The 121,896-nt window shown below is 42.5% G+C and overlaps 1 protein-coding gene across 1 annotated transcript; it reads right to left on the bottom strand.

Moving 5' to 3' along the window:
* Positions 1 to 12,208: 12,208 nt before the first annotated feature.
* Positions 12,209 to 39,304, bottom strand: Rpia (ribose 5-phosphate isomerase A). Its single transcript, XM_027948851.2, has 9 exons — positions 39,023 to 39,304; positions 33,907 to 33,967; positions 32,363 to 32,418; positions 21,560 to 21,619; positions 19,331 to 19,395; positions 18,250 to 18,318; positions 17,434 to 17,575; positions 15,655 to 15,754; positions 12,209 to 13,095 (listed from the first exon to the last, which is right to left on the bottom strand). The coding sequence occupies exons 1-9, from the start codon at positions 39,287 to 39,289 to the stop codon at positions 12,998 to 13,000; spliced, it is 918 nt and encodes a 305-aa protein (XP_027804652.1). The 5' UTR covers positions 39,290 to 39,304; the 3' UTR covers positions 12,209 to 12,997.
* Positions 39,305 to 121,896: the final 82,592 nt, after the last annotated feature.

Genomic DNA, 121,896 nt, shown 5'->3' with positions numbered 1-121,896 from the left:
AGTCTGTAATGTGTCTTGGCCTAAGCCTGGGGTGAAAATCTCTGCCCAATTCTGACACACTGAGCAGCAGCCCCCAGATGGTTCTCAGGAAAACTCTCTAAAATCTAAATGTGTGTGGCCTTCTAATCAGAGGCTCCCAGGGATGGTAGAATTCCTTCATAAAGGGGGCTGACAGCAGGGTGGAAGGAAACCATTTCCTCCATGTGTGTGTGGGTCCCACGTCTACTCCCTGTACCAGCCCCTCGCTGGTTGTGTGTCATCAGAGGAACAGGAACCCTTCCCTGAAGCTTCCCATATCTGGATAGACACCTGCAGTCACAGAAACAGAGAGTCATAGTTCCCACTTTACTATTCAAGATTGTTTGTGACAAAAAATCTACAGAACTGGGCTTTCAAATAGGAACTCACTCCACGCTTGAGGCCTGGACCTGAACTGGTTATTTTTGTGTTTCTCAGTGAGAGGTTATCTATAGAATTCAGTACCTGAGGCTCAGGCGTTCACAGTAAACACAAACACAGGTGCATGTGTGTTTACTCCTCCTTTACCCTCAGGTGGTGTTGTTTTTGCCTGGAGAGGAAAGGTACAGATATGTGAAAATAAACCGCAAAATAATCCTCACATGGTCAGAAAACAACTCTTGCGAGACATTGAACTGGTATTGTAAATCAGTATAATCTTTTTGAAAAGGAATTTGGTAACACATATCAAGAGCTACTAAAATTTTATTCCCTTTAACTCAAGAATTTCAAGAAATCTAAAACTCAAGCATTAGAGGGCTGGAGGGGTGGCTCAGTGGTAAAGCCCTTGCCTAGCCTGTTCCAGGCCCTGGGCTCAATTATCAGCACTGGGGGAAAAATCCTAAGTAACCAATAAGAGAAGAAATGGCAGAGGAAATACCGGAATGTCAACTCCAAGGACAAACTTGCAGCCATGTGAGAAGAAACTTCCAGAGTCTTTGCAACATGGAAAGCTATAAATTCATGAGGCATTTGTCAAGTATGGCGCTCTATGCTATACGATCAAAGCATGCTGAGAGTAAAGATTGTAAAGAGAACAAAGACAAAAATGTGAAGAATACTGCTGTATTCAAGTGGTGCATTTTTGAAAGATCATTGTTACAGAAATGTCATATCCAGGAACCAGTAAAGAGTTGGAACAACTCGCCAACATTCACAGCAGCACCAAAACATCAACTTCTATCTCATTTTCAGATTGAAATACAGGCCAGTCCCTCCCTTGCCAGGCCCTGGGTGGGTCTCCCACAGCCTGGAGACCCTGCTCCGGTGCCCAAAGCAGAGCACGGTACTCAGCCAGACCAAATGAACAAATGGCACCCACCACTTCTGTTGGATGATCCAAAAGGTAAAATTCACTACTCAACAGAAAGGACATATCAGAATCACAATTGTCAAGTGAGAGTAGACCATAAATTTAGCCATTCTGGATTGAGAGCAGAAAATGTGCTACATTTAGACAACTGTCTAAAATAAATTACAAGGGTCCATCAGGGGACAGGTGCATGTTTGGTTAACTAAGTCACTTGTAATTCCTCACATCTGTCTAGCTCCATGCGCAAAAGTATTCAGAAAGGCAAAATGTGTTAAAGAAAAACATTAGAATCAAATATTTTACTGACTTGCTTATGAAAATTTCTCCATTTCATTTTTGGGAAGGAAATAAATACCTGCATTCCAAAAGTACAGAAGAGCAGTTACAATATGGAATTCTCTCTTCCATTCCATATCCCTCAGGCTCAAAACTTTTTAATACAGTATTTTAGCTCTGAAGTAGGACAGGGGTTTTAAAGTACAAACCAAAAACTTGACATGCTAGAAAGACATAACCAAAATTGAATCTTAGGGGTACAAGTTGTTTAGTTCTCCCTGCAGATCAAAATAATTCTTGAACTACTTTTTTGCTTGTTTAATAGCTTTATTATTTACTTATATGTGGTGCTGAGCATCGAACCCAGTGCCTCACGCATGCAAGGCAGCACTTTACAACCCTAGCCCGTCTTGAACTACTTGTAAAACCAAGACTTTTAGAATTTAGAATTAGGTTCTAGAATTATTCTTACTTATGAGATTATATTATAAATGTGATGACTATTTGAATTACAGAAAATTATTCAGAAAAATATGTCTAGGAACATAATCTTGTCTGGATTATTACTACCTGCCACTATTCATATTGGATATTAAGTCAAGGTTAGAAATGATCAGTGGGGCTCCTATGAAAAAGGGGACAGAAAATATTTTGCCCATGAATGGAATGTTTCATGCATTCAATTAAAAACAATCTACAAGATTACTTAGGAAAAGAAGAGTTTCTCTTTTCTTTTCAAAACTTTTAAACACCAGAGGCTCAGGAGGCTGAGACAGGAAGATTGCGAGTTCAAAGCCAGCCTTAGCAACTTAGTGAGGCCTTAAGCAACTTAGAGAGACTCTGTCTCTCAATGAAATATAAGAAGGGCTTAGTGGCTTAGTGGTTTAGTGCCCCTGGGTTCAATCCCCAGTACCAAAAAACAAAACAAACGTTTTAAACATTAATTTAAACTTGAAATTCACATAAATAATACAGCATTCTATTTTAGGAATAAGAATGCAGTATGATGAATTTTATTGTATACTAAATCATATCTCAATAAATATAAGACTGAATTAATGGAAACCCAAGAAAATTGTTGTTGAGAAAAAAGGAGCTGAACTTTGGTATCAGCCTGGAGAACACAACTCTCAGCTCTGCCAGGTACCTTAAGCATTTCCAAGATCATCATTAAGCCTCTTCAGTCTGGGATAACACTTATTTAAAACCAACCACCTAAAATACTTGACTTTGATGAGACCATGCTGGTTTTTCACAATTAAAATTGCATTCATGGCCCTTGTTACCCTTCAAAATTATATTTTTAGATACCAACTGAGAGTTGTAAAAATTATATTTCTACTTTCACAATCCATTTACATTTCAACAAAGCAAGCTTTTCCTTTAGGTAGTTTTCATTCATCTTGCAAAACAGAAAAGCATAAAGTAGTATAGCATTCTATGCTTACAAAGGGGGGAGTCACATGAATAAAAGGAGTGTCTAAGTTGGGGAGTGAGGGGAAGGAAGAGTGCCAAGCATAAAGAATCACATGAAATGGTTCTTCATGTCCTGGACCTCTTAAGGGTCTTCAGCAATTCACCACCACATGCACACAGAACACACAAGAGGCACACAGCTTGGGTGGAACCACAGGACACAGGTCCTCCCCGGTTTCTGCACGGGTGGCATGTTGGTAGTGCTCACTGTGGGTGAGTGGAAGCCCAGGGCAGCTCCCCATGGGACAGCAGCTGCCTTCAAGATCTGAGCTTGGTGCATTCTTCCATGTCCACTATTTGTAGTTCGACCCATTCTCCCCCAGGAAAGTTCCCTTGCTCCCTAGAATAACTTCCTTTGACCTCTGAGGACAGGTATGTAAAACCACCTGCCTGAGAAGGCCACAGAGGAGCTTCAGACAGGTGAACTGCAGCCCAGCACACTCTGTCACAGGTGCCTGTGCACCAGAGAGCAAAGATAAGGGCCAGGCAGCCCGCTGAGATGCCAAGCTCTCAAGATAACACATCTTCACAGCACAGAAATGTCCTCTGGCTGCTTCACAACACAGCTCTCACCAAGCCTGGAGCTCAGCAAGCCCCCAGTCTGGCCTCAAGGCAGTCACTTGGGTGAAACAGCAGACACTTAAAACCACATAGCCTGGCACACAGCAATCTGAGGCTCTTCTGGGGAAAGCCATGGTGGGTGCATTTGCTGCCCTATGTCACCTATGGCTGAGGGCCCCAAGCAGTGCCACTGGCAACTCCATGCAAGTTCCTTGAGGCCGTGTACAATCAGCTCAGTGAGATTCAGGGAACAGTGGACATGTGAACACATGTGTGCCACACACCCCAAAGGGGCATCGACGGCCCCTGGAGTTCTAGTGTTAAGACTGGCTTTCTCATGGACCATGGCAATAGCTTCCAAAAATGGAACGAAGCATCAGCTGAGATGGAGATGGACAGATCTCTTGGGGGAGGGGCTGGCCAGCAGGGTAACATCTCCCTGAAGCTCCTGTTCTGCCTTGGCCACAGCCTCCTGCAACCCATGGGAGAGGCCTGACTGTGTGGGGCTGGAGCGCCCCCTGCTGAGCATGAGGGAGGACACCCCAGCACTGAGGTTTTCCTTTCCCAGGAGAGCACCTCACAACTGGTGTATAGGCCGCCTGACGGGGGACCCTGCCCCCGGCAGGCTGGAGGAGAGGCCAGACTCCCATCCATCACTTTTAAAATATGTCACCTTTAAAATGCTATCTGTTGTCTCCACCACAGGCACATGCCATTTTCCATTTTAATAATATTATTGAATCTTAGGGATTATAGGAAAATAAGAGCCTCCTCAAAATAAAACCAAGAAGACAGAGGCAGTGAAGGCAGAATCAGACACGCAGTCAACATAGACCAGTAAACAGGTCAGGTGGGATCCAGGAGGCCAATTCCCTGAGGGACTGAAATGCTACTGCCTTCAAAGCCCTTCCTCCACCCTTAACAGATGAACTGCCCCTGCTCCAACCTGTTGCTAAGGTAACCTGTCCCAGCAATGGTCCCTCCCTAAAGGGAGTTATAAAGTTGCTAATTGAAGTGTTGGGGCAGCTCCATTTGGCCCTCCTTCTTCTCACCATCTGGCCACCCCTCCTGAGCATCTCCTGGGCCTAATCACCTAGCAGGAGGGAGAGAGGTAAGGGAAGAGGGCAGGAGAACAAAGGAAGCCTAAGACATATAAAAACGGCAGAACACCTCGCTTCTGGGGATACCAGGATCCAGCTGTGGCCCCTCCTCTCTCCCGGGAGAAGACTATGACCCCTTTTTAAATAAACCCCTCTTTCTATGCTTGCCTGGGCGCGCTTCTCTGTGTCACCCTTGACCATGTGAGGAAGCAGGACTCGTCAGTAACGGGGTATCAAGAGGACAACTTTCACAGCACTTAACATGCATTGTTTCACATATCCAGGTCCCGCTGTGCAGCAGTCACCGTCCACCCACTGTCCACCCACTTTGTTTCATTTCCTGTCCCAGGATCCACTGGCTTGCACCTAGATGTGGCCAAGTGGAGGCACTGGCAAGACTGGAGAGTGGAATGAAGGCAGGAGCTGGGATATTAAACCCCCTCTGCCTTGGGAAGGAATTCCCCAATGCAGCCACTGGGCGCCCAGTTTCTCCAGCCCTCGGGGAGGGCCAGGGCCTCCCGTGGCCACTCAAACTAACAAGTGTTCTCTGCTGTCATCACCTGTGAAGAGGTTCTCAAGGTAAATTGCCTTGTAGAAATGCCTAGAGTGGCTCATTTTTCTGATGGGGTCATGACTGATCCCTGCCATGTATATAGTTTTTGGTTAATTTAGAACTAATAATCTATCATTTTAATCTAATAATTTATAACTAATTTATAATTAATTTATAATAATCTATCATTATTATAACTAATAATCTATCATTTAGTCTAGACAGGTTGTCCTGTCTCCTTAGTTCTTTACAAACCTTTATTAGTGGCTGCATAAATCACACCTTGATTGACTCATACCATTCCAGTTTCCAGTTGTTGCTGAACTGTAACTGTGGCATGAATGCCTTTGTGCAAATATTTCTATCCACACTTCTAAGTATACGCACCAGCTGGCATCCCAGAAGTGGCAGTAAAGGAATGACCCACTTTAAGATTCTTGGTACATACTGCCAAAAAATCTCCAGAAGGCAGGCCAGACCTGTTTATGATCCCACCAGCAGTCTCAGACAGCTTGCCTCTGCAGCTCTGATTAGTCTGTTTATGTAATAGTTAAAAAAAGAAGTGTATGTGGGTGGGGGTCCCAGTTGTTGCTGTTCAACGTAGGGGTGTTTTGCTTTTATTGTTGGTGGGTGGAATATTTCTCAGGTGTTCATTATCCACATGCACCTCCTCTTTGGCAAACTATGCAGTACAGTCCTTAGTGATTCTCTTACTGGCTGGGGTGTCAGGAAGGGTCCTGAGAGACAAACTTCAGAAGCTAGTGCTCATGAAGTCAAGCAGAAGGGTTTATTGAAAGGATATCGCGCACCTCCAAAGTAAGTGAGAAGGCTGGAAAACTGGGTTCAGGAAATAGGCAGAGTCACAGAACCGGCAAGCTGGAAATGCAGCCCACATCCCAGATCCCACAGTCTGAGCCAGATGCCACCACTGCCATTGCTAGCCTGATGCTGTCCTGGCATCGCTACACCTGCTGCTGCATTCTGGATGCCACCAGCAAATGAGCAAGAAGAGACCCCTGCCTCCTACTCCCTGTGACAACCTGCAGGCTGCAGTAATTCCTTCCCTCGCTGGGAAGTGGAGTCTTTCCCCCCCCCCCCCCCCCCCCCCCCCCCCCGGGGCCAGCGTGGGAGAGGCACTGCAGCCTTGAGGAGCTTGCTGCTTCTGCAGGACACTCCCACCGTGGCCTGGAGGCGTGTCCCCCGAAAGGCCCATGCTGAAGGCTCTGTCCAGCCTGGAGCCTCTCTGGAACTGAGGGAGCCTTTAGGAGGTGGGCCTGAGGGAGGAAGCCAGGTAACCAGGGCCAGCCCTGGATGGGGAGATTGGCCCTGCCCCTCCCTGTGAGGTGAGCTGCTTCCCCAGCAGGTGCTTCTGCCAAGATGTCCTGCCCTGCCACAGGCCCAAAGGTAACCATGGACTAAAACCTCTGAAGCCTTGAGCCCAGATAAACCTCTCCTTCCTCCCTGTTGATGATCTCGGGTATGTTGTCACTGTGAGGGAAAGCTGACCAGCACAGTTCCTCAGAGTCCCAAAAGGCTACATTATTGACCTTCAGGTCCTCAGCAGTTCCACTCCCACTGCTAGCACTGGGTAAGTATCAGGGCTACTGAGTCATCTTTGTGACTCTCTTGGATGACCCATGGAACATGGGAGGCCCAGAAAGCCCCAGACATTGCAGCCTCGGTCACACCAAGGAAGATGAGCCATGCCCAATCCCTGTTCAACCTGCAGGATTAGGAGCAAATGAAAGGAGCTGGTGTTCAAAGCCACAGAGTTTTGAGGTGGCTTGTTATCCACCAGGTGATGCCCTGGGCAGCAACAGCCAACTGAACAGGCTAGGTCTGTGCCCTGACTGCCAGCAAGGAGTGAGGACAGACAGGTCACCTTCAACAGAGAGGCAGCGATGGCTCACAGGAAGTTCCCACAGCAAGGAATCCCCTGGATGGAAGTAAGGGGATAGGACGCAGGGGAGACCAGAAGAAGAAAAAAAAAAAAACCCCATTGAACTCAGAACCAGTCCTTGTCTTGTCTGTATTAAATTACATGCCTTTTATATATCGATAGTTCTCCGCAAATATTGGCAATGTGTCTCCTGCCCAAGGATTACACTCTGACTTCCACTCCCTGCCTGTGTCTGGGGGACTTCCTACAAAGCGCTCACTTTGATGGAAACAGTCCTATTCTCTCAACGTCTCCCAGGCCCCGTCAGCCACCACGCTCCTCGGGGCTACCTGCACCCTCCACGTCCTCACTAACCTGTCACTCTGCTATTCCCCTTCCCACTCCACCACTGCCTGCGTGCCTTGTGTGCCTACAGGGAAGAAAATACATTTCAGTGGTATAGAAAAACAATGTACTATTTAAACCAAAAGAAAGCAAAGGAGGAACACAGGAATAACAAGACAAAACAATGAAAATGTGGTCAGGCCAAGACTTGTAGCGGATGTCCACAGCAGCACAGCTCCTAAGAGCCTCAGGAAAGAGGCAGAAGGGGCCATCTAGACAGAGGATGGAAACTCATGGTTGCTTCTGGCTGGGGCTGGGGACACTGACTGATGATGGCCCAGGGACTCTAGAGTGATGAAGGTTCTAGAATCAACTGTGGTGATGCTGTGAATAGACTGAAACCACGGAATTATACTCCAAATAGGTGAAAGGTATAGCATGCGGACTCTATCTCAACAAAGCTGTAAACATTTTAACTAAAAATTTTTAGAGATTCAGCTAAACTCTAAGAGGCTTTCTCTGACATCTCTGGGCACTGCACGCACACGTGCACACACACAGCCCCGCATAACTCCGGATGACACTTCACAGGGTTGTGTAAAATGACTAACAATTTCTCTCTCAGCAGCTCCAAGAACAAAGTTGGCAAGACATTTTAATCAACTGTTCTGCATATACCAAAGCAGACAGCAGTGGACTCCACAGCCTGTGGCTCAGCGCATGGTGCACCTGCCAGGCCCACCCCCAGGACATTCAGCAGTCAGTCACTCTGTACATCCCCATGCCCGTCATCCAAGGTCCACAGAGTTCAGGATGGGCAGTCTAAGGTGATATTTAACATTCATGAAAGGCTTTACAAGCAGTAACATTCTAAGCTCTTGGCACAACATAGCTCATTTAATCTGCCAAACCACCCTAAAATCATGCCCATTTTTACAGTGAGAAAAACCAAGATTTCAAGGTAAATATAATTGGTACAAAAGCTAGGAAGTATAAGATAGGATTTCCATCTCAGGTTGCAATCTCCGTCATACTCACTACCCACCTTAGGAAAACAGTATCTCACACCTACCTAAAAATAACCTAACAGAAGCTAAAGCAATGGCATCCTCCTTCTGCAGCTGGGTTGCTGATAAGGTCAAGATCATCTACTTCAGGCTCAATCTCAGTCCTAACCAGGCAGCTCTCCATGTGATCAGCTCTGGTGCTCGGAAATGGAAGACCAGAGGAGCTTTAGAAGAGCTAGCCAGGCGATGCCAGCATCCCCTGCATTTGACACTTGTGTTCTCCAGCACTATGGCCACTCACGTGAGGACACTGAGCACTTGGGATGTGGCTGATCCAAAATGAGATGTGACGTGAAATAGACTGTTGTGAGACCTAGTGAGAATTCTCACCTAGTGAAAATTCACCAAGACAGAGAAGCGGCAAAGAAAGAGAATTGGAGGAAGATATGCCATGAAGGTGCAGTGGGACAAAGATGTCTGCCATGGACTTGGGACCTGGGCTGACATTTGCTTCCAAGTTCACTATTCACCTTTGGAGGCTTTCTGTTAGGAATGGCTTTTGCTGAGTGAGAGATGATCGACAGGTTCCTGCGTCTTGCTCGTGATGACCAGGGCGCATGCACCGAATGTTCATTCCCAGGTTTTCATCAGATGCATGAGATGCAGGCAATACTATGAGGTCTTACGTAGGGGGTTTTCCCTTAGTGGTACCTACAGGGAAAACTTGGGAGCCTCTGCACACGCTCCTCAGGATGGTCAGGCAATCTTCTTAGGAAACAGGATCCTGTGATTTAAGGAAACTGGCCCATGTTTTAAATGCCAGCAAGCATTGTGTAAGATGCACAAGGAAATGGGGTGAGAGTCAGAGCAAGGGCCCTGATCTAACCTGCCTTACACTTGATACAAAAAAATATAAAACACTGTTAAAATAGTCATATTTTAGATATTTTGGATTAAATAAAACTTTCAGAGGTTAATTTCACCAGTTTCTTTTCAGTGTGGTGACTAGAAAATTTAAAATCACATTCCTATTGAACAGTGCTACATGAGTGCTCCTCAAGGACTCACAGAGAACAGGAGGCAGTCTGCGGCACAACGGGACAGGGGCCACACCAGCTAAGCTCAGGGGTCAGTGCTCCAGGACCTTCAGGACTCATCAGTGACCAAGGACTGTCTCACCCTCCAGTAAGACCAGCTTCTAAAGTAAAATGTAAATGGATTTCCTGTCCTATGTGAACTCTAGTGTGGGTTCCTTGAATGTGGACATCCGTTTAAGATGTAGACCTCTCTGAACCAGATATAGTGGTGCACACCTATAATCCCAGTGACTCAGGAGGCGACTCAGGCGGGAGGATCACAAGTTCAGGATCTTGCAACATAGCAAGACCCTCTCTTAAAAAAAAAAAAAAGCTGGGGATGCACCTCAGTGATAAAGTGTCCTGGCTCCAATCCCCAGCTCCACGGAAGAAAAGTGGGGAGGGTAGAGGAGGGGTAGAAAGAAAACAGGAGACGTAGCTCCTTCTGTCATCAGGGGACACGCGCAGATCTTATTGCCCTGTGTTGAACCTGGCAAGAGATGCCACCACGCAGTCCAGAGACAGTGGCTGCCTCCCCCATAGCTGGGGGCTCAACACTGAACTGACTTCATTCATCGGCCTGCTTAACAAGGCCACTGAACCCTGAAGTGCCTCTGGCTTCTGACTCCACTTTATGCTTCCACCTATGGTGCACATTAACCATCATGCCCCACTCCCTCTCGATGCACCACAGCACCACTGGGTATTTACCTGCAGAGGCCCTGGGACACACCTGGGTGCTGGGCTAGAGGAAGTGTTCTACAGTGCAATCCAGCTACTAAAACAGCACAGGACTGGACCCTGTCAAACACCATCTGATCACAGCTGAGCATGGAGCGAAGGCTGACACAACTCAACCCTATATCAGTTGTGAGGAACGAGAGGCAGCGACCATTCAGGCATTTAAGGTTGCAAGGAAGTGTGCCCGTACCAATGCAATCTGAGGGCAAGAGCCACACTGGAGGACTGAGACCAGGGACCCAACTCACCCAACCCAAGTGCACACGTTAATCAAAAGGGGTGCAGGTCATGCTTATAAAATGCTCAGGATCTTCCCTCTGGATCCTGGGAAGACAAGAGCCCCAATAGCTGGGAACTGGTGTGGCCGCAGTCAGAACTTGGCCTGGCACCCACAGCCAACCATGGCGTTCTCCTGCTGGACCTAAGCAATGCCACAGAACACAGACAAGGCCACTGTGGGATATGGTGAAACCAGCCAAGATACTCCCATAATCATGTCAGACAAACAGGAACACCTTTGAGGCCACCAAAAGGACAGACAACTGCTCCTGGGAATCACTGCCAGTTAGGCAGCAGGGAGAAAAGGCCCACTGGCCTTCCTAGAGAAAAGGAAAAAAAAAAGGCTCTAGTGGAAACCAAGGTTAAAGAGACTTAATTCAGACCCGAGTGATTTTCTTCCTTTCATATCTCCCAGAAGCTGGGCAGATTCTTGGTTACAAACCTTCCCGAAATTCCAGACTTGCCACTAGTCCTCTGGGCCCTCACATTAAAGGCAGGTTCTGATAAATGGTTCCTTTCACCCAATTTACTTTGAGTACAGTTACAGTGAATTATTTCATGGCAGAAACTTCAATCAAAATTTACCTCCAGAGCCGACCGCTATGCATGTGCCTAAGGTGTGGTGGGTGATTTGTTTTCAAAAGAAATATCTCATGAACATTGAGACCTGCAGTGTGGCCACAGGTATTGAGCACGAGAAGCCCACAGGAAGTTCACACGTGGGGTGGAGGGTGCAGGTGGTTTGGAAACCCAGTTTAGCTCCATTTATTTTTATTCCCAAATTAAATCCATGCCATGAAACCTTTGGATTACTTGGAAACATTGCTCTATCAAGTTTTCTCAGCTAAGATCTAGAGCTCATTTTGTGCAAAAAGTGTCACCAATCCAAAATAGTCTTAATGAGGAATAATGTGCTCCCACCCAACTTCTAACAATGGGTGGGACAGCTGTTTCAAAAACTCTCAGAGTGAAGAAGCCGTGGTCAGTCCTGGCCCTCATTTATTCTTCAGCCTGACTTCGCAGGAATCTAGATGCACACAAAAATGACAGTTACAGAGCTCAAGCCTCAAAACAGAAGGTAAGCTGAGAAGCAGGCTGCTCAAGCACTGTACGAAGAGTCGGCACCAGGGAAAGCAGGCCGCTGGGCAGGAAGACAGCAGGACAGATACCCTCCAGGCCCATGGAGAATCGTCACCAAACTGGCTGCAGCCTTTTCCCACCTGTGAGTTGGACTGTGACCAGTTCACTGCTGATTAGGCAGCAGGGGCGATAAAGGGAAAATCCAGGCTCCCCGTCCTGATGCTTCTTGCCTCTGGGACTGAGGAAGGTTTCACCAGCAGAACACCTGGGAACGAGCACAACTCTGCTCAGCTGTGTCGCCGTCCTGGCATGACACAGAAGGGCTTTAAGTGGATAAGGATTGTGGGATAAACATTTCCTTGGTTGTCAAGCTCTATCAGAATTAAGAGGAAGCATTTACCAAGTCTTTGGCTCAAGATTTCTTGAGTGAATCCCACCCCTTATCTGATACAAACTGAGTGAGAAAATTCCCATTTGTTACAAATTTAATAGTCAAGACCAAGAGTCAAAATGGCACCACACTGGTTTATTTCCACCTTCAAATAACAGAAGAGGTGACAACTTCTGACACAAAACCATGCAAGTAACAAGAGACATTAAAAATATCAACAAAAAGAAAATTAAAAAAAAAACAAGTGCTTCACATTTCACAGCAGTGCGTGGGCAACACTGGCACGTGTTTCTGGCCCAGTGCTTCAACAGCAGGGGCTCGGGCAAGCCTCCTTTCACAGCTCTCACTCCTGGTGGCCACACGTCACACTGCTCCACTAACACACTGCGGTAGCCCTGATTACAATGTCACTGGGTATTGTGCGTGATCACCATGAAAACTACCTACAAACCAGACAGTAGCAGGGAGTAAACAGAGTTTCCCATAAGGCATCAGGTCGCTGCTGGCTGGCCCTTCATCTCACAGCGGAAAGGAAAGTTCGGACTTTATTGCTCAGCAAACCCAATACTCAGAAGCTTAACCAGCAGGCTCAAGTCAAAGGTTTCAAAGACAGCCCCACATGTCTCTTTTTTTTCTTTTTTGGTAAATATTTGATATAAAACATGAAATTAAGTTCTACTTTATTTTAAAAAATGAACATTTTTAATAGTAAAAATATATATGTTTAAATTTCTCTTTTTAAAAAGATATATATAACAATACTTAAGAAGACTGGATTTAACTGCCCCCACCTCCGCACGGCCAGCCATCCACCCTGGCAGGTACGTTAAGGCAAAGGCTCCAGGAGAGGCATGTCCACCCTGGCGTGGGCTGGACAAGGGTGAGCACACTGCTCCTGCAGTGTCAGCAGAAAGGCTTCTCCCTCACGCTCACTGAGCCGTCCTGCATCCCGAAGTAGACTCTCTCAGCCATGTTGATGAACAGCCCTGTGTCCACCACGCCTGCAGGACAATGGACAGAAAGAAACACTAAGGACTGTGTGTGCTCACAATATCCCAGGCAAGAACAGCCCTGGGGACAGAAGGGCACAGAAAGCAAACACCACAAGCAGAGTGGACAAGGATATTAGACTGCCCTACTCTCTAGGGAGACAGTGAGAACACTCTGACCCTTCTCCCCTCCACTGTGGCTTCTTTCTGTGCTCAAATGTGCCCTGGGCCTTTGCTCATGCTGCTCCTCTGCCTGGCTGGTCATTCCTGGTGCTTCCAGGGGCTGCTGCTCTGTGTTCTTCAGATACAGCAGATGCAGGTCCTCCTCTAGAGAAACCCTCCAGACCACCTAAGCAGCCACACCGACTACCAGCACCGTAAGATCTCCTCAGAGTGGGAGGTGACAGCTGCCTGACAAAAGAACCATGTCAAGTAAAGCTGGAAGAAAAGGAAAAAAGGCAACCAAGTGCTGATGGTCTAGGGACACACACTGTCCCAACGGCTAGTCTCTTTATGCCACCTCCTAAGTTAAAACAAAGCTCTGACCTTCTCCAGGAAGCAGCTTCTACATATTTAGGAGAGCAAAGACGGAGAAAATGTCCCCGCAACGGACACCTGCAAGACTCACTAAGCCAAGTAAAGGCCGGAGCAGAACAAGAGTGCACCCTATTGGGCACAGCAAGAAGTCCACCTGCAGAGGAACAGCAGGAGCTAGGAGCTCTTTCCTCCTGGGTCCCCTGGTGTTCTGCATCCTTAGGGAGGAGTTCTCCTGGTTACCACCAGTGGCCTAACATCATTCTTTCCTCCTGCCTTCTTGGCTCTTAAGTTCTTCCGCTAAAGAGAGAACACGAAGCAGGAGGATGAGTATAATTCAACTCAACTTTCTGACTTAAAAAACCCAGCCAACAGAAGATGCTGACCGACCACGTGTAATTGGAAGAATCAGCTTCTTCATTACACAGCGGACGTTCACACCACTTCTGCTTCCAAGGGGCAGGTCTAGTGCATTACTAATGGTGAAGCTAGCACACTTTCTCCCTAGGGACTTGTTCTCCCAACAAATACTTCCTTGGGTGCTCTTCCAATCCCTCCTGACAACCCCACAAGCTAGGTACCAGAGGAAGGAACTGAGGCACAGGTGTAGTAAGCAGTGCCAGGTTCACACTGCTGGAGTACGGCTGGTGCAGACCCTCGCCCAGACACTCTGCTCTAGAACCCACTCTCTGCTAAACTGACCCTTCCTGCCTTGAATGCCACCACATGGCATATCCCAGTTACTCTTGGTCTCTTAACATCATAAGAGACTGCCTTTTCTCCAATCTGCCTCCTCTTAATCTCTCACACAACCTTAGTACTTCACCAAGCCTGGACGAGAACTCTGGTCTGATAACTCATCTCTACATGGCTCACTGGCCTTCACCTAGGGCCCCACTTGACTCCTACACCATCAATTCCTGGCACAAGCTACATGTTCCTGTCACACAGCCTCTCAGCCTGGCCCTAAGTAAGTGAGGATCAAAGTTCAGGGTCTAGAGCAGATGACCCAGGGTTCCTAGCTTGGTGCTGTAGCTTCTGGTGAACTGCTTAACTCTTCTGTCCCACATCCTCTCTGTAACTACCTCATCCAATGGGGACTGATGAGACTTTCCAACACTTGGCACAGTATTTAGATTACACCTGGATGATAAGGCTCAGGCACAGCTAGAAGAAGCATCACCCTTTGCGCCCACTGGACCTGCTCTTCCTCTAGCTGAACCAGGACATGCCATCCCAGCACACTTCCACACAGCTCTGCCAGGTTTACCACAGCTCCCCTGGAGGACTCCACGTCCCACAGCATGCTGCCTGTGGGATGAGGCAGATGAATATGGGTAAACTGAGTCATTACCCCAAATGTTTAGAGACCACAAAAGCTAAGGAGGCTGCAGGCATGATCCTGGAGGGAGCGGCTCCAGAGATGAGGTCTTGTTTCCAAGCAGCCCCGAACTCATCAGCTGCAAGCCTCCCCCAGCTCCAGCAGACAGTGGAATGCACACAGGAGCTGCTGGGTAAGCAACCACTACTCCTGAGGGAGGCAGAGAAGCTCACACTAAAATCCCCACAGGGCGTACCCTAAGGTTTTCCTCCCTACATGTCTCACAAAGCTCATACCAGCATGCCTCGGGTGGCCAGGAGTAAAGGACAGGTAGGGGGGCACAGGAGGCCATGGAGGGGACAGGTCAGAAAGGGACAGGTGGCCATGAAGAGGGCAGGTAGGAAGGGCTAAGGTGACCATGGAGGGGGCAGGCAGGAAAGGCACAGATTACATGATGGGAATGGGTTGGAAGAGCATAGGTAACCACAGAGGAGACAGGTTGGAAGGGCACGTGGCCAGGGAGGGGACAGGTAGGAAGGGGAGAGGGAGGAAGGGCACAGGTGGCTAGGGTGGGGACAGGTGGGAAGGGCACAGGAGGCATGGAGGAGACAGGGAGGATACAGGTGGCCATGGAAGGACAGGTAGGGAGGGCACAAGAGACCGGAGGGCGGAGGTAGGACAGAGGGCTTATGTTCAGTGAATGCCACGCAGGGTACCTGGGATCATTTTGATAGCTGTGTTCACTTCACTCCATTTGTGCACCTGGTCAAACTTCCAGTCCAGGATAAAATTACCATTATCCGTCACCACAGGACCCTAAAAGATAAGTGCCACACAGACCAAGAATGAGGACACAAGTAGGAAAGAAGGAGAGCAAGTAAAGGTGACGGCCACAGACGTCACCTGCCAGGGGGCGCCATCGCCCACTCGGTGCCCTCAGAGGCAGTGCTGAGGCACAGTAGTGAGCAGGAGCTCTGCAGGTAACACCCAGCTGTCGCAATGCCAGGAGGGCGCAGAACCCAGGGAGCAGCCAAGACTCGAGTGTCTGGAGTGTGCAGAAGGCAGCTTCTGTGTGCTTGCAATGCATGGGCACCTACCACGCACCAGCTCAGCAAGCCCCAGCTGCCCGGACAGACAGTGAAAACCCAGAGAGCAGGGCCAGCTGCGCCCTAAGTACCAACAGTAATGAAATAAGACGCTACTTCAGCCTCACGACCCGACCCCACCCCATCAAGAAGCCCCAGGGAAAGACCAGGAGCAGAGACAAGGTCGGAGGTCAGATAGCAGGGAGTACTTTTAGTTAATTAGCCCAGAATTCCTTCATAGCCTCAACACTAGGACAGCAAGAATATGTCTAGGACACAGATGTTGACAGCAGGTCATAGGAAGGAGTCCAGGATTGACTCCCTATAGACTGTAGGAGGGCTGGAGCTCAGCTGGGAGCAACGAAGGAGGCTGGGCTTCGAGAGCACCTATGCGCTCTTCCAAGCGTCTCAGCTTCTGAGTGCCCGTGGCCAAAGAGCCTGGACAACCATGGTGATGAGAGTGGTTTTTACAAAGCCAAAAATATCAAAATAAAAATGCATCAGGGTAGGGCTGCAGATCGTTTCTCTACCTTCCAGACTTCCTACATGGTTATACACACACCTATTGCTAATTCTTAAAAAAAAAAAAAGTTCTTGGCAATCTATTTCAGAAGATGGAGAAAAACCTCTGGACTGAAGTGCCTAGAGTGCACTCCTGAGGGGTGGGGTGTTGCCGTCCCCCAAGAAAGTCCACCTCTTGTCCCACTTGTAATGCAGACAAGAGAAGAGAGGAAATGTACACCATGGAGCCTGGAAAACAGGCTGCGCCCTGAGGAGGAGGGCTTCCCGAAGGCCATGTGTGGCATCTGTTCACCAGGGTGGTCCAGGCCTCAGGTATCCAGATCAGAGCACTGAGGGATGTCAGATCCAGGGGCACAGAGAGAACCACTGCCCTCTGTACAGGGACATACACAGCAGTAAGTTCCGTGTTCACCTACATGAGACTACGTAGAAACTAACAAGGCCAAATCCTGAAAACCAGCTGATTAAAGATAAAGCTCCAAGGGGCTGGGCTGGGGCTCAGGGGCAGAGCACCTGCCTAGCATGTATGAGGCACTGGGTTCAACTCTCAGCACCAACATAGAAATAAACAAAAGTTTTTAAATAGATAAATAAATAAAGCACGAAGCCAGGCACAGTGTTGCATGCCTATCATCCCAGTGGCTCGGGAGGCTGAGACAGGAAGATTGCAAGTGCAAATCCAGCCTCACCAAAAGCAAGGTGTAAGCAACTCAGTGAGCCCGTCTCTAAATGAAATACAAAATAGGGCTGGAATGTGGCTCAGTGGTAGAATGCCCCTGAGTTCAATCCCGGTACAAAAAAATAAAAAATGAAGCTCCAGGCCCAAGTGGAGGGAAAAGAATAGTGCCCAGAGACTGGAGACCTCCAGGAGCCTCCCTGGTCACCTACCGCCTTGTTGACAGCCATCCGAAGTTCAACGGCACCACCAAACTTCCGGGTCACAGCTCGGCTGACAGGGACATAGGCCATGGGGATGACTTCAATAGGAATTCCCTTGTGCCACTGTTCCCCAAGGTTCTTTGAATCTTTCCTGGGAAGGAAGAGCCAAAAAAAGCACAATAAAAATAAATAAGCTCAACAGTACAAACCCAAAATTCAGGAATCTGTGATGGAAGGACAAAAGAGTAACCAGGGACGGTACACACAAGGCTTCAAAGGCACTAGCAGTCCTACTGTTTAAGAGATGTCTGAATTCAGTGTGACAGAAGGAAGGTTAATTCGATATAACTGGCTTGTTGACTACAAGTATCTACTCTTAGGTGTTCATTACAAGAGCACGGTGTCCATCACTGATGTCCTCCTACGACTACAGTACCTCATAAGTAAAAGCATAGTTCTTGTTTTTATTAACATGCTACACAAGTGTCTCCTCCCAGACTCCCAGATGGAGCGTCTGAGAGCCTGGCCAAAGAAGGCACAGCATGAGTCACATATGTCAGCCCTGACCCCAGAGGGAATGCTGACTCACAGCAATGGGCAGGGCTCGCCCTGTCCCTGAAGCTCCCTGTGAGGACGAGCTCCGCCAGCAACTGGGGACACATGGTCCCTTTGCCCACCCAAGCACTGGAAATGGCACTGGAGATCCTAGCTCAGTTAAGAACGTGTGGCAGGTCAGCTGCATCCACCTCTGCACACAGGCAGGACACACGCCCTCTGGGATGGTGCCTCAAGTCCTGGCACAGCTCAGAACTCTGCATGCTGTACCTGAAGTCGGCGACCACGATGAAGCGACTGGCATAGCCAGCCACAATCTTCTCCTGCGTCAGGCAGCCCCTGCAGGTGGGAAGGGAGGAGGGGAGCAAGTGAGCGGGGCAAGGCAGCGCTCAACCTGGGGAACTAAGGTCAGGCACAGGAACCCCGGATCCCCCAGTCCTGGCACATCAAAAGAAATCCCACTTTTAACCTTTAAAGAGCTGTCCTCAACCCCATCAGGCTGCTGCTAGCAACGGGATCACAAAAATGTTAGCCTGTGTCTGGGAGAAACCCAGAGTGGATACCCTTCCAGGTTCGGGCCAGGCAGAATTCCACAAAGAGGCACCTGAGAGGAAGCACTGCTTTTAGGGAGTTGTTGTCTGCACCTTGCCTAAGAAAAGTGAGCTCTGAGCAACCTGCCCTGTGGACCACCTGACAATTAGGGAGACGGACTCTGAAGATCTGGGCCCAGCCCATCTCTACAGCTCACCAGCTGAATCACCTCACACTGCCAAGTAGGAGGAGGACACAACACCTGGAGAGCTGAGACTATTAAAGCATGATTCTGAACAAACGCCTAGTCCTGCAATCGCTTAAGTAACTATTAAGTAAGAACAAGCAGAACAGACGTCACCTGTGCCACTCACATTCCCACTCCTCAAACCAGCACTTCAGAAAAACCCTACAAATGTTTTCCAAATAAAGGAACAGCATTCCTAGCTGCTCTCATACATGTAAGGGCAGCTTTAAAGCAAAGTCCACACACTGATGTCTGCAGACCTAATAGTATAAATCAATAATATGCTAGTTTAGCCTGACAGTTATTAAAGTCTGAATCAGGGAACACAGATACACAGAGAACCCACGATGATGGGGTCATCTCACTGAAGAGGCTCAGGTTCCAGTCACCAAGAGGACACTAATGACCAGAAACACCAGGCTGGCTTGAAGGTCCTATGACATCCAGGCCAGGTCTTGGAAGAGAGACAGGCTCGCACACATCACAGTAACAACTGATCCCTGTACTCCATCTGGCTTTGCTGAGGACCAACTGGCAAGTAGTCTTTAGCAAGGAAGTCCCCATGACACTCACCCACCACCCTTGATGAGGTTGAGATCAGCATCCACTTCATCAGCTCCATCAATGGCAAGGTCAATCTGTGGTGGGCAGAGGGAGACACAACAACCACTAAGAGCCCCAGGGGCTGGCACAGAGGTGCTATGCCAAGGCTGACCCTGTAACAGCAGCCCAGTAGCCAGGCCCAGCCTCCCCAAGTAGTCTACCAAGAAACTGAGGCTCCAAGGTCAATGAGCCACTTCACTTGGGTCACAAGCCTGGGACACAAACCATGGTCCATCATCTCTCACCCACGACATTACACTTGCTTTTCTGGTGGACGGGCCTCTGTGGACAACATGGAATTATGCATAGTGTGCACTCTGGTGAAGGTAATGTCACTCCCACCAAAGGAAAGATGGCTGGGGCGAGGGGGCACAGGCAAAGAAATCTGATATTAAAATTTTGGGCCTTCCAAAGCCCACAAGCACATAAACAGATACACAGCATATCTGTAGTACTACATTCCATGGGGGGAGTCAATTATGAAAAATAGAGCTGAGAAAAGCTGGGTCAGAAGTTGGTACCAAGTCTGGGGATGTGGCTCAAGCGGTAACGTGCTCTCCTGGCATGCACGGGGCGCTGGGTTCGATCCTCAGCACCACATAAGAATAAAAAAAAATATGTTGTGTCCACCGAAAACTGAAAAATAAATATTAAAAAAAAAGTCCAGCGGACAAGATGAAATGAAGGGAGCTGTGGAAGTCGCCAAAATTCACCATGCTCCAGAAATGACCTGAGGCATTCCCGCTAGGCCCCAAGCCAAGGCCAAGCCAACCCCCACCAACCCAGGCTGTCTGAGCCAAACAGATTCACTCAAACACCAAAACCAAAACCACACAGCAGCACACAAGGACACATTTTATTTGTGCTGCAGTTGCTTGCTGTGGTTTGTGAGGCCAGGCTTAACACACCAAGTGTCCTGCAGGGCATCATGTTCCCATCCTTCCACACCTGTCTGCAGCTGCAACTTACGCTGCTCCCCCACCATGCACCAGTGCTGAGGCTGCGTGGTGGCAACTCTTCTCTGCCTGGACTTGGACCCACCTTTGGCCCAAAGCCTTCCCCTCACAGCTGCTCAACAGCTGGCTCTGCCTGGGCCCCACTCTGCTGCAGAAACTCCCAATGAGCCATTCCCACATTATTAGTAACCCGAGACCACATTAAGTCCCCATCCACTTGCCCTGCGATGTACCCATGTGTTTCATTTTTTCTGTCCAAACCACCCCAGAAAGTCTGGGCTTTGTCCACCTGTGCCTACATGTCCGTGGTTCCTGCCTACCCTTCAGGGAGGGCCTACTCTGTCCCTGCCACAGAATCTTTCCAGCTCAGCTCAAACTCTCCCCCGCCCAGAACTCTTCTAACACTGTTGACCCAGTGGCAAACACCTGTAATCCCAGCGACTTGGGAGGTTGAGGTAGGAGGACTATCAAGTTCAAAGTCAGCCTCAGCAACTTAGTGAGGCCCTAAGAAACTTAGACCCAGTCTCAAAATAATAAATAAAAAGGGCTGGGGATGTGGCTCAGTCATTAAGCACCCCTGAGTTCGATCCCTGGTACCAACCACCCACACTCCTCCCCCACCCCGAAAGAACCTCTTCTAATTCTAACAGTTTTAGAGCCTAATGTGCCTGAGCTCTGGCTTTGCCACCTTCTGTATACCTTAAGCATACTTGAGCTTTCCTCTCTACTTTTTCACATCCATAAAGTGTACTCTAGAGTTCTAACACAGAAACAGCACCTGGCACACAGCTGGTACATGTTCAGACAGTGCCAGCCAGGAAGACACCTGAGCTGCCTACTCCCAACTTCAGTCTCCTTTCTGCTGCTGTGTTGGTCAGTCTTCACCACAACACTTCACTTGGTGAGTTTTCAAATGTCTGTGGCTGTCACAGATAGGACATCCCTCACTTAAGGGCTAAGGTGCACTCTTGGAAGAGCCTCTGTACGAGAAAGGACTCTCAGAAAGCCCTGATGCAGCCCTGGGCTCGTCCCACTCCCCTCCACTGCACTCATGGGGAGCCCTCAGGGTAACTGCAGGGGAACTAGCCTGCACTATACCAGTACTGGACACTAACCACCTCTCCACTTATGACCCCACCCAGGATTAACATTCAAATCCCAGGAGAAAAGTCAGCATGACTAACTAACCTAAGTCACCTGGAGCCCATGAATAAGCAGCCACAAAGGAGACCCACTCTCTTACCTCTGGGTGCCGGTCCAGATCACTGAGGGTTAAGCCATACTGCAAGATGAGCTGCCGGGCCTGGGAAGATAGAAGATAGCACCCTAATCATTTTCTTAGAGTCTCAGGACACTTGGATATAGTGTTAAAGAGTGAGGCCTGACCCAGTATCCCTCTCAAATCCCGACCTCCCACCAAGAGGCAGGAGAGCAGCCCACAAATGGCAAGGCAAGTGCCGATGCATCCTGGGAGCTGGAAAATGGCGACGGGGAAGGCGTGGCTCCAGCAGAGCTAGAGGCTCCTCCTCACCAACTGGCTCCATGAAATGAGACCATAGCCTCCTAAAACTTCTGGCAGGACAGCTCATAAACAAATCCCGATAATAGGATCCAAATCCACAAAATACTAAAAAAGGTTTTAGAACAATCCAATGTATGAAAAATTAAGATTACCATGACTTGACAAGAGTGACCGCCAGGCCAAAGTGTCAAGTAAAACCAGGCAAAATGCACCCACTCAGAACAGCTCACAGAGGTGAGGCTTCACGAATGGCCAAGGGAGGGGCTTGGCAACAGAGCACCAGAGGAGAGATTTGAGATGTCTGTGAAAAAGTACCACCTGCTTTAAAGGCTTCCCTCACAGGTAACCTTTTAAAAGGCCAGCACAAGAGGAGAGCAGTGGTCACTGAGCTGAGCAGGATGCCTAGCTAAAATAACGGTGTTATGAAGCTTCCCAATCAGCCACCCAGGACCAGGATGAGGTTTTGTTCACCTAACTGCTTACAAAACAGAGAAACCAAGGACAGAAACTTCCCCAAAGGTGTCCCTTTAAAATATTCTCTACTTAAAGTGGAAAGCACCTAGCGTTCAGCTGCAGAGAAGGGGTCTTCTAAGCCTTAGGAGGAACGTCAGTTAGTACAGCGGCTGTGAACACCACATGCAGGTTCCTCCAGACAAAACTGTTGCTACGAACCCAGTCAGGGTCACTCCAGGTGAACTGGGCTGCACGAAATAATCCCACAGAGACAGAGAAATACCTTTTCCTTTGGGTTCTGTGATGGTACCTCTGACCCAGCTCCCACAAAGCAGGTAAGGCAGGCAAGTAAGAGGAAGAGCATGCCTCAAACCCGGGTTTAATGGGGAGGCCATTCAAATGAGGCAAGGGGTCAAGTTTCGCGGGGTTGTTTAGCTTCCTGATGTCTCACAGGTCAGCAGGTTGACTGACATCTAGGAAGGCCATGCATATCTCATGTGCTGTGTGATGATCAAAGGCAAAGCCAGCAAAAGGGATACCTACGTGCACAGCCCAGACAGAGCTGCATCCTCAGGCCAGTCCACTCTGTGCGCTCAAATTACTCACAGCTCACACACTCAGCCCACGGCTGGCTCGCCACATCTTCACATTCCCATTGTTCAAAGCTACAGGGCGCTCAGCTCCTACCTGGCAGCTCCTGACACTTAACACAGAACGACTACATGACCAGCGATCCCCATCCAGGTCTGTCCCCACCAGTGGAGTCACACAAGACACCCCCACATTCCCATGCTCACATGACACAGAATCACCTGTGAGTCTGACAACAAAGCTGTGAAGAGAATGTGGTTAGGAATATCATTTGGCCAAAAAAAAGGGAAGGAAATTCTGTCTATTATGGCAACATAGATGGAACTGCAGCACAAGATGTTAAGTGAAATAGCCAGGCAATTTCAGGACAAACGTCACAAGTTCTCACACATGTGAAGCTAAAACAGCTGGTTTCAGATGGATTCTCGGCTGAATCTCAGCTAAACCTTTAAAGAACTAATGCCAATACTTCTCAAATTATTCCATGAAATAGAAAGGGATGGAACACTTCTGAATTTGTTTTATAAAACAAATCACATCACACTCACACCAAAACAGATAAAATACATCAAGGAAATGATAGACGAATATCCTGATGAACTTAGATGCAAAAACACCTAATATTAGCAAATTGCATTCAACAACATATTAATATTACTACACAACAACCAAGCTGGTTTTATTCCAGAGATGCAAGTATGGTTTAACATGAAAAACAATAAATATAATTAATCACATAAACAGAATTAAGGACAAAAACCACTTGGATCATCTTAATACATGCAGAGAAGACCTCTGACAAAATACACTACCCACTCATGAGAAAAAAATAATAAATAAAAACCACTGAGGAAACTAGGGATAAACAGAACCTATTTCAACAGCATAGAGGCTAGATATGAAAGACTCAAAGCCAACCTCAGAGGAAAGGGGGAGAAACTTAAAATTCTTGGTCTTAGTGGCTGTTGGTGAATTCTATGTGTTCTTCCAACATGACTTGTAGAGCCTCAACAGGGAATTCTGAAATCTGTCACATCAGTACCCCGTTTGTTAACTGCCTCATTAAAGTTGACGTTTTCCTAGTTCTTGGTGTGATGATTCTCAATTGAAATCTGGACACTTGGAGTCTCTTGAGACTCTGGGCTTATTTAAACCTATGTCAGTGTGCTTCCTCTTACTAGGCTCTGGAAGAAGTCAGGGTACCATCCAGTCACCACCAGGTAGGGACAGGAGACCAGGTGCACAGCACGCCTCCTGGAGATGGGAGGCTCCTCGTTAGGGTGGGGCAGAGGTGGCCATCAGGTTTCTACGAGACCTCTACTGGCCTCCTCATGGAAAAGGCAGGAGTGCATTGCTTCTTCCTATGGGGCTTCCAAGGTAAAATAGCCCCCTGGCCAGTGGACAGGGCCCTGAACCTCCCTCCAGGCCTCCTGTGTCATCAGCCCTGCAGAGAGGGGCACCCTGTGTCAGGTTGTGGAGATCCAGGCCACTGACATGGTCCCCGAGTCTGCAGGGCAAAGGGACAGGACAGAGGCCTCCTTACAGCCCAGGGAGGACAAAGCCCTGGCTACCACTCACCACCCCTATGCCAGCCCACAGAGGGATCAGCTCTTGATCACATCCTGGGCTCCCCAGCATGGGCATCCATGGGGTTTGACTGACACAGTCCCCATCTAAAAGCTTTCCAGCTTCCCAGGCTGCCTGTCTGTGTCCTCTGGGCAGAGCGAGCCACCAGCATTGGGCTTTTTGCCTGTGCCCGAGGTGTTTCTGGGACACCAGCTTCTCCAGCATCAAGTCTGGGATACACAGAGTAAAAAGAAACCTTCACCCCTGCGTGGTTCCCTGTATCCCCACTTCTCGGAGCCTCTTTCTTTCTGCATAATGTTCACTCTGGGAGGAGTGGGCAGCTACTGAAGACCAGGAACTAGCCTGGCCTTTAGGGGGAAGGTCACACTTTTAAGTGAGGTTAACCAGTAAGGTCATCAAAGTAGTCAGGGGTTTTCACAAGCTGGTATTTCTCTTTAATCACAGCAAAAGCTAACAGTGTCTTATATGTATTAAGCAACCATTTTGTGCCTCTAGAAAGCAGAACTCCCTTCCCAGGAACCCAGCCCCTGGCCACTAGGGGGCGGAGTCTAGAAACAGCAGCTCTGCCTGGGCCACAGGATCCTCCTGGGGAGCAACAGGTGGCATTGGGTGACCCCGAGCTGCTATTTCTTCATGCAGCGTCATTTTTCTTTTTTTCTTTTTTTAACCTTTATTTATTTATGTATATATGGTGCTGAGGATTGAACCCAGGGCCTTGCACGTGGTAGGTGTGTGTTCTACCACCAAGCCACAACCCCAGTCCCAGCATCAATTTCTTAATAATTAAATATTCTGCTGCAAGCATTGCTGTGATCCCCAAAGCTTGGCCTTGTGCCCAGTGCCACTCCCATAGCTAGGACAGGTTTGGAGAAGAAGCAAGAGGTCTTAATAATTTGCTAGCAAAGGAGAAACACAGGTTGAGCAGATGGCAGGTTTGAGGACGGGTGCACTCTGCACCAGTTCCTCAACTCATGACTTAAAAAGCCGGCAAACTGCTCCTAGGCAAGGTGGTAACTATGAGAAATCACTGGAGTCAACACTGGGCAGCAAAATAATAATGGAGACACAAAGTCAGAAACTCTGATCATAATATTAGAAATAATGGCATCAGTGCCACCAGCCCACTGCTGAGGGGAGGGGAGCACAGGCAGAGAGAGGGGAAAGCAGGTGAATAAAACTCGCTTGGAGTCAGGTGTGATGGCACACACCTGTAATCCCAGAGGCTCGGGATGCTGAGGCAGGAGGATCACATGTTCAAGGCCAGCCTCAGCAACTTATCAAGGCCCTAAGCAACTTAGAGAGAACCTGGGGATGTGGCTCAGTGGTTGAGGGCCCCTGGGTTCCATCCCTGCTACAATAAATAAATAATAAAGCCTGGCTTAGAGGAACCTGTGTAACAGAGAGGGACCCAGAAATGGCGGTGGAAGCTGTTGCCTGAAAGGTAATGAAAATCATTTGGCTGGTAGTGCCAGCTGCAGGAGTCCCCTGACACCTGACCTTCCAGCACAGATTGGCCCTCTCCAGCAACAGAAAGTGTGGGTCAAATCTCACCCACCAAACAGTCCAGCATTAGCCAAGTCAAACCCCAGCACTGGAACTTCAGTAGACTTCTGCACCAGCCCCCCAGGGAGCACCCACCAGATCAGGCACCACCCAGCAGGTGTGTGCCACAGCACCCAGCCGCCAGCCTCCATATCCTGCCCTGGAGATGGGAAGCTGGGAGCTACTACCACCAGCACTGGCTCCTGGCCACAACGGGGACCTGGCACCAAAGATGCTGGACTTGGCAACCCCAGTCCTTGACCAAGGGTTACAGGGCCCCAAACTCAATACAGAGAATGAAACTCCACCCTCGCCAACAGTTCTGATCACCTCCATGGAAACAAGCCCTGTGTTTCTCATTGAGGACTCTTTCCCAATTCTCTTTTCTTTTCTTTTTTTATTATATTTTTAAATTTTCTGTTCTTTTTTTAAATTTTTGTTTGTTTGGGTTGTTTTTTTTTTTTTCCATTCTGTACAATTGTATGTGTGTGCCCACAAGTCTGTGCATGGGGGCGCTCTCACTGTGTGGATAGGTTAGACTATATATACATGCATGCGTGTACACACATACACACACACACACACATAAACACACAGAGGTTTTTTTTTCATATTAATTGCTCTCCTCTTCACTCACTTATTATTTTGCCTTTGTTGATTTTGGTGAGCTAAAAATTCAGCAAAGTAGTAGGGTATAATATCAACACCAATAAATCCATAGCTTTCCTATACTCCAACAGTGATGCCACTGAGGAAGAAATCAGGAAAACCATCCCATTCACAATAACCTCAAAAAATAAAATACTTGTGAACAGTCTAACCAAGGAGGTGAAAGATTTATACAATGAAAACTACAGAATAGTGAAGAAAAATATTAAAGGGACCTTAGAAGATAGAAAGACCTCCCATGTCCTGGGGGATAGGCAGATTCAAAGCAATCCCCATCAAAATACCCATGACAATCTTCACAGAACTAGAAAAAAATGTCCCAAAATTCTAAAACAAACTCCCAAAACTAAGAATAAAATACCAAGACCCCAGATTTACCAGAAATGGTCCTCATTTGGAGCTAAACAAACTATAAAAAATATTTTAAAGAAAGACAACAGGGGAGATCTGAATCCTAGATTTTATTTGATGGTATTAAAGAGTACTCTTAATGTTCTTATTAGTGTTGTAATGTTTAAAAGACTCCTTTTTAGAGATACATAATAAACAATGAAATTATACCTGAAGTTTATTTCAAAAGAACCAGTTAAAGAAGAACAGGGTATAGGTGAAATGCTGGAGTTCACTTATTGTTCTTCATCTTTTTTCAAGTCTGAAATTTTCCAAAATAAAAAGATAAAATGAAATGATGGCTATAAAACCAGTCTTTTGTTTTGTTAAATATATAATTACAGGGGAAAATGACAAAAATGACGGTTACTACTGGATTGTCTCTCAGTTTCTCCAGGTGTCCCAAAGCAGTGCAGGAGCCATCCCAATGCCAGTTCACAACCTAGTATTAGAGCCTTCGGTCAGTCTCCTCTCCTGTCCCACAGGGTCTATGTGAGCAAGGGCAAATGGGGTGATGCTTCTGAGATTAGTATTATGAACAACACAGCCAGGCAGAGTAGCAATGGGGGTGGCACCCCCCCACTCACACACACACACACACTCACTCTCGTGTCTCACATATCTTGTATCTTAAACCGGATCATTAACACATACATCATATTGTACCAAAGTATATACACAAATACCATGTGCCAATCATAAAAACTGGAACAGTAAGGAAAAAAAAGCAACAAATTTAAAAGTCTTAATTAGCTTCATTTGTAATTCTAGAAATCAGGCAACACTTCATTCCACCAAATAAAATGAGTGTTTCAATGAGCTGAGTGAGGAGGTTGGTTTTTGTTGATGAATCAAGACTAAAAGAAAGCAGAAACAAAGAACACAGGCAGATTAAATTGGTCATTTCAAGGTTCCTTTCCTTGTGAGTTAGCACAAAAGAAAACAGCAGCAGAGGAGCAGCTGCTGGGCTTCAAGATACTGGCTTGTCTAAAACAGAACAAACTTCATCGGCACGCCTTATCACCACATCTGCTGTAGACCTGGCTGTTACTGTTCTCCCAACTTTTTGAGAGAAGCTCGGCTAACTCCGTTTCAGTTTGGTGATATGGAATATTAGCGTTAGAAACTTCATTCTGATTCTCAGCCTGATCTACTGGGGCACTGTGAAGAGTTCACCAGGGCCTCCCATAATTTTTATATAACAACTGAAACCTGGCCCTTGTACACGGACTTCAAGATCTCACAGAGCCAGGACACTTCAGTCCTCTCCCATTGGCAGGTCCCCCAACTCCCTTCTCCCCACCTTTGACCTGATTCCCCACGTGAGCGAGTTGCCGTGACAATACATGGCACAAGCCTCACCCTTCCTGAATGTTAACAGCTGAACTGTTTCCTCCAACACACATGGTTGGGTCCCAACCCCAGGACCTCAGAATGTGACATTTTGCAGGGAAGGGTCTTTACAGAGGTTATCAAATTAAAACAAGGTTAGGAGAGTGAGCCCTCGTCCTTGGAGAAAGGAGAGATTCTGACAGAAACCGACATGCAGGGAGAACAGCCCAGGAGCATGAAGGCAGGGATCACGGTGAGAGACCCACAAGCCAAGGAATACAAAAGGCAGCCAACAACCTCCCAAAAAGCTGAGAGAAGGCACAGAACCCTCAACCTTCACGGCCTCAGAAGGAAACCCTGCCAACATCTTTCCATAATTTCTTTATAACTATAATAAAGAATTTTTTCTTTAAGGAATAAATCTCACAGAAGAGAGAAAAAAAACACCTTTCAAAAGTTGGGTCACTATGATGGTTAATTCTGACTGTCAACCTGAGTTCTTTGAGGACAAGAAAACTGATAAAACACACATGGGGTGTGTCTGTGAGGGTGTTTGCAGAGATGGTTGGCGTTTAGGTCTGAAAACTGAGTGGGGAAGAGCTGCCTGGAGCCATCCTGCAGCTGGGGGCCAGAAGTGGTGGAGGGGAAGCTCGGTACACACACACTATCTACCTTCTTGACATGTGTTTTCAGGCCACTGTTGTCACCTGAAGACAGACTCTGGGAATGTGGACTTGCACCCATGGCTCCCCAAGAGACCTCGGGCCCTCGTCCTAGGACTAGCCTGCACCGTGGCTTCACTTGCTCTGAGGTTCCAACTGACTAGACTGACCAGCCACTGCACTCCCTGGTTCTCCAGCCTGCAGACGGCCGTGGTTAAAGTACTGCCTACACCTGTGCAAACCATCTAACAAATCTCTCTTGTAATTGTACACTGTCTACAGTCCTGCTCCTCAGCCACTGACAGACAACGGCCAATGTTAGACATCAGAAAAAATACTAGGTCAGTACTGGAGACAGCTCTAAGGCAAGAAACTCAACACTAGAGGAGGATTTCCACAGACTCAGAAGCAGAGTCACCAGGAACAAGAAAGTGGATTCAATGGTTGGGTGAAAAGGGAAGGTCATCTAAAAAGCTATTTAAGGGCCTGTACCTCTATAACCTCTTTTCCCACTCCCAAAGCAGGGTGCCAAAGAAGGAAAACAGCTGGTCTTAGGACCAGGCACAACCCGGACAGGAGCACTTCATCAGCGAGCCTACTGCAGAGCAGCTGCCCCCAAACCCAGTTTATCATGATTCTGTGGACTGACTGGGCTGGCTCATGTGAGCCAGCCCCATCCACTGGTCACATAGGACCTCTCATCCCCCAGGAATCTAGGCTTGGCTACTTCACATGGTAGCAGAATGGTTCCAACAGCAAGAGGGGCCAAGCCCCAGTGCAAAAGACTTTCAGATCCTTGCTGCCTCTCATGAACCATGTCCCATTAGCAAACAAGCCACATGATCACACCAGGTTCAAGTAGATACTGCACAATGTTACACTTTCTCCCATCTATCACAGGTACCATACCAAAAACCAGAAAATCAAAAACATGGTCACATCCAGAATCTTGCCAGGTGTCTACTAGTCCACCCTGCCTACCTGGCTGCCAGGACACAGCAAGACAACCCTGTCCCTCCCCAAATGGCACTGAGCTGCCTTCACAGGGAAATCAACCAGCAAGAGGAAAGATGGACAAGAAGAAAGCCACCCTCATCCCATGCTGCCTAATCAGCTTCCAAGCCCATCTGTCTTTAAGATGAGCAGAAAACTAAGAAACACCAACATAATTTTAAAAGACCAAAATAATAATAATATTTTGATTGTGTTCATTATTAAAAGATTATGTTTCAGGCACATAATATTTAAAGCATTAATCTCTAGGATATATAAAGAACTCAAAAACTTAACAGCAAAAAAAAAAATAATAACCCAATCAATATATGGGCTAAGGAACTGAACCATCACTTCATAGAAGAAATACAACTAATCAACAAATATACAAAAAAGTGTTCAACATCTCTAGCAATTAGAGAAATGCAAGTCAAAACTACTCTAAGATTTCACCGCACTCCTGTCAGAATGGCAATTATCAAGAATACAATCAACAATAAATGTTGGCGAGGATGTGGGGGGAAAGGTACATTCATACATTGCTGGAGGGACTGAAAACTGGTGCAACCACTATGGAAAATGGTATAGAGATTCCTCAGAAAATTGGGAATGGAACCACCATTTGACCCAGCTATCCCACTCCTTGGTTTATACACAAAGGATTAAAAATAAGCATACTACAGTAACGTAGCCACATCAATGTTTATAGCAGCTCAATTCACAATAATTAAACTATAGAACCAAACTAAGTGTCCTTCAATAAATGAATAAAGAAAATGTGGAATATTACTCAGCTTTAAAGAAGAGTGGAATTATGACATTTGCCAGTAAATGGTTGGAGTTGGAGAATATCATGCTAAGCAAAATAAGCCAATCCCACAAACCAAAGACCAAATGTTTTCTCTAATATGTGGATGCTAATTCACAATAAGGCAAGGGCACTAGAGAAGAATAGCGTACCTTAGATTAGGTAGAGGGAAGTGATGGGAGGGAAGGGGAAGGGAGGGTATATGGGGATAGAAAAGAGAGAAGAAGGAAACAGACATTATTACTGTATGTATACATGTGACCAATGTGATTCTGCAACATGTACACTCAGAAAAATGAGGAATTATATCCCATCTATGTATGATATATCAAAGTGCATAAATGCATTCTACTGTCATGTATAATTAAAACAAATTTTAAAAATTTAAAAAAAGATTATGTGTTTGTCAAATTCAACTATATAATATAAAGGGCGAATTTTACTGTACGTAACTTTTACCTCCCACAAACTGGGGAAAATAACTAAGGAAAATACTCCTTATAAGAAGAATTATTTTAAGATATATATATAATTAACATTTTCAGAGAAACTGGGGGAAAAAAGACAACTTGAAGAAAACAAGAGTCCTCAGAAATTAAACTTGAGAACTTCTTGAAAGACTCGTAAGAGAGTTTGGGAAAGACAAGTCTAAAAGTCGAGCTCAGTAGGACAATATAAGCCAGTCCACAATCACCAAGCCCCAGGAAGGGTCCCAGGCAGAAAGGCCAGAACAACAGGAAAGGCAAATCTAAGAACAGGAACAGTCTCCAGCACTTGAAGTGTGAGTCTGCGGAACCAAGTGCTTCAGCAAGTGCCCGGCAGGACGAGGCCCACAGCAGGCACATCACGGCTCAGAGCTCTAGGGGAAGGACAAGATCCACAGAAGGCACACGGTTCTAAGGGAACTACAAATACATTTCAAATGAAGGCTCAGGCATCCGAATGGTAGGGAGCTTCTCAGTATCAAATTAAAAACTAAAAGAAATGCTTCAAAATTCCTACGGAATCACTTACCACAGACCTCTCGGTGGAACTGAGCAAGCAGCTGTGAGAGGCCCTGTCCCCCACCCACTGTCCTAAGTCTGCTCCCTCTCATCTTTCCCTGTCTTTAACCTGCTGCTCTGCTTCCTCCTCCAGCTCCCTCTATTTCGTGATGAAAGCACCTTAGACATGAAACCAAAATACTGTACTTGCATTATTAATGCTTAATTCCTTTAGGACTTGGTTTTCCTCATCTACAAATGGGCATAAGATTCCCTGAAAACAGAGACCACACGTTCATCTCCGCATACCTCATGGCACCTGACTCAAGCCACCTGAAATACCGTTGGGGCAAATGAATCATCTAAAACCACAGGGCAAAGAGCAACCCTGGGTCAATCAACTCCTCTCCTGAAGCAGAACCAGCCTGACGGGTGACAGAGCCACAGGTCCACGTCTTAGGGAGTCAAAGACTGAGCAGCGGCTGCCCAGATGCGAGTGGAAAGCAGGACATACCTGGAATGAAGTAGGAATACAGATGAGGCTCAGACTCTCCTGCTTCACTCGCTCAGCTGTGGAGACAAAAGCCATATTGGGGTTTCCCACTCTCCTCACTTTATTTTTCTGGTTACATGTGCATTTGCTCAAATCCCACAGAAAAGGAAAGACCTGTCTGCCACCGAGAACTGCCTTCTATTCTGTGACCCTGTCCTTGGTTAGAATGCTGGTGGACCTCGCTTCATGCATCAACAGACAGGGACCCCAGGGCCGGGGAGGTGAGTGCTAACACAGAGGGAGTGACAGACACCTGCTGTTCTTATGAGCCTAGCAATGCACTAGGGACTTTGCAGAACAAGCTCTATGATCCCTAGAGCCCAGAAGGTACGTTATGGTTGTTACCACTACTTTACAGATGAGGAAAATGAGGCATGCTGAGGCAAAGTAACTTGATAGTTCACCACTCATCAGGAAAAAGTCAGAACTTCCCTTTGCATTTAATAAAAAATCCAATCATCTGCAGGCCCCATTTATTTTATTCATTTTAATTTTTCAGGGGAGTTTTTTTTTTTTTTATAAAAGTCTTAAGGAAAAAAAGTCTTCTTAAAATTTCAAGTATTTTTAATCAAGTCCATATTTTCTGTGCCCTAAAATTCTCACAGGTTTGGCTAAGATAGAAAGGCACACAGCACTACACCTCCTGCTTGACCAGTAAGAAGGCCCTACGAAGACATCACATCAATATTACAACACCCCCCCCTTTTTTAATATTTTTAGTTGTTGATGGACCTTTATTTATATGTGGTTCTGAGAATCAAACCCAGTGCCTCACACATGCTAGGCAAGCACTCCTCCACTGAGCCCCAGCCCCAACCCCAACCCCCTTACAGCCACTTCTTACTGACAAAATGAACTAGATTTTGCTTTCTTGGCCCTGCCCCTTGGCACCGAGGAGATCAGCATTCAGGTACCTCCCGGACTTTGTTCTAAAACAGAGAGCAGGGCTGAAGAACCTGTTGAGCAGTCACAGAGGCTTATCATTCCTGAGGCTCTCCTAAGTAAGGACATAACCCAATCAGAGTGAAGTCAGCACTTACAGCAATTCGCCACCATCTATAGGAGCCTCATGTTCACTCCTGGGTCATGGACAGGGCAAAGGTATTGACCAAAAGCATGACCTCCACACGTTTGCCTGAGGAACTCACAGGCTTCAGAGGAGGCCTGACAACACACAAAGGACCCTGATGGGCTGATAGGCATGCATCATCAAGTGATGAACCTGCTGGGGGCCTCACCTAGTCAACTCCTCCCCTCCAGCTGAGCTCTGCAAGGCAAAGGGACCCCAGAGCTGCCTAACGAGGTCCAACAATCCCTCTCTCCAGAGTGGGTCAGAAACACTCAGCTGACCTCAGGCAAGCAGTGCCCTCTCCCCAGATCTGCACTGCTGGAGCCAAGATGGGCAAGAGCCCAACCTGTCTAACCTGCTCAGCTCCCTTCCCTCCTCCACCTCCCTCTCTCCCATCACCACACACAAGGCATCAGCAGGCAGTCTGAGAACATACCTATTCGCTGCACAGCATGGACAATTGTAGAGCCACTTCCAATTCCCAGCACTTGATTATTCTGCCAAGAACAGGGAGAGAAAACAAAATACATTAATAGTGTACTTTACTCCTTCTTCAACCCACTTTCTAAAGGTACAAAATCATTATCAACACAGATGCAAGGCAGGTGCCACGCCTCTTCTACAGACACGGACCACTGCAACACAAAGCTGTACTTTAGCCTAGCACCCAGGGATAACTATCAGCAGAAGCCTCCTTTCACTGCTGACCCCAGCCACATCAACACGCCTTCCCTGCATTTTTCTAGGCAAAACAAATGGCTCATCACTTACACCACAAGCAACTTTAGAGCAACTGAAATTGGCCTCACAGAAATGACCTACAGATAAACACAGCAAGATTCTTGGCCAACCTCAGGGAGCTAATCAGAAAGAAAAGGTCTGGGGGTTGGGTAGGGAGAGAGGGTCTTAGAGAGCAAGATTTTGTGGCTCTTCCCACAAGCTTCACATCTGGAAGGCACGGGACTGACCACAGGCATTTTCAAGTTGGCAGCAGGAAACCGCAAAGACACATCAGGCCCGCCATCCAGCATTCTCACAAAGTCAGCAGGACAGTAAATTAAGGGGCCCCCGTTTTGCATGAGTCTGCCTCAGAAAAAATGGGAAGAGTGAAAGCTCAGAAAGAACATGAGAAACTGTCTCCAGCCGCAACAGGAAGTATGTTTAACAGACAAAGAGCACAAACAACAAGAAACAGGCCTCATGATACTGAGTCTCCACCTTCAGAAAGGGCAAAGGTGCCTATCAGCAGACCAGTCAGACCACAAAGAACAAGACAAGGCCAGGGACTAGGAGCAGCCAGGAACTCAATACAGGTCAGTTCTTAAGCAACTTCCTGGGATCAACCTCCTGCCAGGCTACAGCAAAACAACCAAAACCACTTAGGAGGTACCTACCAAGACATAAATGTTAACAAAGGTTCAAATCTCAGCCATCCCAATAACCCAGAGACCTCTCATCCCACTTCAGAGATTAATTCAACACTGTAAGGAAAAAAATTAAGACTCTGAAGTGAGCAACAGTTTACTAAATAGCCTTTCAATGGAATGCTGGAACCTGACTAGGTGTGTACCATGTGACAGCTTTGTACAGACAAACCTGTTAAGGAAAGCAAACAATCCTTACCCTTAGAAATGCAAATTAAATGTGTTCTGTGAGATGCAACCTATTATCATCCTATAGCTATAATTCAATCAATTCTTATAAACTCATGTTAACATTTCTTGACTGCATATGAATTTAAGGTTCTGGGATTTCTCCTGTTGCTATGGTATGAATGATCATACCCTCTAAAATTCTTGTTGAAATTCAAATGCCATTTTAACAGTGCAGATGCTCCTTATTTTATGATAGGGTTATGTCCCAATAAACTAAACATAAGTTGAAAATATCCTAAGTCAGATTTACCACTCCTAACCTACCAAACATGCCAGCCTAGCAACACAGCACAGTGTGGAGTGCTGGCTGTTTCCCCTCATGATCACAGGCCTGATTGGAAACCAATGCTCACTGCCGCTGCCGATCATCTTAGATGAGTACCATGCTATACATCACTCACTAGCCAGGGAAAACATCAAAATTCAAAATTCAAAAAATGCCTTCTACTGAATGCATATCCCTTTTGCACCATCAAAAAATCCTGTGTCAAACCACTGCAAGTCAGGGACTGCCTGCAGTAAGAGGTGGGACTTTTGAGAGTTAGGCCACAAGGGCTCCACTCTCACAGTGGGACTGGTGCCCACTAACACCCCAGACCTTTCCCTCTCTCTCCTGCCACATGTCAGCACCTGGATGCTGAATTTTCCAGTCTCCAAAACTATGACTTAATAATTCTGTTTATTACAACTAACCCACTCTCAGGTATTGTTATTGCAGCAAAATGGACTAACACACAGGCAAACAGGTTCTAACACCTCTTCCAGTTCCCTCATCAATTTAATAATTTAAACAAAATCTTAACACACATTCATTTGTATGATAATCTTAAAAAATCATCTTTTAATAGTATCAACACCCCCCCCACACACACCCTCACTTTAAATAAGCAACTTCAGGAAGTTCAATGTGCCAAAACAATATTGCATTTCAAATTTCTTTGAGTTCCAACAAATGACTAACAACACATTGGGCAAGGGAAAGCCGATTGTGAAACCTTTGCAGGAAGAAGAAAAATCCTAGAAGCCTCTCAAGACAAACTGAGGGCCACAGCTAGAACCTCTCACTCCCAACAAGACAAAAGCCACAGGAATATCCAAGACTAAGTCCCTGGGCCCCACACTTGATATGGTTGGTCCTTCTCAAAATAAGACCACATCTGAAAACTAAAAAAGATTACAAGAATGACCAACAGGTAAAGAGAATGGGGGGGGGGGTAGATAACCCTCACAAATCAAATATTATGACAACCACACACTTGTACACTAAAAATGCTTCTAGCTGGTCCTGTCCTACCCAGAGCAGAATTCATCCCACAACTTGTGGGTTGTGGAAGAAGTTACCTTTACATCACCAAATGCACTAAGGGGCTTGGGTCATCAGAATCACCTTGCGGAGCCCACCTGTGATGGTACCTCAAGAAGACAACGCAGCTGCTGGGCACAGTGGCGCACGCCTGTAATCCCAGAGGCTCGGGAGGCTGAGGCAGGGGACTGTGAGTTCAAAATCAGCCTCAGCAAAAGCAAGGCACTAAGCAACTCTGTGAGACCCTGTCTCTAAATAAAGTACAAAATAGGGCTGGGGACACGGCTCAGTGGTCAAGTGTCCCTGAGTTCAATCCCAAGTACCCCAAAAAACAATAAACCAATTCAGCAGCCAATAAACCACTCAGTGCTTGGGCAAAACCCAAAAGCAAGGACTCAAGACGAGTAAATGAATATCACAGCATCCCTACAAGATGTCACAACACAGAAACATTCAAAATGGCTAAATACCAACATGTAGAAATCTTCAAGTAATGAAAAAAATGTCTTCACTTCCCAGCATTTGACAGGCCTAATCTGAACTTCATGCTTAACCTGTGGACAAGAACTCTAGATGGCACAAGGAGAAACCTGGGTCTATCACAAAGCTATGTACAAGGCATCAGGAAGAGGACAGGAATTGCAGGGGGTTGCCAAACTCAAAAGTTCTTAAACCATGTGTTCCTACTATCTTGGACTCAAATGACTGGCCCGAGAACCAATGCCAAGGCCAACCAGACGCAGCCCAACAGGAGAAGGTCCTTCTAAAGGTAAACACTACACCACAAGTCACATGAACAACATCAGAACTCCATGCACCTCATCCAACAGGGTGAGCCCATAAATGCTGCTTTTGCTGACCAATGGAAACCACTGCCCTTTAGCTTCTTCAAGCTAGCCTAATCAAAAAGCAAAGCTCAGGCTGCAGAGATCAAGGGGATGATACTATAGACCTTCAGGAGAGTACAGTCCTGTCCTGGGTTACTCCACCCAGGATCAAGCTTCAACTAAGAATTAATTATCTAAAAACCCAGAAGTGAAAACGATTACCACAATGGAATGCTAACGAAATAAGGAAACTAAAGACCACCAATAACCCCACAACCTCCATATCTGTGTGCTCATTCAACCCAATTCAACTAACATTTACTAGCAGGCCTCATGGTGGCCAACGCTGAATACAGATAAGCTAACTCTTCTCCAGGAGCTTCCCTTTTAGGGGATTGGGAGGGACAATCACAGAGAAGACTAGTAGTTAAACCACCACCAACTTAAAGCACCTATGAGATTAAAAAGTGCACAGCAGAGAATGCTTCCTCTCCTTAGGAAGCTAAGGAAAAAAAAAAAACTGAAATAAGAAATGGCCTTTGAACTAACTGAAGTCTACAACATAATTTTAACAGGTGCTTCCAAAACACCCAGGGAGAGCTTCCCAGGACTGCCTAGTAACTTCATTAAATGATGTGGTTGGAATCCATGGTTTTGAGGCTCTAATCTGATAATGAGGGCTTGCAGATTTTTATTAGCCAAATAATGTAACCATAAAACAAAGGTCAGGGAGAAACCTGTAACCAAATATTAATGTAAATACATTAACAGATAATAGGATTGTCTAGCTGCGTGGATTTCATTTCCCCATCAACAATTCACTTTATGTGGGTATTTTGAAATTTCAGCTTACTGTCCCAATTTTACAGCTGTGGCACTGTGACCTCTCTGGCTGTAAAGGTTGGACCAAATTACATATTTTACGTTCTCTCATTTCCTATAGAAATGCTATTCCTAACCAGACTTGGCAATAAGTTACATCAAGACAGGGCAGCTTGGAACCAGCTGACAGGAGTGGCGTGGTTTGGCCATTTCTTGCACAGAACAGGCCAAGCCACAAGTTGCCATAATGCCCCTCCCATTTAACCAAGCTGTAGTGAAGCTCAAAGGACTTGGTCCTCTTTATAGAAAAGAATTCATAAGTATAAAGAACTTCCATCTGAGGAGAAAGGGACTCTGATACCGAAGGGTGGGAAAGAGACAAAAAGCTAACAAGGCCAGGAAAGTGCTATAATTTAGGTATAATTTGCTCACTGATGACAGCAAACCTACTTGAATTGAAAGACTGCACTGACAGCAGCACACCTGCCACCGAACAAGAGGGGCCACGACCTCGCTGAGTGACTAACTGCTCAACATCCCGCAGCCCCGCCTTAAAGAGCAGCACCCCCAGACCCGAGCGTCCCCTGGCCAGCGGAAGGGAGGAAGCCAGGGCCCGGCTAGCTCGGCCCGGCCTCTTCTTCCTCCCGCGAGCGCAGGCGGGGCGGGCGAGCGTGCACCAAGCGAGGATTTGCACACCAGCTGCCCACCGGCCTCCCGAGACGGTGAAAGGGTAGCCCTCCCTTCGCCCCAGCTGTTGATAAGCAGGTGTCTGCAACCTCCACCTCGATATCTGACACCACAAGGCACCACCGTGCACGGGGCTCCGCGGAAAGCGGGCCGATCACGCACTCGCCAGCGCGCGTCGCCGGGCCCCGTCGCCGGGAGGGGTCCGCACTCACTCGCGCCACCAGCCCAGCCGCGGAGGCGCCCCTCCGCGCCGCTCACCCTCACGTGGTCCTCCACCGCCGCGCGGCCCGCCAGCCTCTTGGCCTCCTCAGTCTTGGACATGGTGGAGGCGGCGGGGCAGACGCCGTCCGAGTCCCGGCCGTTGGCGCCTCGGGCTCCGGGCAGTGCGCGCCCCGGCGGCTGCACGTGCGAGCCCGGGAGGGCCCAGCTGCTCCCGCCCCCGCCGGAGGCCGCGCCCCCGGCCCGCCCGGGCAGCGGGGCCAGGACCCGCCCGTAGAGGGTGCTGAAGGGCCCGGGGCGCTGCATCCCGACGCTGCGCTGCAGCCTCTACCGCGGCCCCGCCCCCGCTCCCCCGGAAGTCCGGTCGCGGGAGCGCAAAGCCCGCGCGGTGCAGCGCGGGGCTTGCTGGGAACTGTGGCTCGGCGGCATCTGCGGCCGGGTTGGCGCGGCGCCGGAACCGCGGCCCACAATACCCCGCGACGACTTCCGGTCGGGTGGAGTCCGCGGACTACCCGGCGGTGCCCCCCTGCCCGGGGGCGGTGTTCGCCGGCCACCGGCGGAGGAGTCCCCGCGGCTCTCCGGAACCCGAGTGGGGCGCGCACTGCAGCGCCTGCGGACAACCGCGGCCTCCGCCACCTTCTCGTTTCTTCCCGGCCGTCCATCTCTGCCATGTGCAGCGGCGCCTCGAGCCCAGCTTTTCCGCCCCCGCCGCGCAAGTCCCCCGTGGAGGTGGCCTGTGTTCGGCCCGTGGCTCGTCCCCCCGTCTGCTGTCACCCCCTTAGACTCGCCCCGGCCTTTGTCTTCTGCAAGCAAACCCCACTGAGGGCCGCTGTTACCGCCCTGCATCACCGAAGTGGTTTCCGTTTGTCTAACTAATGCCCTCCCCGCGCGACTGCCCCCTAGCTCCTCTCAGCTTGTAGAAGGAGACGTTTGAGGTCATATTTGAATCCTTGTTTTAGATCAAATTGAGAAATATGTGCAAAGTTCTGGCTAAGATGCAGGACAGACAACCCGGACTCTGGTTCATATTGGTCTACAAAGTTGAAGACCACCCTGAGTAAATCTGTGACCTTTTCTGTATCTCCTTAGGCAGTCTCTCCTTATTCAGGCTTCTTAGCATCCACTAAAAGAAGGTCATGGAGCAAGTGTTGGCTAATCTCTGCTTCACACACGGAGCAAGTGTTGGCTAATCGGCTTTACACACACCCATGCAAGCCGGAGCACACCTGAGGATCTTTGAACCCCATAGCTGCTCTGCCAGCTGCATCTTATCTGAATCCAGAGAACTCTGACCATCCTATCTAAACTGTTATCCCACCCATCCTTTATCACTTCATGGTTTGTTTCATCACAGATCTTTCTTTAGTCACTTGTTTACTTAGTTTTTTGATTATGGTGTATTCTCTGTTGGAAATATTTCTGAGGACTTTTGGGGTTTTTTTCCTACAGAATCCATCATTCTTAAAACAGCACCTGACATAGATGGTCTCTAATAAAACATTACCGAGTAACAAATACATCGCATGCCTCAACCCCACATTCCACCTTCAGCTGTACCGAATTTTAGCCCCATCACAGACACTCTTAGCTCTGATTTTGCATACATGGTGTCCTTGTAACTCTTCAAATGTTCTTGTTGCTTTGCAATCCTGAGCCCCACTCCTGATTGGTTGGCTGCTCCTCTATGCTCCCAATCACCTGTACCTCTGTGTCCTAGTCCACACCCAAAAGATTAAAAACCCCTTCCTGGCAGAGAGTATTTTAAAATGCAAATCACCTGGGCGTGGTGCTTGGGAGTGAAAGGTATTCTATGAAGTACCACCCCTCTGCACCTCTTTGTTTCCATCTTGTGTTCATTTCTCTCATCCTGCCCCATGTTTAATTCTTTGTGTTAAGACTGCCAGTGATGCCCAGTGATTACCCTGCCTTCTGAAATACCACAGGTGGGTTTTGAGGCTGAAGACTGCTAATCCTTGGAATAGTTTGCAAATCATGTTCCTGTTCTTGCCTCTTGCTGAAAGCCCAGTCTTTGTCCAGGATGTCAATCCAATAACAAGGACATGATTTTGAGAGAAAGGAAAAATCAGGTTTATTGCATTGCTAGCAAAGGAGAAACAAGGAACTCCTGTCCGTGATTGTGCCTATCAGCAGGAACAGGGAATTTTGTTTTGTTTTTTAAGATGTTGATGGGCCTTTATTTTATTCATTTATTTATCTGCAGTGCTGAGAATAGAACCTAGTGCCTCACACATGGTAGGCAACCCCAGGCTTTTAAGGAGGTGATTGAAAGGCTGCATTCCAAGTGTTCTCTGTTGGAGTTGTAATTCACTCATTAATTTGGAAAATAGTCATTTCTGAGATCTTCTGGTACCATCCCCAAAGTCTGGTGTGAGGATGCCCTTAGGCCTGAGCCTAAGCAACTCCATTTTAAAAACTCCACTATGAAACCTGCAGTCTCACCAGGCACACCCACAGAGCCCTCCAGTGTGGCCTCAAAACAAGTGACTTCCTGATAAACAGAGTGAAGCCCCTGGCAGGCTGTCCTTGCCCAAAGAAAAGGAAAGGTGAGAAGATCAGGGGAGACCACCAGACCAGATGTTTCTGACCCCATGGTAAATGATGTCATGGAGAAATCCAGTTGTAGCTGATAAGGATTGAAAGGGGGGTCAAAAAAAACCCAAATTTTGTATAAATAGTAGAGCAAATTAACAGGAATTCAGCCAGTTGGAACAAGAACTGGAGAGCCTGATGAGGACCTGACATCCCATCACTTGTCATCATTTCCTGAGCTCTGCGTGATCCTCCCTCTACCACTCTCAAACTCTACCGCCTCGATTGGACCTTGGTGAGAGCCATAACTTCTCCCTATGACCCTCTCCTCAACTGGTTGTCCACTCCACGCCAGGAAAAGGCTGCCTTGGTTCTGGACCTGATTACCGAGGTCTGAAGTGAGTGTGCATCTGCTGGACATAAAGCCTAAGGCTTAAGACTTTTGAACTTAGCATGCAGAGGAAATGTCTGTCATTAGCCTGTCATGATTAAGTGTGTTTTTCAGTGCTTAGAATTAATCTAGAATTGTTTGCTGTGAATTGATTATATCTATTGCAGTGCCTAACATTAAGGATTGTCATTTTCTTGATTAAGAACCTACAGAATGAAATTGTATTGAGTAATTTGAGTGAATAAAGCATTGAAAGAGGCGGAAGTTCATGGACATTCTTTATTTCTCCCTTCGACTGCATACTTCACAATTTTGCCCCTCACAACATCTGGATTACTTGGTTTCTATGGTGGGTGTGGACTCGGGGATAGATAACTCTGCCAGGGATGGGGAAGAAAGGTAATCTTGTTCCCCCTGTGATTAGGGAGGGGGAGAGGAAGAGAAAGAAACATGCTTTTTAAAAATAATTTGCAAGATTGGGGATTTAACTCAGTTGGCGGAGTGCTTGCCTCACATGCACAATGCCCTGGATTCAATCCCCAGCACCCTCCCCCCCCCCAAAAAAAAAACAATACGTTGCAGGGGCAGAGCAGCAAGGGCTACATTCAAAGCATAAAATGGACACTGCTAGAATGTGAACCTTCAGATACTCCAGAACCAAACCTTGATGAATAGAATCACTCAATGGGTATTTACTATTCAACCCCACCCAAGTATAGCCCTGACCTTTTCTCTTTGTCACAAGTAACAGCAATGAATTTGAAGACAACATAGTTCAGGGAAAGAAAAAACTATAAAGGAGGAAGTGCACAGGTTTGGACTCTGGACCACTTTCAAGGTCTCTCAAGGGTGAGATGAAACCTATTTTATAATCTTAATATCAACTAAAAGGACCCCCTTCCCACTGACTTGAGGAAGAACCATACAGGGCCCATTCTTCCTAATGAAAAAGTCTTACGGATCAGAATGCAGGGTCCTAGTAACCAGGCCCACCATCCTGCACTGTGAGTACTGGTGAAGGGGTCTTGGACCTGCAAGGGCTTTTAACATCTGACCCTGATAGCTCCACTGTGGGCCAATGGGAGAAGAAACAAAGGCAAGGGGGTGCCTGGCACTTCCCTTAAAGCCGGGATGCAGGCGCCGTAAAGAAATACACAGCCACCATATGTGTCCCTTAGCTTTTGTGAAGCAGGAAAAACTCGCCCCACTTTCCCACATTTGTGATTTCTTTCTTCTCTGTCTTGTTTTCTCCAAAGTGTGATCAGTTTGAAGGTAATTCCCAGGAAAGAGTGCAGAGCTACAGACCAGATCCTGCAGTGGATTTGAGGATCCTGCTGGAGATAGGAGTGATGCTGGCTCGGATACACCTAGGGCTAGGGTTTGGATCATTCATTTTATTCCACCACTGTTTAGAAACAGCTACTCAACCTCGTATGCCTCTTCCACTCTCACACCCTTAGAATGGTTTTCAGAGCTTCAACTTCAGCCTTTTCACAAAGGGGAATGCGGCTGGCATCCAGTAGGCAGAGGCCAGGGAAGCCACTAAACATCCTACAGAGCACAGACAGTTGTATACACAGAATTTACCACCCCATGTATCAATAGTGCTGAGAATGAGAAACTTTGCCTTAAAGAATCCTCAGGTGAGGACTCCTGGATGGTTCTTCTACCCCAGGCATCTTGTTTCTCCTGGTTCATCCACACCCAAACCTTCCTGACCAGCCTTCTCCAAACCTGTGCTCCTGCCAAGGAGCTCCCCACCTCCCAAAACCACCACCTGCATTAGCTTTTCCTTGTTGCCTGCTACACCCACAGTAGCTCATATCTTTATCAGGGTTGTCATCTAGTTTCATTGATATTTTCCCCTTCTGGATGGACTTGGAAAAGGCTTCCAATCCATGTACATAGAGGAGAAGGGAAGTTAAACCTTCTCAATCTGGTAGGGGTGGGGGAAGGTCAATTCCTTCCACATTATCAGAGGGATCAGCTCTGGCCACAACACCTGCACTGTTACCCAAAGAGCTTGTCTGTTCAGCTCTGAGCAGCATCAGCATAAGTTCCCAGGTACCAAATCCTAAAAAAGGAATGGATTAATGTCCCATTTCAAGAAGGGATTGAGAGGAAGTAAATAAGCAGTTCTGCCATTTATGTAAATGAATTTCCCAGAGAAATCAAAAGGCATTTTCTAAGACTGGATCACACATTTTAACCATGGACCTTCCCAAGGCTGACTTCATGCCCCATTCTGGTCTCTTCCCCTCAGAGGTTGAAAGGGTAAAGTTTCTAAGCTGCTTCTAAACTGCAAAGCCTGAGTTAAAATGTAAAAGACTGGGCATTGTAAAGTTCCTAAACTGCAAGGCCTGAGTTAAAAAGTGAAGGACTAGGTATTGTTAAGTTCCTATGCTACATGCAAAACCTGAAATTCCTGTAGCTGTTAAGACAATACTCGAACTGCCCAGTAGATATTCCCCCTGATCGCCTGGTTGTTTAATAACTTAAGGGCCCTGTGCGATCTTGCACGTAGGCATCGCAGGGCCTGAACCAATCAGTTTGAATGTGTACCCCGCTTTAGAACTGACCTATCACCCCCGCCCGACCTGTTCCCGCCAATGTATGTACTAATCAAGTCTAAGAATTGTTGTTTGACTTTCCCGCGGTGTATGATGATTTGTTAAAGGAGACTGTGATGTATGTAAAGTCCCCGCCCTCCCCCAAAAAAGTGTACTTAAACATTGCACAGCCCCTGCTCGGGGCTCTGGGCTGCTCTCCCTTCTTGAGTGGGCATGGAGCCCCAGCATGCTGGAATCTCAATAAACCCCTTTTGCTGTTGCATGAGTCGTGGTCCCTTGGTGGTCTCTTCCTCTGACGTTCGCCGGACCCTTACAAGGTCATTCCTGATTTATTAATAAAGTGCCCCTGACTTCCCCAATCCTTGTGCTCCAATCTCCCCTCTCACTTCTATTAGACCCTCTATTGTGCTGTCATCTTTTTCTTTATGGCCTGTACTTTCCCCTCTAAAGTCAACTTGGCATTCTTGGTCATTTCTGGATCCCTGATTGCAGAATGAATAATACAGGGTACCAGCCCTCAGCTCCTCCTTTCTCTCATCCTCTGCCTCCCACATCTCCCTTACTCTACCTTGGTCAAGGTATGAAGTATCAGTACCTTTTTTTTATTACCTCACATACAGTTTAAAGCATTTAATAATTTTACCGAGAAACTTGATTTAAAAAAAAAAAAACATGAATCAAGGCCACTCCATTCCACATGTTTCTCTTGCAACTCTGGAGGGGTTCGCTGTGTAGGAAGCACATAGTGCCATAGACTCTGTACAGTGGTCTGTGTCTTACAGGAGCTATTGCCTTTCTGGTCTCCCTGACAGCAGATGCTGCCAGACCTGGGAGGGGAGGGACCCAGGTAGAGGCCACAGGGTCACTCATGGGTGCAGTTCAAGCAGGAGAGGAACAGATCTGAGATCAGCCACCTTTGTTTTCTCCACCTGGAAAGCATACCACTTAGGTAGGGCCTGACATAAAGCACTATTAATGAAAAGGATGCTTCGGGAAATGAATATTGTTTTTATTATTGCAGGGAGGATAAAAGCAAAACAAGTTGTTGGCTTTTTCAGGATGATGCTCTTAAGCTGTTTAGGAAATGCAGGCCCTCACAGGCCAGTTTAGATATCCACCCCCACCGTTGCTTTGCAGACTTTCAATGACAGAATGATCAACAACTTTGTGAGAGAAAAGCCTGTGAGGTTTAATGCTGTTAAGAAAGCTTCATGACACTTGTTAAGGATAGTGAGGCAAACTATTCAGGGCTGAGTGTGGCAACCACCACAGGGTCTTGCAGTCGGGGGAAAGACTGGGCTTGATTATGACTCAGCATGGACAAGTAGGAATTGATAACCAAGGGGCAGGGCCAGAGGTAATGAATGGAGAAGTACCAAGAGGACTCATCAAGGATAAGGGGTTTGGGCTAAACTGACTTGACAGGACAGGCAAGGACAGCCTGTTTATCAGGGTGAGGGGTGTGCCTGGTGAGACTGGAGTTTCAAACTGGAGTTTTTAAAATGGAGTTACTTAGGCTTAGGCCTAAGGCCATTTTCACTGTCCACCCCCTTAATTCACAATGTCCATGCTCCAGGGTGCCCAAGCTGGGTGCCGCAAATCAATACAGAGGCATCACCCATTCCAGTGGCCAAAGGCCAGACTCCATATATGTCCAATTGTCACTTCTCATTGTGGTTTGTTGTATTGTTCCATAACCACCAATAGTGACCATAGTCCAATTACATCTGGTTGAGACCCAAGTGGTGGCAATGTACCAAGGGATTGTAATTATAATATAATAAAATTCAGGTGGTATGATATGATTGAGACATTTATAAGTTGTCTTGCATGTAAGTCCCAATGGACTAATTCTGTTACATTATCCCAGTTGATCCTAATAGTCACTACAAGGTTGTCAAATGCTCTGAGACATACTGATTCTAAATATTAACTAAAATAAAATAATGAGGATGGTTCCTCTGGTTGTACATACATAAGCATTGCAATCCCAACTTCCATCTCTCTGTATTCATAATAATACAAACTTCCATCTTGGAAAACAGAGCCTAGCTTTTCCTGAATCTACCCTGGTTCTACCCATTTCTTTAGATCAAAATTCTTATGGAGCTCCCTGAGATCTGGGTCAATGTATTGCTATAGGTTTGCACATGCATATATTGTGGAGTAAGAGAAAGAATCCTTAAAGGATTGTATTCTAACTTTATTTTTCCTGGTTTGTTCCAATATTATGTCCTTTTTAAACTTGTCTGTAAGATGTGGAAATTGACTTGGGTATGGTGATATGGGCTTTGGTCCTGCTACTGAAATCAGTATTGCAGCCTGTTTAGGTATTATGCCCTGTAGTATTTCTTCTGAATAATATGCTTTATTCATAAAATGTACATATCTGGAAGAGTTGCAATTTGGAATCTTGTATCTAATGAGAAGGGATGAGTCTATGTTATTAGTTGGGTCAGGGAGACACAGGACAGCTAAATTGTGGGTAAGATTATAAAAGAAATATGGCTCAACCTTAAACTTTTGGGGAGCAATGTCAGCAGTGGCAAACCTATTATGTTCTAATAGCATTATATTATCTATATTTCTTATATTCTGACAAGATTCTATATTAAAGTGGGAATCATAGAAATGAATAGATGGGTTATTTGACTTTTGAAATCATCCCAAATGGGTGGTGGTTTATATGGGTATACCTCCCCCCATCCTTTCTCCCCCACCCCACCAGCATGGACACTGTTAATCAAGGGGGTGGACAGTGAAAATGGCCTTAGGCCTGAGCCTAACCCATTTTTAAAACTCTAGTTGAAACTCCATTCTCACCAGGCACATCCAACAGATCCCTCCATATGGCCTCAGAAAAGTCACTTCCCCTCACCCTGATAAACAGGCTTTCTTTGCCTATCCTATCAAGTCAGTTTAGCCCAAACCCCTTATCCTTGATGAGTCCTCTTGGTACTTCTCCATTCATTACCTCTGGCCCTGGCCCTTGGTTATCAATTCCTACTTGTCCATGCTGAGTCATTATCAAGCCCAATCTTCCCCCCCCATCTACTGCAAGACCCTGTGGTGGCCACAGTCTGCCCTGAATCGTTTGCCTTACTATCCTTAACAAGTGTCCTTCCCCTTACCCTGATAAATAGAGTGAAGCCCCTGGAAGGCTGTCCTCACCTGATAAGAGGAAAACACTAGAAGATCAGGGTGGAGACCAACAGACCAGATGTTTCTGACCCCAGGGTAAATGATGTCATGGATAAATCCAGTGGTAGTTGATAAGAATTGAAAGGGAGATCAAAAGCCCCATAATTTAGTATATAATAGAGCAAGTGAACAGGGATTCAGCCAGCCAGAACAAGAATGCACTCAAGCTGGATGAGGACCTAGAATGACATCCCATCACTTGTCACCATTTTCCTAATCCTCTGCATAATCCTCACTACTCTCAAACTCTACCACCTCATCTGGACCCTGGTGAGAGCCTCAACTTGTCCATACAACTTTCTCCTCAACTGGTCCTCAACACACCTTCTAATTCCTGGGCTGGGACAATGCCCAAGTCACCACAAAATGTATTGATCATCAGGGCCTCTTGCTTCAGGATGGAAGGCTTGAGTCATTCAGAGTGGCTCTCCACACTGAGGATTCTGTCAACTGCCCATGCATCCATCACCACAGTGGCCCCTGGGATGTGCAAGAAGAAACAAAATAGATAGCCCACCACACTGTGTGAAGTCTCACAAGCAAGCCCCAGAAGCAGCTGGTCTCTTCCTTAGAAAAAATTTTAGTCACATAGTGGAAAGAACTCAAATACAGTCACAATGTTGTTATCAAACTGAAAATAGGCAAGGATAATTCCTTAATATCAAATATCTAATCAACTTGCAGACTTCTCCAATCATTTCAAGTCAGGCTTCAACTGTGAAATTTCCCAGTCTGTTTTTGTTTTATTTATTTTTTGGTTGTTTCTTCTTGCTGTGCCTGGAATCAAACCCAGGACCCCACATGCTACACACCACTCTACCACTGAGCTGTACCCACCTGAGTTTCCTCTTTTATCAGACAGAAATGCCGTATTTACACCTGAGTCATATTTGAGTCTTGCTACATCAAGTTCTCAATACTGTTCAAGTACTTTAACACTAAAAAATTGAGCCATTAAAACATGAATAAAACCAATTGATGAGGTAGCATTAGCCCTTTGTAGCCTCAGAATCTGGGACCCCAGAGCCTTCCCTGCATCACCCTCCTATCCTAGGGGTGTGTCTCAGAATTTCTCCTAAATTCACAAAAAAAGTGCTTCAGCATGCTGTGGTAATGAGTGGCAGAACTTCAGTTACAATCCCTGTGAAAACATTTCCTGAGACAGTCAAGGAAATGGCCAGCTTCCTTCTGAGTCCACAGTTCACAGATCTTTCTCCTCTTTCTTCCTTGCCTTTGCTTCAGGCTGACCTCAGTCCTGAACCCCAACAGTGTCTGCAGAGACAGGGGCCAATGAAAAATTCTCCTATATGAGAACCTTAGGAGTGGGGTTATTGCTGATGCAGACCCAGTGCCCCCACACACCATAGTTGCAATATATAAGCTTCTCCAGGGACTTCCCCCACTATAATTAGGCTTATTGTCAGTAAGATTTTAGAGTGTCAACAGGATCTCACAGGAGTTCTGTAGAGAGCTCAATGTGGTTTGAAGCTTCCTCTTTCTTTTAAATGCCAAGTTTGCATACAAAAGTTGTGATAGGCTCTGTTTGAAGCTTGTTATGTGCAAAAAGTTACTACCTCTGTTTGTCTCAGTAAAAACTTGTGAAGCCTCTGTCTAGCCTAAGAATATGGGACAAAGAGTAATAGTCATGTACCCACCCACTGTCATGTAACTGACCACCGAGTATACATCTACAAGAATTTCCAGACCCAGGGCCCAGAGATTTTAGGCACTGGCCCTTCTGGACTGCTACAGCTTAAATAAAACTGCTTTCTTAAAATTCCTCGGGTGTCCAGACTCATCTGTCCTACATCAATAAGAATGAAATGTGTATCAGAACATTTCTGATCTGTCACCAAGATTCAGTGGTCCTGAACCTGAATGGTAGGGGAGGAAACTGCACAGAAGTAAGCAGGTCCTCTGCAGGCTGCTTGGAGACATGGAATCAGAAAGTGCTACTTCCCATTTTGACATGCTCCTAATGTGTGGGATCATGGGGGCCCACAGCAGCAGTCCAAGGAAGGGGTTCTCATGTCCTGTGGGGAGGGTACCCACATGAGCCCACCAAGTGCTACCACTCAGACCTGATTTGTTGCTGTGTTCTGCAGAAACCTTGGCCTCACAGACATCTTAGCATTGTGGGGATTGGAGCCCCACCTGGAAATACAGTCTACTGTTTTTGGTAGAGGTTTGTTTTTCATGGATTTGGTCCTGTGGGTATGAAATGTCTTCCCATCTATTATTTCTTAACCACTTTTTTTTTAATCTTAGGAGATTTCTGAAGTATCTTTCTCTTACTTTGCCCAGAAGCATATTTTTCTTGATTTTTTTTTAGAGAGAGAGAGAGAATTTTTAATATTTATTTTTTAGTTTTCAGCGGACACAACATCTTTGTTTGTATGTGGTGCTGAAGATCGAACCCGAGCTGCAAGCATGCCAGCAAGCACGCTACCACTTGAGCCACATCCCCAGCCCTTGATTTTTATATTAGCATGATATTTGCAAAAAGTTTTTTGCCAATTATTCATATTTTAAACAAGATTTAAAGTCTTCTGACTTTACTCAATGAAAAATATTTTTAAATTGGTCAGTCAATTTGTAATTAGCTAGAATGTTGAAAATAGCTTTACATAATGTATTAGTTGTAATACTTTAAATGAAATTACATAACTAGCAAAATCACCATTCCTTAATGTAACACAACTTAAAAACTGTCTGTAATTTCTTTGGAGCTGTGAAAAGCCAACCTAGGGAAACAGAAAGTATAGCAAATACAATTTGAGCAGAGAGAAGTTAATTGGAAAGTGTTTTCAAATAAAACCAAAATGAAAGGAGAAGTTCCAGAAATGGAAAAAAGCAAAGATCCTTTTGAGTAAAATTTTCATCTAGATTTTGCACAAACTACTCTTGTTATACTGATACCAAGACCCTCAAATAACTCTCAGACCACACATTGCCATTCCAATTATGCCTTTATTGCTGGCCAGCAGAGGACATTCTGCTCTCCAAAGAACGAGATAGAGTGGAGCACCCACCTTCAGTTGGCCTCATATTTAAGCCAAAAAACCACAAAAGGGGAGTTTGGGGTTTAGCAAATGTAAGCAATCAAGTACAGAAGCTGAATTGGGCTGTTAACGAGACAAGGTAATGGGTACATTGGTATTTCCCCCAGGACTTTCTAGGTCGGCATAGCAGCAAGCAAGCAGAAGGGAAGTGGGTCAAAATGACCCTAGTTGAGTAGATAATTGTTACTAATGTCTAGACAATCAATTTCTGACAAGGTACTTTGCCCAAGAAAAGGAAAGCAAAGAGAACAATTTTATATTGTATAAGAATTACTATTTTGTGTTGCCAAGTTTGTTATGCTAGGTAACTATTAATAACACAGAGGCAGGGCTTTCCCCCAGGAGAAGCATTTCTTACATTATATGGAGTCTCAGAGTAGAATGGAGTCTGTTTGGTCATTACCCATATAGCCTGGCCCAACATTTAAAAATTAGAGCATTAAGCAGATGATCTTATTATATGTGATTAATACTAAAGCTGATATAAGAATGAATTCTGTTTCAAAGTTGCCTTTGTAATCTCCTTTTCTTCCCATTTTGGCTCATGATCTTATAAGTTGTTTTAATTGCACTGTTGGTGCATGTGCTTAATAAAAGAACATTTTTTGAACTGCAGTAATTTTAAGTCTTAAAACACACCAAACTGGAAACTACCAATGGTGTATACAAAAATATTAGCTGAAATGCACAGAATCTTTTTTAAAAGTTAAAATTAGGAGCTGGGGTGTAGATCAGTGGTAGAGTGTTTACCTAGCATGCAGGCAGCCCTAGGGCTAACCCCCAACACAAAAACATGGAAAATGATAAATCTGCACTGTGAATTCTACTAGTGTGGCCTTTGGCATAAAACTTGCCAAAGTCAATAAAAGGGGCTTGAAAGCTAGAGACTAGCATCAACATTATTTTCTGTAGTTAACTAGTTCAAGGTTATTTTTTCCTTCTGAATTTTTAAAAATTAATGGTGAGATTTTTACCTTCATAAGATTTTGATTTTGATTTTCGTAAGATTTGGGTGAGGTTAGATTTTTAGATTCTTCTTCATTTAAAGTAATTATTGCTTATTTTTCTAAAGAAAAAAATCTTAAAAACCATAATATGCTTCACGAACACTCCAGTAAGCAACAGTCTTATTTTAAATGTTATTAGATTTCTTGAGCACGTAAATAGGTGATAAACATCAAAGACATATCACTGATCCATAATAATGTTAAAACTAATAAACTTTTACCTTCAATCCCAAAGTAACTGTTAAAAAGAAGAACACATACACAAATTAAATGAAGCAGCTTATGTGAACACGTTTTAAAAGATGCTTCCCAGGGAGCACCAGAGTCCAGGCACAGGATCAGGCAGTACTTACAGACAAAACAGATGTGAGGTAAACAAACAGCTCAATGGGTTACAAAGTCAGCTTTGCAGGTTGCAAACGATGTTTGTCTCATTTGATCAGTTCAGATCTTATTGCTATGACTGGCTAGGGCTCTTATTAGGTAGGTAGGTTTTCAGTCCTCCAAATACTAAAATACATTACAGCGGGAGGTTAATTTCACAGTAGCACTGGGGGTAGTAAAGCCAAAGTAGGGAGACATGTCCACAGAAGACATGGAGCCACACTAACGATTCAAGATCATCTGTTTTCACATGGAATTATAAACAACAACCAATCTTTTGCTGAAGGGGGTAAGACCCTACAGAGCTTCTGACAGAATGGGACCTAACCCCAAGTAACTGCCAGTCTTGTCCAGTTGCATAAATGTCCACAGGTATGCAAAAGTTCACCTCTCTAGGGAAAGAGCAGCTATGTGCACCTGAATTCATCACACACCTCTTCTGTGGCCAAACTGTGCAGATTTCTCAGATCTGGCCACCACAGGATTAGGCAGCAGCAAGTTATGCAAAGGGAGTCAGCACCACTTTCCTTAGACTGGGTTGCCACTCCTGATTTGGCTGAGTTCAAATGTTTAGACATTTATGTGCATCAGGGGTTTTAGGGTACAGCTGACCCTCCATATGTGCAGTTCGTCATCCTCACATTCAACCAGCCTTAGATGCCAAATATTCAGAAAAAAATTCTTCTGTACTAAATAAACATGTATATTTTCCCTTGTCCTGACTGCCTAACCTGTTACATAGCATTTATGTTGTAATGGGCATTATATGCAATCTACAGGTGGTTTCAAGCCCACAGAAGGGGAAGTGGGATAGAAGAGGCTTGATACCTGAGAATTTTCAGGAAGCAGGTTTATTGATTTCAGGGTTCAGAGGGGATCTTGCTTAAAAATTCTCCCCTGGTCCATAAATGTAGAAATTTTTTGAACTTTATGCCTAGTGGGGTGGGCGTGGGTGGCTTGGAGGTTCACAGGACAAGTGCTCTACATCAGGCAGGGTTTTCACAAGTGTTTTCTGCAAACCTGGCATTTATAAACAAGGAAGAAACTGCAAACCACTCCAACTTCTGCAGATTTTTGCTGACAGCTGATGTCCTGTGCAGAAAGCTCTCTGATAAGAAGAGGAACTTACATGCCACAAATATAGTGGAGATTTCTGCTTAATTATGGTAAGAGTCTTCTGGGTGGGGATCTCTGGCCTGCTTCATTCCCCATTTTGATGGTCATTATTTAATTATTTAAATCAAATATCATCAACTTCTTCTTGGCTTACAGCTTTATAAAATAACAGAGGTCTCTGGCCTCTACCAGGTTGTTGAGACCACATGGCTTGCTGGCCAATTTTGTTTCTGACTCTGCTGTTCATTCTCATTTGCTGTTCACAGCCTTTACACCAAGAACAGCTCTAAAGTCAGCTGCAGTGGGCCATCCAGATCTGCAGTAATCTGACTGGTGCTCTGGAAGAAAAGGTGTTGGAGCTCTTGGTGGTCTCAGCTCTGGCCTGTGGGCACATGCTTTACTCTTTGACCCAGTTCAAAACCATCCTCCAAATTGTAAGATTGGATTCCATGCTTTAATAGATAGCTGCTCTCACCTGGGTCCGTTGTGTGGCTAGGTCAAAAGCTATGACAGTTTGATTAGTGATAATTTCTAGTATAGCTTGTAAGTGAATAATCCTGTTTAGTATGTAAATATGAGTTCTATAGCCCCAACTGCCATCTTGTACCCAGGCAGCAGGACCATAAGTGTCATTAAGAGGGCCAGTAAGAGGACAAGATTCTCTCCCTATGAGCTAGTGTATGAAGCCCCTTATCAGTGTTGGAGCCAGTCATCTTCACCTCAAGATTGGTGACCTCCTAGATCAAGTTCTTTCCCAATGGACCTCTTTTCCCTTGGCCCTAGATCCTCATACAAGGGGATTCCTAGGTCTTTTCCAGTCACGTTGGGCAGTAAGAAAAATCCAGGTTTAATAGTACCAATAGTTCAGGTTCCCCTCCAATTTGTTGGGAGGTGAGTATAAGCCTTTTTTCCACAAATCCAAAATAGTCCATCAGGTGCTTTCCAGTTAGACAGGCCTGGATTTCTCCAGAATTTACAGACCTCAGGGATGCCCCCAAGAGAACTGATTTGGTTAGTGTTTGGGCTGATACAGTTAAAAAGAACTCCTTTCTTATGGGGCTTTTTGCATAGTAGACCATTCATCCCCAGCCAGCATGGATTATCTGTCCAAAACCAGGTATGTTTCTTTGGCCACCAGGTGGCGTTCCAAAACAAAATCCTATTGCATGGGATTTCACTGACCCATTGGGTATGGTGGAGTCCAAATCCACCAACACATTCTTTACCAAATACTTCTGAACTGAGGACCCAGCCCCAAGGGGCTTTCAATTTTTAGTTCCACCTGGATCTTATTCCACAGCAGTAAGGAATAAGCGTCTACATTTATTCTGGTCCAGGGCCATTCTTCACTCATGAGGGACCCTCCACAGTTTTTAACCCCAAGGTTTTTAGCTATTCTTTCTGCTAGATCCAGGAAGAGATTTTTTTCCCAAAGAAGGAAGGTTGAGATTTGGACCTAACCCCTCATATAGTTTAGCATCATGAGTAGGTCTTGAATCACTTTTTATAAACTTTTATAAACTTTTCCCATGTCAGAAGCTGAGGTCTAGTGGCCAGCAATACTAAATTCCACTGGTAGGGGGGAAATTCCATGGGCAAGTTATATCCCCATTTATATTAAGATTCAGTGGTGGAGTCCAGAGTGACCACTGCATATACAGCAAGATGTACCCCATCCTTTATGAAACAGCTTCCATCTGTGAAGTACTCTGCATCAGGGTCCTCCAGAGGCTGGTCTGTCAGGTCTGGTTTATGGGAGAACACCCTATAACCTCAATGCAGTTGTTATCAGGATACCCAGTCCCAATGGGCAGCAGAGTTGCTGGGTTTAGAGTTCAGTTGACTTCCATGACTTCCATGTGGACATGTGGCTTTTTCACAAAACATGCACTGGTATTTGACTATCCTCACATTAGTCATCCAATATTGTCTTTAACAGCACCAGTACAAAGTGTCAGTTCCTGTCCCATAATCAGATTGCCAGCCTCTAACACCAGAAGGGCAATGGCTGCAAAAGCCAGTAAATAAGGTAAGCAGCCTTGGGTTATAGAGTCCAGCTATTTAGACAGATAGGCCACTGGATGGTGCCATGTCCCCAGCATTTGAGCTAGAACTCCTATAGCTATTTCAGATCATGCTTGGACATGCAGAAAAGAAGGCTTTGTGAGGTCAGGGAGTACTAGGCTATGTGCACTGGTGAGTGATTTTTTTTCTGTCCTCAAAGGCTCTTTGTTGCACTGCCCCCCACATTAGAGGATCCTGTTCTCCCCCCCTTTGTTGTTTCATAGAGGGGTTTTGCCATAACTGAAAAGTTGGGGTCCATATTTAGCAGAATTCAACAGCACCCAAGAACTCTCTGATTTGGTGTTGGGTATAAGGGTCCAGAATTGAACAGATCACCTGTTTCTTCCCAGGGCCCAGTTGCTTTTGTCCCTGAGTAAGATAGAAACTGAGGTACTTGACTTTTTTCTTGATAGATTTGGGCTTTTCTTTTCTTTCTTTCTTTCTTTCTTTTTTTTTTTTTTTTAGATTTTGTAGGCAGTTTTACATACACGAGCAAGAAGCAGTTATGTCCCCTTCACGCAGTATTTTCTGAGTTCCTCCAGCCAGCAATAGATCATCTACATATTGGAACAATGTGCATCTACATTAGAGGCCAGTATCCATTCATTTTGCAGGAAAGGCTTTCATAGCAGGAGCCAGCAGCATCCTAAAGATGATTGGTGAGTTTTTGAAGCCCTGTGGCAGCCTGGTTCAGGTCAACTGGCCTTCCGTGGGGTGCATTCCTTCTTCCAATGTGCCACTAGATGGCAGTAGGCACATCGGCTGTCTTAGCTTAGTCCCCAGTGAAGTGGTCCCCTCCATCCAGATATTCCTTCTGTCCTGCATTTGGCCCAATTTTGACATTTGTTTTTCTTTTGTCCTGCTGGGAACCCCGCTTTGGGTGACCTCTGGGTTTTCAGTGAGGGCAGCTACAAGGAGACCCATCCTCTCTTTCGTCTTCTGTTCTGCCTCTTGTTGATCCTCTTGGTCTTGGTTGATGAAAACTGTGGTGGCCACTTTTATCAGCACCCTGGCATTTTTTTTTCCCTGAAAAGTCTAGCAAAGTTTTTGGAGTTTTCAGTGAATGTCTCTCTGGGCTGTTTCACCCCCTGGTTGTCTGGTGTCCCAGGATCAAAGGGAGTGAAGAGTAGAAAGGTCTTGCACAGTCATTCATAGAGCTGGCTGGGGCTTTTATCAGGCTTTTGGAGTACTTCTGATATCTTGTTTCATGTTTAGAGCTTTCTTTCCCCTTCCTTTAAGCCACCTATGAGGGCTTATTATATTATATTTATCTTTAGGACATCTTCCTTTTTGTTGGGTTTCCACTGGCGTCTGTGTTGGGGCCCTGGGCCTGGGCATAGGCTTGGATGTTGCCTTGTGTGTCCAGAGCATGTTCCTCTAGCCACTTTAAAACTGCTCAGGTCACCCCTCTGCACCCTTCCAATTACCCAGGTGGGCTGGTGGGTCTGGATAATGGACTGCATACCAATCATGGCCCAGAGCTTCTCTGTTTAGGAGGGAGTATGACTTTTCCAGTTCAAGAAATCAATGGTGGTGAAAGGCTGGCATGCAAAACTGCATTTTTCCCTTCAGATGTTTCCCTCCTGGTCAACATAGGAAGGTCCTCTCATCTCTTGGAGAGCTCTCATCTGGGTTGTGGCTCAGGTCTTGGAGTAAGTTTCCTGCCTTGGGGTCCAGGGGGTGGAGGATTCTTTAGCTCTGGAGAAGACTGTATTCTGGCTCATAGGGGGGAAAATGGTTTTATTTCTGTCTTTTCTTTGTCAGGTTTTCTTCTGCATAGTTCCCTTTAGTTGGGTCTTAGAGGCCATGATAATCTGAGCAAATATCTGCTTGGAATGTGTGGTGAGCCGTTCCTATAGACCGTGGCCGCCATTAGAAGATGGCGCCGGCTTCCACTGTGGCCTGTGATAAACAACTCCTTTTATGGAGAATTGGCGCGCAATCCCTTACCACCCTATGAGAAAGATCCACGTGGCAGCTTGGGATTGGTATGCGGGAGGCTTTATTAGGCTATGCCTGGGCGCTCGGCGGGGGGTCGCTGGAAGATGATACTTGAATCAAGGCCTGAATAAACTGCTGAAAGAAGAATCCTGTGTCGTGTGTTCCCTTGCCGGCGAGGGGTCGCGACAGGAATGTCCTTCCAGACAAGCCTTCACCCAAGGTAACTGTTTCTGCACTACCTGTTGCCAGCAATTGATATAAGAAAATTGGTCTGGGTTTCCAGATGTTCTGACAACTATTAAAAGAAACTCACCAATGGCACATTTATCTAAAGATTCTTCTGGTAGCCACCACACCACAAAGGCTGGCTATTCTGATTCACAAAGTATATAACCTTGTGGAGTGAGTTTCACCCCATAGTTACCATTAAAACCTTCCTTAACCTTTGTGGAGTGAATTTCACCCTGTAGTTACCAATAAAACCTTTCTTAAAGATTTCTAACATACATTTCAAAAAAACTCAGTTTCCTTTGTGTGTCTCTGATGTTCCAACCTATATCAGTGTCACACACTTAGGACAAGACTTGCTTTGTCCATGTCCTGCCATTCTCTTCCCAGGGACTTAGGGTCCTCTTAGTCTTGCAAGTCAGTCAACCCCCGACCTGGAGCTTCCACCTGGGTGTTGGTAGAAATCTGCCACAGACTGTATCATGCACTACAGAATCACTGATTGGAACTCCACACTTACTTAGGCCCTTGGGCTGGGTCGGAACTCTTCCCTTTTCCATCTCATTCACACAATTTCATACACTTTTACACAGACATGTTCAGAACAAAATTTCTATACCATCCAAATCCCCAAAATTCCACAATTCCACTACCAAGAATGGGAGTCACAGTTTTTCCTCTGCTCACTGACCCCAAATAGAGACTAATTGGTCTACTCCCTGGGTCCTTTTTTGTCTCCAAGTCCTTTTGGAGGTTACTCAGGACCTCAGAGGTTAATTAAGCCTCTCTTCCACCTGCTTAGGCCTCTATGGGGAAGTCAAGTGTCCTACCACTAATGGACTGGGTCCTACCCGTACAGTTGGGCAGTGCTCCAAATCCTCTGGTTCCTGTTCCTCATGGGTTCTGTTGTGCTCTGGGATAGCAGCTTCAGGGTGCTAATGGAGTTACTTTGCCTAGGCAAAGAGTAGCCTGTGGTGTACCAAGAAGTGTTGTCCTCTGATGTCCCGGGGAAGCCATACCTAAAGACAAAAGAGGTGGAAAAGCCATCTTCACTTCCATTGTCCCACTGGTATGCCAAGTGAAGTAGGACAGAAGAGGCTGAACACCTTAGGAATTTTCAGGAAGCAGGTTTTTTGACTGCAGTGTCCAGAGGGGCTCTCACCTAAAAATTCTTCCATGGACAATGATATAGAATTCTTTGAACTTTATACCCATGGAGTGAGGGAGGGCTTGGAGGCTCACATGACAAGTGATTTTCATTCCATCCTCTAGACACACAGGAGTTTCACAAAGTTTTTCTGCAAACCTGGCATTTCTTTTAAAAAGGAGGAAGCTACAAACCACAATGCCTTCTGCAGATTTTTGCTGATAGCTGATGTCCTGTGCAAAAAACTCTGCGATAAAAAGAGGAACTTACATGCCACAAATATGGTAGGGGTTTCTGCTTAATTATGGTAAGGGTCTTCTAGGTGGGGACCTCTGGCCTGCTTCAAAGGGTGTGTATAGGTTATTTGCAAATACCATTTCCTATAAAGGACTTAAGCATACTTTTTTTAAAAAACTTAGTTGTCAATGGACCTTTAATTAATTAATCAATTAATTTGCAGTGCTGAGAATCAAATCCAGTGCCCACCCATGCTAGGCAAGCCGTCGACCACTGAGCTACATCCCCAGCCCAATCCTGGGTTTTGATGTCTATAGGGGTCCTGGAACCCATCCAAGCCAAAAATTGAAAGCCAGATTTCTGGTGTTGACAGCCCTGTGCAAAAGGTTAGGTGATCTCTGGGCTCAGCAACACCCGCACAGCTCTGGTGGTGTTGCCTCCAGCCACACGCTGGATATTGAGGAGTCAGTTAAGGGAGCAGACCTGGAACCCGCCCTAGGAGGGCCAGGCCCAGAAAAGGGACTCGGTTTTACAAACAGAATGGAGCGGGTGAACGTCCTGTGCCTGGAGTGAGATGCTTTCCACTGGAACTCAAAATTCTGGGACTGGACAAGAAGCCAAGCAGCCCTTGGGTTCCCTCCTTGCCCACCCTCTATTAAAACTCCCTCTGCCATTTGGGGGAGCAGCCCCTTCCCTACACTCTACCAGGCCAGCTCCATCTCGGACTCACGGGGCATCTCTGAAGGGGCCCAGAAGTCTTCTGCTGTGTGCGTGGGAGCGCTGGCCTGGGGTCACCCGTGGGGTCGTGTCTGCATGTTGCGGGAGTGCATGCGCACACAGGGGCGCGGTGTCTCTTCTTCCTCCCTTACCCAACCCGCTGTGCCTAGCATGAGGCTGGCAGTATGGGGGGGGGGGCAGGTGCTCCACTATGGCTGGCTGAGGAAATTGCCGCCTGAGAACGAGTTGTGAGGCTATGTAAGTATAGGCGGGTATGAGTGGGTGCGGGCGATGGGTGAATCAAGGGGGGCTGTACGTGAGGACCTGGGGTGCCTTCTCCTCAGACTCTCCCCCACAAGCCTCCCTGGGAAGCTCAACCAGTTTCAAAGTTTGTGTGGGTGGCGACCAGGAGAGGGGATTTCCAGGCCTGGGGGCCATAGTCACCATGGAAGTGCGGCTGCAGAGCACACAGGGACCAGGTTGGTCCCTGGGCCCTCTGACCTGCACCCTTTCTCCTGCATCCTTGGGGTCTCTTCCAGCAGTCCACAGTCACTGCTGGCCTGCAGTCTAGCTGTACCCCCAGGTTCTACTGATTTAAAGATTCAGAGAAAGGAAGATGGGCAGTACCTTCTCCCACAGCTAACCTAAAGAAGTTGCTTATTGGTTGTAATGAATGACTGCATTTAGGGAACAGTAACTGCTCAAGTCAAATAAATATACTTAATAGCTGTGTCCCAGGCACTGGGTTAGGTGCTGGGCATAAAGTAAATTAGTCCCAGTGGATCCTGCCCTGCGTCTTTAGCAGATCTTCTTGCCTGCCTGCATGCACACATCATGGTTCCAAATCCTCAGAAACTTATGTGGTTCCCTCGGGAACCGGTGGGTGCACAGCTTGCTGCCCAGCTGCTGCTGCTTCTTGTACATAAATCCTAGCAAGTGGTCCTTCTGTCCTCCTCGATGCTGCTTGGCCTTTTGGCCAGGAATCTTCTTCCTCTTCTCTTCATGGCTCCTTACTGTCCATCTCCGTAGTCCCCTTGGCCTCAGCCCCTCCTGTTCTTGTGCTTTTCTCTGCTCCCAGCTCCCTTGCCAGCACGTTCCCATTGCCGCCTTAGACCACTCTGGATGAAACGCACCTTGTCCTCTCGCCAGAACTGTCCTCATCAGTTAGCAGCAGGTTGGACTCAGCAACACTGAATCCAGAGGGTGGCTTTTCACTTTAGAAAGTGGTGCATAGGGACCCACCACAACACTTGTGCCTTGCTTTCAGCTGGAAGGAGTTTTGTGGCAGATGGAGTCTTTCTTTAGGGAAAATTTGTTTTTCTTTCTCTGTTTTTGAGATGGGTTCTCCTGGTGTTACCTAGGCTGGCCCAAGCTCCTGGGGTCCCGCCTTCCTCCCATGTCAGCCTCCCAAGTGCTGAGATAACAACAGCACTGCCACATCCAGCTGTCTCTCTTTTTAACCCTCTGGCTACCCCTGTTTTTTTATTTCCTCTGCCACCTTTTATTGCTCACATAATCCAGACAAAAATACCCAGGATAAAGTCTGCAGGTCAAGACCAGACTGGGAGGGACACAGTTTGAATATTGACCTCAGGTTGCAAGAAATAACTTCCCGGGCTGGGGATGTGGCTCAAGTGGTAGCGCGCTCGCCTGGCATGCGTGCGGCCCGGGTTCGATCCTCAGCACCACATACAAAACAAAGATGTTGTGTCTGACGAAAACTGAAAAATAAATATTAAAAAAAAAAAAAAGAAATAACTTCCCGACAGACAGCTTTCCCCTAAAGGGACCCAGGGATGATGATCACAAAGAAGTGGTTCCTGGAACATAGATGAAGATTCTGTATCACACATGGGGTTTTGTTTGTTTGTTTGTTTTTGTTTTTGTTTATTTTGGGGGGTGGATGGGAGAGCTTTGCTGACCCTGGGAGGCTTAGAGGGGAAGAAAGAGGAGTATGGGTCACATACACAGTAAGGCATTCCAGAGCCAGTCTGATGGGGCCTAATCATCAAAGACAGCAGTGGATTGGAGTCTTCCCTGCAGAGGGGCTGACTGAGCCAGGGCCAGAAGACCTCCTGGGGCTACTCCAGGGCATCAAGAGTTGGGTGACCAGTGGTCCTGCTGTGCTTGTAGAGCGGGTGGAGATGGAGAAAGGATGTGATAAGTGGGAAGCTCCTGCACTGCTGCTGGGTATCACCTGAATGCTTAATAGCTGGCCTTCCTGGGACAACCCACTACAGGACAGTGCTGCTTTCTCACCTCATCTTCCTTAAAAAAAAAACCTTTCTTTTAATATTTTTAAATTAAATTTGTATGTCATTCCTTTTCATCTACAGAGTCTCTGAGAAACATTTTCTCAGCCAGTCAGAAGCCCTGCGCTTTTCTAGCTGAGCTGAGCCGCTCCAGCCAGCAGTACCTCCAAGAACACAGATCTCCTCCTGGCCACTCTGCAGCCAGCCTGCACTGCTCACACGCACCCTCCATGCAGGAGGAGGCACGGTCCACTTGGGCCTCCAGAGCACCTCCGCAGTGTTGGCATGGTTGCAGCCATCTTCCTTCCCCCCACCCCCACTTTAGCATATTGTTCTTATTCCAAAGAAATAGAAACTAGCCTGAGATAGAACCTAAGGTCTAGAGACCTGCGAGTCTCTCCCTGTTCTCTCATTGACAGATAGGAGACAACTTACCAGCCCCTGAGATGGGATGTACAGGTTTCCTTGTTCTCTCCTTGGGAAGATAAAGGGACATGCCAGTTTCCCTGTTCCCCCTTCTGAGAGATAGGAAAACAGCCTGTTTTTGTTCCCAAGAAACAAACTTGCCTTCCACAAGATCAGGGGGTGCTCACTATGTCAGTCAAGACTAACCCTGTCCCTAACATGTGGCCAGGATTCTACCCATAAAAGGTAACGTTCCAGGGGGAGTTGTGCTGCTGCTGTCCCTCTCTCTGTGCAGCGCAGCCTCATCAGGCTCCTGACAATAAACCTGCTTCTTATCCCAGGTGTGTTTGTGATCAGTCCTAAGCCACTCTTCTTCCATTGGTTCTTATGTCAGCCTCACTCTCCTCTCTGGGGATTTGGGCTGCTTTGGGATCCTGGCCTGAGGGCCCAGAGCAGTTACCACACACCTTCTTCCATTCACCAAGCACTCTTTTTCTGCATATCCACACCAGCCTCATTTGAGGTAAGTGATTTTGCCCTTCCCCTACCCTCCTCCTCACAAGTCTCCTCTCCAGTGACAAGTCTCCTCTCTAGAGACTTAGATCTTGGCCCAGCACCAAGACTCGTGAACTTCCCATCTTTTCCCCTTGGCGAGTTCACTTTTCAGGTCTTGGTTCTCAGCTCCTCAGCAGAGCTCATGAAGGCCCTGGCCAGGCACCAAGACTCTCAATTGGCAAAGCCTAGGTCTAGGGAAGTAGTGGGTGATGACAGCCTTCTCTCAATCCCAGAAAGGTGTTAGCTCCGAGCCAGTGATCGTGCGGTGACAACCCCCCTTCACTGTTCTATCTCCTACTCTGGTTTGGCCTAGATCAAGGAGGCCTGCCTCTAGCCACTCCAGCACTCCAACTTCTCATGGGGAACTCCCAGTCTGAGTCCCAAATTCCCATCTGACTCACCACTTGGTCACCTTCTCACCCACTTAGTCCCCCTCCATTTGGTTCCAGATCTAAAGGCCCATTGACTAATTCGAATTTCCACTCAGTCATGGTCCTTCTATGATTTAGAAAAAAAGATATAAATGGCCATCTTATGACATCTTTGGTCCCCATATTTTATGCCATCTTTACAATTTTTGCCAGAGTTTGGGTAAATGGAGGGAAATTCTTTATGTGCAGGCTTTCTCCTTTCTCCACTCTAAGCCTTCCCTTTGCTCCTCTTGCTGCCCTGCCCAGCTTCTACTTGCCACTGAAATTCTGGATTCCTTCAGAGACCCTACTTCTTCTAATGGCAGAGTACATTGTAAATCCTATTAGATAATTCCATTATTACAGATAGCAACAGCCTGGCAGGCAGCTCTCTGTTCCCTCCCCAACCAAAAATCCAACTCCATTCTTCTTTCTACACTCCCAGACACTGCCCCAAACACACCTACACCCCCTGACACTACCAGAGATACCTTTTAAATCCTCATCTATCGACACCACTTATTTCACCCTAACCTGTCTAAGGGACTTTCTCAAATAAGCTCACCCCAGATTATATCGAATTCCTCCAAGACCTCTCTTCTTCCTGTGAGATATGTCAAAAAACAAATTCTTCCTCTAACATTAATCCTTCCTCCTTTCAAACTCACCAGGAAAGAGGACATTTACCCACCACTAATTGGCAAATTGACTTCACCCACATGCCCACCATAATAAAACATTTCAAGTATCTTCTAGTCCTCTAAGCTTAATTATCAACCAATCATGACAATTTACAAAAGTCTGCTCTTAATCTAATAAGTTTTAAAAGTTATAAAGCCTTTACTCATTTGTTCTGTGTATTGTCTTGACTACATATATGTGTCTATAAGAACCAACATACAGAGCACTCATGAACTAAAATTCAAAAATGAATCCAAATGCCTTTAATTCACATAAAGTTCAATTTAAATCAGGTAAACAAACAAAGGTAATGATGTTTTCAAAATCACTAATGTTAAACCATGCAAAGAAAAGACTACTTACTCCAATTTAAATCAAATTAAAGCAAGATTGTAATTCCGACCAGCTGGGGCTGTCTCTCCTGAAATCCGTGGGAATAGAAGACAGCCCGAAGCTCTCTAGGAGTGCAGCTTTATAGTACAGAAAGTTACAAAAGGAGAGGTGTCTTGAGAACTTACAGATAACAGAATTTGACAAGTATAACACAAAGGCTGGCTAATGGTCTAAATGGTCCAGCACTTAGGGAGTAAATTTAGATTCCAACATCAGAATTTATGAGGCATCATTAGAGCTTCAGAGAGGGTTGTTATCTGGCCGGGGAAAGCCAGAATTTATGAGGCGCCACTAAAGTTTCAGACAGGTTGCTATCTGGTCAGGGAAAGCCAGGCATGGGTGAGTTCAAGGCACAGGCAGGCATTCTGAGAAAGTTTAAAACATCAAAATAGGGCCAGGCTAAATAGAAATTCTAATACTTTACAGAAAACAGAAATAAATCCTTTGTAACTTGTGACAAAATGGCTCCTGATCTTAAGAGGGAATTAGGCTGGGTTTATCAACTAACTCACACTTTCCAGATGACCAGACAATGGGAAATATCAGTTTCAATTAAATGTTTTAAACATACTGTCCATTGCTTCTAATGTCCATCACTTCTAGGATTTTTCTTCAACAGAAAAAATAACTTAAAATGTTAACTAAACTTGCTTTTCATGGGTAACCTAAATTAAAAATGGGTAAATCAGATTTAACATAAATGTGATAAACATTATAAATGTGATTTTTATAAATTGTTGCTCAATGGAAAGCTTAAGATTGCCTTATTTCTTGTCTCCACTAAAAGCAAGATAATTAAAAGTTCTAACCCAGGTTTTAGGTCCCTCAAGGTCAATACTCCTGCACTCCTGAGTACAGGAATTGTGCCAGCAGTGAGGGGAAGAAGCTTCTGAGCCAGCTTCGGTGACCTCCACTCCTCCAACTGCCCTAAAGCCTTCACTATCCAAGCTAAGAAAGAAATTTTGTATGTACAAATTTTTCTATTCTAAATGTTCTTGTCTTTCAGCCCTCCCATTACCTGGTCTCGCACAGTCACTTGAGAGCCTGCCCCTTTACTCCCTCACCATCAAGTCACCAGGTCTGAGGGGGTTAATCAGAGTCCAAGTTGAGAAACATGTAGAGTCCTTTACCTCCAACCCTGCCACATATACCAAGGAGTTACAATACATAACACAGGCCTACAACCACACCTTTCATGACATGCACATGATCTTATCCAACACCCTCCTCCCAGAGGAGTGCAGATGAGTCTGGGAACAAGCCCACAACTACCAAACTACCCACACTCATTCTATTGGCACAGAGTCAGTTCCTGATAGAGACCCCAATTGGGATTATAATTCCCCTGGGGGGGTCAGATAAGAAGGGACCATTTCATTACCTGCCTACTGGGAGGTTTAAAAAGGGCAGCTTATAAAGCCATCAATTATTACAAACTCCAAAAGTCATTCAGGATAAAAATAAAAACCACTCTTCCTTTCTAAATCACCTGACTCAGGCCTTACTTCAATATACCAGTTTAGATCCTGAGTCACCTAATGACCAAAACTATTCATGACCTACTTCTTCTCCCAAAGCTTCCCCAACATTAAAACTAAATGTAAAGAATAATAATAAAGAGGAGACGGAGAGAAAAGGTGCAGAGGCAGGGAAGGTGGCAGAGTGGCCCTTTGTCCAAGGGGCCACGTTTATTTATTTATTTATTTATTTATTTTATTTTCTTGAGAGGGAGAGAGAGAGAGAGAATTTTTTTTTAATATTTATTTTTTTAGTTTTCGGCAGACACAATATCTTTCTTTGTATGTGGTGCTGAGGATCAAACCCGGGCCGCATGCATGCCAGGCAAGCACGCTACCATTTGAGCCACATCCACATCCCCAAGCCACATTTATTTATACCAATAGGTTACACTAGGTCATTGGTACCATAACTGTATTATTATTTAGAGTGTCAGAAAGGTTGCTTATTCTGCAGTTACATTTTACAGTTACAATATGTAATGTTAGGAGCTCTGTTTGGCTTTCAAGAAAGTCCACTGTTTGAAGTTACTGTTAGGCAGGCAGATCCAGGAGCAACAAGAGCTTGGGGAAACAAAGTTATCAAGCAAGCAAGTTCCTTTATTCCAAGGAATTATGTACCTAATATTAAGGTCAAAGCTGATAAGACTCTAGCATGGAGGACATTGCCATAGCAACCAGGCATCCTGTGCCTTGGCACAGAAACTTTCCCAGGCACCAAGCATGCCACAACCCTGAAGTCATCAGGTACTCCAATCTCAAGCACAGAACTTCTACAGCTCCCTTCTTTTTTTTTTTTTAAAGGCCTTTCAGATAAATAATATTTGTTTACTTTTTAATGCTGGTGGAGGCAAAAAAAATAGGGTAGGTATTGCCAACAGCAAGCACAACATAACAATCTTGGTATTAATAAACGTGTACTTATGAAGAAATGTTTGACCCAAGTAAAGTTGGGTAACCAAGAAGTTAGCCAATCCAATAAGTCTAAACCTCCAGTATCTTATTGGACCTTTTTAATGATATCTTTAAAGTAGTCTAACTCCTTTGAGATAGAATTACTATTATCACTTAAATTGAAGCAACACATATTATTAAGCTCCTGACATCCTTTATGATGTAATAATAACAAATAATCAATTGTGGCCTGATTGTCAAGAATAGCTTGATGATGTTGTTTTTGTTCCACAATAAGCATATTAATTGCCATAAAGGTATGATTAATATTTTTTACCATAGCACAGGCCTGTTTCATAGTGGTCTTGTAAGTCCCGACAGCCAGTCTAGGGATATCCACTAAGGAAAATGTCAAAGTATTAAATTTTGTCTTAGAAGGTTTACTGAATCATTAGTTTTCATCAAGGGGAATAGACCTTTATGGATACATTGTGCAGGATGGTGGCCTATTAAATCCTGTGGGGATGGAAAGAACACAGTTAGTCTGCTAAGACAACAACGGGTACCATGAGACATTTTTGCAGGTATATAACAATTTCAGCCAAGCAAACCCAGATATTGTAATGGGTTTTAGAAGCCAAGGAGTCTGACTGTACTGAATTTCCACAGCTGGGGTACATCAACAGAACAACATTATTGTGAAAACCAAAGCATTTACAGAGTTTTGTGTGTGTTTAGCACTCAAAGCAGTAACTAAGTTTTCTGGAGTACATTTTAACCCCATTTGAGCCAACAGATGTTGAGCTGATGTTGTTAATGATTTTATAACCCCCCCCCCCCAAGTCCCTGGAAGTCTAGTATCTTGGGATCCTCTTTTAGTGTATCTTCTCTTTCAAGGAGAGTGATCATTGTCCTTTTGTCTGGTGGGATTCTCCTCATCCACAATCAATTGCAACTTGGGGATCAGGTGGTGAAGTCCCTGGTTTCTGTTTGTAATTGAAAGGTCTCACACACCAAGCTGGACTCTAAACTGGACCTGTTGGTGTAAGCATGCACTCTATCCTTCTCCCCATGTGATCAGAGGTATAGTGTCTTGTCATCCTGGATCTGGTGGAAACCTATATACTACGTAAATTCTTGGCAATGGCTGTTTGGGTGGCCATGCTTAAAGCCATACCATAAAAGTACTTATCACCATGACGTTAGTATTTGTGTCCAATAACCCTGTAATTGACTGTTCTTTTAAACAAAGAGTTAATTTAGGTCTACTTACAGTAAATGATAAACATGTTTTAATGACAGTAGAGTCAAACCTTGTATGTCCCCTTTTATTTAAAGGTTGTAACTCTTTAAATGTACCAAAGGTAACTGTTCATATTTTGGTTGGTTAGCGGAATTTATCTTAATAGGACAGGTAAGTTATGAGACTCCCCCTCCTCCACAGCTTTTCCAAAACAATTAACTGGGATCTAGCTGGGGGAGGGGCAGCTGCTTGTCAGCCAAGGAGGCAATGACAGTGAATTAGTTAGAAAAGTCATATGCTTGGGAGGCTCTGGGACAACTCCAGGCTCAGTGTTGTTGTCAGGGCTGTGCCACTGCCTTGTGGGGTAGAGGCAGGGGATGTAAAGGGACCACATAGCTAGGCACAGAAAGAAAAGAGCAGGCAGCTTGTTAAATAGAAGTTTTATCAACTGCATCTCTACAAAGAAACCAAGTTTGAAGCACAGGAATAGAAGTTTGTGGCTTCTCATGTAGTGATTCACCTATTTTTTCCCAGTCTTTCAAATTTAGTGTCCCACTTTCTGGATAAAAAGGACAACAAAATCAAGGCAGTAAGATCACTATCACAATATGTGCAGCCTTGCTAACTAGGAGAGAAAGCTCAGCCTGATGGCACTGTTGAGCGTCAGACAGAGAATTACCCACAGCCTACTGATTAGAGGTTGGTTCCAGCCAATGAAAGAGACACATATCAAAAGCCTGTTCCAGGCATAAGTAAGCCCTGCACTGTGGAACCAGTAGTTCCTCACTTCTGCTCCAGGGATGTGCTATTCCTTCTGTGGCTATTAAATTGGAAAGGGTTAAAATTGAAACTGCATGGTGTATAGGGCTCTTATAATCCTAGCAACTAAAATAAAATAAAATAAAATATCCTTGCACATGTTCACAATCACAGTCATGCATATGTATATGTGGAAATTCATATTCCTATTCATGTAATTAAAAAAATAGTTGTAGATAGACCCAATACCTTTATTTTATTTACTTTTATGGTGTTGAGGGTTGAACCCAGTGTCCCACACATGTAAGATAAGCCCTCTACCACTGAGCCACAATCCTAGTTCCTGTTCATGTGATTTTTTTAAGGTACATGTACATATGCATACATTCATCTTTCTGTATGTGTATGTGTACATTTAATGTACATACACACATTTTTATTTATACAAATATTCATATTCATATTCCTGTTAATGTCCATGTACATACTCATTCATGTATATATACACAATTATATTAATATACCTGTACATGCACATAGTCATAGCATGATTGTGTAAGTGAATATGTACATAAATATCAATATACATACATATACCCTCCATCTGATGAGATGCCAATCCAACATGTTGCAGTTCAAACCCCAGAATGATGAAATTCGGACAAATCCTCTAGAGATGAGATCTCTAAAGAAGAAAACTCTAGAGGATATGAAATGTTCCTATTAATATGAATAATTAAATGTACATAAATAGGAATGTGAATCTAAAGATGAACATGAATAAGTTCGTGAATATGTAGAGGAGTATAAATATAAACATGAATATATATGCATGTGTATATATTAAAATATATATTAATAACAATGTTTATGAATATAAATATGAATACAGTGCACACATACATAAATATACATATAGAACATAACATATACAGAATACATAGCAGAATACATATTCCTAGCATGCTCATGAACATGTATGTGTGGATATTCATATCCCTATTTGTGTCCTTTTTAATGTACATGTACATATGCATATTTATACACTGCACATGTATGTGTAGATATTCATATCCCTATTTGTGTCCTTTTTAATGTACATGTGCATATGCATATTTATACACATATTCAATTTCTTGCAGATGTACATGTACATATTCATGCACATATGCATATTCACAAACATGTACACAGACATGCTGGTTTTCCTGTACATGTACACTTTCATATTCATATTTGTGGACATGTACCTGTTCATATGCATACTCATATTTATGTACACCTTCTTTTTCAATTTTTTATTGATTTTTTAATAAATGACAGTGGAATGCATTGCAATTTATATTACATATATAAAGCACAATTTTTTATATCTCTAGTTGTATATAAAGTATATTCACACTAATTTGTGTCTTTATACATGTACTTTGGATAATTATGTCCTTCACATTCCACCATCATTGCTAACCTCCTGCCCCTTCCTTTCCCTCCCATGCTTCTGCCCTATATAGAGTTTATTTATTCCTCCCATGCTCTCCCTTCCTACCCCACTATGAATCAACCTCCTTATATCAGAGAAAACATCACCATTTGTTTTGGAGGGGATTGGCTAACTTCACTTAGCATTATCTTCTCCAACATCCACTTACGTGCAAATGCCATGATTTTATTCTCTTTTATTACTGAGTAATAGTCCATTGTGTATATATGCCACATTTTTTTTATCCATTCATCCACTGAAAGACATCTAGGTTGGTTCCACAGTTGAACTATTGTAAATTGTGCTGCTATAAACATTGATGTGGCTGTGTCCTTGTAGTATGCTATTTTTAAGTCCTCTGGGTATAGACCAAGGAGAGATATAGCTGGATTAAAGGTGGTTTCATTCCCAGGTTTCCAAGTAATCTCCATACTGCTTTCCAGATTGGTTGCAGTCCCAACAGCAATGTATGAGCGTATCTTCTCTCCACTTCCTCATTAACATTTATTGTTGTTTGTATTCATAATAGCTGCCATTTTGACTGGAGTGAGTTCTTTATATATTCTAGAGATTAGTGCTCGATCTGATGTGTGAGGAGTAAAAAATTTCTCCCAAGATATAGGCTCTCTATTCACCTCACAGATTGTTTCTTTTGCTGAGAAGAAACTTTTTAGTTTAAATAATTCCCATTTATTGATCCTTGATTTTAATTCTTGTGCTCTAAGAGTCTTATTAAGAAAGTTGGGGCCTAATCCAACATGATGGAGATTAGGGCCTACTTTTTCTTCTATTAGATGCAGGGTCTCTGGTTTAATTCCTAGGTCCTTGATCACCTAGAGTTGAGTTTTGTGCATGGTGAAGGATAGGGGTTTAATTTATTTTTGTTGCATATGGATTTCCAGTTTTCCCAGCACCATTTGTTGAAGAGTCTATCTTTTCTTGTATGTAGGTTTTTGGCACTTTTGTCTAATATAAGATAATTGTAATTTTGGGGATTGGTCTCTGTGTCCTCTATTCTGTACCATCGGTCTACAAGTCTATTTTGGTGCAAATACCATGCTGTTTTTGTTACTATTGCTCTGTAGTATAGTTTAAGATCTGGTATGGTGATGCCACCTGCTTCACTCTTCCTACTAAGGATTGCTTTAGCTCTTCTGGGTCTCTTAATATTCCAGGTAAATTTCGTGACTTCTTTTCCATTTCTAGTGGAATGCCATTGGTATTTTGATTGGAATTGCATTAAATCTGTATACTTTTGGTAGTATGGTCATTTTGATAATATTAATTCTGCCTATCTAAGAGCAAGGTAGGGGCAGGGTTAGTCTTGACTGACACAGTGAGCACCCCCTGTTCTTGTGGAAGGCAAATTTTTTTCTTGGGAACAAAAACAGGCTTTTTCAGAATAAAACAGACATTATTATTGCTGTGGGTATATATGTGACTGCATGACCAATGTAATTCTGCGACCTGTACACAGAAAAATGAGAAATTATATCCCATCTGATTCAAATGTATGATATGTCAAGATCATTGTAGTGTTATTTGTAACTAATTAAAACAAATTAAAAAACCAGGCTGTTCTCCTATCTCTCAGAAGGGGGAACAGGGAAACTGGTGTGTCCCTTTATCTTCCCAAGGAGAGAACAAGGAAACCTATACATCCCATCTCAGGGGCTGGTAAGTTGTCTCCTATCTATCAATGAGAGAACAGGAAGAGACTCACAGGTCTCCAGACCTTAGGTTCTATCTCAGGCTAGTTTCTATTTGGGGGGGAATAAAAACAGTATTATAAAGTGGGGATAGAGAAAAGGAAGATGGCTACAATCATGCAAAGCATCATATATATATATATATATATATATATATATATATATATATATATATATATATATATATATATATATATTGCAATTTAGGGTGGCTTATGGATGGAAGTCTCCTCTTATGGCTACTTGCTGCTCACATAGGGCTGGCAACAGGGGAGGAGGCAGGTCCTAAAGGAAGGTAGATCTTTCCATCTTCTAAGGTTTTCTTTGATTTCTTTCTTTAGGGTTCTTCAGTTTTTATTGTATAGATCTTTCATCTCTTTTATTAAGTTGATTTTGAAGTATTTAATTTTTTTCAGACTATTATAAATGGGGTAGTTTTCCTCATTTCCCTTTCAGATGATTTCACTGATATATAGAAATGCTTTTGATTTATGGATGTTGATTTTATATCCTGCTACTTTGCTGAATTCATTAACTACTTCTAGAAGTTTTCTGGTGGAATTTTTTGGGTCTTCTAGGTTTAGAATCATATCATCAGCAAACAGTGTTAATTTGAGTTTCTCTTTTCCTATCCATATCCCTTTAATTTTTTTCATCTGTCTAATTTCTCTGGCCAGTGTTTCAAAAATTATGTTAAATGGAAGTGGTGAAAGAGGGCATCCCTGTCTTGTTTCAGTTTTTAGAGGAAATTATTTCAATTTTTCACCAATTAGAATAATGTTGGCCTGGGGCTTAGTGTAGAGAGCCTTTGTGATGTTGGGATATGTTCCTGTTATTCCTAATTTTTCTAGTGTTCTGAATATATATGGGTGCTGTATTTTGTTGAATGCTTTTTCTGCATCTGTTGAGATGATCATATGATTCTTATCTTTGAATCTATTGCTGTGGTGAATTACATTTATTGATTTCCATACGTTAAGCCAACCTTGCATCCCTGGGATAAATCCCACTTGATCATAATGCACTATCTTTTTGATATGTTTTTGTATTCAATTTACTGGAATTTTATTGAGAATTTTTGCATATATGTTCATTAAAGATATTGGTCTGAAGTTTTCTTTCTTTGATGTGTCTTTGCCTGATTTTGGAATCAGGGTGGCACTAGCCTCATAGAATGAGTTCAAAAGTACTCCCTCTTTTTCTATTTCCTGAAATAAATTGAGAAGTATTGGTATTAGTTTTTCTTTAAAGGTTTTGTAAAACTCAGCTGTGTATCCATCCGGTCATGGGCTTTTCTTTGTTGGTAGGTTTCTGACAGTGTCTTTTATTTCATCACTTGATATTGATCTGTTTAAATATTGTATATCATTCTGATTCAATTTGGATAAATCATATGACTTAAGAAATTTGTCAATGCCTTCAATATCTTCTATTTTATTGGAGTAGAAGTTTTCAAAATAATTTCTAATTATCCTCTGTATTTCTGTAGTGTCTGTTGTGATATTACCTTTTTCATCACATATGTTAGTAATTTGAGTTTTCTCTCTTCTCTTCATTAGCATAGCTAAGGGTCTGTCAATTTTATTTATTTTTTTTAAAGAACCAACTTTTTGTTTTGTCAAGTTTTTCAATTGTTTCTTTTGTTTCAATTTATTTATTTCAGCATTAATTTTAATTATTTACTGCTTTCTACTGCTTTGGGGGTTTATTTTTTCTTCTTTTTCTAGGGCTTTGAGAGGTAATGTTAGGTCATTTATTTGTTGATTTTTTCTTCTTTAAAGGAATAAACTTCATACAATGAACTTTCCTCTTAGTATTGCTTTCATAGTGTTCCAAAGATTTTGACATGTGTGTCTATGTTCTCATTTACTTCTTTTTTTTTTTTTTATTTCCACAGTTTTTTTATTGGTGCATTCTAGCTGTACGTAATGGTGGGATTGTTATATAATCGTACATGTACAGAACATAACAATATAATGTGGCCAATATCACTCCCCAGAATTTCCCCCTCCTTTCCCTCTATCTACCCCCTGGTCCCTTTTTCTATTCTACTAATCTCCCTTGGATTTTTTTTAAAATATCTTTTTTAGTTGTCAATGGACCTTTATTTTATTTACATGTGGTACTGAGAATCGAACCCAGTGCCTCACATATGCTAGGCAAGTGCTCTACCGCTGAGCCACCACCCCAGCCTCTCCCTTGGATTTTCATGAGATACCTCCTCCCTATCTTTTCCTTTTTTCTCTCTGGTCCTCACATATGAGAGAGAACATACATCCCTTGACCTTCTGAGTTTGGCTTATTTTGCTTAATGTAATGTTCTCAAGTTTCATCCATTTTCCTGCAAATGACATAATTTTATTTTTCTTTAGGGCTGAATTAAAAACTCCACTGTGTGTGTGTGTGTATATATATATATAATATAATCACATTTTATTTATCCATTCATCCCTTGGCAGCTACCTAGGCTGGTTCCATAGCTTGACTATTGTGAATTGTGCTGCTGTAAACATTCACCACTGTATTTTGAGTGTCTAGAAAGTACCTAGCACAAACTAGGTGCTCAATAAATATGTGGTGAGTGAATAGATACATTCTGAGTTACTTGGAGTTGGAGAATAGGTTCCCTGCCATCATATAATTCTCTCATTCGATTCTTAAAATGTTTATTGGGTGAATAAATGGAAGGGGAATCTGTTCTATGTACCACCCAGTTCTTGGGCAGTGGCATAGAACACCGTGTAAGTGCAGTGGCACAGGAAGGTCCCGTGGTGACTGGGACAGATGCTTTACCAGAAAGTCCAGTGGCAACTGGCTGGACAGGTGGACCTCTGCTGCATGCAGTGTCTCCAGTACCTTGCCAGAAAGTAAAACCTCCTGTCCTCTACACACATCCAGTTACTGCGGCGGGGGGCGGGGGTGTTTGGTTAGGTTACAGAAGCAGCATCCGCTTAGCTTGCTTTGTCCCATTGTATGACCAGTATCCCGAGGAGCAGCTGTCCTGGCATGTGTGCAAGAAAGAAGCTTCCTACAGATAACGCTAACTTGCACTGGTTTCCAGCATACACAAGAGAAAGCCCACGTGTTCTCTCTTATCTGGGCATTCCTGGCCTGGGCCTGTTCTCTCTGTTCCCCTGACTTGGCCAGGTTCCTGGGAACTAAAGGAGTATTCCAGGGGCATTCGTGTCTTTCTGTTCTTTTCTTTGTGTGGATGATTCAGGCCTGGATAGGACCAAATAATTTCTAGGTGAACCTTCCTCCTAGCATTCACATTGCCTGCTTGTGCATAGCTTCTTCCTCCCGAGGTTTCTGGCAGGACATAGGTGTAGCTGGGGTGAGACCACCAAAGCTGTCTGGCTCTCAAATCATCAGGAAACTTCTAATATAACACAGATTCCTCTGTTTTTTTTTTCCCTTTTTGTGGTGCTGGGTACTGAACCCAGGGTCTTGTGTGTGCTAGGCAAATGTTCTACCACTGAGCTTCACCCCCAGACTCCACATATAGAACCTTTGAGTCCCTCTGAAGGAGACTGATCCTGGATTTTTTAACCTCAGAAAAAATAGGAATTTTCACTTTTATAAAATCCCCTGGTGACTCTGGTAATCGGTCAAGTTTGAGGACTTAGATACCATGGTACCCATGACAAATTTTATTTCTGTAGATATAAGATTTATAAAAACAGTGATTGCCATAAAGATTTCAGGATCTTGACTGTTCTTAAAATGCCTCCAAATCTGCAAATATTTCAACATGCCACAATATGTCCTGAGAGGATGGAGTTAGGAGGAGAAGAAACAGCTATAAATGTAATATTTGTGTGGAGTTCCAATCTCATCTTTGTTTCCTGTCTTCTGGAAGATGCAACTGTTATCTCAGAGGGTGCTGTCCTGGAGGAACAGAGTAGAGAGTATTGAGCAGGAAAGAAAGCACAGAGGAGGAAAGAAGTCAAACTTAAAAGAATTCCATTCACTATAGAAAATTGCTTCCTCATTGGTGAGTGAATTCCTTAAATAATTGAGATGGCTGATGGAAGAAATAGCTGAAGGAAACACGCACAGTTGGTGTGAGCCTCAAGCTGTCCCCCAATCCTTCAGTGACGTTTTCGATCTGAGAAGTACATTGTAGACGTGTGGAAATAATGGATGTCATGGAGACATTGTAGTCGAAGACATTAAAAATAATCCACTTCCTTAGAAATAAACAGCTAACCTCAGCCATGAGGAATTCTCGGGGAGAGACAGAAATAGCTTCTGTTGGCCCCGTGGCTCTTTAATTTCTATTTCTACCATTTATTTCATCATTCATCATTGCTGCGCACTTCACTTTGTCTATTTATTTAAACTGTGATTCCAGACGACAGGCAGGCTTCCCAGTGTGCTCTGTCTTGCACAGCCCTTTCCGCCCTGAGAAACAGAAATTATATAACTTGTTTTCAATTGTGCAGGCTGCGGAGGATTCACATGTTCGGTTTGGTGAGCTTCCAGGAAATAATTTTAAACTGTTTATCTGAAGTCGATCCAGACTTTCTTGATCTAGAAGTTAGACAGGAAACCTAGCAGAGGACTCAACAGAGCTGGGCTGTGGGGAGGGGGAGCTCTAAATGCGGGTCTGCCTTGCCAGGGGTCCTGAGCTGTGATGCTCCTGCATACTCACACCTTGGAGGCAAAGGTGCTCTAGAAAGTACATTAAAGTGAGCATCTGCTGCCATTGACAGTTGTTCATCGTGCTGGATACCATTGATGTGCAGCAAGCCACCTTGGCCTGTTGTGGTGTCATGGTCGTTGCTTGTGATTTTTGAAGGTCAGGCACCTGGCAAGGGCTCTTGCTGGGTTGCAGTCAGGTGGTCAGCACCCGAGTCCTTTCCTAGGCTGGATGTCTGAGCTGGCCTGCTCCTGCGACTCGCAGTTTATGTTCCCTGGCTATGGGACTCCACTGGGGTTGTAACCTGGAACACCTGTGTGTGGCTTCTCCAGCATGATGCTCTTCAGTTAGACTTGTGACATGGGTGCTGACTTCTCCCAGAGCAAGCTTCCTTAAGAGCACAGGGCAGACCCCAAATGCCTATTTCTACCTAACCTTAGAGATCCCTCAGCATATGCTATTGATTGAAGCAGTCACAAGCCCATCCAAATTCAGTGGAAGAGGACACAGGCATTACCTCTCAATAGGAGCAGTGTGAAGGAATGGTGGCCATTAAAATAAAAAAAAATCACATTTATATAACATTAGATATTGAATAAAATGTTCATCTCAATCTTCATAAAAACCCTAAACAAGGAGCTGGGGACATGACTCAGTAGTAGTACATTTGCCTGGCATGTGTGAGGTCTGGGATTCATCTCCCCAGTACCACAAATCAGCAACATCATATTTTACAGGTGAGGAGATCTAGGACCAGGGAGATCAAGTAATTTTTCCTAGGTCACAGAGCTAATAGGTGGTCATGATGGTATATAAATCTACCAAGTTGTCTCCAATCCTCTACTGTCTCTGTGAAACTACACAGAGGTTTGAAGGCTCAAACATCTTGTCTCCAAGTATCTACAAAGGCTCAGACATCTTAAACCTCAGTCATGACAGCTGTTCTAGGCACGTGGAGAATTCCACCCAGTATAGCATGTTAGCACATGAGGTGCCAGTTGGGATATCCTGCCAGGTTTTTCTAAACAAGGAGCATTTATTTGAGGATGTGGCCCTTGGCCGTTCGGTTGGGAAGTGGTTTTGGTGAAGTTTCAGTACTGCCCTGGAGATGGAATCTGGGCTGGTACTGATAATAGTCCAAGGTAAAATTAGAATCCTATGATACTGGAAGGCTGGGGTGTCACAGCGACTCTGGCAAAGCTGAATGAGTGGATGATTTTAGGAGGAGGGCCCTACAGCAAAGGTGTGAACCGGGCATTGACCAGGCCAGTAAAGCTTTGCCAAGTGCCCATATGCACAGGGAGAACCACACAGTTCTCTGTGGCTGAGAGATGCTGTCCCACAGGAACTGAGTCAGGCAGGGAGGAAAGCAGAGTAGAGCTGGATCCTTAGACAAGGGCCAGAGTGGAAACCAGAGAGGCCCTGCAGAGACCCTGCTGGGGAAGCAGAGACAGGACCCCACAGACCTTGGAAGAGCAATTGCTTTGTTCTTCCATTCCTTATTCTCCTCTGCAAATACTTATGGAACATTCTAGAAACGGCCCTAGACCCCCAGAGATAGAGTGGCAGACTAGATATTCTGCTCTCTGCAGAGCTTGCAGTCTAGAAAGGGAAGGGAATATTACACAAATAATTATCTAATTACCACTGTGATAAGTTGCCAAATGTGCAAATGTGCCACTTGAGGTCTCATCTTTTTTTTTTTTTTAATATTTATTTTTTAGTTGTAGTTGGAAACAATACCTTTATTCTTACTTATTTTTATGTGGTGCTGAGGATCGAGCCCAGGGCCTCTCACGTGCTAAGCGAGTACTCTATCACTAAGCCACAAACCCAGGCCCTTGAGGTTTCATGTTTAAGATGCAAACTAATTGCCCTCTACTTTCTTTTCCTTCTCTCTTCCTACAGGGAGGTAAATGGTGACAACTCAGGCAGACACCTTGGATACAGATGGAAGTTACTCATGGAGGGAAGGCTTGCCAGTGTTTCCCTGCTGTTATAACAGACTAGCCTTTACCCTAAGCTAGCACAGCAGTATCCATATGAAGAAGCATAACGTGCTATTAGAACGGGTCACCAGGGAGGTTACTTGGTTAAGGGTTAGTTAGAAAAGCGATTTCTGTCCTCTGTGACTGAAACTAATAGAAACAGTTGGCAAAATAAGCAAAGCCTAGTTTGATTTTTTTTTCTCTCTTTTTTTTTCCTATTTGGTTTTGAAATGTCTCTGGCTATAGTCCTTTTATTGCAGACCAAAAAAACACAACAACAACAACAACAAAACCCCATCTACATTAGAGTTGCCAGATAAGATATAGGCTACCCAGTTAAATTTGAGTTTCAGGTAAACAACTTTTTCTTTTTTTAAATCTAAATATTCCATGTGATGTACTTATACTGATTTTTTTTCATTGTTTATCTGAATTCAAATTTAACTGGGCATCTTGTATTTCTATTTGCTAAAGGCTAAATATGGGAACTCCAGCCTGGATGCAAGTCCATGTAGGACTCCTAGCATTGTTCTCATTTACTTCTAAGAATTTTTTAACCTCCTCTTTGATGTCTTTGGCAACCCATTGTTTATTCGGTAGCATATTTTTTTAGTCTCCAGGTATTGAAGTAATTTTTTATTTTGTCACTGATTTCTAATTTCATTCCATATGATCTAATAAAATGCAGAGTAGTGTCTCTACTTTTTTGTATTTGCTAAGAGTTGCTTTGTGGCATATTTTATGATCTATTTTAGAGAAGGATCCATGTGCTGCTGAGAAAAAAAATTGAATTTGCCTGATGAAGGATGAAATATTCTATACATGTCAGTTAAGTCTAAGTTATTGATTGTATTATTGAGATCTATAGGTTTTTTTTATTGATTAAAAACTGACAGTGGAATGCATTACAATTCCTTTTACACATAAACAGCACATTTTTTTATATCTCTGGTTGTATATAAAGTATGTTGACACCAATTCATGTCTTCATACATGTACATTGGATAATGATGTCTGTCACATTCCACCATTCTTGCTAACCCCTGCCCCTTCCCTCCCACCCCCTCTTCCTTATCTATTCCTCCCATATTCCCCCTCCCTACCCTATTATGAATCAATTCCTCCCATATTTCCCCTCCCTACCCTATTATGAATCAACGTCCTTATATCAGAGAAAACATTCAGCATTTTTTTGGGGGGGATTGGCTAACTTCATTTAGCATTATTTTCTCCAACATCCACTTACATGCAAATGCCATGATTGTATTCTCTTTTACTGCTGAGTAAAATTCCATTGTGTATATAATGCCACATTTTTTTTATCCATTCATCCACTGAAGAGCATCTAGGTTGACTCCACAGTTTAGCTATTGTGACTTGTACTTCTATAAACACTGATGTGGCTGTGTCCCTGTAGTATGCTGTTTTTAATTTCTTTGGGTATAACTGAGAAGCGGAATAGCTGGGTCAAATGGTGGTTCCATTCCCAGTTTCCCAAGAATCTCTATACTGCTTTCCATATTGACTGCACCAATTTGTAGTCCCACCAGCAATGTATGAGTGTACCTTTTCCCCCACATCCTCGCCAACACTAATTGTTTTTTGTCTTCATAATACCTGCCATTCTGACAGGAGTGAGATGATATCTTAGAGGAGTTTTGATTTGCATTTCTCTAATTGCTAGAGATGATGAACTTTTTCTTTATATATTTGTTGATTGATTGTATATCCTCTTCTGAGAAGTGTCTGTTCAGGACCTTGCCCCATTTGTTGATTGTTTTTTTCTTGATTTTTTTTTTTGTGTGTGTGTGCTTAGACCTTAAACTATACTACAGACCAATAGTAACAAAACAGCATGGTATTGGCACCAAAACAGACTGATAGGCCAATGGTACAGAATAGAGGACACAGAGACTAACCCCCCAAAATTACAATTATCTTATATAAGACAGTGGTGCCAAAAACATGCATTGGAGAAAAGATAGACTCTTCAACAAATGTTGCTGGGAAAACTGGAAATCCATACTCAACAAAAAGAAATTAAACCCCTATCTCTCACCATGCACAAAACTCAACTCAAAGTGGATCAAGGACCTAGGAATTAAAGACATAGAGACTCTGTGTCTAATAGAAGAAAAAAATATGCCCTAATCTTCATCATGTTGGATTAGGCCCCAACTTCTTTAATAAGACTCCTATAGCACAAGAATTAAAACCAAGAATCAATAAATTGGATGAATTCAAACTAAAAAGTTTCTTCTCAGAAAAAAAAAATCTGTGAGGTGAACAGAGAGCCTATATTCTGGGAGCAAATTTTTACCCATTACACATCAGATAGAGCACTAATCTCTAGGGTATATAAAGAACTCAAAAAAAGATCTATAGTTTCTTTATTCAACTTTTGTTTGGAAAATATATCCAGTGGTGAGAGAGGTGTGTTAAAGTCACCCAAGATTATTGTGTTTTGGTCAATTTGACTCTTGAACTTGAGAAGAATTTGTTTGATGAACATAGCTGCTCCAGTGTTTGGGGCATATATATTTATAATTGTTATGTCTTGTTGGTGTATGATTCCCTTGAGCAATATGTAATGTCCTTCTTTATCCCTTTTGATTAACTTTGGCTTGAAGTCTACTTTATTTGATATGAGGATGGAAACCCTGCTTGCTTCCACAGTCCATGTAAGTAGTATAATTTTTCCCAACATTTCACCTTCAGTCTGTGCATGTCTTTTCCTATCAAATGAGTCTTCTGGAGGCAGCCTATTGTTGGGTCTTTTTTAAATTCCAATCTGCTAGCCTATGTCTTTGGATTGGTGAGTTCAAGACATTAACATTCAGGGTTATTATTGGGATATGATTTGTATTCCCAGCCATATTTGTTTATTTTTGTTATTTAACTCGATTTGAGTTTCTTCTTTAATTAGTTTTTCCTTTGGGGTACTACTTCCCTCTATTAATTTTCCTCTTTATGGAATATTTTTCCAAGGATGTTTTGTAGTGCTGGTTTTCTAGCTGTAATTTTTTTAACTTTTGTTTATCATGAAATTTTTTATTTTATCATCAAATCTAAAGCTTAATTTTTCTGGATACAAGATTCTTGGTTTTGCAATCATTTTCTTTCAGAGCTTGATATATGTTGTTTCAGGATCTTCTAGCTTTCAGGGTTTGTGTTGAAAAATCTGCTGTTGTCCTAATTAGTTTCCCCCTATATGTAATCTGATTACTTTTTCTCATGGCTATTAAAATTTCCTTCTTATTCTCTATGCTGGGCATTTTCATTATAATGTGACTTGATTTGGTGTCCTGTAGGCTTCTTGAATTTGATTTTCCAATTCATTCTTCATGTTTGGAAAGTTTTCTGATATTATTTCATTGAATAGATTGTTCATTCCTTTGATTTGGAACTCTATGCCTTTCTCTATTCCAATAACTCTTAAATTTGGTCTTTTTATGCTATTCCATATTTCTTGAATGTTCTGCTCATTATTTCTTGCCATTATCACTGTGTGATCTACAGTCACACAAGATCATATATTTTGTCTTCATTGTCTGATGTCTTATCTTCTAAGTGGTCTACTCTGTTGGTGATGCTTTCAATTGAACTTTTAATTTTGTTTATTGTTTCTTTCATTTCAATGATTTCTGTTTTGTTGTTGTTTGTTTATTTAAGTAGCTCCTTTTCAAAATGATCTCTTGTTGCCTGTATTTGCCCTCTTACATCTTCCTTCAGTTCACAGAATATTTTAACCATGTACATTCTGAATTCCTTCTCTGTAATTTCTTCTGCTGTTCTGGCCATGGATTCTAATAATGTGGTATCTTGATTTATTTGGGGCACTTTCTTCCCTTGTCTTTTATGTTGCTCATGTGTCTTCCCTTCTAGCTCTGTGCTGTGTTATTGTTTTTATTTTATAGGTTTGTAGTGCTCCTGTGGGTTTCAAAACCTCTCTTTATGAGGAAGGGCAATGTTAAGAGATCCCAATATCAACAATATACCACCTGTGAACAATTTGTTGCTATTAAGATGTTTAAAGTTTGGCCACAATGTACAGAAATATTGGGTTCAATTAATATCTATAATATAATTAGTAGTTTTGTAAAAAGGTTTACAGTTTCTGACAGTGACAATGAACTGGGGGTGAGGCATAGGATGATATGCTGAGGAGGTAGGATGTGCAGATATAGAGTTAATATATCTTAGGAAGTGTGAAAGATAAATCTAATGAAGAGGGTTAGTAGCAAGAGAACAGACTGTTTGTGTCCTTTTTAAGGTACATGTACATATGCATATGCATACACATATTCAATTTCTTGCAAATGTACACATACACACTTATGTCCATGTACATATTCATGCAATTTTGCATATTCACACACATATACATATAATTGTTGATTTTCATGTACATGTACACTTTCATATTCATATTTGTGGAATTTACATGTTCATATGCAATTCATATTTATGTACACTTTCTTATTCATGGACATATACATGTTTGTATCATACACATATCCATATTTACATATTCATATGCATGTTCTTATTCATGCATGTGTACATATACATATTTATGTACATGTACATATTTATATTCATGCACACATTAACATTTCTATATTTGTATTTGTAATTGTATGTATTAATATTTATACACATATTTATATTTATATTAATTTATATGTACATTCTCATTCATGTTCATGTACATATCATATTTGTATACCTGTACATATTCATAGTCACATTTATGTACCTGTATATTGTATTCATATTGTTATTAATAAACTTTCATGTTAACATACATATTCATTTATACATGTGCCTGTATTCATATTCATATCCCTGTACATATTCATGCCCTTATTCATGTTTATGTTCACCTTTAGATTCATATTCCTATTCATGTACATGTACATTTTTATATTCATGCTAACAGGAAGATGTCATCTCTAGAAGTTTTATCTCCACTGGTTTCATCTCTAGAGGACCAAGCCTGGGAAGCATCAGATCTGGGAACACATCCCAGAGCAGGCCCAGTCCTCTGCCTGAGGTTGGTACAGCTCAACTCAGAGCCTTGCTTTGTTTAGTTTTTGCTTTGCAGATCTATCCAGTATTGAGAGAGATTTGTTAAAGTCACCCAGTATTATTGAGCTATGATATGTTGGATTCTTAAAATTGAGTAGGGTTTGTTTGATATATGTAGATTATCCATTGTTTAGGGCATAAATACTTATGATTGTTAAGTCTTTTTAAGTATAATTCCCTTAAGCAGTTTTAAATGTCCTTCTATGTTCCATGCAATTCACTTTGGCTTGAAGTCCACTTTATCTGGCATGAGAATAGAAAACTCTGTTTATGAGATCCATGTGACTGATATGTTCCCCCCCCCCCCATCCTTTCACCTTCATTCTGTGGATGTATTTGCCTATGAGATGATTCTCTTGGAGACAGCATATTGTCAGGTCTATTCTTTTAAATTCAATCTGCCAGTCTATATTTTTTGATTAATGAGTTTAGGCCTTTAACATTTAAGGTTATAATTGAGATATGATTTGTATTCTTGGTCATTTTGGTTTATTTCTACTTTTTTAATTTGAATGAGTTTCTCTTTTGATTGACTATTCCTTTAGTGTAATTTCTCCCTTTGCTGGTTTTCTCTTTTTTATATTTCATCTTCATGGAATATGTTGTTGAGAATATTTTGTAGTGCAGGCTTTCTATTTGCAAGTTCTTTTAATTTTTATCAAGGAAGGTTTTTATTTAATCATCAAATCTGAAGCTTGATTTTGCTCAATATAAGATTCTTGGTTGGCATCCATTTTCTTTCAGAGCTCGGTATATGTTGTTCCAGGATCTCCTAGCTTTGAGGGTCTGGGTTGAGAAATCAGCTGAGATTTGAATTGGTTTCCCCCTATAATCTGATAGTTTTATCTTTTGACCTTGAAAATTCTATCCTTATTCTGTGCCAAGGATTTTTATCATAATGTGCCTCAATGTGGGTCTGTTGTAATTTTTTATATTTGGGGTTCTGTAAGCCTCTGGTATTTGATTTTTCATTTCTTTGTTTTAAGTTTGGGAGTTTTTATGATAATTTTCATTGAAAAGATTGTGCATCCCTTAGGTTTGTGTCTCCACAACCTTATCTATCCTGATAAATCTTAAATTTGTTTTTTTTTTCATGTTATCCCATAGTTCTTGGAAGTCCTATTCATGGTTTCATAACATCTTCTATCCATGGTCAACTCTATTCTCAATATTATATATTTTGTCTTTGTTGCCTGAGGTTCCGTCTTCCAAGTTGTTGAGTCTGTTGGTGTTACTTTCTATTAAACTTTAACTTTGTTTGTTTGTTTATTTATTTATTTATTTTTTACTTCAAGGATTTCTGCCTGGTTGTTTTCAGAATCTCCCTCTTTATTGAAGTGACATTTTACTTCCTGTATTTCCTTTTTGCTTTTATTTCTTACACTGCCCTTTACTTCACAGATCAGTTTAACTATGTACATTCTAAATTTCTTCTCTTACATTTCTTCCACTGTAGTGTCAATGGATTCTGTTATTGGAGTACCTTGATTTGTTTGGAGTAATTTTGTTCCCTTGATTTTCATGTTGTTTTGTGTCTCCCATCTAAGAGAATGGATATGAGGCTGTAGATTTTCTACTCTGTGGATTTATAGTATCCCTAAAGGTTTCCAATACTCACTGTTTACGGTGAGAAAAATAATAACAAAAAAACAGTGCAAAATGTATACAGTATTAAACCAAATTATTCCTGCTATAATGTCTTCAATGTTCATTATAACAATAAACAGAAATTATATAATCATTTATTGCCTACAATAAAAACAGCAAGTTGCAAAAGGGCTTACAAATTCAAATGTTGCACAAGGAGAGAACAGAAATGATATTGAATTGATGATTATGAGGGAGAAGGAGAGAAGATAGAAGTAAAAAATTAAAGGAATGGTGAAAGAAAGAACAATAGAGATTGACTATTAGTGTGAGAAAAGAGACAATCGAGAAAAACAGTAAAAAAATTTTATATATATATATATATATATATATATATATATATATTAAAAATTACTATATATATATATAGTAATTTTCTTTAAAAAAATAAAGGTTAAAAATAAAAGAATGCAGAACAAATCTAAGATATACTAATCCACGAAAAATAAATGTGGTCAAACATGCTAGAAATAATTTAAAAAATAAATATTAAAATGAATAAATGTACCATTAAGGTCACAATTAAACAAACAAACAAAAAAGAATTTTAAGAAAAGGAAAAGAAAAAAAACTGATGAAAATTTACTTCTTTCCATTGGAATTCAAAAGATTTTCAGTTTCTCTTCTCAGCTCTTTTATGTGGGGTCATCAGGAACATGGTGTTCCACCCTACATATTTCTGGAGGGAGAGAGGTAATCACATGGGTGGAATTCCTGGAGGCAAGGTTAGACTTAGGTGGGCTTCAAATTCATCTCTGAATGCTAATTGGTCTGGAGATTTAAAATCAGTGCACCTCCAGTGCCCAGTATTTGCTGATCCATGCTGGAAGACAGGACCCAGGGATTTCCTCTAGATTCCACTCATGTGGTGGAGGAAAAAATTCTGAGTCCTCTACCTTACCTGCACACCCCACATTTCCTGGTCTTGGGTTGAGTCACTAAACAATCTCTCCCACTCCTGCCCTTCCACATTTCCAGTCAGCTACACCTCCCCCAGCTGGTCCTGCAAGCTGCCAAGTTGGGGAGGAGGGATAGAGCTGGGTGGGTTTCCATGACCAGTTGTCCCCTGTGTAAATCTCTCTCCATGTTTGATTGTCCCACGGTCACTTAAGCACACTCTATGTCATAAACTGTGTGTTCACTGGGCCTGTATTTGGAGACATGCTTGAGTTTGTCCAGAATCAGTGGCTAGTCCCAGTGCCATGGTTGTAGAATCATTCCTTCTTTTGTCATCTGCACGTTGCCTGGAGAGGTAGTGGCTTCTTTCCTCACATGATATTATGCAGCTCCTATTTCAGTTTGTTGGGCAATGTCCTTGATCTCTAAATGCTCTATTCCCAGACACACTGGGTTCCTTTAATTCCCTCACCTCTTCACTGTGCTCACAGAGCGACAGCTCTGGTTGGTGCTTCTGGCCTGGCCACTGCAAAGGCTGTGCAGCTGGGAATTTTTTCCTTATTTTTCCTTATTATATCCAACCTCTGTTTCCTCAGTCTGATTTTAATGTACAGTTTAAAATTCCAATAAACTCCCCTCCCCATTTTTTTTGTTGTTGTTGTTCACCCACCATCCAAAGAAGCTACTTTTGTAATTCTTGGCTTCACTCCATAAAACAGCAGGAAAGAAACCTCCTCTATTACACCATCTTTTCACCAGCTTCCACCAGCTTCCAACCAGCCCCAAAGCAGCATTTATACCTTTGATTCTTGTTTTATGAGTGAGTTGATTTTTTTTGTACTAGGGATTGAAATACCACATTGAACTAGGAATGCTCTACCACTGACCAACATCCCCAGTCCTTTTTATTCTTCATTTTGGGACAGGGTCTCATTAAGTTACACAGTCTGACTTTAAACTTGTGATCCTCCTTGCCTCAACCACCTGAGTCTCTGAGAATACAGGCAAGCCCACTGCACATGGCTTGAATTTTTTACATATTCTGAATATGAGTTCTTATCACAAATGATGCCCAAGATATTTGTCATCATCTGTGATTTGTCTCTTCATTTTCTAAATTGTGTCTTTCACAGAAAAGAAGTTTTTAATATTGCAGAAGTTCATTTTTCAGATCATTCTTTTGGTATCCCATCTAAGAATTCTTGCTTAATCCCAGGCCATGAAAAGATTTTCTCCTAAACATGTTTTCTTCTAAACATTTACTAGTTTGACTTTATTCGTTTATAATTATAATCAAATTTGTTTTACCCCTAAATTCTATTATATCACTCAGAACTATGCAACTGTATTTTTATTTCATTTAAATTTACTCAACAGCTGGATGCAGTGGACACACCTATAATCTCAATGGCTCAGGAGGCTGAGACAGAAGGATCATGAGTTCACAGCCAGCCTCAGAAACTGAGCAAGGGAGGCCCTAAGAAACTTGATGAGTCTTCTCTCAAAATAAAATAAATAAATAAATAAAAAGGGCTGGGGATGTGGCTCAGTAGTTGAGAGTTCCTGGGTTTAATCCTTGGTTTTTAAAAAAATCCTTCAATGTAAACTTACCCATTTTTTAGTGAACAATTCTGTGATGTTGGGAGCACGCACCATCATTTGTTTCAAGATGTTTTTATCACTCTGTACCAGTAACACTGTGTGTGTCCTTCTCTGAGCCTAGAAAACCAGCAGAAGAATGAGCAGTTACACTCCACTTATGTACAATGTGTCAAAGTGCATTTTGCTGTCATATAGAACTTATGAGAATAATTTCTTTTTTAAAAGCCTAATGTATATCAGTCTAAAATTGCAGGACCTGCAGAAATACCTTTCTAGGATGAGGAGGAAGCTGAAAGTTTCAGATAAACAAAATGAGGATACCCATATATAATAGACCTATGCAGAAGAATACTGTTTTGGGTCAGAATCCTGCAAAACAGCCCATGACCTTGTTATGTCTGTGACTTATTGAGGTAGAAATCCCAAGATAAACCTGTCAGGAAGTGATGGAAGCTAGACAGGTCAGGAGAGGCAGCAATGGGGTCTTGGCTGGGTAGAGGCACAAGCATCAAATCCCACATGAGCACAGGGAGTATGGCATTGCTGAGAGCCATAGCCAAGTAGGAATGACACATGGCATTTTTGGTTGAAAGGTGACTCCAGCAAGCCATTGAGATGATAATGATCATGTTAAGATGTGCATTCAATTGCAGATTAGACCCCTGCTGTCAACCTCAGCTTGCTACTTTGGAGCTCTCTCAGGACTCTGGAGAGTTCCCTTTGGTTGGGGAAGGGCAGTAGGAGGGAATTCCAGAGGAGGGATTTCCTGTTGGTGTAGTGTGTCCCGGGAGAAGGCCGTGTGCGTGGCATTCACCGGAGTTTTGGAAATAAAGTTTGTTCCTGCTTGAGTGGCTCCTGATTTTGTGCCCAGACAGACTGTGGCATTTGGCAGCCCGTGCGGGGAACGCCTGAAGCTCAGAGGTAAGTGAAATTTCTCACCCCTGAGGGAAGGCGAGAGAATGGGTGACCATTTCAAAAAACAATGTGTTCTTGTTTTGATATATTTTGTTTTTGTTTCAAGCTGCCTATCCCTAGAACTTTCTCAGGCAAACTGGGAAAAATGGTTGGCTAAGGTTTGAAGTTGTTCGGCCCTGAGGAAGAGAAAATTGATACAACGATTTTTTTGTTCCGTTTTTGTTTCATTCTATTTTGGTTTTGTTTTGTGTTATCTTATTGGGTTGCGTTATCTTTAAGTAGATTAGAAATTAGTAAAAAACAAACTGAAAGAGTGTTAAGTAAATTGTTAGAGGTTCAGACCATGGAGAAAGACTTTTTTTTTGTGATATGATTACTTTATTTTTTTTTATTGGTTGTTCAAAATATTACAAAGCTCTTGACATATCACATTTCATACATTAGATTCAAGTGGGTTATGAACTCCCATTTTTACCCCAAATACAGATTGCAGAATCATATCGGTTACACATCCACATTTTTACATAATGCCATATTAGTAACTGTTGTATTCTGCTACCTTTCCTATCCTCTACTATCCCCCCTCCCCTCCCATCCCATCTTCTCTCTCTACCCCATCTACTGTAATTCATTTCTCTCCTTGTTTATTTTACCATTCCCCTCACAACCTCTTATATGTAATTATGTATAACAATGAGGGTCTCCCTCCATTTCCATGCAATTTCCCTTTTCTCTCACTTTCCCTCCCACCTTATGTCTCTGTTTAATGTTAATCTTTTCCTCCTGCTCTTCCTCCTTGCTCTGTTCTTAGTTGCTCTAATTATATCAAAGAAGACATTTGGCATTTGTTTTTTTAGGGATTGGCTAGCTTCACTTAGCATAATCTGCTCTAGTGCCATCCATTTCCCTGCAAATTCCATGATTTTGTCATTTTTTAGTGCTGCGTAATACTCCATGGTGTATAAATGCCACATTTATTTTTATCCATTCATCTATTGAAGGGCATCTGGGTTGGTTCCACAGTCTAGCTATTGTGAATTGTGCTGCTATGAACATTGATGTGGCAGTATCCCTGTAGTACGCTCTTTTAAGGTCTTCAGGGAATAGTCCGAGAAGGGCAATAGCTGGGTCAAATGGTGGTTCCATTCACAGCTTTCCCAGGAATCTCCATACTGCTTTCCAAATTGGCCGCACCAATTTGCAGTCCCACCAGCAATGTACAAGAGTACCCTTTTCCCCATATCCTCGCCAGCACTTGTTGTTTGACTTCAGAATGGCTGCCAATCTTACTGGAGTGAGATGGTATCTTAGGGTGGTTTTGATTTGCATTTCTCTGACTGCTAGAGATGGTTAGCATTTTTTCATGTACTTGTTGATTGATTGTATGTCCTCCTCTGAGAAATGTCTGTTCAGGTCCTTGGCCCATTTGTTGATTGGGTTGTTTGTTATCTTATTGTCTAATTTTTTGAGTTCTTTGTATACTCTGGATATTAGGGCTCTATCTGAAGTGTGAGGAGTAAAAATTTGTTCCCATGATGTAGGCTCCCTATTTACCTCTCTTATTGTTTCTCTTGCTGAGAAAAAACTTTTTAGTTTGAGTAAGTCCCATTTGTTGATTCTTGTTATTAACTCTTGTGCTATGGGTGTCCTATTAAGGAATTTGGAGCCCGACCCCACAATACGTAGATCGGAGCCAAATTTTTCTTCTATCAGACACAGAATCTCTGATTTGATATCAAGCTCCTTGATCCATTTTGAGTTAACTTTTGTGCATGGTGAGAGGAGGGGATTCAGTTTCATTTTGTTGCATATGGATTTCCAGTTTTCCCAACACCATTTGTTGAAGATGCTATCCTTCCTCCATTGCATGCTTTTAGGCCCTTTATCAAATATAAGACAATTGTAACTTTGTGGATTAGTCTCTGTGTCCTCTATTCTGTACCATTGGTCCACCCGCCTGTTTTGGTACCAGTACCATGCTGTTTTTGTTACTATTGCTCTGTACTATAGTTTGAAGTCTGGTATCGCTATACCGCGTGATTCACACTTCCTGCTTAGAATTGCTTTTTCTATTCTGGGTCTTTTATTTTTCCATATGAATTTCATGATTGCTTTATCTATTTCTACAAGAAATGCCACTGGGATTTTGATTGGCATTGCATTAAACCTATAGAGAACTTTTGGTAATGTCACAATTTTGATGATGTTAGTTCGGCCTATCCATGAACAGGGTATATTTTTCCATCTTCTAAGATCTTCTTCTACTTCTCTCTTTAGGGTTCTGTAGTTTTCATTGTATAAATCTTTCACCTCTTTTGTTAGGTTGATTCCCAAGTATTTTATTTTTTTTGAGGATATTGTGAATGGAGTGGTTTTCCTCATTTCCATTTCAGAAGTTTTGTCGCTGATATACAGAAATGCCTTTGATTTATGCATGTTGATTTTATATCCTGCCACTTTGCTGAATTCATTTATTAGTTCTAGTAGTTTTTTTGTAGACCCTTTTGGGTCTTCTAGGTATAGAATCATGTCACTTGCAAATAGTGATAATTTAAGTTCTTCTTTTCCTATTTTTATGCCTTTAATTTCTTTCGTCTGTCTAATTGCTCTGGCCAGTGTTTTGAGAACTATATTGAATAGAAGTGGTGATAGAGGGCATCCCTGTCTTTTTCCAGATATTAGAGGGAATGCCTTCAATTTTTCTCCATTCAGAATGATGCTAGCCTGAGGCTTAGCATAGATAGCTTTTACAATGTCGAGGTAAGTTCCTGTTATCCCTAGTTTGTCTAATATTTTGAACATAAAGGGATGCTGTACTTTGTCGAATGCTTTTTCTGCGTCTATCGAGATGATCATATGGTTCTTATCTTTAAGTCTATTGATGTGGTGAATAACATTTATTGATTTCCATATATTGAACCATCCTTGCATCCCAGGGATGAATCCTACTTGATCATCATGCACAATTTTTTTGATGTGTTTTTGTATCCGATTCGCCAGAATTTTATTGAGGATTTTTTCATCTAGGTTCATTAGAGATATTGGTCTGTAGTTTTCTTTCTTTGAGGTGTCTTTGTCTGGTTTCGGAATCAGGGTGATGTTGGCCTCATAGAATGAATTTGGAAGAGCTCCCTCTTTTTCTATTTCCTGAAATAACTTGAAAAGTATTGGTATTAATTCTTCTTTAAAGGTTTTGTAAAACTCCGCTGTATACCCATCCGGTCCTGGGCTTTTCGTGGTTGGTAGTCTTTTGATTGCTTCTTCTATTTCATCCATTGATATTGGTCTTTTCAAATTGTGTGTATCCTCCTGACTCAGTCTGGGAAAATCATATTACTTAGAAATTTATCGATGTCTTCACTATCTTCTATTTTATTGGAATATAGGTTTTCAAAATAATTTCTAATTGTCTTCTGTGTTTCTGTAGCATCTGTTGTGATATTGCCTTTTTCATCCCGTATGTTAGTAATTTGAGTTCTCTCTCTTCTTCTCTTCGTTAGCATGGCTAAGTGTCTGTCAATCTTATTTATTTTTTCAAAGAACCAACTTTTAGTTTTGTCAATTTTTTCAATAGTTTCTTTTGATTCAATCTCGTTAATTTCTGCTCTGATTTTAATTATTTCTTGCCTTCTGCTACATTTGCTGTTGTTTTGCTCTTCCTTTTCTAGGGCTTTGAGATGAAGTGTGAGCTCATTTATTTGTTGGTTTTTTTCTTTTTTTGAGGAATGACCTCCAGGCAATGAATTTCCCTCTTAAAACTGCTTTCATTGTGTCCCATAGATTCCGATATGTTGTGTCTGTATTTTCATTTATCTCTAAGAATTTTTTGATTTCCTCCTTTATGTCTTCTGTAACCCATTGATCATTCAGTAACATATTGTTCATTTTCCATGTGATGTAGGATTTTTCCTTCCTTCTTTGATCATTGATTTCCAGTTTCATTCCATTATGATCAGATAAAATGCATGGTATTATCTCCACCCCTTTATATTTACTGAGAGTTGCCCTATGGCATAATATATGGCCTATTTTTGAGAAGGATCCATGTGCTGCTGAGAAAAAAAGTATATCCACTTGATGATGGTTGATATATTCTATATATGTCAGTTAAGTCTAGGTTATTGATTGTGATATTGAGTTCTATAGTTTCTTTATTCAACTTTTGTTTGGAGGATCTGTCCAATGGTGAGAGAGGTGTGTTGAAGTCACCAGTAATTATTGTGTTGTGGTCTATTTGATTCTTGAACTTGAGGAGAATTTGTTTTATGAACGTCGCAGCACCATTATTTGGTGCATAAATATTGATAATTGTTATGTCTTGTTGGTGAATGGTTTCTTTTAACAGTATATAATGTCCTTCCTTATCCCTTTTGATTAACTTAGTCTTGAAGTCGATTTTATTTGATATGAGGATGGCCACCCCTGCTTGCTTACGAGGACTGTGTGCATGGTATATTTTTTCCCAACCTTTCACCTTCAGCCTGTGTATGTCTTTTCCAATCAGCTGTGTCTCCTGGAGGCAGCATATTGTTGGATTTGTTTTTTTAATCCATATTAGCAGCCTATGTCACTTTATTGGAGAGTTTAAGCCATTAACATTTAGAGTTACTATTGATATATGGTGTGTACTTCCAGTCAGGTTTGATTATTTATCTTTTTTTTAAATTTAATTTGTTTCTCCATGATTAGCTTTCCCCCTGCCCTCTGTCTTTACCGAGGCACTTCCCACTGATGGTTTTGGTAATTGTTTTTCATTTCTTCCTCATGTAGTGTTTTGCTCAAGATGCTTTGCAATGCTGGTTTTCTTGCTGCAAATTCTTTTAGCTTTTGTTTATCATGAAAGATTTTTATTTTGTTGTCATACCTGAAGCTTAATTTTGCTGGATACAGAATTCTTGGTCGGCATCCATTGTCTTTCAGTGTTTCAAATACGTTGTTCCAGGATCTTCTCGCTTTCAGCGTCTGTGATGAAAAATCCGTTGTTAACCTTATTGGTTTACCACTGAATGTAATCTGCCTCCTTTCTCTTGTAGCTTTTAATATTTTCTTTTTGTTCTGTATATTGGATATCTTCATAACAATGTGTCTTGGCGTTGGTCTACTTTGATTTTGTATGCTCGGTGTCCTGTATGCATCTACAATTGGTATATCCATTTCCTTTTTTATTTCTGGAAAGTTTTCTGTAATTATTTCATTCAGCAGGTTACTCATTCCCTTGGTTTGAATCTCTATACCTTCCTCTATCCCGATGACTCTTAAGTTTGGTTTTTTTATGTTATCCCATATCTCTTGGATGTTTTTCTCATGATTTTTTACCAGCCTTTCTGAGTTGGCTAGACTCTTTTCAAGATGATATATTTTGTCTTCATTATCTGACGTTCTGGCTTCTAATTGCTACACTCTGTTAGCGATACTCTCATTTGAGTTTTTAATTTGGTTTATGGTTTCCTTCATTTCTAGAATTATTGTTTGATTTTTTTATAATCTCTATCTCCTGATAAAGATGCTTAACTTCTTCTTTTATCTGTTTATGTAATTCATTTTCAATGTGTTCTTTCACTGTTTGAATTTGCTGTCTCATATCCTCTTTAAGGTTCCATTCCATCTGTCTAAGGTATTCCTTGAGTTCTTTATATGACCATTTTTCTGATGACTCTAGATCCTCCTGAATATTTAGGCTGTCCAGCATTGTTTGTACTCCTTTTCTTCCTTGCTTTTTCATGCTGCTCATGTTACTTCTTGTTCTGTTTGACTGCTGAGTTACTGTTTACTCCTATAAATTTATTTGATGCTTGGGAGGAAAGGTATTAGAAGGGAAGGGAAGAAGTCACTAAAGAGAATGAGAGTAAGCAGGTAGAATTCAAGGAAGGGGGGATAAGAAAATTGAAAAGAAATGAAAAGACAAAAGAAAAAAGAAAAATATAGAAAAGAAAAAAAAATTAAAAATAATAATAATAATAAATTAAAATTTAAATTTAAAAAAAATTAAAAAATTTAAAAAACAACAACAAAAAAATGAAAATGAAAAAAACCCAAATTAAAAAAAAATTAATAAATGCAGTCTTAGAGTTTGATTAACTTCTCTTCCAGTAGGTGGAGCTGTGCCCACTGGGCCTAGATTCTCCTCTCAGTACGCAGGAACCAATCACTGTGCAGCAGCTCTTCCTCCCAGAGTGGGCGGGTCTCCAATCCTGCGTGCCTAGGGCCTTCTCTTTTGTATAGTCACTTCCCCACTTTTCCTCAAGCCAGGCCCCACTCACCGGTGATGCTCACCACAATACTGGCTACACGCCAGGTCTGCTGCTCCTGGGAGCCCTGTTTTCATGAACACCTGGGCACACACTCCCTGTTTGCCATTCCCTCAGACCCTAAGTTTGTAGAGCTTGGGGCTGAGAACCCTCAGCGAATTTGCTTGTCCTCTGGTAGCCACGCCCCCGTTAGCTGGTGCAAGAGACCTCAGTTGTCAGCACTGGTGGGAGCGGTAGCCGGGAGTTCCACGCCGCAAGTCCCACGCCACTCCTGATTCCCTCGGTCTGTCTATCGTGCTCACTGGAGAGCTGGGAGGGGCCTTTATGGGAGAGCTGGGATGGGCCCTTAAGTCTTCCCTGCTGTGTGGAGAGGGAAGGCTAGGGGATTACATACCTGTCGCCGCTGGTTTCAATGAAGTTATCTCCTCCACCGCGTTCTGGTGATGTCAGTTCTCTGCCATGGTGGTATCCCATGCAAATGCTGACAGTTCCTTCCCTTTGCCGGGTGACCAGTGCAACGGGTGGTTACTGACTGTCTCTCCCAAGTACCGTTTCAATCTTGTGGCCACTGCCTATGAAGGCTCGGTTGGCATTTACCTCCGTAGGTTCAGAAGGGCCGACCAGTTGTTTCAACGGGATCGTTAGTGCTGAGTCACAGCAGTTTGGCTGCGAGAAGCAGGCAAACGGGAGCTTGAATTCAGCCGATCTGGGCTCGGTGTGTGTTCTGAGAGGCCCAGAGTGTTCGCCCCAGATCCACATCAGCTCAGCATTGCCTAGTGATCCTAGGCAAACAGCATTTAGAAAGTTTACAACTCCCTATGCCCGCACAGCTGAAGAGGTCAGAGACATGATCTCTCCGCACCCGCCGCCATGTTGGATCTCCAAGAAAGACATTTTAGATCAAGCAAAAGAGAAGGTCTCTCAAGCTAGTCAGACAGAGGAAGAAAATTTAAAGGAAAAGGGGCAATTAGGGGAAAAGCTACAATAGGAGGCTGCTACTAACACCGTTCTATCACCAGAGGGTGTAATTCAACCAACAGTTCCACCTATAGAGACAGCTGAGTGGCCCTCATCCCCCATAGTTGATAGATGGGATCCTGAGACAGGACCTCAAAGATTACCATGCCCTGTACTTGAGCAGCCAGGAGGGCAGCAAATTCACCATGCTTTAGATTTGAAAATAGTGAAGCAGTTAAAGGAGGCTGTAACAACCTATGGTCCCCAAGCACCCTTCACTGTAAGCATGGTCCGAATCCATTACCAACTTGGACATGACGCCAGCAGATTGGGCTAGCATGTATAAATCTGTGCTAAATGGAGGACAATATTTGTTATGGAAAGTTGCCAATAAGGAATTTTGCATGGAGACGGCTAGGCGAAATGCAGCAGCCAGTTGCCCTCAAAGAAATCTAGATATGTTGTTAGGAAAAGGACCTTATGAGGGTCAACGGCAACAAATTGAATATGATCCTGCTATATATGCACAAATTGCTGCAGATGCAGTTAGGGCATGGAAGACTTTACAAGAACATGGAGATTTACAAGGTCAATTATCTAAGGTAATACAGGGAGCTAATGAACCTTATACTGAGTAGATAGGCTTATTCAAACAGCTGCCAGAGGTTTTGGTGATACAAAACAAGCAATGCCATTAATAAAACAACTGGCTTATGAGCAAGCAAATCATTGCTGCAGAGAGGTCATTAGACCATGGAAACATGAAGATTTAAACACATATATTAAATTATGTAGAGACATTAATAAACAAGGGCAAGTCTTGGCAGCTGCAGTACAACAGGCTTTAGATGCCAGGCCAAAAACATGCTAAAATTGTGAACAAACAGGACATTTTAAAAGGAATTGCCCCATAGGAGAAGGGTTTAACAAAACTAGGTATCAAAGGAATAGAATACCAGGTATTTGCCCACGATGCCATAAAGGGAGACATTGGGCTAATGAATGCCGTTCTCAAACCACCATAGAGGGTACTCCATTATCAAAAAATGGAAAAGGACCAGGTGTTTACCCACGATATCATGGAGAAAAGCATCAGGCTCCATTGCCAAAAAACAGACTGGGGGGCCCAATGCTCCGGGGCCCACAAGCACAAATATACGGGGCAATGGAGGAACCCAGCAATACCATCAGGGTAGTGCCCAGGACACATTTTCCATTAAATCCCTCATCAGACAAACCAGAGGGAGCACAGGGTTGGACATCTGTGCCTCCACCAGAGCAGTACTAACTCCAGAGATGGGAGTTCAAATCATTCCCACAGGAGTAAAAGGACCTCTTCCCCAAGGAATGGTAGGCTTATTATTGGGACGCAGTTCTTCGACACTAAAAGGACTTATGATAAGTCCTGGGGTAATTGATCCTGATTATGTAGGTGAAATAAAAATTATACCTAGTTCTCCAAGAGGTATATCAGTAATTTCACCAGGAGTTAGATTAGCACAGTTACTAATAATACCCAGCCTGCATGATAAATTTTCCAGTCATACTGTAGAAAGAGGTTCCAGGGGATTAGGCTCCACAGGTGTAGATTGGGCTATGCTGTCTTTAAATTTAGATTCTCACCCAATACTAAAACTAAATATTCAAGGACATGAATTTAATGGGCTACTTGATACAGGTGTTGACCTTAGCATCATATCTCATCAAGAATGGCCAAAACATTGGCCATTACAACAAGCCACTCAAATGCTTCGAGGCCTAGGAGTGTTGACTAATCCCCATAGAAGTGCAATGGTATTAGATTGGAAGGATCCTGAAGGATGTGAAGGAACTACACAGCCATATATATTGGATCATCCTCCTATAAATTTATGGGGACGAGATGTCTTAGATCAATTAGGTTTGACATTAACAAATAACATCAATCCTAATGCACCCACTAATAGGGCTAGACAAGGTTTCGGGAAAGAAAAAAGATTAGGAGAACAAGAACAAGGTATAGCAGCACCAATTCAAATAGATCAAGGAATAAATAGACATGGATTGAGTTTTCAGAAGGGGCCACTGAGACAATAAAAATTTCTTGGAAATCAGAAAGATCAGTATGGGTTCCTCAGTGGCCCCTGACTAAAGAAAAGATACAAGTAGCCCATGACCTGGTCAAACAACAGTTAGCAGAGGGACATATACAACCTTCTGTATCTCCCCATAGTACTCCCATTTTTGTCATCATAAAGAAATCTGGTAAATGGAGATTATTGCAAGATTTAAGAGCCATTAATAATGAGATGGTTATTATGGGACCTGCTCAATCAGGGATTCCTCAATTGTCTGCTTTGCCAAAAACCTGGTATGTTTTAGCTATAGATATTAAAGATTGATTTTTTAAAAAGAAAATTCCAATTCTTCCTGAGGATAGTCCACATTTTGCATTTACTATCCCTGCTCTGAATCATGAAGGTCCTGATCAGAGATATGAATGGAAAGTACTCCCTCAAGGGATGGCTAACAGCCCAACTATGTGTCAAATTTATGTTAACAAAGCAATCCAGCCACTTAGAAATCAAAATCCTGAACTACAAATATTTCACTATATGGATGACATATGATTAGCACATAAAGATAAAAACACATTGCTAGAATGTTATGCCACACTTACAAATTTATTAAAAAATTATAATCTAGAGATAGCAATAGATAAAGTACAATTAAATTTTCCAATTAATTATTTAGGAGTTCTATTATCCTCAACCATGGTCCATCCACCAAAAATTCAAATACGAGTAGATCAACTCAAATCACTTAATGATTTTCAAAAGTTATTGGGAGACATAAATTGGATAAGGCCTTATCTAGGCATACCAACAGGAGAGTTGGGACCTTTATTTGATATCCTAAAAGGTCCATCAGATCCAAATTCACCCCGAATGTTAATGCCTGAAGCAAGAAAGGCATTAAAAATTATTGAAACATATATGGAAAATATGCATTTGGATAGAATTGATATAACTTTGCCTTTATTATTTATTGTAATACCAACAAAAAATATTCCTACAGGAGTATTTTGGCAAGAAGGTCCATTATTGTGGATACATTTATCTTATCCTAACACTATTCTTACTAGGTATACTGAGGCTATAGGACAATTAATACTCAAAGGAATAAAAGCAGCAAAGGGAGTGTTTGGAATTTCTCCCAATAAAATTATTACTCCATATACTATGGATCAAATTGATGAGTTAGCTAATGAGTTAAATACTTGGGCAATAATCATGTGTAAATCTAATGTTTCATTTGATAATCACTTACCATCTAATCCTTTGTTGTCTTTTTGGTCCTCGCATCCTGTAGTTTTTCCAAAAATGACACACACAAAAAAAAAACCTATCATGAATGCTCCAAATATATTCACTGATGGGTCAAATAATGGTACAGCATCAGTAGTTACCCCTGATCAAACTTTTACATTTTTAGTACCCAACCAATCAGCTCAAAAGGTAGAGCTTAATGCAGTTTTACAAGCTTTTGTGATGTTTAAAGATTCTGTATTTAATTTATTTTCTGATAGTCAGTATGTAGTTAATGCTATAGTATCCCTTGAAGATGCTGGTAGGATTTCTCCTTCCTCTACTGTTTTCTCTTTGTTTTCCACTATACAAAGTCTAATCTGGGACAGAAAAGATCCATTCTTTATAGGACATATCAGGGCACATACAGGATTGCCTGGAGCCCTTAGTTTGGGCAATGATTTAGCAGATAAAACTACACATGACATACATATTTTCTCTACACTAGAAGAAGCTACAAATTTTCATAAAAGGTTCCATGTCAATGCTAATACTTTACAAAAGCATTTTAAAATAACTAAGGAACAAGCCAGACATATAATAAAACAATGTCAAAATTGTGTGACCTTTTTACCACAAGTTAATCTTGGAGTCAATCCTAGAAGACTGATACCTAACCATATTTGGCAGATGGACGTCACACACTTGCCACAATTTGGAAAATTAAAATATTTGCATGTTACAGTTGATACTTCTTCCAGATTTTTGATGGGCTCCCTTCATGCCGGAGAAAAAACTAAAGATATTATAACTGATTGCTTACAGAATTTTGCCACTGTGGGCGTTCCAAAACAGTTAAAAACAGATAATGGTCCTGGTGATACTTCTACCTCTTTTAAACAATTTTGCTCATCATTTGGCATTACTCATATAACAGGAATCCCATACAATCCGCAGGTACAAGGCATAGTTGAAAGAGCTCATCAAACTATTAAAATGTACTTATTAAAGCAAAAGGAGGGAATTGGAAAGGGGTATATATCCCCCAAAGATAAACTTAAAATAACTCTTTTTACTCTAAACTTTTTAAATTTGGATTCATCAGGACTTAGTGCTGCAGAAAGGCATATGTATCCAAAAAATGTACATAAGCCTAAGGTACTTTGGAAGGATATTCTAACAGGACAATGGAAAGGTCCTGACCCAGTGATTGTCTGGAGTTGGGGGTCTGTTTGTGTGTTTCCACAGGGAGAACAGCAGCCGATTTGGATTCCAGAGAGATTAACTAAGGTCCTGACCCAGTGATTGTCTGGAGTCAGGGTTATGTTTGTGTGTTTCCACAGGGAGAACAGCAGCCAATTTGGATTCCAGAGAGACTAACCAAAGCAATTTCTACAGACCAAAAAGAAGATGATTTGACTCAAATCCATAACAGCTGATATCCAGAGCTCCAGCTTGACTATTCTCATATCTGTGACAGTGATGAACCAGGATGCTTTTTTCAATATCTATTTTACAATTGCATTTTTCCACATCATAAAGTTCTATTTTATTTTTTGAGCTCATACAGACCTAGGTTAATGTTTTTCTGATCAGTTTTATTTTTTGACTGTGGAGTTTTTAAACATTGCAATGGAGATTTCACCTGTGTAAAGCTATAAGGCCTTTACTATTGTCTTATGTGTTGTACGTTCTGTGCACACTTGTGTTTTGTGTTGTATGTCTGTGTATGCGTATATCATATATGAGGAGTGCTCATGAAAAATGGATCCGAATTTTTTTTTATTCACGTGATTTTAATGGTTTAATTTAAATTGGTAAACAGCTGTTGAGGATTGTTTTAATATGTGTACAAATAAGGAAGTTAACAGATCTGTTTGTTTACTTTCACCTTTCCTTCTCATTATATTTAATAATTCTGTTCAGGATAATGTAAATTGTTCAGAAAATTGTTTTCTTAGTACCTGTTGGAATGTTACATATTTTTTTTAGCCATCATTGCCTGCCGCAGTCTGGCTGGGCACAAATCACGAGCCACTGAAGCAGGAACAAACTTTATTTTTAAACTGCAGGAAAACACTTCACACAGCTCCCGGGGAATCCTCCCAAACGCCACGAGGCTTGTCCAGGAACCCCCAGCTGGAAAATATATCTCCCGGAAATCCCTCCTCCTGCACTTCCCCAACCAATGGGAACTCTCGGGGAATCCCCGGAAATCCCCATGAGAACTCCAAAATAGTGCGAGAACTCAAAAGTTGAGGCAGAGGCGGATAGTAATGCCTTGCCTGTCAATCAGTACTGTTGGCAAAATGCCAGGGGCCATACAGACTCGGCCGTGGCTCTCAGCATCTCCCCCTTTTTGTTTAATTAAACAACAAGCAATGTGGCTTAGGGACCGTGCCTGTTAGGCAGTCCAATTCAACATATGGTCCTTACCCGTCATCAGATGAACTGACCTCTAGGCGTCAGCCTCCTGTCTTAGGTTGGTACCACTGCAATTGGATCATACCCGTCACTGACTACCGGTCCAGCATACAGCCATACTTGTGGATAGGCCTTTGCACCAGTGGGGGGGTGAGGATCTTTGCCTCACCTCTGTTGGCCCCCAAATTTTAGACCATCACTAGTAGAAGGGAGGAGGATGCAAAATGCCATGACACTAAACCAATTGAGGGCTCCTTTGAAAAATTGTACCACCGGTGACACCATCAGCAAAAATACTCCAGCACTACCACAATTCGCTGTACCAACAGATAGTTCACAATGCATACAAGTGATACATAGTCCAGGCAAGATCTGCAAGCAATTCAAAGCAGAGGAATCTGTCAATATGTCCATTTCCTCCCAAAGTAAATCAACTCCTTAATTGAGCATTACTTGTTGAGTTATTATTCATTGATGCATCAGTTTTTACAGTTTGTTGTGATAACTATCGAAGAAGCTGTAGTTTGGTTTTATCTTTGTCTTCACCGGCACTGGGATGAAGATAGGAATTTTGGCAATGATGCTAAGAAAAAAATTATGTAACATTCCAACAGGCACTAAGAAAACAATTTTTTGAACAATTTACATTATCCTGAACAGAATTATTAAATATAATGAGAGGGAAAGGTGAAAGTAAACAAACAGATCTGTTAACCTCCTTATTTGTTCACATATTAAAACAATTTTCAACAGCTGTTTACCCAATCTAAATTAAACCATTAAAATCACGTGAATAAAAAAATTTGGATCCATTTATTCATGAGCGCTCCTCATATATGATATATGGACATACGCACATACAGACATACAACACAAAACAGAAGTGTGCACACATAACATACAACACATAAGACAATAGTAAAGGCCTTGTAGCTTTACCTAGGTGAAATCTCCATTGCAATGCTTAAAAACTCCACAGTCAAAAAATAAAACTGATCAGAAAAACATTAACCTAGGTCTGTATGAGCTCAAAAATAAAACAGAACTTTATGATGTGGGAAAAGGCAAATAATAAAATAAATATTGAAAAAAGCATCCTGGTTAATCACTGTCGCAGATGTAAGAATAGCCAAACTGGAGTTCTGGATATCAGCTGTTATGGATTTCAGTCAAATCATCTTCCTTTTGGCCTGTAGAAATTGTTTTAGTTAATCTCTCTGGAATCCAAATCGGCTGCTGTTCTCCCTGTGGAAAAACACAAACAGAACCCCGACTCCAGACAATCACTGGGTCAGGACCTTTCCATTGTCCTGTTAGAATATCCTTCCAAAGTATCTTAGGCTTATGTACATTTTTTGGACACATATGCCTTTCCGCAGCACTAAGCCCTGAGGAATCCAAATTTAAAAAGTTTAGAGTAAAAAGGGTTATTTAAGTTTATCTTTGGGTGACATATACCCCATTCCAATTCCCTCTTTTTGCTTTAGTAAGTACATTTTAATAGTTTGATGAGCTCTTTCAACTATGCCTTGTCCCTGTGGATTGTATGGAATTCCTGTTGTATGAGTAATGCCAAATGATGAGCAAAATTGTTTAAAAGAGGTAGAAGTATCACCAGGACCATTATCTGTTTTTAACTGTTTTGGAACGCCCACAGTGGCAAAATTTTGTAAGCAATGAGCTATAACATCTTTAGTTTTTTTCTCCGGAATGAAGGGAGCCCATCAAAAATCCGGAAGAAGTATCAACTGTAACATGCAAATATTTTAATTTTCCAAATTGTGGCAAGTGTGTGACGTCCATCTGCCAAATATGGTTAGGTATCAGTCCTCTAGGATTGACTCCAAGATTAACTTGTGGTAAAAAGGTCACACAATTTTGACATTGTTTTATTATTTGTCTGGCTTGTTCCTTAGTTATTTTAAAATGCTTTTGTAAAGTATTAGCATTGACATGGAACCTTTTATGAAAATTTGTAGCTTCTTCTAGTGTAGAGAAAATATGTATGTCATGTGTAGTTTTATCTGCTAAATCGTTGCCCAAACTAAGGGCTCCAGGCAATCCTGTATGTGCTCTGATATGTCCTATAAAGAATGGATCTTTACTGTCCCAGATTAGACTTTGTATAGCAGAAAACAAAGAGAAAACAGTAGAGGAAGGGGAAATCCTGCCAGCATCTTCAAGGGATACTATAGCATTAACTACATACTGACTATCAGAGAATAAATTAAATACAGAATCTTTAAACATCACAAAAGCTTGTAAAACTGCATTAAGCTCTACCTTTTGAGCTGATTGTTTGGGTACTAAAAATGTAAAAGTTTGATCAGGGGTAACTACTGATGCTGTACCATTATTTGACCCATCAGTGAATACATTTGGAGCATTCATGATAGGGGTTTTTCTTGTCATTTTTGGAAAAACTACAGGATGCGAAGACCAAAAAGACAACAAAGGATTAGATGGTAAGTGATTATCAAATGAAACGTTAGATTTACACATGATTATTGCCCAAGTATTTAACTCATTAGCTAACTCATCAATTTGATCCATAGTATATGGAGTAATAATTTTATTGGGAGAAATTCCAAACACTCCCTTTGCTGCTTTTATTCCTTTGAGTATTAATTGTCCTACAGCCTCAGGATACCTAGTAAGAATAGTGTTAGGAGAATAAGATAAATGTATCCACAGTAATGGACCTTCTTGCCAAAATACTCCTGTAGGAATATTTTTTGTTGGTATTACAATAAATAATAAAGGCAAACTTATATCAATTCTATCCAAATGCATATTTTCCATATATGTTTCAATAATTTTTAATGCCTTTCTTGCTTCAGGCATTAACATTCGGGGTGAATTTGGATCTGATGGACCTTTTAGGATATCAAATAAAGGTCCCAACTCTCCTGTTGGTATGCCTAGATAAGGCCTTATCCAATTTATGTCTCCTAATAACTTTTGAAAGTCGTTAAGTGATTTGAGTTGATCTACTTGTATTTGAATTTTTGGTGGGTGGACCATGGTTGAGGATAATAGAACTCCTAAATAATTAATTGGAAAATTTAATTGTACTTTATCTATTGCTATCTCTAGATTATAATTTTTTAATAAATTTGTAAGTGTGGCATAACATTCTAGCAATGTGTTTTTATCTTTATGTGCTAATCATATGTCATCCATATAGTGAAATATTTGTAGTTCAGGATTTTGATTTCTAAGTGGCTGGATTGCTTTGTTAACATAAATTTGACACATAGTTGGGCTGTTAGCCATCCCTTGAGGGAGTACTTTCCATTCATATCTCTGATCAGGACCTTCATGATTCAGAGCAGGGATAGTAAATGCAAAATGTGGACTATCCTCAGGATGAATTGGAATTGAAAAAAAAAATCTTTAATATCTATACCTAAAACGTACCAGGTTTTTGGCAAAGCAGACAATTGAGGAATCCCCGATTGAGCAGGTCCCATAATTACCATCTCATTATTAATGGCTCTTAAATCTTGCAGTAATCTCCATTTACCAGATTTCTTTTTAATGACAAAAATGGGAGTATTGTAAGGAGATATGGAAGGTTGTATATGTCCCTCCGCTAATTGTTGTTTGACCAGGTCATGGGCTGCTTGTATCTTTTCTTTAGTCAGGGGCCACTGAGGAACCCATACTGGTCTGATTTCCAAGTAATTTTTATTGCCTCAGTGACCCCTTCTGAAAACCCAGTCCATGTCTATTTATTCCCTCATCTATTTGAATTGGTGCTGCTATGCCTTGTTCTCCTAATCTTTTTTCTTTCCTGAAACCTTGTCTAGCCCTAATAGTGGGCGCATTTGAATTGATGTTATTTGTTAATGTCAAACCTAATTGATCTAGGACATCTCGTCCCCATAAATTTATAGGAAGATGATCCAATATATATGGCTGTATAGTTCCTTCACATCCTTCAGGATCCTTCCAATCTAATACCATTGCACTTCTATGGGGATTAGTTGCCACTCCTAGGCCTCGAAGCGTTTGAGTGGCTTGTTGTAACGGCCAATGTTTTGGCCATTCTTGATGAGATATGATGCTAAGGTCTGCACCTGTATCCAGTAGCCCATTAAATTCATGTCCTTGAATATTTAGTTTTAGCATGGGGCGAGAATCTAAATTTAAAGACAGCATAGCCCAATCTACACCTGTGGAGCCTAATCCCCTGGAACCTCTTTCTATAGTACTACTGGAAAATTTATCATGTAGGCTGGGTATTATTAATAACTGTGCTATTCTATCTTCTGGTGAAATTACTGATATACCCTTTGGAGAACTAGCTATAATTTTTATTTCACCTTCATAATCGGGATCAATTACCCCGGGACTTATAATAAGTCCTTTTAGCGTAGAAGAACTGCGTCCTAACAATAAGCCTACTGTTCCTTGGGGAAGAGGTCCTTTTACGCCTGTGGGAATGATTTGAACTCCCATCTCTGGAGTTAGTACTGCTCTGGCGGATGCGCAGATGTCCAACCCTGCGCTCCCTCTGGTTCGTCTGATGAGAGATCTGATGGATAATATGTCCTGGGCACTACCCTGATGGTATTGCTGGGTTCCTCCATGGTGTTTCTGGGTTCCTCCAGTGCCCCATACATTTGTGGTCGTGGGCCCCGGAGCATTGGGCCCCCCTGTCCGTTTTTTGGCAATGGAGCCCGATGCCTTTCTCCACGATATCGTGGGTAAACACTTGGTCCTTGTCTGTTTTTTGATAATGGAATACCCTCTATGGTGGTTTGAGAACGGCATTCATTAGCCCAATGTTTCCCTCTACGGCATCGTGGGCAAATACCCGGTATTCTATTCGTTTGATATCTAGCTTTGTTAAAACCTCCTCCTATGGGGCAACTCCTTTTAAACTGTCCTGTTTGATCACAATTATAGCATGTTTTTGGCCTGGCATCTAAAGCCTGTTGTACTGCTGCTAAGACTTGCCCTTGTTCATTAATGTCTCTACATAATTTAATATATGTGTTTAAATCTTCATGTCTCCATGGTCTAATGACCTCTCTGCAACAACGATTTGCTTGGTCATAAGCCAGTTGTTTTATAAATGGCATTGCCTGTTCTGTATCCCCAAAAATTCTGGAAGCTGCTTGAATAAGCCTATCTACAAATTCAGCGTAAGGTTCATTAGTTCCTTGTATTACCTTAGATAATTGACCTTGTAAACCTCCATGCCCCTTTAAAGTTTTCCATGCCCTAACCGCATCTACAGCAATTTGTGCGTATATGCCAGGATCATATTCAATTTGTTGCCGTTGACCCCCATAAGGTCCTTTTCCTAACAACATATCTAGATTTCTTTGAGGGTAACCAGCTGCTGCATTTCGTCTAGCTGTCTCCCTGCAAAATTCCTCATTGGCAACCTTCCATAACAAATATTGTCCTCCATTTAGCACAGATTTACACATGCTAGCCCAATCTGCTGGCGTCATGTCCAAGTTGGTAATGGATTCGACCATGCTTACAGTGAACGGTGCTTGAGGACCATAGGTTGTTACAGCCTCCTTTAACTGCTTCACTGTTTTGAAATCTAAAGCATGGTGAATTCGCTGCCCTCCTGCCTGCTCAAATACAGGGCATGCTAATCTTTGAGGTCCTGTCTCAGGATCCCATCTATCAACTACGGGGTTTGAGGGCCACTCAGCTATCTCCATAGGGGGAGCTGTTGGTTGAATTACGCCCTCTGGTGATAGAACGGTGTTAGTAGCAGCCTCCTGTTGTAGCTTTTTCCCTAATAGCTGTTTCTCCTCTAAGCTTTCTTCCTTTAAATTTTCTTCCTCTGTCTGACTAGCTTGAGAGACCTTCTCTTTTGCTTGATCTAAAATGTCTTTCTCCATGGTCTGAACCTCTAACAATTTACTTAACACTCTTTCAGTTTGTTTTTTACTAATTTCTAATCTGTTATAAAGATAACGCAACCCAATAAGATAACACAAAACAAAACCGAAACAGAATGAAACAAAAACGGAACAAAAAATCGTTGTATCAATTTTCCTATTTTCTTGACATGTGCATTTGTGGTCTATTTCTATCTCTTCCTCAGGGGCGAACAACTTCAAACCTTGAGCCAACCATTTTTCCCAATCTGCCTCAGAAAATTCTAGGGATAGGCAGCTTGAAACAAACACAAAACAAATCAAAACAAGAACACATTGTTTTTTAAAATGGTCACCCATTCTCTCGCCTTCCCTTAGGGGCAAGCAATTTCACTTACCCCGAAGCTTCAGACGTTCCCCGTACTGGCCGCCAAATGCCGCAGTCTGGCTTGGCACAAATCACGAGCCACTGAAGCAGGAACGAACTTTATTTTTAAACTGCAGGAAAACACTTCACACAGCTCCCGGGGAATCCTCCCGAACGCCACGAGGCTTGTCCAGGAACCCCCAGCCGGAAAATATATCTCCAGGAAATCCCTCCTCCTGCACTTCCCCAACCAATGGGAACTCTCGGGGAATCCCCGGAAATCCCCATGAGAACTCCAAAATAGTGCGAGAATTCAAAAGTTGCAGCAGAGGCGGATAGTAATGCCTCGCCTGTCAATCAATACTGTTGGCAAAATGCCAGGGGCCATACAGACTCGGCCGTGGCTCTCAGCAATTGCCAGAATTCCTATCTTCATCCCAGTGCCGGTGAAGACAAAGATAAAACCAAACTACAGCTTCTTCGATAGCTATCACAGTAAACTGTATAAACTGATGCATCAATGTATAATAACTCAACAAGTAATGCTCAATCAAGGAGTTGATTTACTTTGGGAGGAAATGGACATATTGATAGATTCCTCCGGTTTGAACTGTTTGCAGAACTTGCCTGGACTATGTATCACTTGTATACATTGTGAACTATCTGTTGGTACAGCGAATTGTGGTAATGCTGGAGTATCTTTGCTGATGGTGTCACCGGTGGTACAATTTTTCAAAGGAGCCATCAATTGGCTTAGTGTCGTGGCATTTCTGTATCCTCCTCCCTTCTGCTAGTGATGATCTAGAATTTGGGGGCCAACAGAGGTGAGGCAAAGAACCTTACCCCCCCACACTGGCACCAAGGCCAAATTTGGGGGCCAACAGAGGTGAGGCAAAGAACCTCACCCCCCCACACTGGTGCAAAAGCCAAATTTGGGGGCCAACAGAGGTGAGGCAAAGAACCTCACTCCCCCACACACACTGGTGCAAAGGCCTAACCACAAGTATTGCTGTATGCTGTACCAGTAGTCAGTGACAGGTATGATCCAATTGCAGTGGTACCAACCTAAGACAGGAGGCTGACGCCTAGAGGTCAGCTCATCCAATGACAGGTAAGGACCATATGTTGTATTGGACAACCTAACAGGCACGGTCCCTAAGCCACATTGCTTGTTGTTTAATTAAACAGAAGGGGGGAGATGCTGAGAGCCATAGCCGAGTAGGAATGATGCATGGCATTTTTGGTTGAAAGGTGATGCCAGCAAGCCATTGAGATGATAATGATCATGTTAAGATGTGCATTCAATTGGAGATTAGACCCCTGCTGTCCACCTCGGCCTGCTACTTGTAGCGTTCCCATTGGTTGTGGAATTGCAGTAGGAGGGAATTCCAGAGGAGGGATTTCCTGTTGGTGTAGTGTGTCCCGGGAGAAGGCCGTGTGCGTGGCATTCATGGGAGTTTTGGAAATAAAGTTTGCTCCTGCTTGAGTGGCTCCTGATTTTGTGCCCAGCCAGACTGCAGCATGGCATAACCAGTGGTTTTGGAAACGGTGTTCACATATCACAGAAGATTACCATGCTTCATGCTAGGTGACTTTGCTTATCTGCAGAAGTGATCTGAACATGTTTCAGGCAGGCTATCCTCAGCAATGATGCCTAGTAGGTTAGGGTATTCTATGCATGTTGGACTTATGACCTATTCAGCTTTAGTGAGTTTTTGGGGTGCAGCTCCATTGCCAAGGAGTACCCGTGCTATCACTGCATGTGGTAGGCCATCTACTCTCTGCTTCCTGTGCTGTAGTGTCCACTACTAGAGTTCATGTGTTGTTCTTAATAAAAGTAATAGATGCATATAATTTCTGAAGACTATCTTTAGAATAGACTATCTTTGTGGTTAAAAGTGTATAATAAAGTCATTAATCTGCTTCTTTTCCTTCCTATTTTCTCCTCTCCTTGATTCTCCAGAGGAAGTCACAAGAGTATATTTCATTTTTTTAAATCACCATGTATTTCCGTATTTAAAATGTTCACATTTTGACCTCTCTCATCAGCTGCTCTTATTGTTATTCATTCATTATTTACTGACATCCCATGATGGCAGGAAAGGATTTTGGCATTCTTCCTGCTGCCCCCTCCAGCTGGGGTTGATGCAGGGTACTCCACGTCTGACCTGCTTTCCAGCCCTATTTGTTTTACACAGAGACAGCACCTGGCTGGGTTACAGGGCTGGCCTGGGACCCAGCACCTCCCACCTTAGCCTTTGGTTAAGCCCTCTTGAACCCACTGTTCTGCTCAGTTCTCACCCTGTAAGTATACCAAGCACCCCCACAAATATTCAAGTTTCCAGTGTGTGGGTGGTGTCCTCACTCAGAATTTGGCCAGTGATCTCCATTGCCCCCATTTTTAATATTGTCTCTCTTTTTGCTATTAAATACCACCCTACTCTAGCCAAAAAATATAGCATCTTAACTCTCTGATAATACGAATTACTGCTTCCCTGAAGATTTCTCCTGCTTGGCCACCTTGTCTTTAGCAATCCTCCCTCATGATTAAAATGAAGTTTAAAGTAACATATACTGCCACTATGTGGCCTTAGATCACCACAGTGAGCCACTTGATTGATCCTCAATACTTAGCATTCATTGTACACCTCAAGGGGCACCTAATACTCACATGAGCTGGTAAGCAGGCCAAGAAGACTTCTTCCAGCTTCTGTGAGCCCACTCCCACTGAGGGCTTCAGGGGAAGAAGGCCTGACTCTGGGTTTCCCAGGAATTAAGTTGGGGATGGTCATCTTCCGTTAGACTTTGAGTCACCTCATGCATCTGGGATGTAGTTTTCTGATTGACACAGAAGAGATAATATCTAATCACCTTCCTTGTCCCATGCTGTGCTCACTAGTTAACTGGGGAGTCCTGCCAGCCACACAGGCCTCTCACAGAGGGAACACAGATGACAGTGTCATGTGACAGCCCTCTTCATGGAGAGAGGGTTAAATTGTTTATGGCTACACTAAGTTGCTGAGGCTGGCATTGAAGTCACAATTCTCCTACCTTAGCATCCTGAACCACTGGGATTACAGCCATGCACCACCATGACCAGCCATATGCTATTCTTTAAAATATATATTTTTTAGTTGTTGATAGACTTTATTGTCTTTGTTTTTATGTGATGCTAAGGATTGAACCCAGTGCCTCATGTATGCTAGGCTAGCACGCTATCACTGAGCCCCAACCCCAGCCCCCATATGCTATTTTTAAAAAGTAATTTACATTGAGATTTCATGTCACTTCATTCAGAATGGCAATTATGAAGAATACATGCAACAAATAAATGTTGGTGAGGATGTGGGGAGAAAGGTAGACTCTTACACTGCTGGTGGGACTGCAAATTGGTGCAGCCACTGTGCAAAGCAGTATGGAGATTCCTCAGAAAACATGGAATGGAACCACTATTTGACCTAGTTATGCCACTCTTTGATATACACCCAAAGGACTTAAAATAAGCATACTACAATGACATGGCCACATCAAAGTTTATAGCAGCTCAATTCATAATAGCTAAGCTATGGAACCAAATTTGGTGACCTTCAAGATAAATAGATAAAGAAAATGTGGTATATATACACAATAGAATATTACCCAGCCATAAAGAAGAATTAAATTATGGCACTTGCAGGTAAATGGATAGAACTGGAGATTATCATGCTTAATGAGACAATCTATTCTCCCCAAACCAAAAGCCAAATGTTCCCTCTGATATGGGGATGATTCACAATAAACTGGGGCAGAAGGGAGTCAAGATTCACCAGATTGGAAAGGGGAGAATGGGGGGGAAAGGGGGAAGGTATAAGAATGACAGAAGAATGAATTGGACATAATTTTTCTATGACCTTATATGAATATATGACCAGTGTAATTCCACATCATGTACAACCACAAGAAAGGGAAGTTATACTCCATGTATGTATGTCAAAATACATTCTACTGTCGTGTATAACTGAAAAGAACAAATAAAAAATCCTCTTAAGTATCCCTACAGAGACCATGCAGGCCCAGGACAGTCTTACTGACACCCATGGAGACCAGGCAGGCACAGGACAACCCTGCCAATCTGTGCAGAGACCAAGGAAGCCCAGGACAGTCTTGTCTACCCCACAGAAACCAGGTGGGCCCAGGAAAGCCCTGCTGACCAGTGAAGAGCCAAAGCCCACGCCCAGGACTACTCCACCTACCTGTGAGGAGTCCAGGCCCAGGCACAGGACTGCTCACCATGCTGAGGACCATGCCCACACACCATAGCGCTGAATCTCCAAATAATTCAGCTTGCCCATACAGCCCCCCAAAATGGTAAATGTCTCTAAAAGTGGTCAATGTCATCTTGGGAAACCTCCAACACAATTTCAAGTTTGATGGTACCCTGCCACCAACTACAGACGTGGTCACTTCCACCTAAAGACAACAGCCAGGACCCAGAAGACCATCACCAAGGTTCCTGCAGGCTTCAGTACATCAGAGGTGAGACCTAGGTAACCTGCAGGGACACTATAAGATTTTAGGGTAGAAACTATAATACATTGGCTCCGTAGTGCTAGAAAGAAAGACACATGGAAAGCATGAAAAGATAAGCAAAGAAAGTGCCCCACATGAACCAATATAATACAATTATAGAATCCATTGACAGCACAGTATATGAAATGTCAGAGAAGGACTTCAGAATGTACATAATCAAAATTATATGCAAATCAAACAATGACATATGACAGAAAATACAAACAACAATTGATCACTCCAACAAACAGATAAGAGAGCAAATATAGGTAGCAAAAGATTACTTCAAGAAAGAGAGACTCTGGAAAAAAAAACAGAAATCCTTGAAATGAAGAAAACAATAAACCAAATAAAAAACTCAATAGAAAGCATCACCAACAGACTAGATCACTTGGAAGACAGAACCTCAGACAATGGAGACAAAATATACATCCTTAAAAATAAAGTTGAGCACACAGAGAAGATGGTAAGAAACCATAAACAAAACCTCCAAGAATTATAGGATAACATCAAAAGACCAAACATAAGATTTATTAGGATAGAGGAAGGCACATAAATACAAACCAAAGAAATGCACCATCTCTTAAATGAAATAATATAAGATAAATTTCCAAACATAAAGAATGACTTGGACAATCAAATACAAGAGTCTTACAGATACCAAATTTGCAAAGTTACAACAGATCTACACCAAGGCACATTACAATGAAAATGCCTATCATACAAAATAAGGATAGAATTTTAAAAGCTGCAAGAGAAAAATTTCAGATTACACATAGTGGGAAAGCAACTCAAATCTCAGCAGATTTCTCAACTCAGACCCTCAAATCTAGGAGACCTTGGAACAACATATACCAAGCTCTGAAAGAAGACAGATGCCAACAAAGAATCTAATATACACCAAAATTAAGCTTCAGATTTGATGATGAAATAAAAACTTTCCATGTTAAACAAAAGTTAAAAGAATTTACAGTGAGAAAGCCTGTACTACTGAAAATTCTTGGCAAAATATTCCTTGAGGAGGAAATGAAAAAAAAAATAATGAAAATCAGCAAAGGGAGGAAATACACTAAAGAAAAACCCAATCAAAGGAGAAACAAATCAAGTAAAAAACCAAAATGACTGAGAATACAATCCATATTTCAATAATAACTCTGAAAAATCAATGGCCTAAACTCATCAATTAAAGGTCATAGACTGGAAGATTGGATTTAAACAACAACAACAACAACAATATGCTGCCTTCAAGAGACCCATTGGAAAAGACATCCACAGACTGGAGGTAAAATGATAGGGAAAAACATACCACTCACTTGGACTGTATATACAAGCAGAAATTTCTATTCACATATCAGATAAAGTGGACTTTAACCAAAGTTAGTCAGAAGGGATAAAGAGGAACATTTCAGACTACTTAAAGGAATCATACATCAAGAAGACATAGCAATCATAAGTATTTATGCCCCAAACAATGGAACATCTACATACATCAAAGAAATCCTTCTCAATGTCAAGAATAAAATAGACCATAACACAATAATACTGGGTGACTTTAATGTACCTCTTTCACCACCAGATAGATATTCCAAACAAAAACTAAACAAATAAACTATAGAACTCAATAAAACACTCAATAATTTAGACTTAACAGACATATATAGAATATTTCATGCATCAACAAGCAAATGTACTTTTTTTTCTCAGCAGCATATAGATTTTTCTCTAAAAGAGACCATAAGTTATGCCACAAAGAAACTCTAAGAAAATACCAAAAATAAAAATACTACCCTTCATTCTATCAGATCATAATAAAATGAAATTAGAAATCAATGATAAAATAAAGAATAGAAGATATTCCAACATATGAAGACATCCCAACATATGAAGACTAAATAATATGCTACTGAATGATTCTTGGGCAGCAGAAGATATCATGGAGAAGATAAAAAAATTTCTTATAGGTAAATAAGAATTCCAATACAAAATACCAAAATCTCTGGGACATTATGAAGGCAGTACTGAGGAAAGTTAATTGCATTGAGCTCATTCCTTAAAAGAATAAGATGCCAACAAATAAATGACCTGACAATACATCTCAAAACCCTAGGAAAAAAAAGAAAAATCAACACCAAAAGTAGAAGAAGACAGGAAATTATTAAAATCAGGCCAGAAATCAATGAACTTGAAACAAAAAAACAAACAAATTAAAAAAAAATTGACAAAACAAAAAGCTGGATTTTTGAAAAAAATAAATAAAATTAATAAACCCTTAGCCACTCTAATGAAAAGAAGGAGAGAGAATACTTGAATTACTAAAACCTATGATGAAAAATAAAATACTTTGAGAGATACTACTGAAATACAGAAGATAAATAAAAACTATTTTGAAAATGTATACTTCAATAAAATAGAAAATATTAAAGACACTAACAAATTTCTAGAGAACTACTAGCTGCCCAAACTAAATCAGGAGACATACACAATTTAAACAGATATATTTCAAGCAATAAATAGAAAAAAACCATCAATTGCCTACCAACCAAGAAAAGCCCAGAACCCAATGGATTCTCAGCCGAATTCTATAAGACCTACAAAGAAGATTTTATACCAATACTTCTCAAATTACTCCATGAAATAGAAAAGGAGGGAACTCTTCCAAACTCATTCTATGAGGCTTAGTGTCACCCTGATACCTAAACTAGACAAAGACACATCAAAGAAAGAAAACTTCATTCCAATATCCCTGATGAACATAGACACAAAAATTCTCAGTAAAATCCTGGAAAATCACATACAAAAACATATTTAAAAGATAGTGCACCATGATCATGTGGGGTTCATACCAGGGATGCAAGGTTGATTCAACATATGGAAATCAATAAGCATAATTCATCACAATAATAGACTTAAAAATCATATGATCAACTCAATAGATTCAGAAAAAGCATTTGATAAAATACAATACCCTTTTATGCCCAGAACATTAGAAAAATTAGGAATAGTAGGAGCATTCCTCAACATTGTAAAAGCTATTCATGCTAAGCCCAAGACCAATATTATTCTAGATGGAGAAAAAAAGTTGGAGGCATTCCCTCTATGAACTGGAATAAGTCAGAGATGCACTTTCACCACTCCTATTCAACATAGTCCTTGAAACTCTGCCCAGAGTAATTAGACAGATGAAAGAAAAATAAGAACTCAAAATATCACTATTTGCAGATGACCTGATTCTATACTAAGAAGATCAAAAAGCTCCACCAGAAAACATCTAGAACTAATAAATGAATTCAGCAAAGTAGCAGGATATAAAATCAACACCCATAAATCAAATGTATTTCTATAACATCAATGATGAACTCTCAGAAAGATAAATTAGGAAAACTACCTCATTCAAAATAGCCTCAAAAAATAAGTAAATAAAATACCTGGGAATCAACAAAAACTAATGAACACTAAAGAAAGACATTGAAAAGGATGGGGTTGTGGCTCAGTGGTAGAACATTTTCCTAGTATGTGTGAGGCCCTGGGTTCGATCCTCAGTACAACATATAAATAAATAAAATAAAGTTATTGTGTCCAACTACAACTAAAAATAAATATTTTTTTAAAAAAGAAAGAGATTGAATAAGACCTTAAGAGATGGAAAGATCTCCCATGTTCTTGGACAGAAAGAATTAATATTGTCAAAATAGCCATACTACCAAAAGCATTATACAGATTTAATCCAATTTCAATTAAAATCCCAACAACATTCCTCATAGAAATAGAAAAGGCAGTCATGAAATTCATTTGGAGAAATACAAGACCCAGAATAGCCAAAGCAATTCCTAGATAGAACATCTTTACTATAATAACCTTAAACTATACTACAGAACTATGGTAACAAAAATGGCATGGTAATGGCACCAAGATAGACATGTAGACCAATGGTACAGAATAGAAGACACAGAGACAAACGCATATAAATACAGTTATCTTATGCTAGGCAAAGGTTTTAAAAACATACATTGGTGAAAAGGTAGCCTCTTCAAAAATTGGTGCTACGAAAACTGGAAATCCACATGCAGCAAAATGAAATTAAAACATTATCTCTCACCATGTGAAAAACTCAATTCAAAGTGAATCAAGAACCTATAAATTAGACCAGAGGCCCTGCACCTCACAGATGAAAAACTAGGCCTGTGGGATGCCACGCATGAAGCTACTTGAGTGGTCTTTTACTCAGCACTGATCCAAGGGAGACTTAGGTCTCTCTGTGTGAACAATCCCAGCATTCCTTTGTGTACCAGACTGCCCAAAGCAAGATATCTCTACTCCCACTCTACTAACGGGACAGCTCTCATAGCTCCAGAGTTGGGCATAACCTATTGGGAACTGGACAGCTCACCCCCTACCTTATTTGGCAAAGGAGAGTCCATGGAAAATCTTTAATGTTTCCCCCATAAAAATAAAGCAAATGCAGACTCTATCTCTCTCTCTCTTTCAAGTGTACAAGCTTGATTCTTAAGATCAGAAATCTGTCCTACCCCCACTTTCTACAATTACTTCTCATGTGCTGGGTGGATTTTTTAACCTTCTTTTTCTTAGCTTTTATTCTGTAGCCAGCCTACGCCACAGAGAGGAACCTCAATTCCACCACCTGAACAGGATATAGATGAGATAGGCCCAAATGTTCATCATGTCACATTAGGTCCTGATTTCCTTAACCAGACTCTTAAAGCACAAGAAATAAAAAAAATTAAGAATTAATAAATGGAATGAATTCAAACTAAAAACTTCTTCTTAGCAAAGGAAAAAATAATGTAAAGAGAGTGCCCACAGAGTGGGAGAACATCTTTACTACATGCTTATCAGATACAGCACTAATATAAAGAATTTAAAAAATTTACCCCCTCTAACTACATAACCCCAACAATCAATGGGTCAAGGAACTTAATAGAGACTTCTCAGAAGATATACAATTGATCAACAAATATATGAAAAAAATATTCAACTTCTCTAGTAATTAGAGAAATGCAAATCAAAATTACTCTGAGATTTCATCTCACTCCAGTCAGAATGGCAATTATCAAAAATATAAACAATAATACATGTTGGCAAGGATGTGGAGAAAAACGTATATTCATACATTACAGGTGGGACTGTAAAATGGTGCAACCATTCAGGAAAGCAGTATGCAGATTCCTCAGAAAACTGAGAATGGAACCACCATTTGATCCAGCTATCCCACTCCTTATATACAAAAGGACTTAAAATCAGCATACTATAGTGACACAGCCACATCAATATTTATAGTAGCTCAATTCACAATAGCTAAAGCTATGGAACCAACCTAGATATCCCTCAACAGATGAAGGGATAAAAAAACCCCTGGTATATATACACAATGGAATATCATTCAGCATTAAATGAGAATAAAATTGTGGCATTTGCAGGTAAATGGAGTTGGAGAATATCATGCTAAGTGAAGTAAACCAATCCCCCCCCCAAAAAAAAACAAATGCTAAATGTTTTTTTTTTTTTCGTAAAAATATTTTTAATCAGCACATAATAATACATAATTGAAGAGTACAGAGTGATATTTTGATACATGCATATAATACATAATGATCATATCTGGGTAACTGATATATCTACCATCTTAAATATTTATACTTTTAAAATATTTATTTAAAATTCATACATGGTAATTGTATATATTTCTGGGGTAGAATATGACATTTCAATACTTGTATACAATGTTTAATGATCAGATTAGGGTAATTGATACATCCAACACTTCAGATACTTATTTCTTTGTGATGGTTTTTTCTGATAAGTGGATACTGATCCATAATTTGGGGGCTTGGGGTAAATGGAGGATCTTTGATTGGGCAAAGGGAAGGAGGGGAGTGGAGGGAGCATGAGGTCAGGAAAGATGGTGGAATGAGATGCAAATCATTACCCTATGTACATGTATGACTGCACATGTGGCCCAACTCTGCATAATGTACAACAGGGTAATAAAAATCTGTGTTCCATTTGCATAAATAAATTGAAATGCATTCTTCTATCATGTATAATTAATTCAAACAAATAAAAATAAATAAAATTTAAAAGAGTAATTACCTACAGCCCTGCCCAGCTTAAGTAAATAAAACATATTACATTCCTCAGCAAACAACATGTTATCTGTGGAAGAAACACAGCCTCACAAGGCTCCTCCCTGCCAGTAAGAATACAAGTGACCTGGGGTGGAGTGTGACACTTTCACAGACCAGATTCCAGAACTCAGGGAGATAGGGTAATTCTCCCTAAAATAAAATGTGTAACAAGTTCCAACTAGAACCAATCCATGTGGGTCAAAATGACCTGGGATCACCTTGGATGTTTAGTTCAACAGTAATAAAATCTCCTTTCCATGGGGACTTGAAAGTCTGATGCAATCCTGATGTCAGTCAGAAGTCAAGAGGAGAAGCTTGGTGGGACTCTTTTACCTGAGTGAGAGAAAGGGGAATTTGAGAAGAAAAATCTATAGGCTGGACCTACAATGAGGTCAGAAAAGATGGTGGAATGAGATGCTGCATCCCCACGACATGCTTTTTTAAAAAGAACGATTCACCTAAGGAATTCTGGGCCTGCTCTGGCTTAACAGAATATGATGCTACATTTCTACATGGTGCACCTGTTGTCTTCTAGTTGGTCTCTCAGAGCCAAGGAATGCATGTCCACAGACTGCTCTCAGTCAATAAGAACATCTTACCCTGAAAGAGGACATTGTGACCTTCATAATGACCAAAGAGTTCAAGATTTAGGCCAAGATGACAAATCATTGCATTTAGATCTTTAGCAGATTATTTTAATCTTTTAATAATACAAGTTTTTATTATAGTTAAATCTCCCTCCCCAAATGGATTTTGCTTGGGCAAAACCATATGCAGTAAGGATTTAAAACTCTGATGTAATCCTATTGTCAGTTAAAAGTTAGGCAGGAATATGAAAACCCCCATAATGCCCCAGGAATCTTGGGGGCAAAGGGAAAGTGAGAGAGATGTCTCATTTCCCTTGGCTCCCTCTTGATACAAGTTTGTTTCCTAATAAACTTTGCTATACTTCAACTACATTTTATGGCTCATTTGAAATACTCTCCTTCAAGACTTCAAGAGCTACAACACACAACACCAGATTCCTGGACCAACCAGCAACAATACCAATCGTGTTTATTTTATTTATTTATTTATTTTTAAATTTTGAGGCAGAATGTTGAGTCTGGCCTTGAACTTGAGATTCTTCTTAGTCAGCTTCCAAATACTTGAGTTTACAGGCATGTACCACCAAACCTGGTCCCTTGCCTATTTAAAAAAAATTATTTTCACAGTTGCTTCTTATCTCCCCCAAACTATAAAAATGTCCCAAATTCCAGTGCTGACATATGAATCTTACTATATGATATAATGGAATGGGAGAAGATTCCTGAGAGAGAGGGAGAGAGGAAGGGAGGGAGGGAGGAAGAAAGGAAAAGAGAGACATCAACTTAGAAAAAGTGGGGACAATGTTGTGCGTGGCAGAACAGAATTTCAGCACTTGTCAATCAGAGACATGGAAAGATTTATTTAGGAAAGCAGGTCCATATTCAAGGACAAATGTGGGACATCTCTAAGGGAGATACAAAAAAAAAACATTCATCTGGGATGTTATTTATAGATGCACATTAGGTTAGGAATGATGTAGAGCTGGAATCAGAGCAGAGTTGTGTGATTTCACACCAGACATTTCAGGTTGCTCATTGTCTGGGTGTCATGTTAGTATTTTGTGAGCAAGAATGGTGGAATAGGAGGAATCCTGGATTGCTTAGGAATTGCTTGTTTTTAATGTCAAATAATGGCCATGGGCATTTCCTGAATTCTAGTGGTTAATGAGCCTTCTACTTTGAGACTCAGTAGAACTTCTTTTTATCCCACATTACTATCTTATCCAGACATAGTCCTCACTTCCTTATGGCCACCAAGTGTTGCTAGAGTATCAATCAGATCATCATTTTATTAGTAAAACAAACATCAGAGTGGCTTCAAGGTGGAAGTCTTAAGAAAATTCTAATTATTAGATATATATTTATTACTTATTTATTTTGCTGAGTACTCACAAGATTTTAGAAGTGGCCCACAATCCAACGGATCAGCATCATGTCTCCTGGAAAACTGAATTCCAGACTCAGAACCAAGGATTAGGGTCCCACTCAGTGTTTCTTAATGAAGCCTGCTTGTGCTAAAGCCTGAGACGAGGGGTTCACACAATGACTTTGTTATCAGTGGTACAAACACCTCACCTGTGTATATTTTAGAAATGCAAAACCCCAGGCTACATGCCAAACCTATTATTTCAGAAGCCAACACTAACATGGTTTCTTCAGAATCGAAATCTGAGAACACTTGACTATATCACCACATCTGCATGATACAATGAGGACCTCTTCAGTGAGCTTAGAAATGTAATACTTTTGAGAGAGAGAGAGAGAATTTTTTTAATTTTTTTTTTTTTTTTTTTTTTTTTAGTTTTTGGCGGACACAACATCTTTGTTTGTATGTGGTACTGAGGATCAAACCCCGGCTGCACACATGCCAGGCGAGCGCGCTACCGCTTGAGCCACATCCCCAGCCCAGAAGTGTAATACTCTTGTTGGAGAAGTGCTGAAATTATCTTAAAGAAATTATACTGAGTCTCAAAGTAGACTCGTTGGGCCCAGAACACCCAAGCTGTTTAACAAACTGCACGGTGATGGCACAGCTGAGTTCAGAGGGGTGAAAAGAAGTGTCTGCAGGGAAGACTCCAGCAGAAACACTCATTCCAGCTGGGCCCCAGGATCAGGTAGGTTGGGAAGGTTTCAGGAACTGGAGAGACTTCTGCAAATGGCAGAATAGAAGCAGGAACTGGGTGGCTGATGCAAGCATGCAGCTGTAGATGTGTGGGCTGTGCTCCCTGGGGTCAGGGGTATTGGAGCTGCTCTCTTCCTGTGGGGAAGGAACATGTGCAGAGTCAGGGTATGAGGGAGGTAGACCACAAGCCTGCACAGGCCAGTAACTCCTTGGCTCCCACTTTCCTTCCAAAATTCCCTGAGATTATCTTGCAGTTAACTGTATTTTATTTAGAGACAGGGTCTCACTGAGTTGCTTAGTGCTGTGCCATTGCTGAGGCTGGCTTTGAACTTGTGATGCTCCTGTCAGCCTCCCATCCCACTGGGATTACAGGCGTGCACCACCATGTCCAGCTTCATGTATTTTTATTGGCTCTGAGAAAACCACTATCCACATTCATTTATCCAGCCTCAGGATGCTGTACAAGTCATGCATATGCTCAAATAAGAGTGCTCACACTTCACACTTAATAGTGTTGAGTACAGACCCAGAGAGTAGAACCATTCACATTGGAGTGACATTTGGGATAGCAACCTGCAGATTTCCACAAACACCTAAAGTCCTCTGCTCTCCCTACTGAGCTATGTAAGGCTAATGTAAAACTCCCTTAAAATCATTTAAGCTGGGCACAATGGCACACACCT

The sequence above is a fragment of the Marmota flaviventris genome, chromosome 14 (genome assembly GCF_047511675.1).
Source record: "Marmota flaviventris isolate mMarFla1 chromosome 14, mMarFla1.hap1, whole genome shotgun sequence".
NCBI lineage: Eukaryota > Metazoa > Chordata > Mammalia > Rodentia > Sciuridae > Marmota > Marmota flaviventris.
This window is presented reverse-complemented; position numbering and strand designations above follow the sequence as displayed.

Coding starts and splice junctions, on each gene's coding strand:
- Rpia (XM_027948851.2), bottom strand. CDS start 39,289: ATGCAGCGCCCCGGGCCCTTCAGCACCCTCTACGGGCGGGTCCTGGCC. Junction 33,968..39,022: donor CGGTGGAGGACCACGTGAGG/GTGAGCGGCGCG, acceptor TGTTCTTGGCAG/AATAATCAAGTGCTGGGAAT. Junction 17,576..18,249: donor ATCGTGGTCGCCGACTTCAG/GTACAGCATGCA, acceptor CTTCCTTCCCAG/GAAAGATTCAAAGAACCTTG.